This window comes from Tamandua tetradactyla, chromosome 16 (assembly GCF_023851605.1).
Source record: "Tamandua tetradactyla isolate mTamTet1 chromosome 16, mTamTet1.pri, whole genome shotgun sequence".
Taxonomy (NCBI): domain Eukaryota; kingdom Metazoa; phylum Chordata; class Mammalia; order Pilosa; family Myrmecophagidae; genus Tamandua; species Tamandua tetradactyla.
The window spans coordinates 12,147,798-12,286,792 of record NC_135342.1 but is presented as its reverse complement, the minus strand read 5'-3'; the positions used below and the strand labels follow the sequence as shown (position 1 = coordinate 12,286,792).

The window sequence follows — 138,995 nt, the reverse complement described above, 5'->3', positions numbered from 1 at the left end:
GGAAAATTCAACCTCCCCAGGTTGAATTCTTGATATTCTCACAAGCAGTGTGGACAACCAAAGCTATAGGCTGAGCCTCCAGTTTTGGGGTTTGTTCATATGAAACTTACCCCACAAAGGATAGGTCAAGTCTACTTAAAATTAGGCCTAAGAGTCACCCCCAAGAAAGCCTCTTTTGTTGCTCAGATGTGGCCTCTCTCTCCAGCCAACATGACAAGCAGTCTCACCACCCTCCCCGTCTATGTGGGACATGACTCCCAGGGGTGTGGAGCTTCCTGGCAACATGGGACAGAGATCTTGGAATGAATGGAGACTCAGCATCAAGGGATTGAGAAAAACCCTAGAATGAGCTGAGACTTAGCATCAAGGGATTGAGAAAACCTTCTTGACCAAAAGGAGAAAGTGAAATGAGACAAAGTGTCAATGACTGAGAGATTCCAAACAGAGTCGAGAGGTTATCCTGGAGGTTATTCTTACGCATTAAGTAGATATCACCTTGTTATTCAAAATGTAGTGGAGAGGCTGGCAGGAACTACCTGAAAATGTAGAGCTGTGTTCCAGTAGCCATGTTTCCTGATGACGATTGAATAATGATATAGCTTTCACAATGTGACTGTGTGATTGTGAAAACCTTGTGTCTGGTGCTCCTTTTATCTACCTTGCCAACAGACAAGTAGAACATATGGAATAAAAATAAATAATAAGGGGCACAAATGTTAAAATAAATTTAGTTTGAAATGCTGGTGATCAATAAAAGTGAGGGGTAAGGGGTATGGTATGTATAATCTTTTTTTTTCTGTTTTTGTTTTATTTCTTTTTCTGTTGTCTTTTTATTTCTTTTTCTGAATTGATGCAAATGTTCTAAGAAATGATGAATATGCAACTATGTGATGATATTGAGAATTACTGATTATATATGTAGAACGGAATGATCATATGTAAATGTTTTTGTTTGTTGTTAATTTTTTTAAATTTATAAATAAAAAAAGGCAAAAAAAAAAAAAGATGGGGGCTCAGCCTATTGCTTTGGTTGTCCCTACTGCTTGTGAGAATATCAAGAATTCTCCACTTGGGAAAGTTGAATTTTCCCCCTTTCTCACCATTCTCCCAAGGGGACTTTGCAAATACTTTTTTATTCACTGTTCAAATCACTATGGAATTTATCAGGGCGTTACTCTGGACAAACCTACAAAATCTCATGCCCTACTCAAGGGTACTTGTAGTGTTCAATTAAACTGTCCATTTAAGTTATTTTAGGAGTACACTAGTCAAAATAAATTTTGTACAAAATAAACATTTTTTGCTTTAGTCTCACACATAAGTTAAAGTTTTAAAATATGAACTACCATCTATTTTCAACACCCTGCAATATTATCATTCTTTTGCTGTACCTCATGCAAAAACATTTTAAAATTTGTATATTTAGTCACTATTATTGCACAGTCTAGGCATTCCTAGATAATATCATCTCAATCTTTATCGTCTATCTTTTCTTCTGATTTCATTTGTGCCCCCAGCCCTCCTCCCTCTGTCATTCTCACATTCAGCTTCATTCAGTGTTCTAACATTGTATCACAGTTAGGTAGTATTACGCTGTCCATTTCTGAATTTTTACAATCAGTCCTTTTGTACAATCTGTATCCCTTCAGTTCCAATTACCCAATATCTATCCTATTTCTATCTCCTGATGGTCTCTGTTCTTAACTGAAATTCTCCAAGTTCATTCATTAATGTTAGTTCACATCAATGAGACCATACAGTATTTGTCCTTTTGTTTCTGCTCACTCAGCATAATGTCCTCAAGGTCCATCCACATTGTTACATACTTCATAACTTTATTCTGTCTTACTGCTGCATAATATTCCATCATATGTATGTATCACAGCTTGTTCAGCCACTGATCTGTTGATGGACATTTGGGCTGTTTCCATCTCTTGGCAATTGTAAATAATGCTGCTACATACATTGGTGTGCAAATGTCCAATGAGTATATCTCTTCTTCAAAATTTTACAGTCAGATTTGTGTACATCAATGCATATCAATTTTACCTTTAAGAAGGGTAAACACATATAAAAAATGAGTATAGATTGGGTGGAGAAATAGATGCAAATAAGAATGGCAGGATGTTGACTGTCATTGAAGCAGATGAAAGGTCCATAAGGATATATTATGTTATTCTATTTACTTTGTATATGTCAAAAATTTTTCATAATGAGAAGTTTCTTTTAAATAGCGGTCAATAAAATGCTGGTCAAAAATAACATGTAAAAAGCAGATGCAACAATCTTGGGGTCCCCACCTATGAAACTCATTCCTGCAAAGTAAAAGCTAAGCTTACTGGACTTCCGGGTCAAGATGGCGGCTTAACAATGTGCGTGTTTTAGTTCGTCCTCCAGAACAACTACTAAATAACCAGAAACAGTACAGAACAGTTCCTGGGGCCACGTCAGTGACCAGACACACAGCGTACCCCAGTCTGGACCGGCTGTGAGCATCCCCCCAAACCATGAGTTCCCAAAGCTGCGGCAGCCAGTGCCCCTCCCCCACAGGCTGCTTTCCAGAGGGGAAAGGAAAGGACTTTACCAGCAGCAGGGACTGGGCACAATCAAACACCCATTGTGGAACTAATTAACTAATTCTGACTACTAAAAATAGGCCCCCAGCTTAGGTGAACCTGATCAAAGTGGAGTTGCTCATTTTTGCCCCGGCGCCAAGGGGGCAGGACTGACAGAAAAAGGGGGGGGGGGGGAAGAAGGAAACAGAAGTTTTTGTGGCTGTGTATCTACAAAGGCTTGACTGCCTCTGGATACAGCGGCGGGACTTTTCAGGCTGCAACTGCCCCAGACATAGGCAGAAGTGAGCTCTTTTGGGGGTTTGTCTGGAGCCTGTGCCTTCCCCAGGGGAGGGGTGAAGCCCAACTCAGGTGGAATCCCTCCATCAAGGAATTCAGAAACCAGGGCTTGGTAATTTGAAGCCATTAAAACCAGCCTACAACCTCTCCTCTGTCTCCACCACACCCCCAGCAGGGTGAGTCTGCCAAAGTTAAAGGTACCACATCATCTTATGCTGGTGGGACCTGCAGTCAGACAAGCACCACATACTGGGCAGGATAAGAAAAACAGAGCCCAGAGACTTCACAGGAAAGTCTTTCAACCTGCTGGGTCTCACCCTCAGGGAAAACCGACACAGGTGACTCTTTCTTCCTGATAGGAGGCCAGTTTGGTCTGGGAAAATCTGGCTGGGGTCTATAATATCTAAGTAGACCCTCCTAAGTGTGTGTATGGGGAAGGCACCACACAAGCAGGGCAAGAAACAAGAAAACAAGAACTGGAAAATTCTCCTCTGTTAAACAAAACTTAAGCTAAATGTCCAGATAAAGCTGAACGGAATGTCAAAGAACAGATAGACAACAAATTCATCCAGCAAGAAAACCCTAGATAAAAGAAGTGAAAGCAATCTCCAGAATAAACTAATTAAGGTAATTAAATGCCTAGACACCAGCAAAAAATAACAAATCACACTAGGAAAACTGAAGATATGGCCCAGTCAAAGGAACAAACCAACAATTCAAATGACATGCAGGAGCTGAAACAATTAATTCAGAATGTACGAACAGACATGGAAAACCTCATCAAAAACCAAATCAATGAACTGAGGGAGGATATAAAGAAGGCAAGGAAAGAACAAAAAGAAGAAACTGAAAGTCTGAAAAAACAAATCACATAACTTATGGGAATGAAAGACACAGTAGAAGAGATGAAAAAAACAATGGAAACCTACAATGGTAGATTTCGAGAGACAGAACATAGGATTTCAAAACTGGAGGATGGAACATCTGAAATCCGACAAGAAACAGAAACTATAGGAAAAACAATGGAAAAATATGAGCAGGGACTCAGGGAATTGAAAGACAATATGAAGTGTATGAATATACATGTTGTGGGTGTCCCAGAAGGAGAAGAGAAGGGAAAAGGAGGAGAAAAACTAATGGAGGAAATTATCACTGAAAAATTTCCAACTCTTATGAAAGACTTAAAATTACAGATCCAAGAAGTGCAGCATACCCCAAAGAGAATAGATCCAAATAGACATACTCCAAGACATTTAATAATCAGAATGTCAGAGGTCAAAGAGAAAGAGAGGATCTTGAAAGCAGCAAGAGAAAAGCAATCCATCACATATAAGGGAAGCCCAATAAGACTATGTGCAGATCTCTCAGCAGAAACCATGGAGGCGAGAAGACAGTGGGATAATATATTTAAATTATTAAAAGAGAAAAACTGCCAACCAAGAATTCTATATCCAGCAAAACTGTCCTTCAAAAATGAGGGAGAAATTAAAACATTTTCAGACAAAAAATCACTGAGAGAATTTGTGACCCAGAGACCAGCTCTGCAAGTAATACTAAAGGGAACACTGGAGACAGATACGAAGACAAAAGAGAGAGGTGTGGAGAAGAATGTAGAAAGGAAGACTATGAGTAAAGGTAAAAAGAAAGAAAATTAGATATGACATATAAAATCCAGAAGGCAAAATAGCAGAAGAAAGTACTACCCATGCAGTAATAACACTGAATGTTAATGGATTAAACTCTCCAATCAAAAAACACAGTCTGGCAGAATGGATTAAAAAACAGGACCCATGTATATGCTGTCTCTACTCAAAGGACATGAGGTCAAGGACACAAATGGACATTTGCACACCAATGTCTATAGCAGCATTATTAACAATTACCAAGAGATGGAAACAGCCAAAATATCCATCAACAGACAGCTGACTAAACAATCTGTGACATTTACATAAAATGGAATATTATGCAGCTGTAAGACAGAATAAAGTTATGAAGTATGTAACAACATGAATGGACCTTAAGGACATTATGCTGAGTGTGATTAGCCAGGAACAAAAGGACAAATACTGTATGGTCTCACTGATATGAACTGACATTAGTGAATAAACTTGGAATATTTCCTTGGTAACAGAGACCATCAGGAGATAGAAATAGGGTGAGATATTGGGTAATTGGAGCTGAAGGGATACAGATTGTGCAACAGGACTGAATATAAAAACTCAGAAATGGACAGCACAATACTACCTAACTGTAATGTAATTATGTTAAAACACTGAATGAAGCTGCATGTGAGAATGATAGAGGGAGGAGGGCTGGAGACATAAATGAAATCAGAAAGAAAGATAGATGGTAAAGATCAAGATGGTATAATCTAGGAATGCCTAGAGTGTATAATAATAGTGAAATGTACAATGTACAAATTTTTAAAATGTTTTTGCATGAGGAAGAACAAAGGAATGTCATTATTGCAGGGTGCTGAAAATAGATGATAATTAATACTTTAAAATGTCACCTTATGTGTGAAACTAAAGCAAAAAATGTTTATTTGTTATGAAATTTATATTTTGACTAGAGCATTTCCTAATATAACTCATGTAGATAGTTTGATTGAATGTCATAAGTACTTGGAATCTCAGGTAGGACATGAGATTTTGTTAGTTTGTCCAAAGTGATGCCCCAATGAATCCCAGAGTGATTTGATCAGTGACTAGAAAAGTGTTTGCAAGCCCCCTTCGGGGAATGGTGAGAGTGGGGAGAAATTCAACTTCCCCAAGTTGAATTCCTGATATTCTCACAAGCAGTGTGGACAACCAAAGCTATAGGCTGAGCCCCCAGTCTTGGGGTTTGTTCATGTGAAACTTGACCCCACGAAGGATATGTCAAGTCTACTTAAAATTTAGGCCTGAGAGTCACCCCAAAGAGAACCTCTTTTGTTGCTCGGATGTGGCCTCTCTCTCCAGCCAACATGATGAGCAGTCTCACCGCCCTCCCCTTCTCTGCGTGGGGCGTGGCTCCCAGGGGTGTGGACCTTCCTGGCAACTTGGGACGGAGATCCTGGAATGGGCTGAGACTCAGCATCAAGGGACTGAGAAAAACCCTAGAATGAGCTGAGAATTAACATCAAGGGATTGAGAAAACCTTCTCGACCAAAGGGGGAAGAGTGAAGTGAGACTAAGTGTCAATGGCTGAGAGATTCCAAACAGAGTTGAGAGGTTATCCTGGAGGTTATTCTTATGCATTAAGTAGATATCACCTTGTTGTTCAAGATGTAGCAGAGAGGCTGGAGGGAACTGCCTGAAAATGTGGAGCTGTGTTCCAGTAGCCATGTTTCTTGATGATGATTGAACAATGATACAGCTTTCACAATGAGACTCTGTGAATGTGAAAACCTTGTGTCTGATGCTCCTTTTAGCTACTATATCAACAGAAAAGTAGAACATATGGAATAAAAATAAATAATAGGGGGAACAAATGTTAAAATAAATTTAGTTTGAAATGCTAGTGGTAAATGAAAGCGAGGGGTAGGGGGTATGGTATGTATAATCTTTTTTTTCTCTGTTATCATTTTATTTCTTTTTCTGTTGTGTTTTTATTTCTTTTTCTAAATTGATGCAAATGTTCTAAGAAATGATGAATATGCAACTATGTGATGATATTAAGAATTACTGATTGTGTATGTAGAATGGAATGATATCTTAATGTTTTGTTTGTTAATTTTTTTAATTAATAAAAAAAGTTAAAAAAAAAAAAGCTAAGCTTACTGATAATTATGCCTAAGAGTCACCCCCAGAGAACCTCCTTGTTGCTCTGATGTGGTCTCTCTCTCTCTCTCTCTCTCTCTCTCTCTCTCTCTCTCTCTCAGCCAACTCAGCAGTTGGACCCACTACTTTCTCCCTTATGTGGGACATGACTCCCAGGGCATAAATCTCCCTGGAAACCACATTCAGTGTTCTAACATTATTGTATTACAGTAAGGTAGTATTTGCTATCCATTTCTGAATTTTTACAATCAGTCTTTTTGCACAATCTGTATCCCTTCAGTTCCACTGAAGCATAATGTCCTTGCATAATGGGACAGAAATTCCAGGATGAGCTGGGACCCACAGCATCAAGGGATTGAGAAAATCTTGACCAAAAAGGGGAAGAGAGAAATGAGACAGAATAAAGTTTCAGCAGTTGAGAGATTTCAAACAGACTCAAGAGATTATCCTGGAGGTTATTCTTAGGCATTATATAGATATCCCTTTTTAATTTATGGTGTATTGAAGTGGCTGGAAGGGAGTACCGGAAACTGTTGAACTGTGTTCCAGTAGCCTTGATTCTTGAAGATGAATGTATAACGATGTAGATTTCATGATGTGAACATGTGATGGTGAAAACCTTGTGTCTGATGCTCTTTTTATCCAAGGTATGGACAAATGAGTAATCGAATAAGGACAATAAATAAATAAATAATGGGATGGATAACTGGGTAGATTGAAATATTAGTTGTCAATGAGAGGAAGGGGTGAGGTGTATGGGATGTATCATGTTTTGGTTTTGCTCTTTCTTTTTCTGGAGCGATGCAAATATTTTAAAACTTATGGTGATTCATACACAACTATGTCATGATAATGTGAGCCATTGATTGTATACTTTGGATGGACTGTACGTGTGTGAAAATATCTTAATAAAAACATTTTTTAAAAAAAGCAGGTGGAAGATCAGAGCTAAAATATTCCTCAGTGCTTATATTGTTCAAAAGTAAGATGGGGTAGTGATTATATTTGGACTTCATTCTCATAGAGAAATGATGCATGCTACAAAGTAAAGGGTGACCCCTAAAAGATTGAAACAGAAGGTATGATTTCCAGTAAGGTAAAAGAAAGGGAATAAAGAATAACCAATTCGGTAGAAGCAAGGCAAGGAGAAAAAATAAGCATAATTAAAACAGGACAATTTTATAAAATAAAATTGTAAAAGTGCATACATGTATTATGTACATGTCGGTAATTATAATTCCAATTATTATAATAGAGAATGTTTATTAGACATTTACAGGGACAATACTAGACCCTTTAAAGTACCATCTCAGCAAATTCTCACAAAATCCTTAAGTGCCATCATAGCCCCATTTTACAGATGAGGAGACTGACGCTCGTATAGCTCATGACTGGGTATTATAATTAAAAGATATAATTCAACAAAAAGTTTTCAGGAATGAAAGAAGATTTGAATCTCCAGATCAAAAACATATGTCATGTGATACAGAACACTTAACATCAAGCTGTGTCCTATTCAAGTCAAAAGAATTAAAGATTTAAAAATTGTTCCCTTTGAATGCCCAGCTTTTATGATGATACTGTGAATCACTGACTCTACCCTTTAGATGATTATATCACAATTTAAAAATCATTGAAACAAGGATGGGAAGCATATTAGTGGACTTTCTCATTGATTCAGGTTCAACTCATTCTGGGATAAAGCAGCAATTGGACACTGAAATAAATGAGCAAATTGTGCTAGTTGAAATAAATACCCAAAATACACCTAAGGGTCTGCCATCTTTAGATTGTAAACCTGGGAAAGTATTTCGCAGCATCAATTTTTGAATGTGCCTAAATGCCCTGTACCCTTGCTGGGAAGGTATTTACTAACTAAATTAAATGCTTAAGTTGTATGTGCTGGTTTGAAAGGAAGTATGCCCCCTAGAAAAGCCATGTTTTAATCAAAATCCCATTTCATGAAAGTAGAATAATTCCTATTCAATACTGTATGTTTGAAACTGTAATCAGATCAACTTCCTGGATGATGTGATTTAGTCAAGAGTGGTTGTTTAGCTGGATTAGGTGACATGTCTCCACCCATTTAGGTGGGTCTTGATTGGTTTATTGGAGTCCTATGAAAGAGGAAAGATTTTGGAGAATGAGAGAGTCAGAAAGAGCAGAGAAGAATGACAGCCACGAGAGCCCACAAGCCAGCGACTTTTGGAGATGAAGAAGGAAAATGCCTCCCGGGGAGCTTCATGAAACAGGAAGACAGGAGAGGAAGCTAGCAGATGATGCCGTGTTCCCCAGGCGCCCTTCCAGCTGAGAGAGAAACCCTGAACTTCATCGGCCTTCTTGAACCAAGGTATCTTTCCCTGGACGCCTTAGATTGGACATTTCTATGGACTTGCTTTAACTGGGACATTTTCTCAGCCTTAGAACTGTAAACTAGCAACTCATTAAATTCCCCTTTTTAAGAGCCATTCTGTTTCTGGTATATTGCATTCCTGCAGCTAGCAAACTAGAGCACTGTATTTTTAAAATGAGAAATAAACCTGAGTATCTCCAAAGGACTGGATATGCAGGCTGCCTTTTTACAAGCTGAGAAAGAACCATTAACCAGCTCCCATGCTCAGACATGTCGCCTCTGTGGTATTTGCAACTGGCGCTCACGGAAGAGCTTTAACTGACCTGTCCAGTAATCCTGCTCGAGGCAGGAACAAATCAACCCAAAAGGAGTCAATATCCTTTGTCATTACAAATGAAAAAAAGTGGACAATCTGTTCCTCAATTCTGCATTTAAAATGTGGGATATGCTCAATTAAGATATCAATTTAGTTGACATTAATGTAGGCAGAATGTTTCACTTTTGTTAATGAGCAAAGATAATCTGCCCTTTGGTTCTGCCTTTCAAATATTGGAGATACCCTATCCAGATATCAGCTCAGTCGGCATTTAATAATTGGATAAAAATATTTTGTGTGTGTACTACTAAGAATAAAAAGATCCCAGATCACACTTTGAAAAAAAATCATTGAAGAAAAAAAATTATACAGGCAAAATCAATGCAGCCTCAGATTTTTGCACAGCATGACTTAGAAGGTTACAGTAGAGCAGTGATTATCATAATCACAAGGAAATAAAGTGCGACCCTAAAATTTTATACCCAGCCAAATAATGTAATGATGGTAGACATTGATGTTGAGTTATAAAAACTCAGAGAATTGCCTTGAACCCTTCTGTGGTAGTTAGATTCAGTTGTCAACTTGGCCAGGTGAAGGTGCCTAGTTCTGTTGCTGGGGCCATGAGCCAATGGTACGTGAACCTCATCTGTTCCTCATTACATCTGCAGTTGGCTAGGAGGTGTGCCTGCTGCAATGAATGGCGGTTGACTTAATTGTCTGGTGCTTAAATGAGAGAGTTCAACGTAGCACAGCCCAAGCAGCTCAGCATACCTCATCTCAGCACTCGCAGCTCAGCCCAGGCCTTTGGAGATGCAGAAAGGAATCACCCTGGGGAAAGTTGTTGGAACCCAGAGGCCTGGAGAAAAGGCCAGCAGAGATCACCCTGTGCCTTCCCACGTAAGAAAGAACCTCAGATGAAAGTTAGCTGCCTTTCCTCTGAAGAACTAACAAAATAAATCCCCTTTCATTAAAAGCCAATCCAGGAAACCACCATTCACTAGCTATGTGACACTGGGCCTGTCGGTCAATCAGCAGTTTCCTGAGGGTTTATTACGCTTCAGTCAGTGATGGGGCTTTAAGATGGGCAAAGGCATACACGGAAGGGAGCCTGACTTGTAAACAAATATTGCTATTACAAGATGAAGAGTGCTGTAATGGAGTTCGGTTCCAAGTGAGCGAGGAGGGTGCTAACCTCAGTTTCCCTATCTGTTGACTGGAGGGATCTTAACGACCTCATTGGAAGGAGCAAATGAAATAACAACAGGTTTTGGAGATCACATTCATTGGAGGACACTAGAAGTTGGGAAGAAAGAAGCAGCTGCCAGTGGATTGCCCCTGATGGTGATAATCCATAAATCATGGTGTGGAGCTTGCAAAGCTTTAAAGCCCAAATTTGCAGAATCTACAGAAATTTCAGAACTTTCCCATAATTTTGTTATGGTAAATCTTGAGGATGAAGAGGACCCCAAGGAAGAAGATTTCAGCCCTGATGGGGGTTACATTCCTCTAATCCTTTCCCTGGATCCCAGTGGCAAGGTGCATCCTGAAATCATCAATGAGAATGGAAACCCCAGCTACAAATATTTCTACATCAATGCTGAGCAAGTTGTTCAAGGAATGAAGGATGCTCAGGAAAGGCTGACAGGTGATGCCTTCAGAGAGAAACATCTTGAAGATGAGTTGTAACATAAATGCATCCCTTCTTTCATCCAAGTTTGGGTTCTGGAAGTAAAGTGGCAGGGAAAAGAATATTGAAGAATCACACAAAATCATTAAAACAACCAGGACACTAAAAGGAGTTCTCTCACCGACTTCCATCTCCTGCCCACTCTCACCTAAATGTTGATGTCACTGAATGTAAAGAATGAACCCTTTCTACACAAAAACTTGAACTTTAAGAGCCACTTGGAGGTCTGCTCAAACTGAGGTATTTGAATCTTTTTTCCATTTTTCCTCCTGCTTTATTCACCTTGGTGGTGAAATGAGACTAGTTGCCTCTTTTCTAAAATGTTAAAATTGCTTATGAATTTAAGACAACAGCAACAAAAATCTTAAATGTAAATGAGTAATTCTAGCTCTTACCGAGGATACCGGCCTGTTTTTTTCTCCTAATCTTGGGCATTTTCCCCAGTTCCTGCAACTTCCTTCCTCTTCTCCTGCTTGGGCTTCCCTGCTTACACGCATGTGTGTGCAGGAATGGCTGTGTGTTTCGACTCAGTCCTACTTGGAAGCATGCATTCCCTTGTTACTGTAGAAACTCAAACCATCAAGCCCTATGTGGAGCCATTTTTGTCAAGTCATCAATGTATTTTCATACTGGAGTTATAAAAAAAGAAAAAATATTAATTGTTCCATTGAACTTTAATGAAACTAAAAGAAAAAAAAAAGCCAATCCATCTCTGATGTGTTGCATTCCAGCAGCTAGCAAACTAGAATACCTCGCTAGGGGTATTAGTAGAGATGAAAGGAGAAATTACAGGAAAAGAATGAAAGAGTTAAGATACCATCCAAAGAAACAGAGAAGGCATTTGGTTTTGAAATGGTGGGGGGAAATTCCCAGCCATATTTGTTCCCCTCCTCTCACAAAATACTCCAAAACATCAAGGAGAACACCTTTATTTTCACCTAACAATTTATCTTGGATCTCTTTGCATAAGTTTATCTGGAGGGAGCTTTGTTCTCCTATACAGCTGCATAACACCGTGTTGGTTGGAGGTACCATAAATTTACAAGCCTGTCCCCTTTTGAGAGGTGCTTAGATTGTTTCCAATCTCTCTCCATCACACTGAGTACCATGAATAACCTTGTAAATACTTCATTTGGAATGGGTGTAAGTTTCTTAAAACAGGATGGCTGATGCGGTGGGTTAGATTATGCACTTAAACAAGTAGATGTTTTTAATCTTGCTTGACCTTCCTGTGGGTGTGATACCATTGTCAATAGCACCTCTAGCAGATGCTCTTTTTAGTTGAGATGTGTCCAGCTGGAGGAGGGTGGGCCTTTTCTGAATGACTGGAGGCTTTAGAAAGAGAAAGCCAGCAAAGAAGCAAGAAAACTGAAGTCAGCGAAATCTGGAAGAGCAGGAGAGAGGAGAGGACATCACCAGATGAAGGAAAACCCAAGGAACCCCAAGGATTGCCAACAAGCTAGCACCAGAATAATTCAGCTTTAGGAGAGAAAGCCAGCCTTGCTGATATATAGATTTTGGGCTTCTCCAGCCTCATAAATTCTCATTGTTTACGCCAACCCATTGTGTAGTGTTAGTGATTGCAGCTCAAGCAAACTAAGACAGTTTAGCCAAAGGATAAACACATTTACAACAGCATAGATATTGCCAAATTGCTCTATAAAGAAGTAATATTGCTCTGTATTCTCAACTGCAGGCCATGGATTTCTTTTCCTCCACAGCCTTATCAAAGGAAGTGTGTTATCAAAATTTGGAATGTTTGTCAATCTCATACAGGGAAATAGTACCATAGCAGAGTTTTATTTTCCATTTCTCTCTCCATAAGTGAGATTGAGCATCTTTTTACAGACTTGCAAGCCATTTGAATTTCCTTCTAGGGAACAGTACAATATTTATTCTTTGCCTATATTTGTATCGGGTTGTTGGTCTTTCTTGTAATGATTTCTGTACTTTTGTAGATATTAGATATCAGCCTTTTGTCTATTATATGAGTTGCAAATACCGCCCCCACTCCCATTTGCCATTTATCTTTTGAGTTTGATTAAGGTGTTTTGCTTGCCACGCAAAAGTTTGTTCTTTTAAAAAATAATTTTTCTTAATTTTGAAACCCCAGATATGATCCTGACTGACACTTGAGTTAAGGACTTCAGCATATATATTTATGGGGACACAACTCAACCCATTACAGAGCCCCTTCAAGCTGGCTTTTTTGTCCTTTTGACCAACTCCCAGCTTCCATTGGACAAGTTCTTGAATTCTTGTATAGCAAAATGTCCCAGGCTCTCTCTCTCCAGCCAACGCAGCAAGCAAACTCACCACCCTCCCCCTGTCTACGTGGGACATGACTCCCAGGGGTGTGGACCTTCCTGGCAACATGGGACAGAGATCCTGGAATAAGCTGAGACTCAGCATCAAGTGATTGAGAAAACCTTCTCGACCAAAAGGGGGAAGAGTGAAATGAGAGTGAAATGAGACAAAGTGTCAATGGCTGAGAGATTCCAAACAGAGTCCAGAGGTTATCCTGGAGGTTATTCTTATGCATTAAATAGATATTAACTTGCTAGTCAAGATGTAATGGAGAGGCTGGAGGGAACTGCCTGAAAATGCAGAGCTGTGTTCCAGTAGCCATGTTTCTTGATGATGATTGTATAATGATATAGCTTTCACAACATGACTGTGTGATTGTGAAAAGCTTGCGTCTGATGCTCCTTTTATCTACCTTGTCAACAGATGAGTAGAACATATGGAATAAAAATAAACAATAGGGGGAACAAATGTTAAAATAAATTTAGATTGAAATGCTAGTGACCAATGAAGGGGAGGGGTGGCGGGTATGGAATGTATGAATTTTTTTTCTGTTGTCTTTTTATTTCTTTTTCTGGACTAATGCAAATGTTCTAAGAAATGATCATGGTGATGAATATGCAATGATGTGATGATATTGTGAATTACTGATTACATATGTAGAACGGAATGATCATAAGTTAAGAATGTTTGTATTTGTTTGTTATATTTTTTTAATTAAAAAATTAATAAAAAAAAAAAGAAGAAGAAATGGAAAAAAACTGTCCCAGGCTCATCCGAGTTTCTGCCTTGCCCAGCTCTGTTATCAGCCATTTTTCCAAGGAGTGCTGGGTTCTTGCAGTGGAGAATGGAAAATCAAGATCTGAACTCTAAGGCACTCATTGCGGTTGGCGTTGGGATTTCGATGCTCGCACCCACAGCTGTGTGTGTGGTGGACAGAACTGCAGACCCTGGTTTTGACATGTCCTAAGTCTTGGCCTGCATTCTGGTAAAGAAGATCTCTTCAAGATGCCACTTCAATTGAAGTGTGGCCTCCCTGAATCAAATTGGGTTTTAATCCAGATGACTGGAGCGCTTTACAAGCAGAGTGAAAGTCAGAGAGAGAAAGAAGTCGCAGGGAGCAGCCTGATGCTGGAAGCCAAGAGAAACCGGAAGGGAAAGGAGAAGACGCCGCCATGTGCATTTCCCTGGGGTGGGAAAGCCAAGAGACCTCAAAGATCATCGGCCGGGAGATCCAGCCCCAGAAGGAAGAAAACTTCCACCCTCTGAAACCCTGATCCAGTCAGTTCCCATTGTTAAGCTAACCGTTGTATGGTATTTGTTTTAGCAGCCGGGAAACCAAAACAATGTGCATTTATTTATAACGTGCATAGCATACACAGCAATCATACATATGGTATATAGTAAGAGAGACAAAAAAATTTTTTAACAAAAACAGCATATAGTAAGTAGTACAGTAGAAAGAGAATTTCTACAGTGAGTAAATAGAATACATATTACCTGTGTATACTTGATGTATTGTGTCTGTATTATGTGTCTATTTGTATATAGGTATAGGTATACACATCTATATATTTTATGTTAAGATATATACATGCACAAGCATATATATTATAGTATATATACATGCATTTATGTGTTTCCATATCTATTTATGTGTACTGAAAACCATCAATTCACAACGATACATCCAATTTCAAGTCTGACATCTCTAGTTTTCTTCCTTTCCATAGGTACACCTCCCTTCTCTGACAGTGAGAAATCTGACTCCCGTTACCCTTAATTTATTTATTGTATACTCCCCCATATGTCAGCCTCCCTCCCCCCAACACTGCCATGTCCCTTCCCTGGGCCTCCGTGCCCTCCCCGTGAGCCTGGGCTCCGTCTCCCAGCAGCCCGCATGGACCTTTTCCTCTCCTTCTTGGCTGCTGCCCAGTGCTGCTGAACTGCTCCCCAGCCCAGCTAGGCTTGGGCACCCCACTGTGGGTTACTCTGATCCCCCCTGAGAGCCTGGCCACCCCCCACCCCAGGGCCGTCCTGGATTGTTCAGGAAGAAAAGAATAGGAATGTTCGTTCCTATTTCAGACAGTTAAATGCATTGAATTTTCTTTTGTGGCTTCTGGGGTTTGAGTCGTAGTTCAAAGCCTTTTTCCACACCCAAGTTATAAAGGAATTTTCCAATGTTTACTTCTCATGCTTCTATGATTTCATATTTTACCCTGAAATCTTCGATCCATTTGTAGTTGATTTAGCTTCTTATTTTTTCCCCATTCCTTCCTTGTACTTGCTCAGTGGAGTTCTCTTTATTCCCTGTATTTCATACTTTTTTTTATCAAAGTTATATATGTGCACAGCAAATAGTCAGAAGTTATTAAGTGTTTAACCGAAACTTCAACTTCCTGCTCCATTGGCCATCCATCCCAGTACTGGTTCAAACATCATCAATCATTGTGACAGATAAACTCTGGGATATCAGTGGTTGAAAAGACGAAATTTTAAAAAACTTTTTATTGTAGTGACACAGAAGGACAATTCAGAATTTCCCATTTTAACCACTTGCAAGTATACATTTCAGTGGTATCTATTACATTCTGCTCCCTTCTACCAACATCCATTTGAAACAATTGAATTTTATTTCTTGTTCATGGGAAGGGCAGTCTGCAGAGGAGCAGAGGGGCATGGGGCCCAGGCTGAAGAAAACCTTATCACCATATCACGGGGTGCCCCATAGTCCTCACCGCCTGGTATCCACACCATTGTCCTGTCCTTTTGTCACACTGTCTCGGGGTTGGTCTGTGGCACCAATCGGATAAGGACTGTGATTGCCATCTTTGGTACTGACTCTTGCATTGCTTGCTCTGGGGGACGCCGCCATGTCGTGAGGGATGCTCAAGTAGCCCCACGGAGAGACCAGCAACAGTGGGAACCTACCTGGTTTCAAGCCCCGAGTTGCCCACAGTGCTGACTAACAGCTTACCAGGAACCTGGGCCAGTGAGTTAGTAAATGTTTGTTGACCTAAGCTGAGAACTTTTAGGGAAATTTGTTACGCAGCAACAGGTAACTGATATAATGGCATCCACATCCGGTCTGCAGATGGAGACGAGATCTATGGAGCTCTCCTTCCTGTGCTTCCTTGGACAGGATCGGTCACATGACCTCACCTGCACACAAAGGAGGCACCGTAGAAGGGGGATGCAAAGTCTTGGAAAACTGTTGATTTTCTCTGTCACTTTTTCTGGGTAATTCTCACCTCTCTGTCGTGGCCCAGCATGCATGACTCAACTTTGGGGAGACCTTTCCCAACACAACAGCCCACTCCATCCTTCATTGCCAACCCCATCTTGACTAGATTCTCAATGAAATGCATAGGATAGAGTTAGGAATGAGTTTGCAGCTAACCACATCTGATTCGCCCATTCACTCACCTCCTCCCTTAATCTTGGTTCCTGGGGGATTGAGAGTGTGCTTCAGCATTGACTCTGGGGTTCTTCTTGCAAGTTGTTGATCTCCACTCTGCCAGCCTTGAGGTGGTACTTTTTTTTCTTAATTAATTAATTAATTTATTTATTTAAAAAAATTAATAACAAACGAACAAAAACTTTCTTAACATATCATTCCATTCTACATATATAATCAGTAATTCACAATATCATCACATAGTTGTATATTCATCATCATGATCATTTCTTAGAACATTTGCATCAATTCAGAAAAAGAAATAAAAAGTCAACAGAAAAAGAAATAAAATGAAAACGGAAAAAAGAATTGTACCTACCATACCCCTTACCTCTCCTTTTCATTGATCACTAGCACTTCAAACTAAATTTATTTTAACATTTGTTCCCGCTATTATTTATTTTTATTCCATATGTTCTACTCATCTGTTGACAAGGTAGATAAAAGGAGCATCAGACACAAGGTTTTCACAATCACACGTCACATTGTGACAGCTATATCATTATACAATTATCTTCGAGAAACATGGCTACTGGAACACAGCTCTACATTTTCAGGCAGTTCCCTCCAGCCTCTCCATTACATCTTGACTAACAAGGTGATATCTACTTAATGTGTAAGAATAACCTCCAGGATAACCTCTCGACTCTGTTTGGAATCTCTCAGCCATTGAAACTTAGTCTCATTTCACTCTTCCCCCTTTTGGTCGAGAAGTTTTCTCAATCCCTTGATGCTGGGTCTCAGCTCATTCCAGGATTTCTATCCCATGTTGTCAGGAAGGTCCACACCCGGGAGTCATGTCCTACGTAGACAGGGGGAGGGTGGTGAGTTTGCTTGTTGTGTTGGCTGGAGAGAGAGGCCACATCTGAGCAACAAAAGAGGTTGAGGTCATACTTTTGATGTCCGCACACGTGCAGGTCAAGAAAACTGTATAAGAACCCATTGATTACAAGAAGTAGCCCAATTTCAGTGACATTAAAATATGCCCCTTAAGGTGCAAGGGTGGTTCAGTGGTAGAATGCTCACCTTCCATGTGGGAGACCCAGATTAGATTCCTGGTCCATGCACCCCAAAAAAATATATATATACCTTAAATCGATAAAGCAGAGTAACTCAGCTCGTCCCCCTGCTTGTGGTTCATTGTGTCGTTTCACAGCGTCCAAGCTAGCAGGCGACTACTCAAACCACACACCACACAACTGCAAATCAGAGCTGCATTATTTTGAAATACTCAACATAAAAAAACTCAACTGGGTTTGAAATCTACTGGCCCAATCCCAAGAACTTTCAATGTTCCTTTTGTCAAGGGAAGAAAAGGGAACATCATTAGATGCATTTTAAACATTTTTATTCTGATGCAACATGGTTACATAATACATAAGCACACAAATAAACCATAAATGTTTCCTGAGGACACTGTAACAGATAACCACAAACTGGGTGGCTTGAAACGCAAAGATGCAACCTGTCAGAGCTGCATTCCGGAGGCCGGAATTCCAAAATCAGAACCACCGGCCTGTGATTTTGAAATCAGGAGTTGGCAGGTACAGGCTCTCTCTGGAGGCTCTCCAGGAGAGTCCGCCCCTCGCCTCTTCAGCTTCTGATAGCAGCTGGCATTCCTTGGCTTGTGCCACATCACTCCAGTCTTTGGGGCCAGCGTCTTCAAATCTCCCTCACCTCCCTCTTCACACAGCCTTCTCCTCTCTGTGTGTAAAATCTTTGTCTTCTTTATATGAATGCATGTTATCTTTGCATTTTGGGTCCACACCGATCATCTCAACGCAAGTTTCTTAATTTAGTCGCATCTGCAAAAGCACTTTTTTTTTCTTTATATGCTAACATTCACACATTCCAGGGATTAGGGTGTGGATTTTGGGTGGGGGTGGAGGAGGAGCACTTTTAAACCAACCCCATGCCAGTTAACAAATAATGGTGAGGTGATCCCTGAGCAGTCACCCCCAGTTCAAACAATAGAATGCCCATCACACACCCTTTCCAATCACAGCTCCTCCCCACACGCAAAGGAAAAACCCCTTTCTGATAACCCTCTCTCATGTTTGCTGTCGGCTTGTAGGCTTCCCGCACACGACAGCTGAGTTAGCTATTAAATGCGGTAGATTGTTTCAAATGTCATAAATTTTATTGATTATGACTACAGAGAATTTGAGGAAATCATTGGAAACATGATAAAAAAAAAAAAAGACCCGTACCCATTCCAGGCAGAAAACCTGATGCATTTTTAAAAGTTGTGATCACAGAAGTAAGCTCAGGTTTTCCATTAAAATTTGGAAAAAAAAAAAAAAAAACGCATGTAAGTTCTATACATATTCAATATTTAACCTCTTCCCTAATAGCTAGTGCTTTGTTGTTCTCATTATAATGAAAGACGACATGAGGAAGTTTTTTCCCCAATTCCTCCATAGATGTCCCCAAGTCCCCTCCAATTCCCGCTGGTCAAAGCCCACCTTCAGCTTCCTTCATTCGCATCCTTTTGGGGTATCAAACCACAACCACAAGTGTAACAGCTTTGCTGAACTCGTGCATATTCTGCCCGGAGTTTCACAAACCAGGCAGCTCCCGGGTGAGCCTTGGGGTGCAGGGTTTTTATGGGGGTCACCCAGACAGGCATGGAGCACCCACGTGTTCACCTGGAGGTCAAGCCCACACTGGTGGCCTGAGGCCCCCACCCTAAACCACGCCGTCGGCATGGGCTTCCAGGCATGGCCCTGCACCCCTTATCGGACCTGACATGCCAAGGACTTACAGGTGACCTCCCAGGAGGTGGGCAAGGGCCAGGACTTTTCCTTGGAATGAACAAGTCAGACCTGATGAGTCAACCCTTTACTGTACAAACATCTTCCCTAATATGTTTGTGTTTTAATCATTAAAGAGGATGTAAGGAGCTCATTTTTAGCAAGCCCTCCAGAGATGTCCCCAAATCCTCTCCATCTGCCAATGGGCAATACAAATACTGTCACGAACTCTGTGCACCTCTGTGGAAAAGATTGGGGCGGGGGGAGCTGCCTTGGACCTTTTCCTTCTCCCAGGCCCTAATAAACTTAGCCTTGACCCCTTTCTCCTTTGTCCCAGGGCAGGACATGGGGTAAGGGAAATGGAGGGCTGTTCCCTGTTTGGCCTGAAAAAGCTGATCCTGCCTCCCACACACTCAAAAGACTAATGCCCCAAACTGTGTTTCAGGCACCCAAAGACCCATTACTAGGCGAAGTTTCTGTCCCTCAAGTTTGGCTTCATCATCACTTTTTAACCTGGGTTGATAGGATTCATTGGGTCAAAAAGATGCATTGGGTTGAGAAGATGGATTGAGAAGGTGCTTTGGGTTGACAGGATGCCTTGGGTTGAGAAGATGCATTAGGTTATAGGATGTATTGTGTTGATAGGATGCACTAGGTTGCGAAGATGCATTGAGTTTATAGGATGCATTGGTCTGAAAAGATTCTTAGGTTAATAGGATGCATTGTATTGAGAAGGTGCATTGGGCTGATAGGATGCACTGCTGTGACAGGATGAATTGAGTTGAGAAGATGGCTCCTGATATGATGTGCTGTCAAGGATCACGTCATCCCTCTTTGGTGTAACGGCCCAAAGAGCATCTAACCACAAGGAAACATGACACAAGCAACAAATTAAGGGACATTCTTCAATACAACTGGTCTGGACTCTTCAGAAATATCAATATCAGGAAAGACACACAGAGGCTGTGGAATTGTCAGATTAAAGGAGCATGAAAAGACAGGATAACAAAATGCACTGTGAAGTCCTCGAGTGGATCTGAGGTTACTTTTAATCAGTTTTAAAAGGCATTCTTGAGACACTGGGAAGAAACGTGAGTCTGATGATTCCACTGTGGTTATACCAAAAAATGGAGACTAGTCGCACAGTGAATTGAAGGTGAAGTAGCAGGATGTTCATAACAAACTTTAAATGGTTCAGGGCAGGCTGTGGTGGCTCAGCAGGCAGAGTTCCCACCTGCCATGCCGGAGACCTGGGTTCAATTCCCAGTGCCTGCCCATGGCTAAAAAATAAATAATAATAATAAGCAAACATTTTTGATGGTTCAGGGAGATGCTGTCGGCTTGACCTTCCAAACACCCCCAGAATCCCACTACTTCTTGCCACACCCACAGCCACCAGCAGGCCCAGCCACCATTATTGCTGTTTCAATCACTTCTGCACTGGGCTCCCTCCTCCACCCTCACCTCTCTCAGTCTGTTTCTCAACTCTGCAGCCCCAGGGATTCTGTTCACACCCGAGTCAGCTCACGGCTTCTCCTGCTCAGAACTTTCTCCACCAAAATGCCCAAACTGGCCCACAAAGCCCTGTGGTTGCTGGCTCTGTTCCCTCTCTGGCCTCATCTCTCCCCCTCACCCCATCGCCCGCTCATTCCACGATGCTCTCCTGGAAGTTCCAGGAATGCACCACCCACCCTCTGACCTCAGGGCCTTTGCACTGGCTGTTCCCTGTGCCTGGAGTATACCTCCCCACCCACAACCTCAAATGCCACTTTCTACAGAGCATTAGATGATATTAGGAAATCAGAGTTAATTTTGGTTGGTGTGGCAAAGGGATTTACAGCAGAGAGAAATGCCCCCATCCCACCACCCACCTTTTTTTGAAGACAAAAAAGGAAGCATTTGAGGGTGATGTCTGAACAAGACTCTGAAATGGTTTGGCAAATGCAGAAAATATTAGAGAAAAAACAAACACGGCCAAATGTGAGCCATCACTGAGTGCTGGTAGAGTGCCTAGGGCACAAACTCTGCTATAACGTGTACTTTTCTGTCGTTTGAAGCTTTTCATAATAAAGGTTTTTAAAATGCCTTCCTGACCATGCTATTTAATATTCTAACCCCTTCCAACATCCCATTCCCCCTTCCCCTCTTCGTTTTCTCCATAGCACTTGTCTCTATCTAATATACATAAATATCTTATACACTTCATAATATGAATATAGATATTTATAAAATATAAATAAGCATTTAAAATGTAAATATATATAATAAAACCATACTTTGTAATATACAAAATATGAAAATATATTGTACTTTATAATACATATTATGCTTTGATTACTTTATATACTTTATGAGTGCACAACTATAACTGCAATATATAATTATAATTATATAAATGCAACGTATATATAAAATATGAAGTATACATACTACAGATTTTACCAGTGTCCCTGTTCACTTTACATGTGTATCCCTGTCCCCTTCGCTTCCCACCCCCCTCCTCAAGGGCAGAGCTGTGCAAATCGATCTGTTCCCTGCAGCACCCAGTTCCAGCCCGGCGCCTGGCACACAGTAGGCGCTTAAGAAATGCTGGCGCCGTGAATTGTTTCCGGTCCCTGAGAGCAGACACCCAGCTCCCTGGAGGCCGGGAGCTGCTTCGCGGGGGGGCTCTGCCGTGCCCCAGGGCACGCCCGGGTTTCCTCAGCTCTGCGACGCTCGGGACCCTGGGACCCCTAGCTGGTAAGGGCTTTCGGGGTGCGCCTCGCCTCCCACCCCACCAGCGCCAGGTGCCTGGGGTGACGGCGCCCCCTGGTGCTCCAAGCCTCGCAGGCCCCTCCCGGGCCGGGCCGGGGAACCAGGAGCAGCGGTGCCAAGCGCACTTAGCTCAGTGACCTGGCTCAAGCCTTCATCTTACAGATGGGGAAACCGAGGCACAGAGAGGGCGTCATTTTACCCAAAAGTCACACAGCTAGAAAACCAAGGAGCTAGGACAGATCGTCAAGCCCATACTCTCAGCCACTACACCCTCCGACCTGAGGCAGGGCCAGGGAGCCCGTGGGTTAAATTAAAACTGCCATGCACTCGTGCACCTTTGCTAAATTTAGTTTCCTGGAGAACATAAGTCCCTGCGAGTGGAATTTGGGGTGGGTAGGGGAGATGATCCCGTTAGCGCCCCCTGGCCGCAGCCGGAGCTTGGACCACCCGCCCCGGGTCGCCTCCAGCCCGGTGACCACCTGCAGCTGCAGACTCCGGGCGGGTGCCTCTACGGTCAACAGCCAAGTCCCTGTTGGAGTCCTGGGGCCTTCGCCTAGCGACCACTGACGTCATGAGCTTCCGGTAAGCCGATTGGCCACTTGACAAAAAGAGGCGGGCTGGGAGACCGCGAGCCTCCACTCGCACATCTGGGAAATGGGCGGGGTGGGCTGGAGTAGGGATTCTTAACCCCGGATTGAGGGTTCAAACCGGACTCTTAAACTCTTTGAAAATGCAAAATGTAGGACTATAAAATGAGTAGTGGTTTAGGATCTGGGCCCTATGGGCTGACCTGGGGCAGGGGACCTTACCCTTCAAATCTGAAGAAACAGATGAAAGAAATGCTGTAGGGACAGTGCCCACCTCCAGAAATGGTGGTTATTATTTGATTATTATGGACTCTTTGGTGGAGCAGCCCTTAGCCTCTTGCACGTTTTTATAAGCCAGTATTTATTTTATTATTATCATGGTAAAATACACATAACATAAAGGCTAGCCATTTTCGTCATTTTAAAGTGCATGATTCCCTGGCGTTAAGTACATTCACGGTTTGTGCCACCATCACCTCTCTCTCGTTCCAGAACATCATCACCCCAAAAGAAAACCCCAAACCCATTAGCAGTCACGCTTCATTCTCCCCTCCCCCAGCCCCCGCAATCACTAATCTGCTTTCTCTCTCCATGGATTTGCCTATTCCGGACATTTTGTGTAAACGGGATCATATAATACAGGGTCTTTTGTTACTGGCTTCTTTCACTCAGCATAATGTTTTCAAAGCTCGTCCACGTTGCCCCATATATCAGAACTTCATTCTTCTTTCTGGCTGAATAATATTCCATTGTATGGATGGACCACATTTTGTTCATGCATTTATCGGTGGATGGACATTTGGGTTTTTTCCCACCTTTTGGATATTTTGAACATGTTCCTGTGAAATCAGCATATAAGTGTTCCAGCCCGTGTTTTCAGTTCTTTGGGGAGTGGAATTACTAGGTCATGTGGTAATTCTATGTTTAACTAATTGAGGAACCACCAAACTGTCTTCCACAGTGGCTGTGTCATTTTACACAACTAAGGTACAAGGATTCCAATTTCTCTACATCCTCACCAACACTTATTTCCCATGCTTTTGATTAAAGCCATCTAAGCAGGTGTGGTGTGGCATCTTGTTGTGGTTTGGAGTTGCATTTCCCTAATGACTAATGATACTGAGCATCTTTTCATTTGTATAGCTTCTTTGGAGAAATGTCTGTTCAAATTCTTGGCCCATTTTCAAATTGGGTTGTTTGTCTTTCTGTTGTTGAGCTGTAAGAATTTCTTATAATTCTGGATTACTAGACCCTTATCAGATATCGGATCTGCAAATATTTTCTTTCTTTCTTTGGGTGGTCTTTTCACTTTCTTAGTATTGTCCTTTGATGCATGCAAGCTTTTAGTTTTAGTGAAGTCCAGTTTTTTTCTTTCTTCTTCTGTTGCTTGTGCTTTTGGTGTCATATCTAGGAAACCAATGCCAAATCCAAAGTAATGAAGATTTTCTTCTGAGTTTTGTAGTTTTGCTCTGAAATTTAGGTCTTTGATCCATTCTGAGTTCATTTCTGTGTATGGTATAAAGTAGAGGTCTGTTCTAGTTTGCTAGCTGCTGGAATGCAACACACCAGAGATGGATTGGCTTTTGATAAAAGAGGATTTATTTAGTCAACATATAGTTCATCAGAGGAAAGGCAGCTAACTTTCAACTGAGGTTCTTTCTTATGTGGGGAGGCACAGGGCAATCTCTGTTGGCCTTCTCTCCAGGCCTCTGGGTTCCAACAACATTCCCTGGGGTGATTCTTTTCTGCATCTCCAAAGGCTGGGCTGAGCTGCAAGTGCTGAGATGAGGAATGCTGAGCTGCTTGGCCTGTGCTATGTTGAGCTCTCATTTAAGCACCAGCCAATTAAGTAAAATGTCATTCACTGCAGCAGGCACGCCTCCTAGCCGACTGCAGATGTAATCAGTGACAAATGAGGTTCATGTACCATCGGCTCATGTCCACAGCAACAGAACTAGGCGCCTTCACCTGGCCAAGGTGACACTTGAATCTAACTACCACAGGGTCCAACTTGATACTTTTGCTTGTAGACTTCCAATTGTCCCAGCGCCATTTGTTGAAGAAACTATTATTTCCCTTATTGAATGGTCTTGACACCCTTTCAAAAATCAATTCACCAAATAGTATGGAATTTATTTTTGGACTCTCATTTCAATTCTGTTGGTCTGTGTCTGTCCTTATCCCAGTACCACACCGACTGAGATGACTGTGGTTTTGTTGTTCTGAAAGCAAAAAGCGGAAGTCCCCTGTTCTAGTTTGCTAGCTGCCAGATGCAATATACTGGAAACAGAATTGCTTTTAAAAAGGGGAATTTAATGAGTTGCCAGTTTACAGTTCTAAGGCCGAGAAAATGTCCCAATTAAAACAAGTCTATAGAAATGTCCAATCAAAGGCATCCAGGGGAAGATACCTTGGTTCAAGAAGGCCGATGAAGTTCAGGGTTTCTCTCTCAAGTGAGAAGGCACATGGCGAACACAGTCTGAGTTTCTCTCTCAGCTGGAAGGGCACATGGAGAACACAGCGTCATCTGCTAGCTTCTTCTCCTGGATTCCTGTTTCACGAAGCTCCCCAGGAGGCATTTTCCTTCTTCATCTCCAAAGGTCACTGGCTGGTGGACTCTGTTTCTTGTGGCTACGTCATTCTGCTCTGCTCTCTCTGAATCTCCTTCATTCTCCAAAATATTTCCTCTTTTATAGGACTCCAGAAACTTATCAAGACCCACCCAAATGGGTGGAGACATGTCATCACCTAATCCAGTTTAACAACCACTCTTGATTAAATTACATTTTCAGGGAGATCTAATTACAGTTCCAAATTTACAATACTGAATAGGGATTAGAAGAAATGGCTGCCTTTACAAAATGAGATTAGGATTAAAACATGGCTTTCTAGGGTCCATATGTCATTTCAAACCAGCACATCCTCTAACCTTGTTCTCTCTTTCTCTCTCTTTTTTTTTTTTTTTTCAACATTATTTTGGCTATTTGGGGTCCCTTGAAATTCCCTGTGAATTTTAGGATCAGCTTTCCCATTCTTCAAAAAGAAGCCATTGGTCCAGAACATCAGCTAGTTCCATCCCCCTATTTCATATTATCGACAGCCCCTTCCGACATGAAAAAGTTAAAATGGACATAGCCCAAATACCCCTTGAGTGAGAGAAAGATCAAAGGTGATGGTGAAGCTATACAGAGAAGGTAGGGTTTAACACATGAGTATGAGTGCTGGATCTTTATACAGATATTTCTTTTAGACTCCAGTATCTTAGAGCAGCTAGAAGTGAAAACCGAAAAATGGTGGAACTGTAACTCATACAAACTCGGAAATCTGTTCTACAACTAATTGCTGCAATGTACTTTGAAATTTATTGCTTTTCTGTATGTATGTTATTTATCACAAAGAGAGAGAGAGAGAGAGAGAGAGAGAGTAGTATAACAGGGAAGATAGGATTTGTGCTGGTTTGAATCTGTCATGTACCCAAACTCTTTAATCCCTCATTCAATATGGTAAGGTGGGAGCTTTTTTATTGTGTCCATGGAGATGTGACCCACCCCATTGTGGGTGGTAACTTGATTACATGGTTTCTGTGGTCTCCACCCATTCAAGGTGAGGTTGCTTATTGGAGCCCTTTAAGAGGGAACCATTTCGGAAGAAGTTTTAGAGCCCACGCAGCCAGAGAACTTTGGAGACGAAGGAAAATGCCCCTGGGGAGCTTCATAAAACAAGAAGCCAGGAGAACATCGAACCAAGACGGCAGCTTACCGAGGTGTGGGGTTTAGTTCGTCCTCCAGAACAGCTACTAAATCACCATGAACAGTACTAAGAACAGCTCCTGGGGCCACGCCAGTGTCTGGACACACAGTGTACCCCAGTCTGGACCAGCTGGACCGGCTTCGAGCCCCCCAGAACCGTGAGTTCCCCCAAGCTGCGGCAGCCGGTGCCCCTCCCCGCCAGGCTGCTTCCCAGAGGGGAAAGGAAAGGACTTTACCAGCAGCAGGGGCTGAGCCCAATCAACACCAATTGTGGAATTAATTAACAAATTCTGACTACTGAAAATAGGCCCCCAGCTCAGGTGAACTTGGTCAAAGCGGAGGTTGCTGATTTTTGCACAGGGCTGATGAAAAAAGGAAAAAAAAAGAAACAGAGGTTTCAACATCTGTGTTTCTACAAAGGCTTGACTTCCTTTGGATACAGTGGCAGGGCTTCTCAGGCTGCAACTGCCCCAGGCATAGGCAGAAACAAGCTCGATTAAGGGCTTATCTGGAGCCTGTACCTTCCCCAGGGGAGGGGTGAAGCCCAACTCAGGTGGAATCCTCCCTCAAGGAATTCAGACACCAGGGCTTGGTAATTTGAAGCCATTAAAACCAGCCTACAACCTCTTCTCTGTCTCCACCACACCCCCAGCAGGGAGAGTCTGCCAAAGTTAAAGGTACCGCATCATATTATGCTGGAGGGACCCGCAGGCAGACAAGCACCACATACTGGGCAGGATAAGAAAAACAGAGCCCAGAGACTTCACAGGAAAGTCTTTCAACTTGCTGGGTCTCACCCTCAGGGAAAACCGATGCAGGTGACTCTTTCCTCCTGACAGAAGGCCAGTTTGGTCTGGGAAAATCTGGCTGGGGTCTATAATACCTAAGTAGACCCTCCTAAGGGTGGCGGGGGGAAGGCACCATACAAGCAGGGCAAGAAACAAGAACTGAAAAATTCTCCTCTGTTAAACAAAACCTAAGCCAGAGGTCCAGAAAAAGCTGAACTGAATGTCAAAGAGCAGACAGACAACAAATTCATCCAGCAAGAAAACCCTAGGTAAAAGAAGTCCAAGCAATCTCCAGAATAAACTAATTAAGATAATTAAATGCCTAAAAATTAAATTAAATGCCAGCAAAAAATAACAAATCACACTAGGAAAACTGAAGATATGGCTCAGTCAAAGGAACAAACCAACAATTCAAATGAGCTACAGGAGCTGAAACAATTAATTCAGAATATACGAACAGACATGGAAAACCTCATCAAAAACCAAATCAATGAATTGAGGGAGGATATAAAGAAGGCAAGGAATGAGCAAAAAGAAAAAATCGAAAGTCTAAAAAAACAAATCAGAGAACTTATGGGGATGAAAGTCACAGTAGAAGAGATGAAAAAAACAATGGAAACCTACAGTGATAGATTTCAAGAGCCAGAAGATAGGATTAGTGAACTGAAGGACGGAACATCTGAAATCCGACAAGAAAAAGAAAATATGGAGAAACAATGGAAAAATATAAGCAGGGACTCAGCAAACTGAAGGACAATATGAAGCGCACGAATATACATGTTGTGGGTGTCCCAGAAGGAGAAGAGAAGGGAAAAGGAGGAGAAAAACTAATGGAGGAAATGATCACTGAAAATTTCCCAACGCTTATGAAAGACTTAAAATTACAGATCCAAGAAGTGCAGCGTACCCCAAAGAGAATAGATCCAAATAGAAGTACTCCAAGACATTTACTAATCGGAATGTCAGAGGTCAAAGAGAAAGAGAGGATCTTGAAAGCAGCAAGAGAAAAGCAATCCATCACCTACAAGGGATGCCCAATAAGACTATGCATAGATTTCTCAGCAGAAATCATGGAGGCAAGAAGACAGTGGGATGATATATTTAAAAAGCCAGGAGAGAAAACTAGTAGACTTTACCATGTACCCTTTCAGCTGAGAGAGAAACCCTGAACTTCAAGAGCCTTTCTTTTTTTCTTTTTTCTTTTTAACTTTTTTTTTATTAATTAAAAAAAGAATTAACAAAACAATTAGAAATCATTCCAATCTACATGTACAGTCAGTAATTCTTAATAACATCACATAGTTGCATATTCATCATTTCTTAGTACATTTGCATCGATTTAGAAAAAGAAATAAAAAGACAACAGAATAAGAATTAAAACAATAATAGAAAGAAAACAAAAACAAAAAAAACAAAAACAAAAAACCTATACCTCACATGCAGCTTCATTCAGTGTTTTAACATAATTGCATTACAATTGGGTAGTATTGTGCTGTCCATTTCTGAGTTTTTATATCCAGTCCCATTGTACAGTCTGTATCCCTTCAGCTCCAATTATCCCTTCTCTTTTTTTTTTTTTTTAATTAACGGAAAAAAAGAAATTAACCCAACATTTAGAGATCATACCATTCTACATATGCAATCATTAATTCTTAACATCATCACATAGATGCATGATCATCATTTCTTAGTACATTTGCATTGGTTTAGAAGAACTAGCAACATAACCGAAAAAGATATAGAATGTTAATATAGAGAAAAAAATAAAAGTAATAATAGTAAAATCAAAACAAAACAAAACAAAACAAAACAAAAACCTATAGCTCAGATGCAGCTTCATTCAGTGTTTTAACATGATTACTTTACAATTAGGTATTATTGTGCTGTCCATTTTTGAGTTTTTGTATCTAGTCCTGTTGCACAGTCTGTATCCCTTCAGCTTCAATTACCCATTGTCTTACCCTGTTTCTAACTCCTGCTGAACTCTGTTACCAATGACATATTTCAAGTTTATTCTCGAATGTCCGTTCACATCAGTGGGACCATACAGTATTTGTCCTTTAGTTTTTGGCTGGATTCACTCAGCATAATATTCTCTAGGTCCATCCATGTTATTACATGGTTCATAAGTTTATCTTGTCTTAAAGCTGCATAATATTCCATCGTATGTATATACCACAGTTTGTTTAGCCACTCTTCTGTTGATGGAGATTTTGGCTGTTTCCATCTCTTTGCAATTGTAAATAATGCTGCTATAAACATTGGTGTGCAAATGTCCGTTTGTGTCTTTGCCCTTAAGTCCTTTGAGTAGATACCTAGCAATGGTATTGCTGGGTCGTATGGCAATTCTATATTCAGCTTTTTGAGGAACCACCAAACTGCCTTCCACAGTGGTTGCACCCTTTGACATTCCCACCAACAGTGGATAAGTGTGCCTCTTTCTCCGCATCCTCTCCAGCACTTGTCATTTTCTGTTTTGTTGATAATGGCCATTCTGGTGGGTGTGAGATGATATCTCATTGTGGTTTTGATTTGCATTTCTCTAATGGCCAGGGACATTGAGCATCTCTTCATGTGCCTCTTGGCCATCCGTATTTCCTCTTCTGAGAGGTGTCTGTTCAAGTCTTTTTCCCATTTTGTAATTGGGTTGGCTGTCTTTTTGTTGTTGAGATGAACAATCTCTTTATAAATTCTGGATACTAGACCTTTATCTGATATATCATTTCCAAATATTGTCTCCCATTGTGAAGGCTGTCTTTCTACTTTCTTGATGAAGTTCTTTGATGCACAAAAGTGTTTAATTTTGAGGAGTTCCCATTTATTTATTTCCTTCTTCAGTGCTCTTGCTTTAGGTTTAAGGTCCATAAAACCGCCTCCAGTTGTAAGATCCATAAGATATCTCCCTACATTTTCCTCTAACTGTTTTATGGTCTTAGACCTAATGTTTAGATCTTTGATCCATTTTGAGTTAACTTTTGTATAGGGTGTGAGAGATGGGTCTTCTTTCATTCTTTTGCATATGGATATCCAGTTCTCTAGGCACCATTTATTGAAGAGACTGCTCTGTCCCAGGTGAGTTGGCTTGACTGCCTTATCAAAGATCAAATGTCCATAGATGAGAGGGTCTATATCTGAGCACTCTATTCGATTCCATTGGTCGATATATCTATCTTTATGCCAATACCATGCTGTTTTGACCACTGTGGCTTCATAATATGCCTTAAAGTCAGGCAGCGCGAGACCTCCAGATTCGTTTTTTTTCCTCAAGATGTTTTTAGCAATTCGGGGCACCCTGCCCTTCCAGATAAATTTGCTTATTGGTTTTTCTATTTCTGAAAAATAAGTTGTTGGGATTTTGATTGGTATTGCATTGAATCTGTAAATCAATTTAGGTAGGATTGACATCTTAACTATATTTAGTCTTCCAATCCATGAACACGGTATGCCCTTCCATCTATTTAGGTCTTCTGTGATTTCTTTTAGCAGTTTTTTGTAGTTTTCTTTATATAGGTTTTTTGTCTCTTTAGTTAAATTTATTCCTAGGTATTTTATTCTTTTAGTTGCAATTGTAAATGGGATTCGTTTCTTGATTTCCCCCTCAGCTTGTTCATTACTAGTGTATAGAAATGCTACAGATTTTTGAATGTTGATCTTGTAACCTGCTACTTTGCTGTACTCATTTATTAGCTCTAGTAGTTTTGTTGTGGATTTTTCCGGGTTTTCGACGTATAGTATCATATCGTCTGCAAACAGTGATAGTTTTACTTCTTCCTTTCCAATTTTGATGCCTTGTATTTCTTTTTCTTGTCTAATTGCTCTGGCTAGAACCTCCAACACAATGTTGAATAATAGTGGTGATAGTGGACATCCTTGTCTTGTTCCTGATCTTAGGGGGAAAGTTTTCAATTTTTCCCCATTGAGGATGATATTAGCTGTGGGTTTTTCATATATTCCCTCTATCATTTTAAGGAAGTTCCCTTGTATTCCTATCTTTTGAAGTGTTTTCAACAGGAAAGGATGTTGAATCTTGTCGAATGCCTTCTCTGCATCAATTGAGATGATCATGTGATTTTTCTGCTTTGATTTGTTGATATGGTGTATTACATTAATTGATTTTCTTATGTTGAACCATCCTTGCATACCTGGGATGAATCCTACTTGGTCATGATGTATAATTCTTTTAATGTGTTGTTGGATACAATTTGCTAGAATTTTATTGAGGATTTTTGCATCTGTATTCATTAGAGAGATTGGTCTGTAGTTTTCTTTTTTTGTAATATCTTTGCCTGGTTTTGGTATGAGGGTGATGTTGGCTTCATAGAATGAATTAGGTAGTTTTCCCTCCACTTCAATTTTTTTGAAGAGTTTGAAGAGAATTGGTACTAATTCTTTCTGGAACGTTTGGTAGAATTCACATGTGAAGCCATCTGGTCCTGGACTTTTCTTTTTAGGAAGCTTTTGAATGACTAATTCAATTTCTTTACTTGTTATTGGTTTGTTGAGGTCATCTATGTCTTCTTGAGTCAAAGTTGGTTGTTCATGTCTTTCCAGGAACCCGTCCATTTCCTCTAAATTGTTGTATTTATTAGCGTAAAGTTGTTCATAGTATCCTGTTATTACCTCCTTTATTTCTGTGAGGTCAGTAGTTATGTCTCCTCTTCCATTTCTGATCTTATTTATTTGCATCCTCTCTCTTCTTCTTTTTGTCAATCTTGATAGGGGCCCATCAATCTTATTGATTTTCTCATAGAACCAACTTCTGGTCTTATTGATTTTCTCTACTGTTTTCATATTTTCAATTTCATTTATTTCTGCTCTGATCTTTGTTATTTCTTTCCTTTTGCTTGCTTTGGGATTAGTTTGCTGTTCTTTCTCCAGTTCTTCCAATTGAACAGTTAATTCCTGCATTTTTGCCTTTTCTTCTTTTCTGATATAGGCATTTAGGGCAATAAATTTCCCTCTTAGCACTGCCTTTGCTGCATCCCATAAGTTTTGATATGTTGTGTTTTCATTTTCATTTGCCTCGAGGTATTTACTAATTTCTCTTGCAATTTCTTCCTTGACCCACTCGTTGTTTAAGAGTGTGTTGTTGAGCCTCCAGGTATTTGTGAATTTTCTGGCATTCTGCCTATTATTGATTTCCAACTTCATTCCTTTATGATCCGAGAAAGTGTTGTGTATGATTTCAACCTTTTTAAATTTGTTAAGACTTGCTTTGTGACCCAGCATATGGTCTATCTTTGAGAATGATCCATGAGCACTTGAGAAAAAGGTGTATCCTGCTGTTGTGGGATGTAATGTCCTATAAATATCTGTTAAGTCTAGCTCATTTATGGTAATATTCAGATTCTCTATTTCTTTATTGATCCTCTGTCTAGATGTTCTGTCCATTGATGAGAGTGGGGAATTGAAGTCTCCAACTATTATGGTACTTGTGTCTATTTCCCTTTTCAGTGTTTGCAGTGTATTCCTCACGTATTTTGGGGCATTCTGGTTCGGTGCATAAATATTTATGATTGTTATGTCTTCTTGTTTAATTGTTCCTTTTATTAGTATATAGTGTCCTTCTTTGTCTCTTTTAACTGTTTTACATTTGAAGTCTAACTTGTTGGATATTAGTATAGCCACTCCTGCTCTTTTCTGGTTGTTATTTGCATGAAATATCTTTTCCCAACCTTTCACTTTCAACCTATGTTTATCTTTGGGTCTAAGATGTGTTTCCTGTAGACAGCATATAGAAGGATCCTGTTTTTTAATCCATTCTGCCAATCTATGTCTTTTGATTGGGGAATTCAGTCCATTAACATTTAGTGTTATTACTGTTTGGATAATATTTTCCTCTGCCATTTTGCCTTTTGTATTATATATATATCATATCTGACTTTCCTTCTTTCTACACTCTTCTCCATACCTCTCTCTTCTGTCTTTTTGGTTCTGACTCTAGTGCTCCCTTTAGTATTTTCAAGAGCCTTTCTTAAGTGAAGCTAACCTCTTGTTGGTGCCTTAATTTGGACATTTTTCATAGGCTTGCCTTAATGTGGACATTTTCACCGCCTTAGAACTGTAATCTTGCAACTTAATAAATTCCCCTTTTAAAAAGCTGTTTCGTTTCTGGTATATCGCATTCCGGCGGCCTGCAAACTAGAACAGGATTTAATAAATGAGTATGACTGCTGAATCATTATATTGATATTTCTTTTGGCTTCCAGTGTCTTGGAAGAGCTAAAAGAAAAAACAAAAATCTTGGAACCGTAACCCATGCCAAACTTTACAATCTGTTCTATACCTACCTGTTAAAATGGACTTGGAAATTTGTTACTCCTTTGTATATATGTTATATTTCACAATTTTAAAAAGAGGCTATAGGGATCGTGGTAAGAATTGCATTGGCTCCCTACATTTCTTTGGGGAATATTGCCACCTTAATGGTATTAAATCTTCTGATCCATGACCTTGGGTTGTATTTCCATTTGTTTATGTCTTTCAGCAATGTTTTGCAGTTTTCAGTGTACAAGTCTTAACACCACTTGGGTAAGTTTATTTCTATGTATTTTTTTTTGATACTATTGTAAAGGGAATTTCTTTCTTAATTCCTATTTCAGACTGTTCACTGCTAGTGGAAAGAAAACGACTGATTTTTTTGCATGTTGCTCTCGCATGCTGAAACTTTGCAGAATTTGTTTATTACTGCTAATAGTTTGAATGTGTGTTCTCTCTTATTTTCTGTACATAAGATACTGTCATCTGTGAATACAGGTAGTTTTACCTCTTCTTTTCTAATATGGATGCCTTTTATTTCTTTTTGTTTTTCTCATCTAGAACTTGAAAAGAAAGGCAAAAGCAGGTGTCCTTGTTTTGTTCCTGATCTTAGGGGGAAAGCTTTCAGTGTTTATGATGTTAGCTGTCGGTGTTTTTATACATTGCTGAGCCTTTGTTTCTTAAACATCATTTCAAGGGAGTCTTCCCACGCAGCTCACGATGTTTGTAGAGTGTTCTAGTGGCATGCAATGTTTTTAGCCATTCACATACTAGAAGTCTTGGAATTGTGTTGGACTGCTCACTAGTTACTTAGACCGCTCAATTAATTGGTTTGTTAAGTCTAATTGTGTTAGACTAAATTGTCTCTGTTCCAAGTTTCGGCCTTTAACGCGTTATTTCCAACCCTGGCCGCCAGATGGTGCTGGTAGCCAGGCAGCGCCAGAGACCCCAGCTCGCTGTGGCTGAATTACTATTACTTCGGGAGTTTTTAATAGTTTTTCTTTCCACTCAGTTTAGTATCATTCTCCGCTATTTTTTTTAAACTGTTATTGTTGCAACATACATACAACATAGCATTTCCCATTTTAACCACTTTCAAGTATACAATTCAGAGACTCCGCTAATTTTCTTCTTATATATAAGATATTCGATATTATTTTTTTATTATTATCATCATTATTCTATGGTGTTAGGTGTTTCTACATAGAACAGAATTGATTTTATTAATTTCTTGATTGGCCCAAATCTGTTTTAGTTTGTAAGCTGCTGGAATGCAATGTACCAGAAACGGAACAACTTTTAAAAAGGGAAGTTATTAAGTAGCAAGTTTACAGTTCTAAGGCTGTGAAAATGTCCAAATTAAGACAATCAGAGAAAGATACTTTAGCCCCAAAGAAACGGCCAGTGATGTTCTGGTTCTCTCTCTCAGATGGGAAGTCACACGGTGGCATCTGCTAGCTTTCTCTCCTGGCTTCTCTTTTCATAAGGCTTCCTGGGGCGGGGGTGGGGTGGGGGTGGGGGCTCTTTATGCATCCCCAAAGGTCTCTTGCTGCAGGAGCTCTGTTGGCTCTAAAACTTTTTCCAAAACGGTTCCCACTTGAAGAGCTCCAGTAAGCAACCCCACCTTAAGTGGGTGGAGACACATCTCCATGGAAACTATCTAATCAAAAGTTATCGCCCACAATTGGGTGGGTCACATCTCCATGGACACAATAAAAAAAGCTCCCACCCGGCAATATTGAATGAGGATTAAAGGACAGAGCTTTTCTGGGGTCCATAACAGTTTCAGCCGGCACACTCATTAACTTAGAATCGGCATTCAGTGTTCCCAGTTGGCCTAAATCTGATTTTTATTGGACTGTCATTACAAATTACTGTTTTTCAGAAACCAGTTTTTTTTAAAGTTCATATCTAAACGCGTGATTGTTGAACGTGACTAGTGAAACTGAGGCATTAAAGAGATCAAATCTGCAATAGGGTTTTATTATTTTTTTTTTGCATGGGCAGGCACCAGGAATTGAACCTGGGTCTCCAGCATGGCAGGTGAGAACTCTGCCTGCTGAGCCACGATGGTCTGCTCTGCAGTCGAGTTTTATCATACATGAATCTGTGGATATTTTTGTGAATTTTTCAGAATTTTGGATTACTGGATTAAATGAAAATTCATGTTTTAATTCTTTTTACTTATTGTATGTTTATTATTTTCAAATGAAAACATCCTTAAGCATGAAGATGGTCTAAAAATATTTTGAATAATCCGTTCTCTGAAGACATTAGGGCTACAACCCTCTTAACTATTTTATAATTCAATGTATTTAATCTTTACGGGTATTCATTTTTCCCACGAAATTGGATCACTTTTTTAATAGACCTGGAAAATTTTCAGATTCACAGGTAAACCCAATTGTCCAAAACCAGAGCAAAGACTTTTAAGGTGCTTTCTACAGGCCCTGTTCTAAGCTTCTCACATACAATAACTCATTCAACGCTCACAGTGGCCCTAAAGAGTGGATACTATTATTATCTCCAGTTTAAAAATGGAGACATTCATTCCAATTCACTTACAAATTCACTCCCAATTCACCTACATGACCTGTAGGTGAAAAAACAGTAAAACTCTAGGCAGCATTAGAAGGTTATCTGTGCTCTGCATATCTGTACTCGATAATTATTTTCCCCTTCACCCTAAGTATCTTATTTGCATTAAGAGCCATGAAAGAAAGCAAGAGGCCGAGTAAAGTCCGCCGGTGCCTTCCTAGAGAATGTCCGCCTCACACAGAAACAGCTCAGACTCTTCATAAATGGATGCAAAGCCAAGCCAGAAACGAAGTTGTTTTGTGAGATGAGTTAAAGCCGTATCAGATCTGATACTTATTTTATTATTTTAAACCAATACTCACTTCCTGCTTGTTTTGTGCTAGCATTGTTTTGGGGCAGTAGTTTTCACGGGGTTTTTTTTTTTTTTGGTTCCAAGAGCCCTTGACACTCTTAAAAATCATCAAGGACCCCAAAGAGCTTTAGTTTATGGGGGTTATATTCTGTTAATGTTAACTGAATAAAAAATTAAAACAAAAAAAAAATCAAAGATTTCTTTTTATTAACCCTTTCTTTGGGGGGGGGGGGGTTCCAGGAATTGAACCAGGGTCTCCCACATGGAAGGCAAGCATTCTACCGCTGAACCACCCATGCACCCTATAAATATATATATTTTTTGCATGGGCAGGCACCAGGAATCGAACCCGGGTCTCTGGCATGGCAGGCGAGAACTGCCACTGCGCCACCATGCCCACCCCCATAAATCCATTTTTAGATGACAATACTTAACCTTTTACACGTTACCATACTCCTCTGTTAGTTTCTGCTGCCTCAAGAGACCTTCCAAAAGCCAGTTTACTTCTCCGAGGCTCAGTTTCCTCAGGATAGCTTCTGGCCTTCTTTGTCTCCTAACAATGGCTCTTTCCCCTTTCCTTATCATTTTCTCAGGGTCTCTAAGTACAAAATCTGTTCTGGGTCTTCATTTGGGGACAGTCACTGTCCAGTGATTGAATTGGCTATTCTTATCCCAGGGAATTCTCCCTGGATGTATTCAGCTCTGGCTGCAAAGAAGCAAAGAAGCTTTGGCCTGCCACTCGACCAAACCAACCCGCAATTAACAAATACCACAACACAGTGGCTTAAATCGGTTTTTGTTTTGACTTTTTTTTAAACAAAAACAGTAATTAGAGCTTTCAGAATTGAAGGAAACAGGGCCTTCTCATCTTTGTGCTGTGCCACCCTCAGTGTATGGCAAAATGGGCCCAATACAGCTGCAACAGCTCCAAGCATCATACTCCCAGAGAACCACAGCCAAAGCCAGGAGGGGAAAAAAAACAACAACAAAGAGTTAATCCTCCTGGATTCTTTAATCTGGGGAATAAAACTTCCCAAAAGTCCATCAGCAAACTTCCCCTTGCGTCTTCCAGGTCCCATGAACTTGCCTCGAACATGACAGCGTGTGGCAATAGATCTGCTGCTGCCGCCCCAACACATCAGAATTTTAGTACCAAGCCAAAAGCCAGATGGCTGCTGGATAAGCCACACGCAGCCTCTCCCGGGGATCCCACAGGGTCTCCATCCAGCTGGAGCTGTCACCTGCCACAACAAACTGGATCACAGAGATAAGCTGACATGCCCAAGGTCACAGAGGGAGCAACTAAGAGAAAGGTTTGGAATCCAGACCTGCTACCAGATGCTCTCGGTCCTAATACCTGGCTCTTTCCCTCCCCCCACATAGCAACTGTTAGAAAGTGTGCAAGAGGGCTAAGGTTAGGGCATGGACTCACACAGACAAATCAGTGGGGACTATGTTTTATAGACTTCTTGATGTTCCCTCCCTTCAAAGATCCAGCATCTTGCCTCTCTCCCCAGCCAGCATCGCCCACCATCTGCAGTACCGGCGGAGGGCGCTGGGGAGCCACAGTAGGGCTGAAAGCAGGGGAGGGGCGGAGGCAGGTCTAGTTGTAGAAAGACCGCTTAGGGTCCACGTCGGGGCTAAGGGGCCAGAGACGAGAGGACAGATAAAGCAGCCACGGCCAGGAGAAACAGGGCCTGGGGACCGACGGGCTTTGACGGGAAGGGGACAGTGTTGAGATCTGGCTTAGGGTCTGCGTGGACGGTGGGGCTGTCCCCAAGATGGGGAAATGCGAGGAGGAGCAGGTTGGTGGAGAGAGAGGCTAAGCTCCGTCTGGCATGCAGTGGAAAGGCCCTCTCAGGGTCTGCAGAACACCGGGCGCTCGGACTGCGGAGTCACTGGAGATAACAGCTAACTCTTGTTCTTTGGCATTTTATTTCAAAATTGCAACGAGAAAAAAAAAAAAGAAAATAAACGGCAGCACCGGGGGTTTCCGGCCTGAGGACGGTGAATATGCGGAGTCAGGGCCAAGGTGCCTCTTGACCCCACGCTCCGGACCAGCGAGGGGACCAGATAGATCCCCGAAGCCCGGGCGGCGGAGCAAGGGGCCGGGACGCCTGGCTCCGGTCCTTCTGGCTTTGGGAGTGTAGCGACCACGTGGCGGCGCCAGAGACCCAGGCGTCCCGGCGTCCCGGCCTTTTACTTCATATTGCACTTCAGGTGAGTCATTGGTGGGAGAGAGGTGAGGGTTGGTGGGAACCAAGTGCTACAAGTCGGTGGATCCCGGGTGGGGGGGTCGGGCACCAGCCCTCGGCGTCACACCGGGAGAATCCATTCGTGGGCGCCCGTTCCGTACTGCCGTGCAAAGGAAGCCGAGCGTGAGGTGGAAGTCGCACTACCAACTCCCAGCAGCCCTCGGGGCGCCCCAGCCTGAGCGCTAACGGAGCAGTGCCCCAGGACCTCATGGGAAATGTAGTCCGCGGAGGGGGGACTGATGAAGAAGCTTAAGGGAGGAGGGTTATTTTAAGGCTCGAAGGCTCTTGCAAAAAGAAGTTAACCGTGACAGCCCGGATGAGAAAAAGTGCAGTTCTTTGGCCCAGTGGCCAAACGGAGACCCCAGGGTTCCAGGGGGGCTCATGGGAGGCTGATTTTGAAGTCAAAGTGTTGACTAAGGGCCCAAAGGTTATGAGAAAGGAATTTCTCACCAGAAGGATGCCCAGGACCCGCAGAGACTTGTGAGAAAAGAATACCTAGGGCCCACAAGGGATTGTGGGAAAGGGATTTCTCACCAGAGGACACCCAGGGCCCGCAAAGGCCTGTGGGAAGGGGCTTTCTCACACCAAAGAGCTAGCTCCAGGCTCATAGGCCAAAGTTATTTAGCCCCAAGGGGTGTTCCAGGTCACAGAGACTCTCAAAACAAACACTCAGGCTGGAGCCCATGGGAGGGGCCGTTATCTGCTCCTCACACTATTGGCATAGGGGGAGGGGCGGCCCTGACTCTGCTCTCAGTCCAGAGGCTCATGGGATGGGAACTTTCTGGGGAACAAGCATCTAGCCCGTTTCCCCGGGGGGCACCTCACCTGGATGGCCTTCAACTCCTTCTGGAAGCGGAGAATAAGCTCAGGCCCATTTTCCATGGTGGGAATGTGGAGTTGCTGGGGAGGAAAGGGCCATGAGGACCCGGCCCCTCTCAGCCCCTTCCCTCCCGCCCCCAGTGGCAGCCCCGCCTCACCTGGCCTTGGTACAGGATGCGGTGCACCGGGCTCACCTGGCACGCGGTGCCGGAGCCAAAGACTTCCCGCACCCGCCCCTCCTCCAGCGCCCGCACCAATTCCTTCATGGTGATCTTGCGTTCTACCACCCGGAACTCACCCTGCAGGGGGCAAGGGGCCAGGGTACAGTGGGCCGGGAAGGCTGACCTGCTGCAGTCCCCTGCCTCTCCCTCCCTCCCTAAGGATGGTGAGGAGTACAGGGACAGAAACCCAGAACAAAGGGGCAGAGACCCAGAGACATACCCGGGTACCCTAGGCGACCCCCCACCCACCCCAAACACGGGCTCCCACTGCAGACCCCTGATACCCTGGGCCCCAATGCCCCGTGGCCCTGAGCTCCCACACCCTCACCCAGGACTGAGCCAGGTCCAGAAGACTCTGTCTGACAACTCCAGGCAGGATGATGCCGTCCAGGGGGGGAGTGACCAGCTCCAGGGCTTGGGCAGGTGGAAGGGGTGGGGATGGGGCGTTATACCCTCATCTCCAAACCTGCCCCCCACCCCCCAATCTTCTCAGGAGTCACAAGCCCCCACCCCACCCCAGGATCCCTGGGCCCCAAAGTCTATGAGGAAGGTGGGAACACCTGCTTGCAAGGTGTCATCTGGGAGGGGGCCAGGGCCTGGGCTGGCTCACCCCCGTCCTCGTGGGTCCAGTAGACGAAGATGTTCATGGTGCCCACCTCGGTGAGCTGGTGGTCAGGCCCGTACAGCCAGAGCACCTGCTCACAGCCCTTCTTCTGTGCCTCCTGCTGCACGAACACTGTGGGCCCATAATTCCTGGTGGAGGGCAGCCTGGTGGGCCCGGGGACAAGGGAGCCCCATCCTTCCACACACACACACATGCACACACACACACATGCACAGCCCCAAGGGGTCTTTCCACCCCCAGGGCTGACCCTGCCCCCTCCCCTGCTCTGAACCTTCTATGGCTCCCTAGCACCCCAGAACAAGATCCTGGCCCCTCAGCCCACATTCAAAGCTTGGCCTGTTCTGTGACTACTTCATAAGCCTTTGGCAAAAGCCAAATTTATTTTGTTTCCCTGGCCACCATCCGTGACCCTGGCCACCCGCTACACCTGTTCCTGCTGGTGGGATTACCATCTGTACCCGGAAAATGTTTCCTCTTACCCATTGGACTTGGTCAAGGGGTCAGCTTCTCTGTGGAGCCCTCCCCATCCCTGAAGCCTGGTCAGGGCATTGCTGAGCTGTCACAGCACCCTGGGTCACGTCCATCAGAGGACATGTCACTCTGCATTGTGGAGCCCTCGAGAGCAGAGCTTGGCTCTGACTCATCTGGGTTCCCAGTGTCACCTGGCATGCAGCCTGGTCTGAGGACACTTCCCAGGTATGTGCTGAATGAACAAATACTCCCCGCTCCCCTGCTGTAACCATACTCTCTGTCCCGGGCCCGCGGTGCAGAGGGGACACCCCACTTTAACTCCTTCCGAGCTGCTGTTATGAACACTGTGGGCCCATAATTCCTGGTGGAGGGCAGCCTGGTGGGCCCGGGGACAAGGGAGCCCCATCCTTCCACACACACACACACGCACACACACATGTGCACAGCCCCAGAGGGGTTTTTCCACCCCCAGGGCTGACCCTGCCCCTCTCCTGCTCTGAACCTTCTGTGGCTCCCTAGCACCCCAGAACAAGATCCTGGCCCCTCGGCCCACATTCAAAGCTTGGTCTGTTCTGTGACTACTTCATAAGCCTGTGGCAAAAGCCAAACTTATTTTGTTTCCCTGGCCACCCCCTACACCTGTTCCTGCTGGTGGGATTACCATCTGTACCCGGAAAATGTTTCCTCTCACCCACTGGACTTGGTCAAGGGGTCACCTTCTCTGTGGAGCCCTCCCCATTCCTGAAGCCTGGTCAGGGCATTGCTGAGCTGTCACAGAACCCTGGGTCACCTCCATCAGAGGATATGTCACTCTGCATTGTGGGACCCTCGAGGGCAGAGCTTGGCTCTGACTCATCTGGGTTCCCAGTGTCACCTGGCATGCAGCCTGGTCTGAGGAGACCTCCCGGGTATGTGCTGAATGAACAAATATTCCCCGCTCCCCTGCCGTGACCACACTCTCTGTCCCAACACACCCCATCCTGGCAGGGGCCAGGCAGCCTGAGAGTCTCCTCCTTGAAAGTCCACACACAGAGTGGCCAACGCCAGGGAACTGGGGGGTGCTGGGCCCAGCCTGTGTGTTCAGGGAAGGCTTCCCCGGGAGAGACAAATGAGCTAAGCTTAAACTTCATTTCTGGAGGCTTCCCTGGGGTCCATTCTGGTTTCCCCACTGACCTTTCAGCCCATCCCTTCCCATCTATCCTGGCACCTGTTTGTCCTGCAGCAGAATAAGCCCCTTCCACTCCCAGTTTGTTTCCAAGGGCCAGGGAGGTGTCAGGGACTCAGCACTGAGTGCTGAGCCCCACTAATGGACCCCACACTGCAGAGGAGGAGCCCGAGGGCCCGAGCAGGAACATGGCATCCGATGTCCCAACCACGCGCAACCAGACCAGGGAGGACAAAGGCGACATGCTAGAGACGGCCGGGGAGCATGGGCACGAGAATCTGTCTCCTGTTAGAGCGGAGCCCGCTGGGACTGATGTGGGGTGGCGACTTACCCCCCTAGCTTGCAGTCGCCCACACCGCCGACCCAAGCCCGGATGTATTTTGGGTCCGCCAGGAGGGACACGGGGGTCACGGAGCCGCCGGGGAAGTATGAGCCCACCGGACAGAGAATGACGAAAAGCAGGGCTTGCGAGATAGAGCCGACACCCAGGGAGGGCTGCGAGGGGCAGAGGGGGCGTCAGGGACCCGAGGGCCCTTGGCCGGGGGCGCCCTCCACCCCGACGCAGGTCCCCGGGACCGGGCGCGCCCACCTCGGTCCCGAGGAGCACGGGCCGCACGTAGAGGCTGGTGCCGGCGCCCCCCGGCACCCAGTCCTGGTCCACCTGGATGAGCTGGCGGATGCACTCGAGCAGCTCGGCCTTGTCGAAGGGCTGGCGTGGGGGGAGGGGGGGAGGCGGGTCAGGGGCTCCCGGGGCGCCTCCCCCCGGCCCGCGCCCCCGCCCCCAGCCGCTCACCGGCAGGCACAGGCGCAGTGTCGAGCGCAGCATCCGGTCCATGTTGAGCCAGGGTCGGAAGAGGCGCACGCGCTGGTCCCCGCCCTTGTAGGCCTTCAGGCCCTCAAAGAGCTGCGGGCACAGGCGGGCGACCGCTCAGGGCTCGGGGCCCCCCACGGCGTCCTGGGGAGACATCGGGACCAGAGAGAGAGAGAGGAGAGGGACGGGGCGCCGCAGAGAAGGGCCAGAGGTGGAGACAGACTGAGAGGGAGAGGAGGGCCCAGGAGAGATTGACCCGCTGAGGCCCAGAGACAGTGAGACAGAGACCCAGAGACACACAGGAGAGCGCAGACAGCAGGGGGAGAGACCCCCGGGCCCGCGGTGCAGAGGGGACACCCCACTTTAACTCCTTCCGAGCTGCTGTTAATATTTTCCGGGCATGATGACGTTTTCAGAGGGTCTCTGCATTTGAGAGGCATGCTGAAATATTTATGGGTGTAATCCTACCAGGTCTGGGATTGGCTTCAGAATAACCCAGGAACAGGCAAGGGTGCGCACAAAAAAGACGAAATTGTGGCCGGCAGGTATCGACAATGCAATTGGGTGGACGGGGTTATGTGCGTATATTACTCCCTCTACTTTAAAGGCTTGAAATTTCCTATGGTAGTAATAATAATTTTTTTAAAGGTTTAATTAAAAATAAAAGGCTAAAAAAAAAAGAAAATTTTTAAAAAGGGCGGTGCAATGGTGGCTCAGTGGCATAATTCTTGCCTGCCATGCAGAGAGCCGAGTTTGATTCCTGGAGCCTACCCATGCCAAAAAAAAAAAAAGAAAAAGAAATGAAATGAAAGGCTATCCCTCACCCGTTCACCTAAGCCGGCAGTGTTCCCAGGATACAGTCCAGACTCTCAGGTATGGTGTGCTCGGGCCTCTAGCACTTCCAGCCGCCAACACTTACGCTCTGCCCAGGGTACCCCTGTGGCTACCCGGTGGCCTCCCCCTGCTCCCCATGGCCCCAGGCTCCCCCCACCCCATCCCCCAAGTCCACCTCAGCCCGGGTTCCCTGCTAGGAAAACGCTCCCCCTTGCTTCACTTCCTTTCTTCCAACTCATTGCTTAGGGCTCAGCTTGAAAGTTACCATGATGGGGCTCTCAGCACCAGGCAGGTGAGAGCACCTCTGTGTTTGCTTTTTCAGTGTTTGCCCCATTGCAGAATGGGGGTGCCCAGGGAGGGACCAGAGCCAACACGTTTGCCAGAGTATACACAGATACACACACACACAGCCCTCTTTGCCCAGGGCAGGCTTAGCGAGAAATAGGTGTTTGCTGAATGAATGAATGAATGAATGAACAAGGAAGGGAAGCATGCAAAAATATCCAGGGCATGAAGGGTTTGAGGGGAGGGGAAAAATAATAAGGGCAAGAGGTGGGGGTGGGGAATAGCCCTGGCAGACATTAAAACGGATTATAAACCTACACTCTTTCAGACAATGTTGACATTAGCCTGTGGGTAGAGAGATTGAGCAACAGAAAAGACTAGAAAGTGGAATTTAAATCAATAGGGTAAACATGGTTAATTCAGTGCATGTTTTGGGAAGTATCCATTGAGGAAGAAAAAAGAAAGTAAACCAGATTCTTATCTCATACATCACACCAGTAAAAATTCCAGGTGGGTTAAAAGTTTCACTTTTAAAACAGCACCATAAAGGCTACAGAAGGAAACACAAGATAAAAGTTTTATATCATGGATTGGGAATAGTCGCTCAAGTATGACAAACTACTGAAGCCCAAAACGGAAAAGACTGATACATTTGACAACATCAAAATAAAACATCTACCACATGGCAAAAACCACAGTCAAAAGACAAGCGACAACACACTGGTATAAAATTTTCAAGTCATAAAGCAAATGATCACTTTTTGTGATATATAAAGTGTCCCTACAAATCAGTTTTTTTAAAAAACCTGACCTGAAAGAAAAATGAGCCTTGCAGGAAGATGGTTCAAAGAAACACAAATGATTCTTAGGCCTGCGAAAAGATGCACAGCTTCATTCACAATTTGGGGTGAGCTGCAAATTTAAATTGCACTGGATGGAATACCTTTAAAACCATTTCAGAGATTGGCAAAGATCCAAGTTTGACAAAGGCTGTCCATGGTTTGGGGGAAGAGGCTGCACTGGTGGGGGTAGAAATTGATAACAACATCTCTGGAGGTTAGTGTGACCAAATCTACCCAAACAGAGAGAAATATGTTCTTTGATTCAACCATCTAGAAGTTCTAGAAACTGAGCTGACAGATACAGCTACACTTAAAGAAGCAATGCTGTACTAGGCTATTGGTTGCAAAAGTATATACCGTAGCACAAAACTGGAAACAACCTAAGTGTCCAAAGAAGTGCAGTGTTAGAGTCAAATAATATGTAGCTGTAAAAACAAAGGGAAAAGTGCTTCTAGGCAAGATACAAGGGAGTGTTGCGCTAGCTATGGGCGGTTGGATTATGGACCCCCCAAAACACATGTTCTTAATCTTAGTTCACATCCCTGTGGGTATGAACCCATTGCAAATAGGACCTCTTGCAGATAATATTTTTAGTGCAACTCTAACTCAAGGTTAGGTAGGAGTAGGTCTTAACCCATATATCTGGAAGCTGTATTGAGAAGACCCAGAAGTAACAGCACCTAGAAAGAAGACAACATGGCAGGAGAAAGAGATACAAGCCAAGGAACCCAAGCATTGCCAGCAGCCAGCACTAGAGTGCTACCAACCCAGGGTGAAAGCAAGTCTTCTAGCCTTAAAATCATGAGCCAATAAATTCCCATTGTTTTAGCCAACGCATTGTGTGGGATTTCTCATAGCAGCTCAGGCAAACTGAGACACTACATTTTGCATGGAAAGAGTGGTGCAAAACAATTATATACATCACCACTGTAGATGGAAAGAGCTCCGAAAGACATCATCTGCTAACGGGGCTGCCTCAGGGTAAGACAACTAGGTGGCTGGGGAATGGGGATGAGCAACCCCTTTGTATATTTTGAATGATGTGAATGGATGACCCTTTCGAAAACTGTTTTGATTTTAAAATACTCCAAAGAACATAAAGAAAAAAAAAAAAAACTACAGGTGGATACGGACAGAAAGCAGATTAGTGGTTACCAGGTGTAAGGGAAGGGGCAATGGGGAGTGACTACTGATGGGTACTGGGTTTCCTTTTGGGGTGAGGAAAAAGTTCTGGAACTAGACAGAGGTGCTGGTGGCACAATATTGTGGATGTATGTCATGCCACTGGGCTGCATGCTTTAAAATGGTGAAAATGGACAATTCTATGTTATGTATGTTTTCCCATCATAAATAATGATGAAGACAGGTGACGATGATGATGATGATGAGACAGGTGGCCCACCAGTTAACCCTATGCATGTACTAGAGAGAGGGTGACATGGAGACATGACTCTCCTGTGCCCTCAGCTGGCCTGTTTCCCTGTATGAGAGACCAGTGTATGCCAGAGCCTCTAACCCAGTACCTCATCTGCATTCACTCAACAGAAGGAAGAAGTGTCGTGTCCCCAAGAGACTGGAGGTCAACCTGGCTGTAGGGGTGGAGTGGAGAGGTGGGTGGAGGTCTCCAATCAACCACCCGCTGGGAGCACCTGCCAGTCTAGTCTATGGTCCTCAGCACCTGCCTTAGAATCGAAGTGATCCCGAAGGTGGGTCTCCTCCACAAGAATCGAGTGGAACAAGTTAAATGTTCAGACGTAGATGGGGAAAAAAAATCCTCAAAATTCTTTTTTAAAAAAAGAGAAACCAACATTCCTAATGTCACGAAACCATGACCCAGAGTGCACACCCGTTCCTGGAGCTGGAATGCGCCCATCCAAATCCTGTCTCAGCCGAGTTCTCCTGGGGAGGGTACTGCTCTCAGCCAAAGCTTTAGGTCATAAAACCAACTCCTTCTGGGTGGCTCTCCCAGTGATCCCACAGGTCCCGCCCTGCTCACGCTCACCCCACCCTGCAAAGCTGCTCCTCCTCTCAGGTCCCCATTTGGGTGCTGTCCTTTGGTCTACAAGGTCCCGTGGTCAGACTCCGGGGCTCCATCCTCGGCCCCTCCCCCCACCGCCCCACCCCCACAGGCAGGGCCACCCGCCCCAACCCTGAATCTCTTAGACCCATGGCCGTCTGTCCATCCCTGCAGCTCTGAAGCCAGCCCGGCTCTCTTCCTCTCCCAGCTGCGGCCTCCCCCTAGCCTCCCCCAGCCTCCTGGTCTCCTGCTCATCCTCCACATGGCCCAGGAGGAACCTTACTATATCCAGAGTGGGACCTGCCCTGCCCCTGTTTCTGGACCTCCACGGCTGCTCCCTCAGCTGCCCAGCGGTCCTAGTGACATCCTCAGCCCCCCACCATGCTCCAATGCCTCAATCCCCCCAGGGCATGAGACTCTTCTCCCCTCTGAGATTGTACTGGCTGTCCACGCTGCCTTAACCCCCTCCAGCTCCCTTCTTTGCAGGAGAGTCCACTTTCTTTCAACTTAGAGGTTCGATCAGATGTCTCTCCTGGCCCACAATGCCTCAGCAGCCTCCATTAGAGCACAGGTAACATTGGGGTGTACCCGCATTGTGGGGTTTTCAAGACAAGGAGTCCAGCAGAGGGCCTGAGAAATCTCAGAAAAAGGATGACAAATGCACAGAGAGCAGACACGCATGAAAAACCAACCCAGCAAGACAGACCTGGGAAGATACCGAGCCAGGGGTAAGAGACACGGAGAGGGACTAGGGACAGAGGTCGGCCGCCACACCACCTGTATGGAGTAGTGGAGGCTGGAAGAGGCTGGGTGCAGTGTGAGGTTCTGGAAGGGCTTGATATGGGGGCAGCCCCAGCCCTTCTCCAGGGTCCACTCCACCATCAGCATGTGATCAGTGAATGTCTTCCCAAACATCAGGGTCTCGCCAGGGCCAGGCTTCTTGTGCGGCTCCTGTGTCATTTCCAGCTGCAGGTCTGCAGCCTGAGAAAAGAAAAGGGGCTAGGGGCCTGGAAGCCGGCTTCAACCTCCAGGTAGAAAAACTACGATTCCCATGAACACCTGGGGTGGGGGGCCATAGACAAAAGGGGTCTCTAGACCTAGAGGCTGCTGGAACCTGTAGTTTCATTTCTTCTCCACTGTCTGAGGGCTACCTACCCCTCCGTCACCCACCTTACTTTGGGCCATGGACTTTTGGAGATGCCCAAATCCAGATGCCAGCCCCCTCCTCCCTCAGACCCAGGGGTCCGGGTCTCCCTTTCACCTTGAAGCTGGAGGAGGCACATCTTCTGGGACCACACAGAAACCAAGGGACAGGGAGAAGTTTTCGAGCCCAGATCTGATGGTAGGAAGAGAAGTGAGAAAGGTGATGAGGCCAGAACAGGGGCCCAGGCACCTGGTATGCCACTTCCCACTAAGTCCCAGGCTCTGCACATCCAGGACAGGGCCTGTGACCCTGGTCAAGCCCCTTTCCCTGTCACGGGGACAGGGGGAGATTCCTGCAGAAGGCCAAGTCTCCTCCCCACCCCACCCCCAGAGGGCCACCCAGGAAAGTGCTAAGTCAGCTCCCTGTCCTCTGCACAGGGGCAAAGTCAAAAGAAGGCGCCTCCCACACCAGGGAACTTTGGCCCCAGCCTTCTGACCAGCTCAGACGAGACAGCGAGGAGGGAAGGTGCACAGGTAAGTGAAGGCTCCTGAGGGGACCCAAATTTAGACAAGGGTTAGAAAACAAGGGACCTAAATGCATGGCGCCTCTAGACGCAGGAGTCCAGGCCCCAAGACCCTTCTCCCCCAGACCCGGGGGAGACGCAGGAGTCCAGGCCCCCAGCCCCTCCTCCCCCAGACCCGGGGTTCCAGGCCCCCAGCCCATCCTCCCTCAGGCCCAGGGGTCCTGGCCCTCAGTCCCTCCCCCCTCAGACCCCAGGGGTCCCTTATTCTTTCAGGACATTAGGTATCAGCTGGGCTCTCAGATCACCCAAAGCCCAATCCCATACCTGGTTCACTTTTTGGTGACTTCACTTCCTATGAAGTCCCAGGGCTGAGGGCAGACACATGGATCAGGGGCCACCCAGAGTCTGGGGCCACCCTGGTCGTCACCAGACAAAGCTTAGGCACACTCTTCCCTCCCTGCCTTGCCGGAAGCCAGCAGGGAGGGTAGGGCTGGCTGGGTCCAGCAGAATGGCCCCTCTGCAGTGTCCTTGGACCTCTCAATGCCCCTTTCCCAGCTGTGTCAGGAGGCAGCTAGGTGGTGGCAGTGAGTTGGAGAGGGGTGGACAGAACGTTCTGGTCTGCTCCCCGCCTGGGGGCTGGGGGAGCTGGTACCAGGTAGTGGTAGTGAGACCGGATGTGAATGGCAGTACGGGGTCACGGGGGACACGGGGGCTGTGGGAAGACTATGTCCTGAAGCCTGGACTGTGAGGCCTGAGGTGTGGTCCTGGGTGGCGTGGGGCCAAAGGGCCTGTGGGAGGGTTAGAGTGTGGGCCCAGAGCATGGCCTCCAGGTGGCGACCTGGAGCCTGCACCGCCCAGGGCCCCGCTTCGCTCAGGAGGGGACAGGATCCCCACAGTGTGGAGAGAGGACAGACACACAGTAGGCAGACAGCTAACCTCTGTGCAGGAGGGGACAGGATCCCCACAGCGTGGAGAGAGGACGACACACGGTGGGCAGACAGCTAGCCTCTGTGCAGGAGGGGACAGGATCCCCACAGCGTGGAGAGAGGACGGACACACAGTGGGCAGACAGCTAGCCTCTGTGCAGGAGGGGACAGGGTCCCCACAGGGTGGAGAGAGGATGGACACACAGTGGGCAGACAGCTAGCCTCTGTGCAGGAGGGGACAGGATCCCCACAGCGTAGAGAGAGGACGGACACACAGTGGGCAGAGAGCTAGCCTCTGTGCAGGAGGGGACAGGGTCCCCACAGCGTGGAGACACAGAGGACGGACACACAGTAGGCAGACAGCTAGCCTCTGTGCAGGAGAGCCGACACTCGGAGGGAACTGAGACAGACGGAGAGTGGGCCGGAAAAAGAGTAAAAGAGGGAAAAGGAATTGTGAGAAGACAAAGAGACCCAGAAATGGAAAACAAATTGAAAAGAACAAATCGAGACCAAAAGATGCTGAAATAGATACGTTCCTAACAAGACAGACAAAGAAGAAAAGCCAAGAGCAACAGAGTAAAAAAGACTGAGAGCCTGATAAACAGAAACTATGAGAGAGAGAGAGAGGAGGGAAGGGGAAAGAAATAGGCCAAGATCAGATTCAGATTCAAGTGACAAAGCACACAGGGGAAGGGACACCCTGAGAGATAAGGAGAGACTGGGAGAGACAGAGAAGGCGGATGCCTGGAGAGAAGTTGGCAGAGCTGTTAAGGGCCAGAGACAGGAGTGGGGAAAAGAAAAAAGTGAGAATTGAAACAACAGACATCCTTGAGGCAGAGAGAAAGCAGTAGGCAGGGTGTCTGGGCAATTATAACCCACGCTGGGCCCGGAGGCCCTGTAATGCTGGGAGAAGCTTCCTCTTCCTAGGATATCCCTCTAGGGGCAGGGACCTCAGCTCAGGGAACGAGTCCCACTGTCTTGTCACCCAGGACTGGGCTGACCCTAGATGGTAAATGATTACCTAAATTTAATGGTAAAATTATTAGGACAAGGGTGTAAAAGGATTGGGACTAAATTTAAAAATAAGAAAGGGGTGAGGGGCAGGGCTCTGTGACAGGACAGAGCCCCCACACCGTCCTAGGACAGCCCAGGACGCTCCACAGCACAACTCCAGACTGCCCCCACCTCAGCCATGTTGTCCCAACCCTACCACCACCACAGCCCAGGATGTCTCTCTCAAAGCCCAGGACTGTTCCCTTCCCACCCCAGTACCATCGCCACATTACAGCCCAGTATTGTCCCTGTCACAGACCAGGACATCCCCCCCCCCCCCGATCCCCACACTCACAGCCTAAGACTGCCCTGCCCTGGTCATACACCTAGGGCTGCCTCCATTAAAGGCCAGGACTGTCCCTTTCATAGCCCCAGGGCTGTCCCTGTCAAGGTACAAGACTACTGTCACTATAGCCTGGCAGTGTCCCCTTCACACCCCAGCACTGTCCCCACATCACAGTCCAGGGCCACACCCCTTATAGGTCAGGACTCTCCACCACAGCCTAGCCCTCTCCTCCCACCAAGTGACAAGCCGCCTCTGCCACAGCCCTGGAATGTCATCGTCAGACCCAGATTGTTCTGGTCAGAGCCCAGAATTATCCCCTCTCATCACCAAGTCTCTGAGAGAGTAAACATCAGGTTCATCTAAGAACTTAAACTCTCCTCCTATCTATTTACTCATCAGCCTGGGCTAATAGACCCAGAAAAATCACATGTCAAGACCAGGAAACACATCTCCCAAGGTCATGCCCTGGCCATCAAGGCTCAAATCACCCCCTTCTTGAGTTGTTACTGTTTCCCCTCCTCGCCAGAAACCTTGTTCTCTAAGACCACAGCTGCTTCCCAGCTTTGCTGATTGCCATGCCGTCGGAAGCCCTGGAATGTTCCCCTCTGGCCTGGAGGACCCGTGTCACTTTGACAGGCAAAGGGGCCTCGATTTCCAACCCAGGTGCAGAACTTCTGATACGGGGCTTCCGGACACGACATCGCCCATCTACCTTAGCCTTTAGTTCCGAGGAACTAGGACTCTGGGTCACTTCCCAATCCGGACTTGAGGTTGAACTGTGTGTCCTCCTCCTACCCCCCGACCCTAGAGGTCCTGGGTCCCCCATCCCTGCGCCCCTATAGGCTGTCTCCGCCTTCATCCCCCAGGACTACCTCCCCCACATCACGGCCCCCACATTGCGGCCCCCACCCCAGGCCCGGACCCCTCTCACCACGTCCCCCCCCGCCCGGGTCCTTTCCCCTCTAATACTCGCACCACCCATTCCACGTCTCCCTATTTAAAGCCCAGTGCCATCCTCCCGTCTGCTCCGCGCCCCCCAGCAGGACGCGAGCTCGAGGGGTGCGGCGCCAAGTGGGATGGGCTGGCGCTGGGGTCCTTCCGGAAGTGCGTCTCCCCGCGAGGGTCCCGGCTCCGCCAGCGCGGACTCCGCACCCACCTGCCCCAGGGCGGTCGCAGCCATGGTCGGTGCGGCGGGTAACTGTGCCCGCCGGGGCGCGCTCCCGGAGAGAGACGTTCCGGCCCCGCCCCCACGGCCGGGGCTTCCCCAGTCATGGACCGCCCGCGCGGACCCGGGAGTCGGCTGCAGCGCGCATGCGCAGTAATAAGCGTGGGAGGGGGGAGGGCGACGGGGCTTGAATGAGCCCACCCCCACTCTCAGGCTCGTTCCAGCCACCCGTCTGCCGGGCCAGAGCGTGCGAGCAGCGGTTTTCAAATATGCATTTGTATAGGGAATGTCGCCGAGCGCCAACGTGGACCTGCAGCCTATGCCAGAGGGCAAAGGCGAGGAGCAGCAGGCTTCGCCTCTCTCGAGCCCTTTCTGAAAGGGAAAACCATTCTCTGCACACCATCAGGCCTGCAGATAGCAAGTAAAGGCCCGGGAAAGCGGAAATGATATGGAGAAAAGTCCTTGGAAGGGGAAAGGGGGCAGGTGGTGATGAAGGGGTAGTTTCATTCTGCAGTCTTGATACTTCCTTTCGGAATATGGTTTTTCCTGCCACCGAGATGATCAATGTATATTCCTGGTAGCGTTTATAAAGAGATTAAAAACACCCTCGGTTCACCGTGATTCTGTCATCAGCGAGGCCTGAATTTCCGCCCCCCACTCATCAGTAAACTTCCAAGATCAGAAACAGGAAGCCTTGGAATAGGCTCACCCCTTCGTGAGTGTCCCCTCAATTCAGGACACCCCCCCCCCCGAGGCAGTTAGCTTGTTTACAGTCCCTCCGAGTCCCTCTAATTCCTAGAAATTCAAGTCTGCATCAGGGCTCCCCCTATCGTGGCCCTCGGTCACTGTGTCCTCAAAGCCTGCCGTGTCAGGGTCCCCTAAACTACTGCTCCTAGGTTACTGTGACACCAAAAGTCCTGTCCCCGGTGTGTCCTCAAAATCCGGCCCTAATACAGCACAGTGTACACTGCTGTGGAGGATGGACTGTGGTTAATTGTACAGATACAGAATGTTCTTTCATGAATCATAACTAATTACTATACAATTACAAGGTGTTAATAATAGGGTGGTATGGGTAAAAATACACTTTATGCAAACTCTGGGACTATAGTTAGTAAAATTTTAATATTCTTTCATCAGCTGTAGCAAAGATAACACACTAATGCAAAGTGTCAACAATGAGGGCTATATGGGAACTTTGTTTTTATACGACTGCTGTAAACCTTCTCTGGTTTCTTTGACTTGGCACAATGGTTTGTTTAAAAAAAATTTTATTAGGCGGGCCATGGCGGCTCAGCAGGCAGAGTTCTTGTCTGCCATGCCGGAGACCCGGGTTCGATTTCTGGTGCCATGCAAAAAAAAAAAAAAAATCACAAAACATTACATTAAAAAAAAAATCCGGGCCCCAGGCCGTTGTGCCACCGAAACTTTACCCTGAGACACTTTGTGCCCGAAACTTCCGCCCTCAAATCCTGTCCCCGGTGCACTGCCCTCCCTCCCCCATCCGCTCAGCTCCCAGCAGCCCAACCCGAGTCCTCTCCCCGCCCCCACCTAGCCCAGGGCTTGGGGGGCGGGGCCCGTGGGCCTCGCCCCCCTAGCCGCAGCCAATCAGTGATCGCTACACGCCCCCGCCGCGGCCAATCCGCACTGGCTCTGCGGCCCCACCCCCTCACCTGGGCTGGCCCCGCTCCCCAGCTGCTGCGATCCCAGGTCCGCGCCCTCCCCCGCCCCAGGACCCAGGAGTCTCCACCCCCCGCCTCCTCTTCCCTCGTCGCAGCCGGCTCCATCCTTTAAGGGTCAAGAATCCAGAGACTGGGCGGGCCAGGGTGGCTCAGCAGGCAAGAACGCCTGGAATGCCAGAGGACCCAGGTTCGATTCCCGGTGCCTGCCCATGTATTAAAAAAAAAAAAAATCACGAGACCGTTTCGCTTCTCCTCCTCCATTAGCTCCAAATTAACGGTTAATAGACTCTCCCCGCGGGCCGTTTAATGAGCGCTGGGTGCGGTTCTCCCGCTGCTGGGAGCTCCAGGCCGTGAGGTCCGCAGGATGTTGTCTCCCAGGGTGGGGAGGACAAGGGGGGAGGGTGGGGATCCTGGTGGGGCCGAAGGGCGGAAAATAAATGGAAGGTCACTCCCCCGGGCCCGCAACCCCCCCGTCACGGGGACTGGGAGGTGGGCGGCGCTTCTGGGTGTGCGGATGGAGTCTCACGGTTTGGGGGCTGCCCCCGGTGGAGGCTGGAGGACTTTGTATGGGGTGGGAGGGTCCTCGGCACGGAGGAGGTCCCTGTGGGGGCGGGGGAAATCAGGAAGGGGTGGTTCCAGTGGGGGCCTCCCGACTGGCCTTGCCCCCATATCCCAGCTCCGCACCCCCGGTCACAAACAGCTCAATGCCTGTGCAGAAGGAGGCCTCGGAGGCCAGGAACACGGCCGCGGCCCCCACCTCGGCTGGCTGGCCCATGCGGCCCAGGGGCTGGGGAAATAAGGGGGAGAAGAGGGTGGTGAGGGGGTGCCCCCATCTCTCCACCACCCCCATGCCACGCGGGACCTGGCCCCCCACTCCCACCTGGGCCAACGTGCCCTCTAGAATGGTGGCAGCAGGGTCCGGGGTCAAGGCTGCTAGCTCCTTCCACATTGGGGTCCAGATGTTCCCTGGAGAGATACTGGGGGGAGGGAGGCAGGATCCAGATAGTCTTCTCCAGCCTGCTCATGGATCTCCCAGCTGACCCACTCCCACTCTTCTCAGGGCCCCCGGGGTGGGGGTGGGTGGGGCTGCTCACCAGTTGACACGGACGCCATATTGACTCTCGTCCAAGGCCAAGGCCTTGGTCATGGCGGTCACTGCCCCCTGCAGGAAACGGGCCGGGAAGAGAGCTCGGCCCCTGCCTTATAGGGACCCTCCTGTCCTCCCTTCCCAACCAAGGGCATTGGGATAGGCGAGTCATGCCTTCCCTGCTGGCTTTATTCAGACGCACTTGCCTGGTGCTTGGGAGATGCTTGGTGCTTACCAACTTGTCCCCGATGCTCAGGTCTCAGGCTGGGAGTGGTGGGGGGTGTCCCAGGGCTCCCCCAGGGCCTGGAGACCTTCCTAGACCCTGGTCCTAAGAGTCTGGTCTCAGGACTGAAGCCCATGGGGGTCAGGCAGGGCAAGGAGAAGCGGGGGGAGGCCTGTGTACCTTGGTGGCCACATAGGGCACCGCCCGGGACTGGCCAATTGCCCCGACCAGGCTGGAGATGTTGATGATGTTTCCCCGGCTCTTGCGCAGGTGGGGGAGGGCGAGCTGCGGAGGCGGGAGGGAGGATGAGCCCCGAGCCCTGGGACACCCCCCACCCCAGCCCTCCCAGCTGCAGGCCATGATAAAGGAGAAGGCCATGCTGTCCCTCACCCCAGCAGGTGCTTGGTCCACCCCAGAGCCCTGGGTCTCTTCCTTTCTGCTTTATCCTAGGGCCTCTGAGTCTCAGCACAAACAGAGGTTGCTCCTCTTCTGGAAGGCTTCCTTTCTCTGTCTCTTACTGGGTCTCTGTCCCCCTCTCTCTGGTCTTTGTTTATTTCTTAAACTCCTATCCCTATCAAAACTGGAAAATGAAAGAAACTCAGAAGACTGCATGTCTTGCAAACTAAAAGGAAGCTCTATCCATGGAGGGGGGATGGTTCTGAGAGCCTTATGGGGCGCTGTGGTCAGAATGTGACATGGGAAGCCTTCCAAAACGCACTCTTTCTCCTGCCAACCTCTCCCCTGCCCCTCCCTGGCTACCTGGCTCTGCTGTCCCCTCCCTTCACTCTACATGACCTTGAATAAACCCTCATTGTTATCTCCTTCCCCCTTCCCCTCGTGGGTCCTGGGCAGCTGACCTAGCCAGACCAGGCCTTTTCCTGTCACTCAAGGTTAACGAGCACAAGCCGGGGACCCGAGGGGCTGCCAGGTGGGGACTCCGAACTAACTGCCTTTCTGCTTGGCCCCACCAGCTTTTTCAAACCTTAACCTCTCCCTTAAAAATGCTCCCACCCTTTTCTTAGCGCTGTATCTTCAAATTCACCCTGCGGATTCTAACCTCAGGGCCTTTGCATTTGCTCTGACGCACTCCTCTGGTGACCCACCATTCTGGGTTGCTTAGGACTAAAGAGGTTTCTGGGGACAGAGGACATTTGGTGCTAAAACCTGGGACAGGTGGCTTCCTTCAGATCGTGTTCAGATGTCAGCTTCTCAGTGATGCCTTCCCTGAGCGTTCTAAAACTGCCACCTGCCCAGCCCCGAATCCAGGATCCCTCTTCCCGATTTATTTTTCCCTCTTGCCACAGCCTCCACCTGACATGCTATACACCCTTCGCTTGCTTATCGCGTTCTGTCTCCTCCATCAAAATGCAAACACCCATCAGAGATGCCTGAAATGGCTGTCTTTACTTTGTTTCCTCCTCAGGACACAGTAGGTGCTCATTCAATATCTTTGGAATGAATGAATGGATAAATGAATTGAGGACCTAGTAAGGCTCTACCGGCTCTAAGTTCGGTAAATCTTCCCACCAACCCTCCCAGGTCCCACTGCAGCCCCATTTCACAGCTGAAGAGACCGAGGAAGGGACGGTGGTGGGGGAATCTAATGCAGGACATGTGACAGCGGCAGAATTTGCCACCTGGGCAGGCTGAGGCCAGATCCCCTGAGCACAGAAGATTTTCCCAGGACGCCAAGGGCCTGCTTTCCCCAGCCTGGTGTGGTGGACTGGAGCATGTGCGCAAGGGGGGCGGGGGTCGCAAGGTCTCGCTGATGAAACTCACCGCGTCGCCCCATCCCCACCCCCAGACCTGCACCCACTTTTCCCCAGGTTTTCAGGCCAGAGAGCTGGAGCCTTCTCCAGGGGGCGTTAGGTGGCTTCTCCCATCCATCACCCAGCCCTGGCAGCTGTCCCACCGGAGGATCACCGGAATCTATACATTCAGTTCCCTCCATTTCCTTCATTTGTTGGGCGAACTTTTATTAAGCGCCGACTAGATGCCAGGCGCTGTGGGAAATGCTGGGGAAACCACTGGAACCAGAGAGAGAGACAGACCCCCGCCCTTGAGGGGCAGACTCAAGGATCTGCTGGATTGGGATTAGGGAAATGGAGCAAGGAGTGGGATGAGGGGCAGGGAGCTCTGCGGAGTGCGCAGTTTTAAAAAGGGTTGCGGGCAGGTGGCATCTGAGAAAGGGGGTCGGAATGTGAGTGTGAGTCCTGGGGGTGTCTGGGGGAGGGGCAAGGAAGACGGGGGGGGGGGGTGAGGCAAGGTCAGAGCGGAAGGGGCCAAATCAGGTGGGGCCTCGAAGGTCACACTCCCCACATGGACAAAAGCACCACCTCCTGGTACTGGGTTTCCTGCCCCCACGCTCGCTCTACCCTGCTCTTGTTCCCTCTGCAACAGCCACAGTGATCTTTCAGTACTATGCACTGGATCACATCCCTTCCCCACTCAAGCCCCTTGCATGGCTCCATATTACTCTGGACATGCAGCCCAGACTCCTGCCCGAGGCCTCCAGGCCTGCAGGATCTGGCTGTCCTCTCCCCACCCCACAACCCCTCCCTGCACCGCCCTGTCAACAGCACCAAGCCCGCCCATCACCAGGCCCCGTGCCTGGGCCGCTTCTCTGCCAGGAAGACTGGCCACTGCCTGCTCCACCCCCTCAGCTGGTTCATGGGGCTCAGATGTCACTTTTCCAGGAAAGTCTGCCAGGACCCCACTGCAAGTCAGATTCTCCCTGCCACACTCCCAGAGCCACCCCTCACCCCCCGCATTCCCCCTCCTAGCTCGGAGACCACTCACCCATGGGTGCTCATCTCTGGGGTTCACTGGCTGCCCCTGGATATCAACGCCTCGGGCGGGGAGCACGTGCGGCCCGCTCCCTGCTTTATCCCCAGCACCTGGGACGGGTTCGCCCGACCCACCACTCAGACAGTATTTAACAAACAAGTGAACGCATGAAGGGAAAGGGAAAAGGTCTCCCAGCGCTGAGACTGACAGCTGCCAGGTCTGTGCTCAAACCCCTCCCGCGGTTCCCTACTGCACCACCCCCCTCCACCGATCTCACGCACTTCCTTTACTACAAAAATCTCTCTCATCGTCTCCATCTGGACCAAAGACGGGGGTGGGGGGGTGTCTCTGCCTGATGCACGTAACTGCCGATCCACGGCCCTGGGGCTTCAAGGAGAGAAAGAGTTTATTGTGCGATGCAGAACAGATGGTCTGTCAGCTCCAGAATCTATCCCTGAGTGTAGAAGTTCAGGGTTTTTCTGGATTCAAATGAGGGGGGATGGAGTTGGTACTATTATAATAGTAACACAGGGCTGAGAGCAGGCCGCAATAACCATTAGAATAGAAACTAAAAACAAGTCAAAACTAGTGGAGTTCCAGTTCATTTCGGGTATTAACTTCCTCCTATTCTACAATAAAGGAAGAAAAATATCTATTGAATGTTCAGTAATCACGGTCATTTGTTTATTCTCGATTTCCCAGTTGCACCCCCACCCCCCTTTTGTCCCAGTTTAGGGAATCACGAACTTTTGCTTGCATCAAAGCCCACCAAGGAGACAGTTTAAAAATGCAGATTTAGGGCGGGCCACGGTGGCTCAGCAGGTTTGAGACTCAGCAGGTCTCATGCCAGAGACACCGGTTTGATTCCTAGTGCCTGCCCATGCAAAAAAAAAAAAAAAAAAAAAAAAGCAGATTTAGAGGGCAGAGACACAGAGCTTCTGATTCAGTGGTTTGGACTGGCGCCCCAGAATTGACAAAAGAATTCTCAAGGGATTCTGGTGGCAATGATGGTAAAAACGATAGTGAGAATGTGTGTGACAGCAGGGACGAGCCTTGAGGACATGATGCTGAGTGAAATAAACCAGACACAAAAGGACAGATATTGTATAACTTCGCTATTATGACCTTGGTAAAGGTAAACCCAGAGACTTATAATACAGAATAGAGGGGACCTAGAGATACACAGAAGCTAGAAATGGGTGAATGGTTACCTAATGAGGTTAATGTATATGTAAGGGAATGGATAGAAGTGAGGGTGGTTCATTAGCGGGTTTATAAGTAATATTGCCATATGGAAGGTGAATATGATTGAAAGGGGTTGTACAGAGCCATGTATCTGAGTGACTAATACTACAAATGTAAATATGTTTTGCATACCTTTTTCAAAGGTATGAATCTTGTTCAAAGAGTCAATAATAGACGGGCATATACCCTCCCTGCTATGTGGGACGTGAGTCTCCTGGCGGCATGGGAGATGACTCCCAGGGATGAGCCTGGCCCTGGTGGCGTGGGGGATGACTCCCAGGGATGAGCCTGGCCCTGGCGGCGTGGGGGATGACTCCCAGGGATGAGCCTGGCCCTGGCGGCGTGGGGGATGACTCCCAGGGATGAGCCTGGCCCTGGCGGCGTGGGGGATGACTCCCAGGGATGAGCCTGGCCCTGGCGGCGTGGGGGATGACTCCCAGGGTTGAGCCTGGCCCTGGCGGCGTGGGGGATGACTCCCAGGGTTGAGCCTGGCCCTGGCGGCGTGGGGGATGACTCCCAGGGTTGAGCCTGGCCCTGGCGGCGTGGGGGATGACTCCCAGGGATGAGCCTGGCCCTGGCGGCGTGGGAACAACAATGCCAAACTGACCAAAAGGGGGTTAAGAAGTATACCTAATAAGGTATCAGTGGCTGAGAGAGTTCAAATAGAGTTGAGAGGCTACCCTGAAGGCTACTCTTAAGTAAGCTTCAGCTAGATATTGCTATTTATCATAGTTTGCCAAACCTAACCAAAACCATTCCTGCCCACCCTAAAGAATACCTAAGGGCTTTATCTGAGATTCTGCAAAGGTTCCATGCACTATCGTCGCTTTCCAGGACCCTACACCCTCCAGATGGGTTCCTAGGCCAGATAAGTCCTGAAACCCAGAGGGCCCAGCCTCTCCAGAACATCAGCTAGTCCCACCCCCATTCCATATCATCAACAGCCCCTCCCAGCATGAAAAGGCTAGGGTATAGCCCAAAAAACCCTAAAGATTGCGAGAAAGCTCAAAGGAGATGGTGGAGTTATACAGAGAAGGTAGGGTTTAACAAATGAGTGTGATTTCTGAATCATTATATTGATAGTTCCTCTAGTCCCCGGTCCTCTTGGAACAGCTAGAAGGAAAACCTAATATTGTGGAATTGTAACCCATACCAAATTCTGAAATTTGTTCTATGACTAATTGTGGTGTGCTTTGAAATTTATTGCTCTTTTGTATATATGTTATTTTCACAATAAAACAATAATAATAGAGGGGCATAGGAGGGAAACTACTATCGCAAGCTATGGCCTATATTTAACAGAAGACACCACCAGAATCACAGCAACGCAAGGGGTAAATAATTCGGGGGGAGGGACAAGAGTTAAGGGAAATTTTGGATTTTCTCTTTGGTGAGGGTATGTTTATCTGTTATTTTTCTCTTCGGAGCAATGAAAAGCGGCTAAAATTGAGAGTGATGATGATTGTACAACCAAGTGAGGACACTAAAAAAAAAATGATAGTGGTGGTGGTGATGATGGCAGTGGCTTCTGCATGTGGAGAGATTTCTTTGCAACAGGAACTATTTTAGGTGTTTGGATAGAGGCATAAATGAGCAGACAAAAGTTTCAACCCTCAGGAAGAACAAATGCAACGGGCAGACCTGGCCTGTGTCCTGGTGTCAACCAACCAAATGTAATAAAACATTCAGGGACAACAGTGATGCCCCGATAAATCCCAGAGTAATTTGAACAGTGAATAAAAAAGTATTAGCAAAGTCCCCTTCGGGGAATCGTGCGAAAGGGAGAAAATTCAACCTCCCAAAGTTGAATTCTTGATATTCTCACAAGCAGTGTGGACAACCAAAGCACCAGGCTGAGCCCCCAATCTTGGGGTTTGTTCATATGAAACTTAACCCCACAAAGGATAGGCTAAGCCTACTTAAAATTAGGCCTAAGAGTCACCTCCAAGAGAACCTCTTTTGTTGCTCAGATGTGGCCTCTCTCTCCAGCCAACACAACAAGCAAACTCACCACCCTCCCCGTCTACGTGGGACATGACTCCCAGGGGTGTGAACCTTCCTGGCAATGTGGGACAGAAATCCTAGAATGAGTTGAGACTCAGCATCAAGGGATTGAGAAAAACCTTAGAATGAGCTGAGACCCAGCATCAAGGGATTGAGAAAACCTTCTCCACCAAAAGGGGGAAGAGAGAAATGACGCAGAATAAAGTGTCAATGGCTGAGAGATTCCAAACAGAGTCGAGAGGTTATCCTGGAGGTTATTCTTACGCATTAAGTCGATATAACCTTTCTAGTTAGTGTAATGGAGAGGCTGAAGGGAACTGCCTGAAAATGTAGAGCTGTGTTCCAGTAGCCATGTTTCTTGATGATGATTGTATAATGATATAGCTTTCACAATGTGACTGTGTGATTGTGAAGATGCCCCTTTTATCTACCTTATCGACAGATGAGTAATGCATGTGATTAAAAATAAATAATAGGGGGAACAAATGTTAAAATAAATTTAGTTTGAAATGCTAGTGATCAATGAAAGCGAGGGGTAAGGGGTATGGTAGGTATAATCTTTTTTTTATTCTGTTTTCGTTTTATTTCTTTTTCTGAATTGATGCAAATGTTCTAAGAAATGATGAATATGCAACTATGTGATGATATTAAGAATTACTGATTATATATGTAGAATGGAATGATATCTTAATGTTTTGTTTGTTTGTTGTTAATTTTTTTTAATTAATAAATTTAAAAAAATAAATAGGGGAACGAATGTTAAAATAAATTTAGTAGACTGAAATGCTAGTGATTAATGAAAGGGAGGGGTAAGGGGTATAGTATGCATGAATTTTGTTTTCTTTTTCTTTTTCTGAATTGATGCAAATGTTCTAAGAAATGATCATGATGATGATTAAACAACTATGTGATGATATTGTGAGTTGATTATATATCAAGAATGGAATGATCACATGGTAGGAATGTTTGTGTTTGTAAGTGCTTATATTTAATAAATAAATAAATAAATTGAAAAAACCAAACAAAAAATAAAAATAAATAGGGTGTGAGTAGAATGATCACATGGTAGGAATGTTTGTGTTTGTATGTGCTTATGTTTAATAAATAAATAAATAAATTGAAAAAACCAAACAAAAAATAAAAATAAATAAATAGGGTGTGAGTAGTAGATGATATTAAGGAATTAACGTCATTTGGCGATCTAGCGTTATTTTGGTTAAGTAAGAAAATGTCCTAATTTTTAAGCAGTGCCCACGAAAGTAATAGGAGATGAGCTGTCATGCTGGTACAGTGTACGTTACAATACTTTGGCCAAAACAACAATATGCATAGGGTATGTGTTATGACAAGATGTGAACAGTTTAAATACAGCATTTGAGCATTATTCACCTGCTCTATTTTTCTGCTTTTTAAACATGTTTTCACATAAAGTTAAATTTACATTTTAATTATAAAACCTTTTTTTTGCTCTCCCTCACCTCCTGGTGGGGAGTGGCAGTGAGGGGCCCATTCCGTGTTGACTCCGCGTTCTCCCAGGGATCGCACCCCAGCTGCCAAGAGGCCAACTTCCTGGGTGACACACTTTGCCAGTGACCTTCCAGTCTAGAGCTGCCCCTCACCCCCCGCGGTGTTTCCGGGGCTCACCCTGCACACCAAGCCCGTGTGCGGCCTGCTTCTGGGGACACCCACCCAAACACAGGGGTGACCATGCTACTGCCAACACCCAGACGCTAGGATTTAACAGACAATCGTGATTACAAAAATCATCATATGGAAATTCCCCTTTTCACTTCCTAGCATATTAAAAGAAACCAGAAGGATATATCTGAAATTACTGAACTGTAATTCATCTGCCTGGATCTCTGGTAACGACTGTATAACTACATGGCCTTTATTTATTGTGACTGTAAAAACCTCGTGACTGACCCTCACCTGTACCCCTTTTCCCTGTTTTTCAACTTTAGAATCTTATCATCACTAAAGACAGCCCCTAATGTTTATTCATGAAGGGCCCTGAGTCAGTCCAGAATGAACTCACCCCAATTCCAAAGTTATCTTGTTAGATGCAACTGGCTCTAACCAAAATGAACCTGCCTGACATGCACAGTGGCTCAGACTTTAACCTGGAAGTGCCCTGTACCTCATTATAATACTAAAAATCACCCCATCGTCATATGAAGTCTCCCGTTTCTTACATACATTCTGTGGCTGAGCGCGAGTTGATCTGTGCATTCTCAATAATTAGATCATACTCTAACCACGTCATTTCGAGCCATTGTGCTCATAATCCTAACACGTGCCCACATTTTGGAACTCTAAAACTACAGAATTACTGCAGCTCAAAGAGACAGATGTTTAGACCAATAAGCCATCTGAGCTCGGGCCTAGCAAGAAACTCTTTCCCTTCCCCAGGGTCTCAGAAATTGGTCATTTGAGCTCAGAGAACCCACTGCTTTTTATAGGTCTCACTGTGGTTAGGCTTCAAAATTCTACTAATGAGTCAGATCTATAAGTCAGCTAAAACCATGGCATCAGTGTTCGTTCCCCAATTTGGAGTATCTCGTGATTGTATAACAGAATGTTCTTGTTTTTTATAAAATATACTGCCAAGTACTTAGGGATAAAGGGTTGTCACGTCTGCAACTCGCTGTCAAATAATTCAGAAGGGAAAATAGATGATGATGATAGAGAGATAACCAATCAATGACAGACTGACAGAGGAACAAAGCAAATGTCACAAAATGTGAATAATAGGGAGCATAGGTATACAGGAATTCTCTGTACTATGCTTGCAACTTTTCTTAAATCAGGTCAAAATTAAAAGCTAAAAGAAAAAAACACATTCTAATCCATTTGTGGCACATATAAAGTTCTTAGTGGTAAAATTATATGGTGTCTGGGTGGCGGATAGTAGGAGGTACTAACAGAAGCAAGTATATTATACTTGCTTTGGTTGGAAATGGGGAATGTTTTTAAAATGCACCCAGGTGGCTCCTGCCCCAGGGCCTTTGCACACCCTTTTCTTGCTGTGTGAAAACACCCTGTGCCCTACTTCTCTGCTTCCCTCCCTCCCACTCGGAGTTTGGCTCAAATCTCACCTTCTCCCTCTTTTTTCCTGCAGGCACCATAAGCTCAACAAATATGGCAAGGATCTCCAATGGATTGAAACGGGCTGCTCACAAGAAACTCTAAGGAGCAAGGTTCATGATCAATAAGAGCTCGCAGAGGGCAAACTCTAGGCCAGGAGACACGTTCTAAGGGCTTTGTGGGCAGTTCTTCATTTACTCCTCAGCACAACCTGGAATTAGGGACTGTATCACCTGCTTTTTCTAGAAAAGAAAACAAGCTCAGAAACGTGGAGTTACTTGCCCTATGTGGAAGTTAGGAAGTAGCAGATGTCAACTTACGCAGGCTGGTTCCAGAATCTCGACCCTTAATTCCTGCACCAGGCTGCCACTTGGGCCATTTGCAAGTAACAGGGTCCAGGGAATCCAATAGGGAGAGGTGGGGACTGGGGTGCAATGGAGAGCTGGGTTGCATCTAGCAGACCACCTCCAGAGAAACCAAAAATTCAAATATTTGCATGCAATCTTTTTTTAAATGCTGGCAACCAGTAAAGCACACATGCATATAAGCCTCTCGTGGGCTATGGCTTGCACAGGGGTGCTTTTAAGTGGGTGATCAATCTTAGAAAGCCAACAAAAGCTGGGGGTAGTAGCCAGGGGTATGCCAATGCTCGGAGACATATGGATCTCACATAGGACCTCAGAGTCAGCATGTCCCCGGGGACTCCTAAGCTCCCCCACCCACGCTGCACCCCGGAGCCCATTCCCTGGGCTTCTCTCCTCTTCTCTGTCTACACTCACTACCCCAAGTGTACACTCTTCCAGCCTCGAGCCAGACTTCCAGAACCAAGGTCTTCAGACCCCACCTCTCACCCCAGCCCCACAAACCCCCAAGCCTGCTTGCCATGCCCACGTGGACATCTGGTGGGCCCCGGTGCCTGGCATTCGGCATGGTCCCCCACTCCTTTCTTTCTCACCCCCACATCTGGCCTATAAAGAAACCCAGACGACTCTACCTTGAAGAATGGATCCAGAAGATGCCCACTTTCCACCACACCCACAGCTACTCCTCTGGCCTGCTCTGAGCCACCATCACCTCCCACCAGGACCCCCTGCAGCCCCTTCCTCATGAAGTGCCTGGCTTCAGCGCTCAGCCCCTCAGTGCGGCCCCCTCACAGCCACCAGTGGGTGCTCTCATCCCCTGTGCCTGCTCAGAAGCCTCAGGCATGGACCCCAGGCCCCATTGGTCTGACCCCTTTTGTCCCCATCACATTCCCCTCCCCATCTGCCCTCCTCTCCTACCCTGTCCCCCACGCTCAGCCGGCTCCAGCCACATCTGCCTCCTCACACTTGCTCCTGTACCTATGCCAAGTAGTTTCACCCCAGGGCCTTTGCACTGGCTATTTCCCTCACAGAGAAGTCTGGATTGCTCTCCCCCTGCACCTCAGGGTCTTGACTTACATGTCTTCTCTCAAGAAGCCTTCCCTGACCTCCTTTGTGAAAGAGCATACATGTACCCTTTTCAAAAAAAAAGCCGCATGCTGAATTATTTATAAATGAAATAATATGATGTCTGGAGCTTGCTCTAAAATACTTCAGCTAAAGAAAAGGGGGGTGGGGTCAGGGGAGAGATAACAACAGAATATTGATCATCGCTGGTGCTGGGTGAGGAGCACAGGGGATGCAATAGACGATTCTCTCTCTCTTCTGTCTGCGTGGGAAGTGCCATGAGGAGTAAGTTTCATAAGATGGCACAGTCACATCTGCATCCCTCTTTATCCCCTTACACTTCCCTTCATTGTTTCTGTTCACAGCACTTATTGCTCCCTGAAATGCTATGATAAATTTGCTTGTTTACTATCTGTCTCCTTCCAAGAATATCAGCTCCCCAAGACAGGGGCTTTTCTCTGTTTCATTTGCCACTGTCTGCCCGCTGATGGAAGGTTCTGGAAGGTTCTCAAAAAGACTGGGGCATGCAGCTACATGGGTAGCTATTCCTGGCTGTGGAGATCTGCACCATTTATTTGCAACAAAGAACAGAAAGTCATCAGATCAAGGAGTTCAAGCCAAGAGACAGAAGGCATTCTATTCTCAGGCCACACAGACCCTACCTGAACTCTCACCTTGGTCAGGCTGTATGTCCCCAGAAGGTTCAGCTCCAGCAGCTGTCGGAAGCCCTGGGCAGAGGTCTCTTCGGGCCACTGCGGGGGTGGGTCTAAGCAGGGTGGGGTGGACAGGCAGAGAGAAGAGGGGCACGTGAGAGGAGCGCAGGGAGGGGCACCGAGGGTGCCTGGTGGAGTAGGCAGAGTGGTTCAGAGAGGGAGAGACCAGCCCCTGGGGCCTGGGTTCAAATCCCAGCTGTGGTAATTAGGTTCAGGTGTCAACTTGGCCAGGTGAACGTGCCTAGTTCTGTTGCTGTGGACATGAGCCGATGACATGGACATGAGTCAGGTGAACCTCATCTGTTGTTGATTACCTCTGCAGTGGGCTAGGAGGCGTGCCTGCTGCAATGAATGGTGTTTGATTTAATCAGCTGGTGTTTAAAATGAGAGAGCTCAACGTAGCACAGCCCAAGCAGCTCAGCATACCTCATCTCAGCACTCGCAGCTCAGCCCAGGCCTTTGGAGATGCAGAAAGGAATCACCCAGGGGAAAGTTGTTGGAACCCAGAGGCCTGGAGAGAAGGCCAGCAGAGATCACCCTGTGCCTTCCCACATAAGAAAGAACCTGAGTTGAAAGTTAGCTGCCTTTCCTCTGAAGAACGACACGTTTTTCACGAAATAAATCCCCTTTCATTAGCAGCCAATTCATCTCTGGTGTGTTGCATTCCGGCAGCTAGCAAACTAGAACCCCAGCCCTGACACTTTCTGGCTGCGGGACTTGGGTTGGCACTTCCCCTCTCTTTGCTTCAATTTCCACACCTACTCCATGAGGGTAACATCTAGGCCTTGGGCTTAGAAATTTCCTGGGTCAATATTTGTACCTGACAGTTTGTACTGCAACCATGTTGGTTAAATAAATAGGAGGAATCTGGGAACTATGGGAAGAGAGATAGAAAAACCAACAGCCAGAAGACAAACAGGTGGGGGGGGGGGGATAGAGGATGATGGGAAAGATAAGAAGTGGGAAAAGAAGGAAACTGAGTCATCTGAAGACAACGTTAGGGGCCAAACGGAAGGATGGGGCAGGGAGATAGAAGCAAAGCCCAGGGATAGGAAGTTGTCTCATGGCATCAGTTGCCACCACTTTGTCATGTTCCTGTCCTCTCTGTCAATAGAGACACAGAGATGTACATATGTACGTACATAGAGATCTATGTACTGTATTTGTAGTTGCTCAATATGTATTTGTAGAAGGGATAAGGGACGCAGAAAGGACAAAGTAGCAACCGCCATCTCTTTAAACCCTTACAACAACGTGAGGAGGAAGATACAGCCCAGAGAGGGTGAGTCACTTGCTCAAAGTTGCCCAGCTGACAAGGGAGATGCCAGGCCAGCCAGGTCACCTCTCTGAGCCCCGGTTTACCACACTGAGGCATTCCTACAAAGGCCAGTCATGAAGTCAGTGGTAATTTCCCTTCGAAGCCACCTTACCAAGTCCTATAAACCATGCACCACGGGGCAGCCTTGCTGTCATCAGCTAAGAGAAAGGCCATGGGCCTCACTTCACAGATGGGCAGACTGAAGCTACAAGGCAGGGAGCAGCTACAGTGGTGATGGAATGTAAGTGGGGCAGGCTCAAGGCTGGGTCTCATTCAGTACTCACACCAACCCTATAAGGAAACACTTATGATTATTACTATTGTCCTCATTGTAGAGATATGGAAACTGAGGCACAGAGAAGTGAAGACACGGGCCTGGGGGCACACAGCAGGGATGAACACAGCCAGGATTTGCGTCCAGGCCTGGGGAATCCCATAGCTGCATTGTTCTACCAGCATGGATAGAGAGAAGGAGGGGCAGGGAAAGGGGAAACAGAGGCACAGGAGGCGATAGAAGGGCGGCAGGTTGGCTGGCACTGGGGAAGGCCCAACCTCACAACTCACGGTGGCCAGCGTTGTTAACCACACAGTCCAGGCGGCCAAAGCGGCAGATGGTCTCGCCAACCAGGGTCTGTGGGGAAAGGTGTCCTGTGAGAGGCCGGGGGCCAGGGAGCTCCCCACAGCTGGCGGTGAGGGGGCGCCAGGGCTGTCAGATACCAACGGACTGTTCAACGCAGACTTCCATCGTCAGTCCAGGGACAAAAAGGAGGGGACGGAAACCCAGGGAGAGGGGGCAGAGACCCAGAGAGAGGGGTGGGGGAGGAAACATTGTTACGGAATTCCTTCACTGTGAGGGACTTAGTCACTTCCACGCAGCTGATAACTGTGATAAGAGCCCTGGAGAAGACGGAAATAAAAGAGAACTTTCCAGAGAGACATCAGCAGAATCAGTGGAGCCTGGAGGGGCAAATGACATTGGGCTGATGCCTTGGGGAATTTAATGAGGAGAGGAGGGAAGGAAGAGGAGACAGCTTTGCCACAGCCTCAGCCTCGTGGAGAAAGACATGAAAATGAGATGGTAGCCGCTAGCGACAGGAAGCAGGGGCAGGAATCAGGCTTACCGCCATGTCTTCCTCCCGAGTCACATCACAGCGAATAAATACAGTTCCAGGCAGCTCCTGCTCCAGGGCCCGGCCACAGGACTCTGCAGGGAGACCCCCCGGGTCTGAGGGAGAAGGGGCTGGGGGACCCGGGGGTCTGAGGGAGGGAGGAAGGCTGGGGCAAGGGCGGAGGGTCCCTCACCATCCTTGTCACAGATGACCACTTGGGCTCCACTCTCCACTGAGAATAGAAAAGTCAACTGATTACCTGCCTGTACCTTGGCAATGGCCTCTGCTGCTCCCCTGAGGCCACCTGCAGTGGGGCAGAACCCCCCCCCACCCCCGTGTGTTTTCCTCGTGATCCCAAAGGACAAAGGGCAGAGGCCCTAGCATGGCGAGGCCTTGGCTCCTTTCCTCCACCCCTGGGTTCCAGAGTAAACCCCAAGGCTGGGCAACCCATCTTCCCCGAGCCACCCATTTGTAGCTACCATAACTGAGACCCCGAGAAGGGCCAACTAACTTTTGAACACCCCGCCAAAACCTCTGGCCCCAGGCGACCGCCGGCACCCTGTCCTTAGCCATGGAGACTGGATGCGGGTCCTCAGGCCGGGCTTGGAGGCCCCCTTCCCACACCTTTAGCCCCAGGCCCCAAAAGCCCACGAGCCCCCAACTCACCAAAGGCCCGCACGACCCCCGCGCCGATGCCGCGCGCGCCCCCGCTCACCACCACCACCTTCCCCGCGTAGCGCGCGCCCGCGGCCATCCCGGCCCAACTGTCCGTCTCGCTGCGTCCCTCGCTCTGTCCCTCACTCTGGGCCCCCTTCCAACCCCAGAATCCGGGGAGGAGCTGGGGGGCGTCGGGTCAAGTGCTAAACAGGGGCTGGATCCGCGCGGGCCGGCCTCGGGGGCGGTGCCGGAAAGGTGGAAACCCGGAAGTGCGACCCCAGCCCCTCCCCCTCAGACCCGGGGGTCCGGGCCCCCAGAACCTCCCCCTCAGACCCAGGGGTCCCGGCCTCCAGCTTTGCTTTCCAGACACTCCTGCGCCAAACCCCCAAAAAGATAGAAAGAAAACTGTTGACCAAAAGTTCAAAGTTTTATTCCGAATTTGGTCAGTGCTGAGAAAACCAGACTCCGGGTGCAGAGCCCGCCCCCCTTCCCGGCCACACCACAGCGGGGGGACCAGGCCGCGCCCCCCACCCCACGATTGGCTGGGGCGTCCCGGGGCTCAGAAGCTCGACTGCAGCAGAGTGACCCGCAGAGGCCACGCCCCCTCAGCCGCCGCCAGGGCGGGGGGCGCGGCCTCGCCTGCCCACGTGGGCTCCCAGGGGGCGGGGCCTCCGCCGCGCCCACCACCCCGCCGCCTGGACCCCGCCGGGCGGGAAGTCGCCGCGGGAGGAGAGCTTGGGGGAGACATCAGCCGCGGCGTGGGGTCCGACGGCGGCGGCGGGGATGGAAGAGGTTCTCCCGGACCATCCAGGTTTCCACCTGGAGGGGACGGGTGGGGAACGAGAATGGCAAACCTTACGACCCAGGAGTCCCGGCCCCAGCCCCTCCGCCCCCAGACCCCCAAGTCCAGGCCCCCCCAGCCCCTCCTCCCTTACACTCGGGGGTCTCTCCAGCTCCACCACTGCCTGGGACCTAGGACTCTCAAGATCCGGCCATATCCTCACCCAGACAACATTCCCCGCAGCCCCCTCCTCGATAGGACCTAGGATTCCAGGCCTCCCACTCCCTGTTCCCTAAATCCCAGGGGTCCCAGCCCCCAGCGCGTCACCTGTCATCATTTTGTGCCACTGTGACGCCTCAGTGGCCAGGGCTTGAGACAGGCTGAGGACCCGCTCCCGGTGACCTTCGGACGTGGGCAAGTATGGGGTGGTGTTCCTCGGACTAGGAAAAAGGGGAGATTTGGGGGTGCGTGTCCAACTCGCCGCTGTGGTGGGAGCGGAAGTTCCCCGCGGGTGCTTCACTAGATGTGTCTCTGCAGGTCCTTAACTGGGCGCGTCCCACGCGTGGGTTAGGGGATTTCTAAGCCAGGCGTCCGAAACTGAAGCCGATTTCCTCTAAGGAGGGGCAAGGTGGGAAATCCACCCACGGAGTTTGGACAAGTTTGCAGCTCTCACCGGAGAGCCAGGGCTTTCTGATTTTCTCTCAGAAACTTCTGCGTCTTTAATAGATTCTGCCACCTGTATGTCAGTACTCGGGAGAATTTCATCTTAATGACAGGCCACTGAATTGTATACTTGCCAGTGGTTAAAATGGGAAATGTCATTTTGCATGTTTCCACAATAAAAATAATTTTAAAATAGTAATGATGGTACTCCCTTCCCCTTTGGCAAATTAATTTCCCTGCTCCCTTGCCGCCACCATCCACTCCTCACCTACTCCAGGACCCCGAGCTTCTGAGCCATTTCGAGGCTCCCGACTGTCCCAGGGAGTCTAGGCCAGGCTGGGAAGGAATCGGGTCGTTAGAATTATCCTTACGTGGAAAATCGGGGCCGGCTTTTTAAAATTATAATTTATTGTGTTTTTTTTTTGTTTTTGCAGCCCTGGAAAAGAGGTGAGTTAAGGTGGCCCCCATCCACTCCTGTTCCTGGAAACAGCTCCCTTCCCCACAGGACTTAGCTAGAACTCCTAGTGACCCCCCCTACTGCCCCTCCAAATCCCCATCCTTTATTTCGTAAACGATCCGCTGAACTGTTTCTGCCCCCCAAAGCTAGCTAGATACAGAGATAACCATTTCCTGTTTAGCTGAAGGATTGACAGCTGTGGAATCACTTCCCCTATAACTTGTCTTCACATCCCTATAAAAGTCTAAAGTTAAACCACCCTGCCGATGGAGCCCCTCCCATCTTTGGATCTGGGGTGCTCTCCCTATTGCAACAGCCCAAATAAAATCAATTTCCTAATTTGGATGATTTTCTTTTTTCTCCCTTTGACAACTCATAGCAGCTGAGAAGAAAAGCTGGGCTTGGAATCCAGACCGGAGACCCCCACCTTGAAGGGGGAATGTGGTTTAGGTGGAGCTGTTATTTCAGTCTCCTCCCCACTTTCACTCCACCGAGGGGAGCCAGAAGGCAGACTTTAGCACGGGTACAAGTTGGGGTGAATCTGGAAGCCCAGTTCTGGCTAGGGGGGTAGGGAGCATTCCCATTCTACAGAGAGGGAAACTGTGGCTCAGAGCAGACACAGAGGCACCCACGATCACCCCACTCCCCACTGCCCCACCCCGTTCCCCTCACCCTTTGCTCCACATCAGGCTGGCGTCTGGCTGGGGACAGCGTCCTCCCCAGGGTGAGGAGCCGGGGCGAGGTGGGGCGAGGGCTGGGCCGTCCACGCTCCTGGTGTCTCCGCATGCGCTCCAGCTGCTCCTGGGCACTCATGCGGGGTCGGGCGAGGGGGCCCTGGGGAGGCGAGCAATGCCCAGAGATGCGGCTGCCCCTCCTCCGCTCACAGCCCTCCCGTGGCTCCCCAGGACCCCCACAACCAAAACGAGGGGAGAGGGCTTATTGGCTAACTAAATTATCAGGACAGCTTTGGGGACCTGCCTTGAGATGACTGGACGAGCTCATGCTTGCCCTCAGTGTTTCCTTCATTCTCAAAACAGGAGGGAAGAGCACTGGTTGCTGCTGTCTGCAAGGAGGGCGTCCCAGCTTATCCCCTACTGGTGTGACGTGGCCAGCCCCCAATCCCATGGGCTTGGAGAGAAGAGAGGGGCAGTTCCCCAAATGTAACCAAGAAGTTAGGATTGAAGGGATGATTGTGGTTACTGAATTTATATTATATAGATACTCCTTTTTACTTTCTGGCATTTTAGAGCAGACAAAGGGAAATACCTGAAATCTTTGAATTGTAAAGCAGCTGCCTTGATCTCTGATAATGTGCCCCTGTGATCATAAACAACCTGATGACTAACCTTCACTTGTACCCGTTTATCTAATTTTTTTACTTTAGAGTTTTGTGATCACTAAAGAGAGCCCCTAAAGTTTATTAATGAAAGGTCTTGGGTCAGCCCAGAACTAACCCACCCCAAGCCCAAGGTTATTTCGATAACGGAGACTGGATCTACCCCAAATGGGCCTGCCCGACATTGCACAGTAATTTAGACTTTAACCCATTTGTGGCCTATGCCTCATTATAATACTAAAAATCACGCCCATCAGTATATGAAGATCACCATTTTTTATATAAGTTCTGTGGGTAAGCATGTAATCAGTCTGCACATGCTCAATAATTAGATCATCTCTAACCCCATCATCTTGAGCCATTTGTGCTCATCATCCGAAAACCTGCCCGTCCTTTGGTACTCTAACACTATCAGAATTACTGCAGTTCAGAGAGACAGATTTTTAGGTCAGTTAGGTCATCTGCTCTCCTGATACGTGCCTAGCAATAAACTCTTTTTCTCTTAGAAACCCCAATGTCTCAGGAATTGGCCATTTGCACACAAGGGCAAAAGAACCCACAAACTTTGTCCCGTAACACAAATAAGCGTTGTTCAGAGCCACCCCGACAATTCACGTCCATTGAGACCATTGAGAATGAAAGAATTTCTGTATGTTTAGGAAAGGACTGATTGCTCTGTCTCCACGATAAGACACCGCGGGAAATGATTTTTCAATCTGTTTCACCCAGAAATCACATCCGACCCTGACCACGCCTCTGAATGCCAGCCAATCAGGGGGCCACACATGCCTCAGAATACCAGCCAATCAGGAGTAAACACATGCTTTGTCAGCCAACCAATCAGGGCCATCTACGTTGTTGAACGCCAGCCAATCAGGAACAGACACAGCTTGTACACCTTAAGGCCAATCTTGTTCCCAAGCCTTCTGCCCCCGGAAGTCCATCTAACCTTGTGTCCCACGTGACAGGAGTTTGCCTCTCTGTTTTGCTCAAGAAAATTAATAAATTGAGTGATTTGTTTCCAATACTGAGAGATGGCCTCCTGGTCATCGCCTCCTCGCCTCTGCCAGGAACATACGTTTTCTGCATGGGCAAACCTTTTCTCTCATCCAGCTCAACTGTCCTTTGAAAATTTCACAGTGCCAGGGTCTGGCTGCCATACACCCACGCCTGGCTGATATGCAGGAGGATGCTACTTGTGCCTCTGTTCCCCGTGGAACTCAAGCACCAGGTCTCGGAATCATTGTTGAGCGAATAAAGGGATTCTGGCTTTCTTCTGACAGTGGCCACATCTCAGAGTTTAGGGGGAAAGACAAAGGGGGCAGCTCCTTGGCCCTGGTTATGGATTGAATTGTTGGGGGGGGGGGGGGTGGAGGCATCTTCACGTCCTAACCCCAGGTCTTGAGAATGTGAATTTATTTGAAATAGGATCTTTGAAGTGTTATTAGTTAAAATGAGGCCAAACTGGATTATGGTGGATTAAGGAGAAAGACAGACATAGAGAAGACAGGTATTGAGTTATGCCACAGACGCCAGGAAGCCACTACCAAAACCCTATGGCTTGAGAAGGAGCCTGGCCCTGCCGATACCTTGATTATGGTCTTCTAGCCTGCAGAACTGTGAGATGATAAATTCCTATTGTTTAAGGAGCTACCCTGGCAAGCTAAGACATTCCTCCAAGCCCACCAGACACCCTACTTGGAAGGAACATCTGTTGGAGTCCTGGTGGGCACAGGAGGGGTCAGGAAGCCTTTGCCAGTGTCAGGTGGGGAAGCCATAGAAAAACAGGGCTTGGGAAGCAGATGTTCTCTACACAGCATACTCAGGCCGCAACTGTGGCCGATTCATCGGTGACGCCCCAGGCTTTGGGGCCTGGCACTCAGGAAGGATCAGGAGATGTTTGTTAACCTGAACTGAGCAACCCTTCATTCAGGCCATGAGGTTCTGGAAGCCAGAGGTGGGCGTGTGTGGTTGTGTGGGTTGCTCACAGCTCAAGGAGCAAACTCTCCACAAACCCAGCCATGCTCTGCCCACCCACAGGGGGCACCTGTCTCTAATTCACACACAGGCATCTTTTGGGCTAGCGCAGGCCCTGGTTAATTACTCCCTAACCCCCTACCTCTGGATTTGCACATGCTCTTTCCTGGCTTTCCCTTCTCGTAAATCTGAACTCATTCTTTAAGGCCTCTGCCTCCAGGAGATGGTCCCCAACCTTCCCAGGCTGGGCTTTCCCCTCTGGAGGTCCCCACCACTGCCTTGTGCCTTCACCCTCAGAGCACATGTCTCTGTTCTGATCATGGTTATATAAGAGCAAAGGCCAACAGGAAGTGCAAAGTAACGAATATGTCCAAAACCGAACTCCTAACCTGCCCTCCAGCCCCCAAACCTGCTTCATCTCAAGAATGGGGGAACCTTCCTTGCCTCTTTGAGCTTCTTCAAGATCAAAGGACCAGAAACAAAGGTCGTGCTAACTCCTCCCTTTTTTTCACACCCCCACCTCTCATCTGCCAGCAAACCTTGTTGCCTCCACCTTCCAAATCAGTTTCCAACATGACTCATGTGCAGTTTCAAAGTAAACAAAGGAAGGAACCAATCCAACTCTGACAACTGATGTTTGTGGTTCCCCTGACTCTGATGCCAAGCAGCCTTGCCCAGCATGATGTGTGGGTTTATCTCCATCTAGATGCTCCATGGTCCCCAGGCATGTGCTGTTCACTGATATTCCCTTGCTTTTCTGTTACTTGTGCCTTTGGAGTTTAATTTATCTCTGAAGATGGCAAAACCAGCCATAGATACAGTGATAAGAAACAGAAACATCTATCCCTCTCAAGGGGTCAGAAACAAGACAGTGGAGTGTCTTTCGGAGTGTCTCCATGAAATTGGCATGGGAACTGCCCCGACCCATGAGGTGTCATAACGAAAAAGATATGTTGTGGAAGTTTTACGGGGACAGTGGTGGCCAGGAAGAAATGACAGGTAGAGAAGCTCTGCTGAGGGTAAAGCAGGATGACCTGCTGATCCACACTACAATGTGAGTGACCCATGGAAGCTGCATGATGAGCCAAAGTAGGCAGACTCAGAAGGTCACATAGAGTTTGGTTCCACTCATGTGACATGCCCTGAAAAAGCAAATTCACAGGTACAGAAAGTAGAACAGGGGTCACCAGGGGCAAAATAGGGAGTTATTGCTTAATGGGCAGAGTTTCTGTTTGGGGTGTGTGCCGGGTTAAATCTGTGGTGGACCCCAGAAAAGCCGTGTCCTCTAATCCTCATTCAGTATTGCTGGGTGGGAGCATTTTGATTGTTCCCATGGAGATGTGACCCACCCAATTGTGGGTGGTAACTTCTGATTAGATGATTTCCATGGAGGTGTCTCTCCACCCATTGAAGGTGGAGTTGCTTACTGGAATCCTTTAAAGGAGGTAACATTTTGGAGAGTTCCTTTTTTGTAGAGCCAGGAAAGAAAGCCAGCAGATGACGCAATGTTCGCCATGTACCCTTCCAGCTGAGAGAGAAACCCTGAACTTCATTGGCCTTCTTGAACCAAGGTATCTTTCCCTGGATAGATGCCTTTGACTGGACATTTCTATAGACTTGTTTTAATTGGGATATTTTCTTGGCCTTAGAGCTGTAAACTAGCAACTTATTAAACTCCCCCCGCCCCCCTTTCTTTTCTGCATGGGCAAGCACCGGGAATCCAACCTGGGTCTCTGGGCATCACAGGCGAGAACTCTGCCACTGAACCACCGTGGCCCGCCCATACATTCCCCTTTTTAAAAGCCATTCTGTTTCTGTTATATTGCATTCCGGCTGCTAGCAAACTAGAACAGGGTGATAACGAATTTTGGTAATGGCTGGTGGTGATGGTTACACAGTGTTGCAAATGTAATGAATGCTGCTGAAGTGCACACATAAAGACAGTTAAAATGGCAAAAAAAAAGAATAAATGAAAAATAAAAAGTATGAAGACCTGGAACATGTATTGACTGAAGGCCTTTGACAACGAGGAAGTCACTGCATACCCCCAACCGGCTCTTGATCATACAACGAACTAGGAACGTTCCATAAAGATCTAAACATTGAATATGAGCATTGACTGGCTGCTGACCTTGAAGACATATCATGATATAAAATATCTGAATATCTCAGGTGGCAGAGCGTCTGCAATTCATCAAGGAGTTTGCCAAGATAATATAAGATGAAAGCCGAGTTTTGAAGAAAATGCACCCTATGGAGAAGGCACTTCTCTCACAATGCTGTGGTCCTCAAATCCATCCGCAAAAGCAACGAGGCACCCAGACACGTGTGAACCTGCTCCTGGATGTGCCAGAGCCACTGGCACATACACAAGGCACGATTGGCAGTTTTCTGGAAAAGCCAACACCTGAGACTTCTGGAACATGGCTACGGTTTCCTCAGGCATTATTATCCAACCAAGAAATCATGGGCAATCAGAGAAATCTTCTTCAGCACCTTCAGGGACACCTTGAACCAGCAGTACAAGCCCCTCATGGAAAAGAGGTAGAGGTTTAGGAGAGGCTCAGCTTCTAGACACACCAGTCTGCAACCCTTATCCAAAACCCTTGGGACCAGATGCGACTCAGGAGTCAAAATTTTGCAGACTCTAGAAAAAGAATGCAGGGCCTACACCGTATATGACATACAAGGATCAAGCAATTTTATTTCCAAGGAAAAGATTTAGTGAAACCTCCAATCATGCACTGGAACACAAACGAAGCCAAGTACCCGCATGTCCACGTGCAGTAAATGCCCACAACACTGGTGGCTTGAGAACTCTAGGAATGAGCTTGATTGGGGGGAAAGTGTCAAGTTTTTGTTCTTCAGCAAGTGCTCTGGCAATCGCCTTCCTAATGTCTTGGGAAAGGTGGCCTTTAGGAGGTGGATGGGTGGACTAGCATGCCCCCGCTAGGCCCCACCCCAAGGACATGCCCACCCGGAAGCCCGGGATGTGGGATATGGTTTTGGCAGAAGTAATTAAGGGAAGGTCACGAGAGAACTCGCCCTGAATTATCCAATTGGTCCCTAAATTCAATGACAGGTGTCCTTATAAGAGATACACCAGGAACTGTTAAAAGAAATCACAGAAGACCTAAATAGATGGAAGGGCATACCGTGTTCATGGATTGGAAGACTAAATATAGTTAAGATGTCAATCCTACCTAAATTGATTTACAGATTCAATGCAATACCAATCAAAATCCCAACAACTTATTTTTCAGAAACAGAAAACCAATAAGCAAATTTATCTGGAAGGGCAGGGTGCCCCGAATTGCTAAAAACATCTTGAGGAAAAAAAACGAAGCTGGAGGTCTCGCGCTGCCTGACTTTAAGGCATATTATGAAGCCACAGTGGTCAAAACAGCATGGTATTGGCATAAAGATAGATATATCAACCAATGGAATCGAATAGAGTGCTCAGATATAGACCCTCTCATCTATGGACATTTGATCTTTGATAAGGCAGTCAAGCCAACTCACCTGGGACAGAACAGTCTCTTCAATAAATGGTGCCTAGAGAACTGGATATCCATATGCAAAAGAATGAAAGAGGACCCGTATCTCACACCCTATACAAAAGTTAACTCAAAATGGATCAAAGATCTAAACATTAGGTCTAAGACCATAAAACAGTTAGAGGAAATGTTGGGAGATATCTTATGAATCTTACAACTGGAGGCGGTTTTATGGACCTTAAACCTAAAGCAAGAACACTGAAGAAGGAAATAAATAAATGGGATCTCCTCAAAATTAAACACTTCTGTGCATCAAAGAACTTCATCAAGAAAGTAGAAAGACAGCCTTCACAATGGGAGATAATATTTGGAAATGACATATCAGATAAAGGTCTAGTATCCAGAATTTATAAAGAGATTGTTCAACTCAACAACAAAAAGACAGCCAACCCAATTACAAAATGGGAAAAAGACTTGAACAGACACCTATCAGAAGAGGAAATACAAATGGCCAAAAGGCACACGAAGAGATGCTCAATGTCCCTGGCCATTAGAGAAATGCAAATCAAAACCACAATGAGATATCATCTCACACCCACCAGAATGGCCATTATCAACAAAACAGAAAATGACAAGTGCTGGAGAGGATGTGGAGAAAGAGGCACACTTATCCACTGTTGGTGGGAATGTCAAATGGTGCAACCACTGTGGAAGGCAGTTTGGCGGTTCCTCAAAAAGTTGAATATAGAATTGCCATACGACCCAGCAATACCATTGTTGGGAATCTACTCAAAGGACTTAAGGGCAAAGACACAAACGGACATTTGCACACCAATGTTTATAGCAGCGTTATTTACAATTGCAAAGAGATGGAAACAGGCAAAATCTCCATCAACAGAAGAGTGGCTAAACAAACTGTGGTATATACATACGATGGAATATTATGCAGCTTTAAGACAGGATAAACTTATGAAGCATGTAATAACATGGATGAACCTAGAGAACATTATGCTGAGTGAGTCTAGCCAAAAACTAAAGGAAAATACTGTATGGTCCCACTGATGTGAACCGACATTCGAGAATAAATTTGGAATATGTCATTGGTAACAGAGTCCAGCAGGAGGTAGAAACAGGGTAAGATAATGGGCAATTGGAGCTGAAGGGATACAGACTGTGCAACAGGACTAGATACAAAAACTCAAAAATGGACAGCACAATAATACCTAATTGTAAAGTAATCATGTTAAAACACTGAATGAAGCTGCATCTGAGCTATTGGTTTTTGTTTTGTTTAGTTTAGTTTTGTTTTGTTTTTACTATTATTACTTTTATTTTTTTCTCTATATTAACATTCTATATCTTTTTCTGTTGTGTTGCTAGTTCTTCTAAACCGATGCAAATGTATTAAGAAACGATGATCATGCATTTATATGATGATGTTAAGAATTACTGATTGCATATGTAGAATGGTATGATTTCTAAATGTTGGGTTAATTTCTTTTTTTCCATTAATTAAAAAAAAAAGAGAGAAGGGGTAATTGGAGCTGAAGGGATACAGACTGTGCAACAGGACTGGATATAAAAACTCAGAAATGGACAGCACAATACTACCTAATTGTAATACAATTATGTTAAAACATTGAATGAAGCTGCATGTGAGGTATAGGTTTTTTTTTCCTCTCTATTATCGTTTTAATTCTTATTCTGTTGTCTTTTTATTTCTTTTTCTAAATCGATGCAAATGTACTAAGAAATGATGAATATGCAACTATGTGATGATATTAAGAATTACTCATTGTACATGTAGAATGGAATGATTTCAAAATGTTTTGTTAATTTTTTTTAATTAATAAAAAAAAACAAAAAGAGATACACCAGGGAGAAAACAGAAAAAGAGAAGGCTACATGTGTTAGATTCAGTTGTCAACTTGGCCAGGTGAGCATACCTAATCTTGTTGCTGCGGACTTAAGCCAACGGTATGTGAACCTCATCTGTTCCCAATTACATCTGCAGTTAGCTAGGAGGCGTGTCTGCTGCATTGAGTGACCGTTTGACTTAATTGGCTGGTGCTTAAATGAGAGAGCGCAACATAGCACAGCCTAAGCAGCTCAGCATTCCTCATCTCAGCACTCTGCAGCTCAGCACTCGCAGCTCAGCCCAGGCCTTTGGAGATGCAGAAAGAAGTCACCCCGGGGAAAGTTGTTGGAACCCAGGGGCCTGGAGAGAAGACCAGCAGAGACCATCCTGTGCCTTCCACATAAGAAAGAACCTCAGTGGAAAGTTAGCTGCCTTTCCTCTGAAGAACTAACAAAATAAATCCCCTTTTATTAAAAGCCAATCCGTCTCTGGTGTGTTGCATTCTGGCAGCTAGCAAACTAGAACACTACATGACTGGAGTGAAGCTGCCACAAGCCAAGGGACACCCAGAGCCACCAGATGCTGGAAGAGGCAAGGAAGGATCCCCCTAGAGCCTTGGGAGGCGGAGGGAGCGCAGCCCTGTAGACATCTTGATTTCACACTCTGGCCTCCAGAACTGTGGGAGAAAATTTCCTGTGGTTTTAAGCCACCCGGTTTGTGGTCACTTGTTTTGGCAGCCACAGGAAACAAATCTGGGGCACATTTGCTTTCTGTGTACCACATCTCCAAATTCAGTCCACTGGCCTCTTGTAACTACAGACTGGCCACAGTTACCAGGAGGCCCAGGACTCAGGATGTCTTAGGGACGCCATCTTTGCAGCTGCTCATACTTGGAACGGTGGTGATCAGTCATCGGAAACAGAAGCGGGCACAGACTTTGAAAATGAACCTGTAGGCGAGAGCTAAGGCATCTCCTTCTCCCAGAAACCTTCAGCAACCAGATTTTTATCACTAGTGAGAAAAATGATATTGAACCCTGTTATTTATGCCCAAAGATTATCAAGTCCAAGCGGAAGCATCTATGGAAGAAATGCCACGTGCCAACAATAGTGCATCTGTTGGGCAATCCTGGGGTTACGGGAGAATTGCTAACACAGCATCCAATTAAGAAACGTGATTTATTGGGAAGGAAGAGATTCCAAGCGCTTGCTCAATTAAAGGGAGGCTGCCCGGACAAGACCCTTCTCTCTTTTTTGGGGGTGGGGTGGTTGTGCTGCTTGGTTTGGGAATGGAGCCCGATTTCCTGCATGGAAGGCGAGAATTCTACCACTGAACCACCCTTGCACTGCCCCAAGACCCTTCTTTAAGGAGCAGCTGACATGGCAAGAAGCTCTAGGAAGGCCAGTTGCCTGATCCCAAGGGAATCACACTTCCAGACCCTTCTCCCATGTCCCGCTCAACCAGCCACCCAGGTTTCTAGAGTTCTCAAGCCACCAATGTTGTGGGCATTTACTGCACGTGGACATGCGGGTACTTGGCTTCGTTTGTGTTCCAGTGCAGGAGGTTTCACTAAATCTTTTCCTTGGAAATAATTGCTTGATCCTTGTACGCCATATACGGTGTAGGCCCTGCATTCTTTTTCTAGAGTCTGCAAAATTTTGACTCCTGAGTCGCATTTGGTCCCAAGGGTTTTGGATAAAGGTTGCAGACCAGCGCGTCTTGAACCTGAGCCTCTCCTAAACCTCCACCTCTTTTCCAGCAAACAACCATCGCCTCCACCTCCGCGCTGGCCCGCAGGCTGTTCCCCAAGTGGCCGCCAGAGGGCGACAGTCCCCGCCAACTGCAGCTCACCACCCTCTGTGCTTGGGTGGGGAAGGGGGTAGGGGGGCCCCTACCCTAGCTCCCCTGACTCCGCATAAAAGCAAAGTCCTCCCCGTGGCCCCCCAGACCCTGCACGATCTGCTCCTCGTTCCTCCTCTGCCCTCACCTCCTGCCCTCTCCCCCTCCTCTCACCTCCTTTCTGCTCCTGCAACGTGCCAGGCCCACTCCTGCCTCTGAACCTTGACAATGGCTGTTCCCTCTGCCTGTAACACTCTGTCACCAAACAGCCCCCAAGGTTTGCTCCCTTGTCTCCTGCTCGAGCATCCCCACAAGGCCTCCCCAGTCCACATCCTTCCCCACCCATCCCAATCCCACTCCCCCCCATTCTGTTTTTAGTTCTTTCCCCTTTACAGCCTTACAAAATCCTGTGCAGGTAACCGCCTTGTTTCCTGTCTACTCCCTTCCCCTCCCACCAGAATGTCTAATTTGTGAGGGAAGGATTTTTTCCCCATCTCCGTCATTGTTGTGTCCTCAGCACTGTCCTATACAACTTTCCACGGTGGTGGAAATGGTCTAACTCTGCACTGGCCACTGCCACGTGCTGAGTACTGTGTGAGACTGGGGAATTGAATTTATTTTGCTTTAATTAATTTAAATTAAAATAGCCATGCGTGGCTTCTATATTGGACAGTGCAAGCCTAGAACAGTGCCAGGTTCACAGAGGCTACTCAATAAATCTTTGATGGGTAAATGAAAGTATGAATGGAATACTGAGTATATCCAGGCACTAATTTCAACCCTTTATAGGCATTTATCTAGTTTCAATCCTCACATCAGTCCCAGGTAGTTGGCATCTCTACTGGCCTCATTTTACAGATGAGACAACCGAGGCACAGAGAGGTCTAGAAACTGCCCCAAGGTCACAAAGCATAGAAATGGCAAAGCCAAAATTCACTCCCAGTGCTCTTCACAAAACCACACTCTGCCTGCTCTATTCCTCCAGGAGTGGGGGTACAAGGGGGTCAGCCAAAGGTCCCCAAGGGAGGCCTGTGGGAGCCAGAGGTACTGCCTACCTTAGTTCCTGGCTGCGGGGAAGGGGGGCGGCGACCCTCAGGGCTGGAAGCCCGGGAGACCCTTGGTGACCCAAGACCTGGAGGGGCAGAGTGGGACTTGGTGAGGAGGGGGACACCAAGAGAGCCCCCCGCAGCCCAGGGTGCTTACCTGAGGCAGGGCTGGCCAGGTCTCTATCGCTCTTGGGGGGGCGCCCCCAGTCAGTCTCAGGGGATCGGGGGGAGCTCAGCTCCAAGGACTCGGGGAGGCTCTGGAAGGGTTGGAAAAAGAGAATAATGATTATGAATTCTCATGACCATTTTTCAAGCACTTAGCCCTGGAGACACAGCACAAGGGAAGTTAATATTGTAAACCAGAAGCCAGACATCCTGGTTTCAAATCCCAGCCCTCCCTGGTATTGGCTGTGTAGCCTTGGGCCAGTTAATTTACATCTCTAGGGCATTCATCTTCTCCTTATGTAAGGACTGAACCCGAACCTGTAAGGCACTTAGAACCTAACATATGACAAGGTGCAAATTCTTTTAATGATTGTGCACTGGGCATTGTGCCAAGCTCAGTGACCTCACTGAATACCCACAATAAAGCTGTGAGGTTGTTATTATTATTATATTATCATCACCCTCATTTTACATATGAGCAAACTGAGACTCAGAGAATGAAGTCAGTGGCTGGGGTCACACAGTGGGCAGAGCTGGGGTCCGAGCCCAGGTCTCCTGGTCCCTGGGAACCAGATGCATAATCTCTGCTCCACACTCCGGCCCAGGACCACACAGCACAGGAAGAACTCGAGTAAAGAACACAATTTGGAGGGCCAAAGAACGGGGCAGGTACATGGTCTAAAGGGCTGGAGCAGCAGCAGCTCAAAACCAGTGGTGGAATGAGCCTCTTTTGTTGCTCAGATGGAGTCTCTGTCTCTCAGCCAACATTGCAAGCAAACTCACTGCCCTCCCCCTCTCTAGGTAGGACATAACTCCCAGGGGTGTGGACCTCCCTGGCAATGAGGGACAGAAATCCTAGAATGAGCTGGGACTCAGCATCAAGGAATTGAGACAATCTTCTCGACTGAAAGGAGGAAAAGAGATATGAAACAAAGTGTCAGTGGCTGAAAGTTTCAAATAGAGTCGAGAGGTTATCCTGGAGGTTATTCTTATGCATTATATAAATAAGCCCTTTTTAGTTTAAGGTGTATTAGAGAGGCTGGAGGGAAATGACTGAAACTGCAGAGCTGTGTTCCAGTAGCCATGTTTCTTTAAGATAACTGTATAATGATATAGCTTTCACAATGTGATTGTGTGATTATGAAAATCTTGTTCTGATGTTCCTTTTATCTACGGTATGGACAGATGAGTAAAATATATGGATTAAAAATAAATAAATAGGGGGAACAAATGTTAAAATAAATTGGGTAGAGGGAAATACCAGTGGTCAATGAGAGGGATGGGTAAGGGGTATGGTATGTATGAGTTTGTTCTTTGTTCTTTTTATTTCTTTTTCTGGAGTGACGTAAATGTTCTGAGAAATAATCCTGGTGATGAATATACAACTATGTGACAATACCGTGAGCCATTGATTGCATGCTAAGTATGGAATGTTCATATGTTAAGAATGTTCATGTTGTATGTTGATAGATTTTATTAATAAAAATTAAAAAAAAACTAAAATTGTGGAATTGTAACCCATGTCAACTCTGAAATATGTTCTACAACTAATAGTGGTGCTGTGCTTTGAAATTTACTGCTTTTTTTGGTATATATGTTATTTCTCCACAAAAAAAGAAAGAAAAAAGTCAGTTGTGGTGATAAAAAAAATATATTTAAGCCCTCTAGCCTCCTATATTCTGGAGCAGCTAGCAGGAAAAATCTAAGAGGATCATATGGTAGTCCATGACAAACTCTGGGATCTATCCTGTAACTACTTTGAAATTATTGCCTTTTTCTTTGTTTGCTTTGTATATATGTTATATTATACAATTAAAAAAGTTTAAAAAAAACCAAAAACCCAGTGGTGGCCATCGCGGTTCTACTTCTTGGCAGCCCATTGGGTGTGAGGGACCATCAAGTCTCCATCTGTACTCTACAGAACTCTGCCAGTGGGGGTGGTGAGCAGTGCTCTGTGGTAAATGCCAAACAAATGACTCTCATCTGCCAATTCCCATAATGTAAATACTCCTAGCTTGGTTGATTTTCAGCTACCAAATGACACTGCTCAATGTGGAACTGGGACGCGCTGTTCACAATTGGCTCTGGGGAGCACACCATAACAAATGAGGAAATGAAGGGCTTCCAGAGATCAGGATACTGGCCTGAGGTCAGTTAGCTGATCAAGGGAGAGGGAAAGTGGTGGGTGGCGATAGGTTGGTTCAGGAGTAGATGGGACAGGGAGGTTGGGGTGGGGAAAGAGGTGTGCGAGTCTCACCTCCCTCTCCGAGGACTCCTCTCCTGGGCGTGGGGAAGATGGGGGACCAGGCTCAGCATGGGGGATTGGTTTCTGAGGCCCCCCCAGACCTGCCAGTGTGTCTTCCACCATCCACAGCTGCTGCTGAGCAGATGCTCGGTCCTGGGGGGAGAGGAGGGAAGGAATTTGTTGCTCTAAGGTGGGAAAATGCAAGGAGAATAGCACAGAAAGGGTCTGAAATCAGCTGGATTATGTCTAGGGGTCAGGATTCATTTATTTTGCCTTATAAACATCCCATTGTCTCAGTAACATTTACTGAAAAGATCACCCTTTCCGCACTGCTCTCCAGTGCCACCTCTGCCATTAATAAGGGACCATGTACGTGTGAATCTCTTTTTGAATTCCCTATTCCATTCTTTTGATCCATTTATAAGTAACCATGTATCAGTATTACAATATCTCAATAACTGTCACTTTTTAGTAATATTTGATCCAGTTCTCTTAACCTTCGAGCTTGATGTTCTCCTTGGAGAGAGTCTTAATTGTTCTTAAACCTTTGTGCTTACACATACAATTCAGTATGTCAATCTCCACGGAAGAACCTTCTAGATGCTTGTTGGGAATGCAGATCCCAGTTGGGGAGGTCCACCTGGGAGACTCTGCCTTTACATTCCTGTGTCTGTCCTGTCCATGAACATGGTATATCTCTCCATTTCCGTGGGTCTGCTTCAGGTCCTCTCAACGACACTTTGCTGTTTTCAGAGTAGATGGCTTGCGAATCTTTCATTAGATGTATTACTTGATTTTTTTAATGTTATCACAAACACTATCATTTTAAAATTTTCATTGACTAATTGTTGGGACTAGTGTGTAGGGAATGTGATATTTGAAGATTAACTTTGTCTTCAGGGAAGTTACTGAATTTTCTTATTAGGTCTAATAGCTTATCTATAGATTATTTGGGATTTTCAATATAGACATTGTCATGGCATCTGTAAGTAAAACCAATTTTACTTCTTCTTTTCCAGTCCTAATATACATACAACTAGGTATGAAAAAGAAATAAAATGCTGATGTTCTACAGTACAGGGAAAGAGCTTTTGGTAGTTCACTGCTAACTATAATCATTCTTGTCAGTTTGCTACAGATGCCCTTTTTCAGATTAAGTAAATTCCCTTCTATTCTTATTTTGCTGAGATCTTTTATCATCAATGGGTATTGAATTGTGTCAAATGGCCATTCCTGTGTCAATTTAGATGATTGCATCGTTGGTCTCCTTTATTCTTTTGAGTGTTGTGCAATATAAATGGACTGATCTCCAAATGTTAGACTAATCTAGCATTCTTGTAATAAACTCAACTTGGTTGTAACTATTGTCCTTTGCATATAGAAGGTGGTATTTAACACCAGCAGGTGGGGGCTCAGAATCAAAGGAGGGGGGGTTAGAGTTAAGGGGTGAGGAGAAAATCTGAGAGGATACGTTTAAACCAAGGTCAATATTTCTAATGAAAGGTGCACAGTTTGAACACAATTTCTAGGCTTAGAATAAAGAAGTGGGTTTGAGGCTAAAGAGTAGGGCTTACAATTTCAGAGAGTGTCTTGGACCAAGGGGCTGAATTTAGTTTTGGAAGCCCCCAAGGATAAGCTTTACAACAAAGGTCAGGACGCAGAATGCAAGAGATGGCCTAGCAGGAAAGAGCAGGGCTGGGGCGGGGGTGGGGGGGTGGGGGGGTGGTTTTGAACCTAAGAGGAGAGATTTAGAATCAGAGAGTGGGAGCGGCTCAGGATCTGAAGGTGGGTTGGAATATGCAGGGCAGGGTCTTTGAACTCTAATAAGGGGCTTAGAATGAAAGGACAAGGAGAGGGAAAAGCTTGGGGGAAGTAGGAAGGGCTTCTCTGTCCAGTGGGAGGGGATTAAATTCTGGAAAGGATTTTAGGGTGGGGCTTGGAGGAGAGGGTGGGGCCGGGATGTACCTGGGGGGACCCAAGATGCAGCAGGTACTCAAGGGTCTCTCGCAGGGTGCCCAGCTCCTGCTCCAAGACGCTGTATATGTCCCAGATCCGCTCCCGCTCCTTGGGGCCCAGAAAGGGGGAGACAGCGGTTAGCATCTCCACCCACCTGCTCTCCCTCCCCACCCCATCGGTCCCAGCTGGAGGAGGAAGGATGGCCAGGTTCCTGGACCCCTCGGGGAATAGGGACTACATTTCCCATGGGCCTTTGTGTTCTGACTACCTGGAAGCCCAGAATCTATGGGGAACCTACAAGTCCAAAGAGCTGGAGGTGTAGACAAGCCAGCATTCCTTGAATTGTCTGCATAACCTCTCCACTCCCCTAGGGTGGCAGAGCCCACAGATCTCAGGGATTCTGGGGAACAAAGACCTCCTCACCAATAACTGATAATAATAAGATCATCTAATGCTTACTAAGCTCTTACCATAAGTTAAGCACTCATTTATGTACTATTAACATCCCCATTTCACAGATAATCATTATAACTAATGCATAAATATTGCTTACCACGTTTCAGCTAAGTTTCTAAGTTACATATTCATCAGTTTATTGACATATATTCCTGTAATCCTCCCAGTAATCCTATGAAGAAAATGCCATTTTTTTTTCATTGTCTCCAATTTACAAAGGAAGTATCTAAATCCCAGAGGAGTTAAGCAACCTTTCTAAGGTCACACATCCACTGTGAGTGGGAGATGAGATTCAAAGCCAGGAAGCCCATATCAAAATAACCCTCTTAGGATGGTATGGTACCCATGACAAACTCTGGGATCTGTCATGTAACTACTTGTTGAAGAGTGCTTTGAAAGCTATTGCTTTTTTCTTTCTTTGCTTTGCTTTGTATATATGTTATATTATACAAGTAAAAAGTTAAAGAAAAAAGAATAACCTGAGGACATTGGCATGTTCACAAGGAAAATAAAAAGAAGGTAATAGAACAAAGCAAGGGATGCAAGTCAGGTTTCTGATCGAAATGCAGCATCCTCATATTCAGCCCTACCATTAAAAAAAAAAAAGAAAACTTTTTTTAGTAAATGCATTTTGCATTTTCCAATATCCCCTAGTCTCTGTCCAGTTGAGGTAGGATGGATAATGCAACAAGAGAAAACTGGAGATTTATAAACCACACCAATCATGCTATGTTATCATAAGCATTAACTTATCAAGGAATATATATATATTATTTTTAACATGGGCAGGGACCAGGAATCAAACATGGGTCCTCTGGCATGGCAGGCGAGCATTCTTGCCTGCTGAGCCACCGTGGCCCACCCTCAAGGAATATTTTTAAATAACAATCTTTATTAGGCCTATTTTTCAACTATGGGTCTTAGTCCTGTAAATCAGAAATCAGTTGTGAGTTTCCCATTTTTTCATTTTGATTTCATTTTAAGATGACAAATTATACTATCTATGATGATCACACAGCCTGGTACAAATTACATGAAATCATAAAAGAAGCCTAAAACTGCATTTAAAAAGCTTTCATCTTAATGCCATGCTTATGTTTTCCATTGCCTAATTAAAACTGGGCAGATTTTTCTTTTTTTTTTTCATAAATTAGTAATAAAAAGGCCTATTTATACCAAAAAAAAAAATCACCCTCTTAAAAAAAAAAAAGTCACCACCTTAATTGTCCAGGACAGTCAAGATTATAGGTTTAAAATTTGGGGTGCAGGAAATTCTCGAGAACCACCTTCCCAGGAGTCCTGGGGGACAGGCCCCCTTCAAAAAGGACGTGCCCCTTCTTGGCCGCTCACCTGGGCCAGGTGACACAGGGTGGCCCGCACACTGACCAGTCGGTCCTGCAGGAGGCGCTGGCGTCCCCAGGCCCTCCCCGGGGCCGCCGCCTCCCTGGTTGCTTGGCCCAGCTGCTGCCGGGTCAGCTCTAGAGCTGCTTCGAGCTGCTCCTGCACGGAGAGGAAGTGGGTGAAGACTTCTTTGGAAGCCACACCCAGCCTCCTCCGAGAGAGAAAAGGTGCTCAGGTCATCAACCCGCTGTCCAGGATGCTGGGGTCACAGAGGCCAGGAGCCCCTGCCCTGCCCTGGGGACCCGGTACCTTCTCCTCCTGCCTCTGGTCTATCTCCTCCTGCAGCCTCCTCAGAAGCCGGTCCTGCCCGCACAGCTTGGTCAAGAGAGTCTGGAGAAAGGAGAGTGGGGGTTCTTTAGGGCCCAGATGTAGCTTGTTCCCTAACCCCTACCCCAAACCCAGAACACCCTCTCCCCAACGCTCAGCAGGGGTTGGGCCAAGGAGCACTCACATCTGTCTCCAAGCTTTGGTGGAAGGTCAGGTCTGGTGGGGGACCTGGCTGGGGGGAGGAGGAAAAGTCAAGGTCACATGGGACAGACAGGTCCTACCGCAGCTCAGGGCAAAGCCCAGGCCTGTGCTTTGTTCTCAGCTTTGGCAAAACCCTATGACCTCAGTTGTTAGGAGACAACCCAACCCCACTCCATCAGCAACCGGACTACTGGCTTCAAGGAGGAACCACTAGTTATACACATGATATCTCTGTTTGTAGGAAATCTACATGGATAGAGGTCGATTGATAGATAGACAGACAGAGAGACAGACAGATAGATAGATGACAGATGAATAGAGAGGGACAGAGACAGAATGGCAAAGGTGGCAAAATGTTAAGCTGGTAGATCTGGGTATCTGGGGCATGGGGGTATGTTGGAGTTCTCTAGAGGGGTTTTTGCAAGAATATGTATTATTTTTATAACTTTTCTGTAAGGTTGAAGCTATTTCAAAACAAAAAAAGAACTCAAGAGACCTCTACGGGTAAAAACCCTTCAAACATGAATGAAAGTCTTAGAAGATGATCTGATCAAATGGAGGGACAGTCCATTTCCTTGGACAGAATACTTTAATAATGTAAAGATGCTAAATTTTCCAGAAATCATTTATAGAGTCTCTGCAACGTCAGTAGAAATATCAGTTGGAAATTTTGAGAAGTTCAATAAATTTAACCTAAAATACTGCAAAAGAAGAGTAAAACGTGTGGGTTTGCCCTGCCAGATGTGAATACATACTACAAGGTCACAATAATTAAAAGAGAGGGAGGGAGAGAGACTTGGGTGGGCACACAAACAGATAAATGGACTGATGGAGTAGAATGGAGAGATGAGGCAATCCATTATATTCATGAGGACTTCATATCTGATTAAAAATGCCTCCAGGTTTGTCCAGAGTGATGCCCCAATGAATCCCAGAGTGATTTGATCAATGAGTGGAAAAGTATTTGCAAAGTCTGCTTTGGGGAATGGTGAGAATGGGGAGAAATTCAACTTTCCCAAGTTGAATTCTTGATATCCTCACAAGCAGTGTGGACAACCAAAGCTGAGCCCCTAGTCTTGGGATTTGCTCATTTGAAACTTAACCCCACAAAGGATAGGTCAAGCCTACTTAAAATTAGGCCTAAGAGTCACCCCCAAGAGAGCCTCTTTTGTTGCTCAGATGTGGCCTCTCTCTCCAGCCAATACCACAAGCAAACTCACCACCCTCCCCCTATCTACGTGGGACATGACTCCCAGGGGTATGGACCTTTCTGGTAATGTGGGACAGAAATCCTAGAATGAACTGAGACTCAGCATCAAGGGACTGAGAAAACCTTCTCAACCAAAAGGGGGAAGAGTGAAATGAGACAAAATGTCAATGGCTGAGAGATTCCAAACAGAGTCCAGAGGTTATCCTGGAGGTTATTCTTACGCATTAAGTAGATATCACCTTGTTATCCAAGATGTAATGGAGAGGCTGGAGGGAACTGCCTGAAAATGTGGAGCTGTGTTCCAGTAGCCATGTTTCTTGAAGATGATTGTATAATGATGTAGCTTTCACAATGTGACTGTGTGATTGTGAAAACCTCGTGTCTGATGCTCCTTTTATCTGCCTTGTCAACAGATGAGTAATACATGTGGAATAAAAATAAATAATAGGAGGAACAAATGTCAAAATAAATTTAGTTTGAAATGCTAGTGATCAATGAAAGGGAGGGGTAAGGGGTATGGTTTGTATACATTTTTTTTCTGTTTTTGTTTTATTTCTTTTTTGTAATAGATGCAAATGTTCCAAGAAATGATCATGATGATGAATATGCAACTATATGAGGATATTGTGAATTACTGATTATATATGTAGAACGGAATGATTGAAATAGGAATGTTTGCATTTGCTTTGTGTTTTTTGGTATTTAAAAAAATAAAATAAAATAAAATAAAATAAAAATGCCTCCAGGAACCAATGGGAAAGGATGGACTACTTAATGGATGGCTATGGGAAAACTGGCTTCTGTCCGGAGAAGACGAAACCTGGGCTTCTATCTCGATAGGCACTGTTGCTAGAGAACGACCCTCCCTGGCAACTGTGTCCCAGGCTTCATCCAGCCAGGACAAGTTCTGTTGCTAAGGAGTGACTCCCAGATCCCTTTAAACCAGAATTCAGATTTCCGTAAGTTCTTACCCTTAGGGGTTCAGTCCCCCCAACCCCCTTGTCTAACAGATCCCAGACTTGAACCCTGAGCCATATTGCTGCCATGTGTCACCCCCAAGCACCAGAGAAGAGCAAAAGTGCATATGCTATAGAACTCATGTCTTGCTAAAGGAGCTGGGCTGCCCCCAACTCAGCAAGAAGCTTTGGAAAGGTCCAGTAGCTAGAGACTAGCACCATACCTGGCCCTCCTACTTAGCAACCACATCCCAGACACAAATGGGCCTCAATTTGCAGTTTAGCTACTAAAAGCTCTTCCCACTGCACACAATGTCCCCACCAGTCTTGCTGGGAGGAACGATGTGTCATCCATGCAATCCAGGGCAAAGGGAAAGCTCAGCAGCATTGCCTCAAATCTGCAAGAAATGCAGGCACCCAATGAATCCCAGAGTGATTTGATCAGTGAATAAAAAAGTATTTGCAAAGTCCCCTTCGGGGAATGGTGAGAACAGGGAAAAATTCAACTTCCCCAAGTTGAATTCTTGATATTCTCACAAGCAGTGTGGACAACCAAAGCTATAGGCTGAGCCCCCAGTCTTGGGGTTTGTTCATATGAAACTTAACCCCACAAAGGATAGGTCAAGTCTACTTAAAATTAGGCCTAAGAGTCACCTCCAAGAGAGCCTCTTTTGTTGCTCAGATGTGGCCTCTCTCTCCAGCCAACACAACAAGCAAACTCACCACCCTCCCCCTGTCTACGTGGAACATGACTCCCATGGGTGTGGACCTTCCTGGCAATGTGGGACAGAAATCCTAGAATCAGCTGAGACTCAGCATCAAGGGATTGAGAAAAACCCTAGAATGAGCTAAGACTCAGCACCCAGGGATTGAGAAAACCTTCTCTACCAAAAGGGGGAAGAGTGAAATGAGATACAGTGTCAATGGCTGAGAGATTCCAAACAGAGTCGAGAGGCCATCCTGGAGGTTATTCTTACGCATTAAGTAGATATCACCTTGTTATCCAAGATGTAATGGAGAGGCTGGAGGGAACTGCCTGAAAATGTAGAGCTGTGTTCCAGCAGCCAGGTTTCTTGATGATGACTGTATAATGATATAGCTCTCACAATGTGACTGTGTGATTGTGAAAACCTTGTGTCTGATGCTCCTTTTATCTACCTTGTTAACAGATGAGGAGAACATATGGAATAAAAATAAATAATAGGGGGAACAAATGTTAAAATAAATTTAGTTTGAAATGCTAATGATCAATCAAAGGGAGGGGTAAGGGGTATGGTATATAAAATTCTTTTTTTCTTTTTCTGTTTTTGTTTTATTTTTATGTTGTCTTTTTATTTCTTTTTCTGAATTGATGCAAATGTTCTAAGAAATGATCATGATGATGAATATACAACTATGTGATGATATTGTGAATTACTGATTACATATGTAGAGCGGAATGAGCATATATTAAGGATGTTTGCATTTCTTGTAATTTTTTTATTAATAAAAATTATTTTTAAAATAAATAAATAAATAATAGGGGGAACAAATGTTAAAATAAATTTAGTTTGAAATGCTAGTGATCAATGAAAGGGGGGGTAAGGGGTATGGTATACATAAATTTTTTTTCTGTTTTTATTTTATTTCTTTTTCTGAATAGATACAAATGTTCCAAGAAATGACTATGATGATGAATATGCAACGATGTGATGATATTGTGAATTACTGATTATATATGTAGAACGGAATGATGGAATTAGGAATGTTTGCATTTTCTTCGTGTTTTTTGGTATTAAAAAAATAAAATAAAAAGACTAAAAAAAAGTTAAACAGAAAAAAAATAAAAAATAAATGCAGGCACGAACGTCTGTCTGTACTGTTGCTTCAGGAGTTCCTTTGCTAATACTCAGGACCTCAGAGGCAATTCATGTCAATACAGAGCCAGATGAAGGGCTGTTATGATTAGACCCCCTACCCCACCCCCACCCCCACTGCTGTGGAGTGGCCACTCCCCAAACACACTACTTTGATTCCAGTGTTCAGAGATCCTGTTTCTGAAAAATAGGAGTCCCTCCTCCTATTGCCGCGCCCTTAAAGCAAGGCGTTATGGAAGGGCACTGACTTGTGAACATTTACCCAAGGAGTGAAACATTAAGTTCCTTGTGCTGCTTTGAAAGGATTATATACCCTGGAAAAGCCATGTTTTTATTCTGACCCATCGTGCAGAGTCAGATGTTTCTTTTTAATCCCTGTTTACTACTGGAGGTTGGAAATTTGATTAGAACATCTCCATGGAGATGTGACATGCCTAATTGTGGATATTAAACTTTGATTAGAGGAGATGTGATTCCACCCATTCCAGGTGGGTCTTGATTTATTTACTGGAATCCTTTAAAAGAGGAAACATTTTGGAAAAAGTTGTAGAGCCACAGAGAGCCCATGCAGCTTTGGAGATGAAAAAGGAAAACACCCCGGGGGGACCTTCATGAAACAAGAAGCCTGGAGAGAAAACTAGCAGACATCGCCATGTTCACCAAGTGCCTTTCCAGTTGAGAGAGAAACCTTGAATGTCATCAGCCTTTCTTGAGTGAAGGTAACCTCTTGTTGGTGCTTTAATTTGGACATTTTTATAGACTTGCTTTAATTAGGACATTTTCATGACCTTAGAACTGTAAAATTGTAACTTGATAACTCCCCCCATATAAAAGTCACTCTGTTCCTAGTATATCACATTCTAGCAGCTTGTAAACTAGAATATCTCCTCTTGGCACAATTATCCTCATTGCTAAGGGACAACATTTCCCATTGCAAAGGAAGCAAGGGGGGGGGGGGGCCTCTGGTAGATTTCGGGTGCCCATAGTACCTACCAATAAAACCATGGAGGCCCGCGTGCCAGGGGGTCGCGGAGGGAGCTGGAGATAAGTGGAAGCGACTGCAGGGGCCTGGGAGGTATACCGAAATAGACAAGTTTAGAAATCGGCACATCTTAGTAATAAATATCAGCGTAAGTGTGTCCAGAATTGAAGTGCCTTGGGAGGCTTCTCCACAACCTCCTCAGCTATCCCCTCTCCAGCCATGTGCCACTATGGATATCAGGGGACTATAGTAAATGGACCATCCAGGCAAAACAGCCCCAAAGGGCTCTTACTCTCACGTTTGCTGTCAGTTGTGGGTGTTGTGGACAGCAGTCCTATGATGCTCAGGGGAAAATAGCTGATGACCAACTTAGAAAGATAAACCGGGGACATGGTGCAGATGCAATTGATTCTTCCTTTAAAATCTCTAGATGGGTGAACTATCCGGACTTCAATACCCATAATACCAAGAGGCAATGACCCGAGACCAGCCTGGGCTGATGGGAGATGGAGTCCCAGCTCCCTCTCGACCCTGAGCCCAGCCGCGTTTCTGGACTACATTCCCCATGATGCTCAGGGCGCTCTGGCCTGGAGACCAGACTGGAAGGACAGCCCCAAGGACTCATGGGAGATGCAGTCCCCTTTCCCTTCACCTCTCAGCTCACCTCTGTTCTGGGCTCCTGACTCCAGTGCTGAGGGCTTCTGGGGGACCTTCCTCCCCCAGGTTCGGAGGGGGGTCCTCGGCGGGGAGTGGGAGGCCGCGAGAGCGTCCGGCGCTGGGGGCCCCATTCCAGGGGAGGCCGGACATCGATGCGATTCAGTGGGGTGTGGGGTCGGGCAGGGAATGCTGTGTCTCCCGAGGGAGGTGGTCTGCGCGCAGGCGCAGAACGAGGCCGGGGAAGACTCAGAGGGGACGGAGGGCGAGCAAGGGGTGCGAACAGGCTGTGGGAAGGATGGAATAGGGGGAACTGGGTGAACCAGAGCTCCCCCTCCAACCAGCACCCAGTACGTCGCCTTAAGGACCCCCTCCGCGATTCTCTCTGGCCCATTGACTTTGAATCATTGCCCCTTTGTGGCATCTCCTCCCTAAGACTTCGCCACCCACATTCTCTGCTCCACAAGAAACCCTGCAACACGTGCCCCGCCCCCCATACACACGAAGAGTGCTAAGCCACGTGGCCCGCTTCACTTTTCCCCAAAATCTCAGCCTTCTCATTCCAGACTCCCCCCGACCAACTCACTCTGGGCTCCTTGTCCTCCGGATCCGGGGTGCAGCCTGGAGGTCTGCGGTGGGGCTGGAAGGGTACAGCCTGGGTCCCCCACGCTCGCCGGAGAGCCGGGCCACCTCCGGAGATTCCGAGCTGCGGCCCTCTTCCCCTCTGCTCACCGCCGGGGGACCGCCGGGGCCGCCAGGACCCTCCCCAGGCTGGGGACGTGCTGGGGACCTGGGGACCCCACTAAGCAAGGGGCATAGAAAAAGCCATCACCCTTCTGACCTTCATAACAGCCCTTATTTCCAGCTCACAGATGAGGCACAGGAAACCGTCCAAAAAGCGGAGGTGGCTTGCACTAAAGCATTATTCCCATTTTGCAGGTGGGGAAACAGAGGCCAGGGAGTGCAAGTGACTTGTGTAGGGCCATCAGGTCCACTTGGGTCGCTAGGTCTAATGCCCTGGACTCTGAGATAAACTGAGCCAGTAGTCCAGCTCTCTAGGCTAAAGATCGATCGGGACAGGCGAGACAGAAACCTAAGAAACCACCGGAAACCCCAAGGTCCCTGGGCTTTTAACTGGCACCTGTTTAGGTGGCAGCCTCAAGGGGCGGACCCTTCTGAAAGAGCCATTCAGAGAGCAGTGGAATATAGATAATTGATGGGGAGGGGCTGAGAGTCTCTACCGGGCTTCCCGATTGGAGGGGCTAAAGCCCAACTCTAGCCCGTGGTGGGTAGAGCTGAAATGTGGACTTTTTGCTTATTGGAGGAGTCAAAGTTAAAGGTGGAGTCTCCTTAGCCAGGAGACTGGTGATTGGTCATTTTTACAAGGGGCAGGGCCTCCGTCGACTAGGGCGGGCCTCGGTTACACTCACAAGTCATCCCCTTCCGCGCGGGAGGCCCGGCCCAGCGCCCGCAGCCAGCCCCGCAGGTCCTCCAGCGTGTCGGCGGCCAGGACATAGGTCCTCATGCCCGGGTGCTCGGCCTGTGGGAAGAGAGGAGTCGGGACCTGGACGCCAGGCCCTCCAAAGAGAAAGATGCCATGGATTCTGAACAAGACCTTAATCTCTAATAACGATGTGCCAGAGCTCTCCGGGACATGGAGGCTCCTGGACAGACCCTCCAACCGGCCCCATCGCCCAGTTCCCATGGGGACCACAGACTCACAGTGAAGGTGAAGCGCCGTCCGCGCACGGCTCCCGGCCCATCTGGTCTGATACTGTAACTGGGGAGCAGGACACTGCCCAGAACGCTCTCCTCGCGGCTGTCTGCGAACGGGAGGCCGAGATCAGGGATCACCTGGAGCCCAGGAAGCCCACAGCCTACAGGGAGGGAGGTGGGAGGTGGGAGGTGGGAGAGCTCATCCACGCCAGGCGAGAGGCGACACTGACCCTTGTAGTAGAAGAGGCAATGGCCGGAGAGCACGAACCAGCGGCGTTTCCAGAGCCGGAGCCCGGAGCTGTCCTAGGAAGAGGGAAAGGGAGGAGAGGCCTGAGTAGAAGGAAGAGGAAAAAGGACATGGGGACAGTGAAACTTGAGGACAGAGACTCAGAGAAGGGAACAGAGGCCCAAGGAGAGTGGGTCACAGACCCAGAGAGAGGGGAACGGAGACCAGAGCCGGGGGAACAGATCCAGAGGGAGGGGGGCAGAGACCCTGGGGGTGGGGGAAGAGACCTGGGAAGTGAAGGACAGAGACAGGGATGGGAAGTGGAAGAAAGAATTCGGAAAAGACAGAGACCCAGAGCCAGGGACAGAGAACCAGGAAGGGGATAATAAAGACCCAGGGAGGGGGACAAAGACCCACGGAGGTGGGGACTAGAAAGCCAGGGAGTGGGAAGGGACATAGATACGTGTTTGGTTTGCAGCCATAAATTCAGAGACTGAGCTGGAAGCCAGCGTGCTGCGGTCCGGCTGACGGGTTTTGGACTCGGTGGGACCTGAGTTAGGCTCCTCCCTCCACCACCTTCAAACTTTTCCCTTAAACGAGTCATTGCACCACTCCAGACCCTCGGGTTTTCTCATCTGTCAAGTGGGGACTGAGAAATTACAGTGGGGCCTGGACGAGACAATGAACCACGTGCGGGGGTGGGGGGGCCGCGGGGGCTGTACGTAATGGCGTCACTTCCGGTTGAGAAAGGAAGGGCCGGGTCAGTGATTCTGGAAACCGAGGCACAGCGAGGTCAGGAGGGCCGCCCTGAACATCCCCCGAACCCTACATCTCTCCATTGCCTCTGCCAGAATCCCGACTGCCTTCTCCTTCTGGATCCCTCTTCTCCTCTCTTCAGCCCTCTCCAGCGTGAGCTTTCTGAATGACAGGTCAGACCGCACGGTGCCCCCACTCAGAGCAGAGCCCCCACCACGCGTGGAATAAAACCCACATTCCGTCCCCTGCCTTACGGGGCCCGAGAGCAGTGGATCTCCCACCAGAGCTTGCCTGAGGCACCCCAGGAGGCTCCTTCAAACTCAGGTTCCCGGGCCTCACCCCCCAGAGGGGCTGATTCCATAAATCTAGGGTGGGCCCGAGAGCTTGTATTTCTAGCAAGTTCAGGGTGATAGTGAGGCTGCCGGTCTGGGCACCCCACTTTGAAAACCCGTTGCCCCTCCTACCTCTCTCCTCCCTGCCTTTGCCTGCTGTGTGAGGCCTTTAACTTTCTAATTCCCTCTGCTCCCAGATCTTAGGGCAGCGAGCTCCTTGTCATTTGGTTCTCAGCTCAAATGTCAGCACCTCCGACTGGACTTCCCTGGCCAGCGGTCAGTTGTACCCCCATCCCCCAGGCTTTGATCACAGCCCCGCCCTGTGACTTCTTCACAGCCCTTACTACAGGTGGAAATTATCATGTCTATTTATTCATTTTCTAACTTACTAGCCATCCTTGCCTCACCACCATCCTGAAAATAACAGAAATTTGTCTTATTTGGGTGGTGTGTCCCCTGGTCCCGGGCACATTGTAAGTGCTCAGGAAATAGTGAAGGAATGAACTACAGACTGTAAGCTTTATATCAATGTTCGAGTCCTTGAACTTGATAACGGCACTTAAAGTGGTTCCATAAAGGATAGCCTTCTTAGGAAATGTACGTGGCAATGTTAAGTGTTGAGGGTACATGATGTATACAACTTATTCTCAAGTGTTTAGAAAATAGATAGAAAGACATATACAGATGGATGGGATGACAGAGCAATTATAAGAAATGTGGCAAAATGTTAAAGTTGGTAAATCTCGAGAGGAGATAAAGGAGTATATCGGAGTTCAAATAGGTTTTTGTAACTGTCCTGTAAGCTTGAAATTATTTCAAAATAACAAGTCTTTTTTTTTAATTAGTCATTGAATAAATGAATGACAGAATAAGGGGGAAGGCAGTGACAGCAACAAAAGAAATATATTTTGGTGCTTGGAAGGAAAGAAACAGGGAACCATTTGTGGCACAGGCTGGAGACGGTCCAAGGGAACTTCCCCTTCCCCTGCTGACCCCCCACGCCCTCCCCACGCCCCTGCACCTGCTTATGAAGCCAGCCTCGGATGTGCACGGGGAGGTTGGGGTCCCTTCTCAGTGCATTGCCCCTCTTCCCAAAGGCGTGGACCTTGCTGACTGCCCGGGTGGGCTTCTGAGGACGGAAGGGGGATACAAGTGAGCAGGGCCCTGGCTGGACTCTTGAGAAACCAGGTCTTGAAACCAGAGTTGGATGTAGGTAAGGCAGGGTTGAGAAGCAAGGAAGAGGCTCCTGGCCACTGGGGAAGCAATTTGGGAGAGGATGCCCTTGGCCACCAAAACCAGAGATATAGTGGAGCCATTGGATCCCAACTGGAAATGGTGGCTGGGAGGTCCCCTTCATCAAGAGGAATGTCCCCATTCTGAGGCCCTGGGGATGGAGCTGCCTGGATCAAATGACACAGTTTCACAAGGCTCCCCAAGCCTCGGTGCTGGACAGTGATATTCCTTAGCGGCCGTGTCCAGGCTTGAGGGGGACTCCAGACCCCCCACCTCATGCTCAGAAGGGGCTGCTTATCCAGATTGCCACAAGGACACCCTTCTGGGAAATTGTGCCATAGACCAAATCTCTAGACTTTGAACTTGGAAACTGGAAACACATCAGGGGAACGGCAGGAGACCGAGGAAATGAGTGTTGTTGCTGAACCTCTGGCTGGGGTGACAATTTGGATGCCAGGCTCTCGGGCCTGCTGGGATTTTATGGCCAGGGAGGGATTCTTTCCTAACTGGGTAGATCCAAGGGCTACAAACAGGACAGGGAGTCCTCACCTTGGTCAAGAGTAGCCACCGATTCTGAGCTCCTGATGGGGGGGGGTCTCCTCCTTGCTGGGGAGTGGCTTTATCTTAGCAAGCAGGGCCAAGCAGGGTTGTTACTCTGGCTTAGAATTAGGAAACTATGAAGGGGTGGGGACAGAGGTGGGAGTGCCTCTGAATTCCTAGCCACAGCTGGTCAGCAATTTGGGACCATACCAGCCTGGCAGACCCTGCTGCTAAGTATCCTTTGTCCGCTGCAGTCAAGACTAGGAGTCTGGGATGGTGCAGAATCCCGGGCCAGGGAACAGGAGGAGGGGCATGCGGAGGAGATGATCCCAGAGCCCCACCCTCCTCCCCATCCCCGCCAGGAAGCTCTCGAACCTTGGTGCTCAGGTTGCTGAGCGAGGAGATGGTGGATGCACTGCTGGCGAGGCTGAGGCTGCTCCGAGGCCGGCCCTCCTCCATCGAGGGCTTGCCGAGAGAAAGAAAGGGACTGTGTCTCTGCAGCTGACCCGGCTGGGGACAGAGCCGGGAGTCAGGGGCCCGGAGGTCGGAGGAGGCTGAGGAGAAAGAGTCTGTTGTCTGGGGACCAGGGTGGGGGGGTGGGAGGCAGGGAGGGGAGGTCCTGGCTTGGGGAGCACATACCAAGAGCAAGGCCAAGAGAGGTGGGCGGCATTGGCAGCTGCTGGGGAGGGGGCAGCTGTTTGCAGCCAAGACAGAAAATAGGGGCTCCTTTCTTATTGCCCCCTTCCCTCCAGCCAGGAATTTGACCCTCTCTGGGTTTAGGAACTCCCACTGCCTTTCTAGCCACCCCAGGCTGCCTGTCTCCTGCCCTCCAGGTTCACCCCCAAACCATCTCTGCCAACACCCCAAGCCAAGCCCTGAGGCACAGCCCGGACAGCCCCTCCCAACCCAGCCAGGGAACTTACCCAGCTCTGGAGTTCTAACGACAGGGGGCAAGAGGGCAGTGTGGGTTCTGGGGTGCCCAAGAGGCTGGCTCTCTAGACACAGTCTCCCCACTCCTCTCTCTCTCTCTCTCTCTCTCTCTCTCTCTCTCTCTCTCTCTCTCTCTCTCTCTCTCCTCACCTGTTCACTCACCCTCTCTTTTTGTCTGTCTCTTAGAATCTCTCTCTCCCTCTCTTCCTCTTCCTCTCTCTCTTTCTTTTAAACTGTCTCTCTCTTCAGTCTCACCTACTCTCTCTCTCTCTCCCCAATCTCTGGCGCATCCAGTCTCTCCCTCACTCATTCTCTCCTCCCTGTATCACATTCCCTCCCAATCTTTTTGTTTCTCTCCCAATCTTTTTGTCTCCGATTCAGGGAGTCTCTTCAGTCACTCTCTTCCTGAAGTCTCTGTTTCGCTCTTTCTCTCCATGTGTGTCTTGCTGGGTCTCTCCCTCCTTCCCTCTTAGTCTCTTCCTCTTTCTTTTCTCTCTCTCAGTGACCCTCCACGTCTGCTGTTTCCACGCTCTCTGCAGATTCTCCTTCTCACTTTCTCTCTCCCTTCCTCTCCCAGTTTCTCTTTCCTCTCTGCTGGTCTCCCTTTCTCTCCCTCCCTCTGCCAGCCGCCCACGCCCGCTATCTTCCCTCCCAATCCCGGCTGTCCCCGCCCCTTCTGGCTTCCTCAGCCTGACCCCTGGCTCAGCTGTCCCCATGGCTGAGGGGAGGGGCTGTGGGCCCTGACTCCTGGGTCCCCTAAGGGCTGAGGGGGCTCTGAAATGTTTGGAGAGTAGGAGCTGGGGCCTGGACTCAGGGTCCCAGTGGGCCACCTGCAGTCAGGGGCCTGGGCCACTGGCGCCCTGAAAGGAGGGGCTTGCATCTTGCAGGGGGTAAGGAGCCTGGACTCCTAGAGCCTAGGAGGTATTGGACCCCTGGGTGCCCGAGAGAGTGCAGGTTAGGACTCAGGGTGTCTGGTTGTGAATAGAACCTCAGTCTGCAAGTGTGGCTTTGAGTGGATGGAGCTGGGGGCAGTTTGTCCAGGTGCCCCCCGGGGAGGAGGGGTTGGCCCGGACTCCTGGATTCTGCATCTAAGTGATCAAACCTGCATCTCAGATGCAGATGAGAATTCTGTCCTGGGTCGTGGGCGACACCCATCACCTTGGGTGTGACAGGTTTCGGACCAGGCAGGGGAACAGGCCTGGGGCACTGGAACTTATGGCAGAAGCCCCATCCCCCCACCCCCACCCCCACCCCCACCCCGAGGTTCAGCTGCTGCTATCGGGCCAGATGATTCCAGCTTTCAGGAGCAGAGCTTTGCCATAAATTTGAAGTGAGTGAAATCCTGAAGTGGAGCCTCCTGCGGGTCTATCTACTTTATTTGCAGAGCACCTACTATGTGCCAGCACTGCTGGGGCCACTGAGAAAAAAGTGGCGAGCAAGCCAAAATGCTTGTCTTCTTGCTGCTCCCACGGTTCTCATTTGGAATAAATCTGGATTCTACTTGTGACTTCATTCCCAAGCCTCAGTTTCCTCGTCTGTGCAATGGGAACGGGGATACCCGCTCACAGCCGGGAGGAAGCGGGCCGCCTATGGCGGTGGGAGACTGCAGACTGGTTAAACTGGGGTGGGATTGCGTCCGTCTGGAAAATCGGGAGCAGAGGTTGAGCTATAGAGCGCGCCGTTTACGCCTTTGATTGACAGCTCGCGTGGTTGGGGGCGTGGCCACGCTCGGAAATGCCGCGGTGACGTCACGAAGCTCGGGAGTCTCCGCAGGGTTCAGTTCTATTTTTGCCCTTTCCAACTCCCCGTCTTTACGTGTAGAAACCCCGCCTCCGCGCGTGACGTCAGCACGTCCGGCCGCGAAAACATATAAAGGCCTTGCGGCTGGGGCCATCAAAGGTTACCAGCCGAGTTGTTGATTTCATGCGCCATATCGTCCGACCCCGCGAGCCTCGTCGCCATTGCAGCTGCGGCAGCCGGAGATCCTTTGAACCCCGAGTCCGACGCCTCTGAGGGCGAAATGAAAGCGTCGGCTTCCCGAGCCGCCTGGACCTGCGATCGCTTCTGGCAGCCCGAGCCGGCGCTCCTGCCTCCTGGGTGATTCGCTGCCGGTGCGTGAGGGGTCGCAACGCCGGAGTCCCCAGGCAGCTGGGGACCCGGACTTAGGAAAAGAGGGAGGGTTGGGAGTCTGGGGTCCTGGACCTGAGTCGGCGGGGAGAACTTGGAGGTGAAGGAACCATCTGGGGGTCCGTGTTTGAGTCTCTGAGGAAGGAGGGCGGTGGTGGTTTGTCACCTTTTAAGAGAAGGCGAGGACTAGGGACTGGGGCTTTGTCCTCAGGGGAAGCAAGGGAAGGACCCTTTTCCTTGGCTCTGGGTCGGAAGGAAGAGGGGACGGAGTGGAGAAGGGGCTTGGACTCCTGGGTCTAAGGAACGAGAGAAACGGACAGCCAGACTCGTGGGGATGACGTGAGGAGAGAGAAGGGACCTAAGGGACATGGGAGTGGCCAGAATCACAAAGGAATTTATGGCAGGAATTCTTATGTTGCTAGTTGTTGTTACTGTTTCCGTGGCTGTGACTCACCCTCATGCCCTAATTCCATCCCCTAAATGGCTCCTAAACTTTATTCTGTTTTCTTTTCCCCCTCTTTTTTCCAGCCCAAAGGGATGGCTCCAAACCAAACAGCACGTCAGGCCATCCCCTGGAGGGATACTCACCCCTTCTTCTTCCTGTCCCCGTTGATGGGCCTCCTCAGCCGGGCCTGGAGTTGCCTGAGGGGCCCTGGGTCCCCAGAGCCCTGGCTGGTGGAAGCAGCAACAGGAGCTGACCAGGTGGAATCTGGCCTGGAGGGAAAAGCTAAGGCTTCTCTGGCCACCCACCTTGCCCCCTGGGACAGGCACCCTCAGGAGAAGACCGAAGATAGTGGTGCAGCTGAGGAGGCTGGAAAAGCAGACTGGAAGACCTGTCCTGGCCCACAAGCCACCAGTTCTCTTCTTGAAGCCTGGGGTTTTTCTGATGATGTTGAGGAAGAGTATAGCAAGGAAGAAGCAACCGATGTTGCCAGAAAGCAGAGAAGTACACTTGCCGAAGGTGGGCCTGCTCCCCCATCCCCCACGTTTCTGATGGGAACCCTGCAGTATCCTCCTGGGGAGGAGGACTCTGAGGAAGAGGAGGAAGTAGCTGAAGAAAAAGAAATAAGCAAGGCCTTTCTCTGTTCTCCATCACTAGACCCTACACCCTGGGAGTATTGTCTAGGGGTGGTGAAAAAGGAGGATGAGGATGGAAAAGCTATGAAGAAAGAAACTGCTGGGACCTCTACATCCCTCTTATCTTCGGCCTCCAAGCCCAGTGCTTGGGTATGTTGTCTACAGGAGGTAAAGAAGGAAGAAAAAGTTGAAAAGGATCAAGGCACTGAGGCAGGAAGAACAGAGAATAAAGAAGCTACAGAAACTTCCATTTCCTGTTCCTCTTCAAAGTCTAACTCCAGGGCCAGGGAGTATTGTTCAAGACAGGAATCTAAGGAGGAGAAGGATGAAAAGGTAAATGAAGCAGCTGAGAAAGAAGCTGCCAAGCCAGAGATGCACTCCTCTATGCCCATGCAGCGGTCCCTGCTAAGGGTGTGGGAGTATCAACCCAGTAGGAACACAGAGGAAGAAGATGGGAAGGATGAGTACAGTGCTTCAGGGGCAGCTAAGGCAGAGGGAACAGCTGAGGCTTCCTCTTGCAGCCCACCTACAAGTGTCTTCCTGAGGGCCTGGGTGTATCACCCAGAGGAGGACACAGAGGAGGAAGAAGAGGATGAAGACAGTGCTTCAAGGGCAGCTAAGGAAGAGGGAGCAGCTGAGGCTTCCTCTGACATCCCACCCACGAGTACCTTCCTAAAGGCCTGGGTGTATCACCCAGGAGAGGACACAGAGGAGGAAGAAGAGGATGAAGACAGTGCTTCAAGGGCAGCTGAGGAAGAGGGAGCAGCTGAGGCTTCCTCTGACATCCCACCCACGAGTACCTTCCTAAAGGCCTGGGTGTATCACCCAGGAGAGGACACAAAGGAGGAAGAAGATGAAGGAGAAGATGAAGATGAAGGAGAGGATGAGGACAGTGTTTCAGTATCAGATGAGGAAGAAGTAGTAGCTGAGGAAGAGGGAGCAGCTGAAGCTTCCTCTGATATCCCACCCATGAGTGCCTTCCTGAAGGCCTGGGTATATCACCCAGGAGAGGACACAGAGGAGGAAGATGAGGACAGTGATTCAGAAACAGCTGAGGAAGAGGGAGCAGCCAAGACTTCCCCTTCCAACCCATCCACAAGTGCCTTACTGAAGGCCTGGGTGTACCACCCAGGAGAAGACACAGAGGAGGAAGATGAGGGCAGTGATTCAGGAGCAGCTGAGGAAGAGGGAGCAGCTCAGGCTTCTTCCATCCCACCCAAGGGTGTCTTCCTGAGGTCCTGGGTGTATCACCCAGGAGAGGACACAGAGGAGGAGAATGAAGATAAAGGCGATGATTCAGAAGCAGCTGAGGGAAGAGAACAATCTGACTCAGAGCCGTGTCCCTCCTTTCAAGCCCAGACTACCTTCTTAAAGACCTGGATATGTCAACCTGGAGAGGACACTGAAGGAGAAGGAGCTGCTGAGGAATGGGGAGAGACTGAGCCCCACCCCTTCCAAGTGGCCATCTATTTGCCTGGAGAAAAGCCACCACCTCCCTGGGCTCCTCCTAGGCTGCCCCTCCGACTACAAAGGCGGCTCAAGTCCTCAGAACCCCCCATCCGAGATCCAGACCCTGAGAGTCCTCTAAAGGCCAGAAAGGTGGGTGCTAGGGGCCCAGGTTCTTGAGTCTTAGTTAAGAGGGGGCAGGGAGCTGAAACTCCTGGGTCTGGGGGGAAGAGAGGCTGTTGGCTGGGACTCCTGGGCCCCAAGTGTGTTGCATGCGGTTGCATGTGAACTCTGTCGGGAGGACTGTGTGAGCCCTAATGCAATCCTTTGCAAGAGGCTGGGCCCCTGAGGTACCTGTGGGAGGAGGCAGCAGCTGTGGCTCATGACAGCCCCAGGAAACCACCCCTGTCTTCCGTTGATTCAGATGGGAAATCCCATGGCAGGCGCGTTGCTAGCCTGATAGCAAGCTTCATTCCATAACTGGTTTTCTTCTTTCTCTGTCTCTCTGTTGTGGCTGTGTGCATTTTGTGTCTGTCCTGGTCTCCCCCACTAGGTACACTTCTCTGAGAAGGTCTCTGTCCACATCCTGGCTGTCTGGGCTGGGCCAGCCCGGGCCACCCGCCGGGGCCCCTGGGAGCAGCTCGCCCGGGATCGCAGCCGCTTCGCCCGCCGCATCGCCCAGGCCCAGGAGGAGCTGGGCCCCTGCCTCACACCTGCCGCCCGGGCCAGGGCCTGGGCACGCCTCTGCAGCCCACCCACCTCCCTGTCACCCCTGTCTGTCCCTACCCAGACCAAACTGTCCACCTCCACCCCTTCAGCCGTCCCAGTCCAGACCTTGAGCCCAGATGTGGTGATGCCCTCTCCCTCCCTTCCCTGGGCACCTCCCTGCCTGGGCCTAGGTGGAAGGCGTGGCTAAGACCAAGTAGTTTGCGTGTTAATAACTAATTTTTTTTACGTGTTGGTTTATTTATGGAATAAAGCCTTTTGGTTTTTAACGAACAATGGCTCAGAGTGGGTCAATTTCTGCTACTCCAGCGTCCCTGAGGTATTTTGAAGCAAGAGCATCAGTAAAGGATAAACTATATTTCCTAGCATCCCTCCAAATTGCCTCTTCTAGTGCTGAGGTGCTACAACTGAGAGCTGGTGAGTTTTGACTTTTGAATTAAGGGCTGGTGGGTTTTGTAGTTTATTTTTTATTTTTGGCTTCTGCCTAAATTTTATTAAACCTGGTATGAAAGTCACCTCTCCTCCATAGCAAATGAGAGTTTTACCCTTTTTATTCAAGGCCCATCTCCTGGGTTCTACGGTGAGCCCCAGGAGGGCAGATGCTGCTGCATTGTCTCAACTGAGACCTGGGCACTAGCACCCAGGTGGTGTCTAATTTCAAGTGTTGGTTATTATTAAGGCAGTGAAAAGCAGACCTGCAAGGGCTCTTTCCCTTAATCAGCCAATACAGAAGCTGGTGAGGTGAGGGGATGGCATTTTAATGGGCTACTCACAGGCCAGCTTCCCATCAAAGCTAGACAAGCAGATGGCGAAGGCTTGGAGAGGACAAAGGGGGAAGCGGAAGTCCATGGTGAACGTGTCTGGAGCTACACGGCCGAACTGGAGCACCAGGTAGCTCGCTGTAGGAGGAGTCAGGAACTAAGTCTTCCCCATCTCATCCTCCTCTCCCTGTAGCGGGCGCGCGAGCTTCGAGAACTACGACTCCCAAGGGGCTGCGCGGCGCCCTTTCCTAAGCCTGGAAGCTCGCCAAGCGCCGTAGAAACTACAATTCCCAGAAGAGTTGGCAGCAGCGCGGCCTTGGCTCTGCTTAGAAAACGCGCAAACGCTGATGGGAGTCGTAGTTCTCGCCCGCTCCTGCCCTCTTGCCCGGGTAAAGCCGGTTCCAAGCTCACGGTCATTCGGGTGCACGATCTGGAAGTTCTTGACCGAGGCTCGCGTGACTCGACCGTGAAAATTGAGCACATAGGCACCACTCTCGTCGCTCCACGACGGGGCTTTGTTCTGTAGAAGGATCAACCCGTGGCTGGCTCCCCGATGGAGGCGACTCAGTAACGACTCTTGTTCCTAGGCGATAAAGTAGGGAACAGTGGTTGTTAACCTACCACCAGCCGGCTTTTTAACTTGGGCCACAGAATTTTGAGTCTTTAATCTCTCTTCCAGTAGAGGAGTCTGACAAGTACTCCCAGCTGCATATATATCCTCCTGCAACCCACCGGTGCCCTCCTTTCTTCTCCATTAATCCAGAGATTCCTGACCTTGGAGGACTCACATTTTGTGGCTGGACGCTAATTCTCCGGTTCTGGGCATCGATTCCCGGGATGATAATGGTCATTTTCCGGGGACCCCGAAATCCCAAGACATTGGTCTCCTGGGGGGTGTTATGCTCAGGTTGGCCTGGCTCCTCCACCCTCCCTGCCACCCTGTCCCTTTCTTTCATCCCCCGAACACTCACATAACACACAGCCCCCAGCTCCTCCCTGATCCGGGCAATCTCCGGGATAAAATTCTTCCTGTCAGGATTCACCCCGTTGTCGAAGATGGTGAACTTGGTGCCCAAGACATTGGATCTACTCCACCAGGGAAGTGGCAGGTTAAAATGATAGCTGTTACTGTTTGGCTGTTCATTAAGTGCTTTACCATATTATGTCATCTACTCTAGCCTTTACCACAGAGCCATGTTCCACCTTCCATGTATCCACCATCCCAGCCCTCTCCTTCCTGGTTTTTCAGCCTCCTACCTAAGCCCTTTAGGGACTCTCTTCTAGGATGCAGGAACTCACACATCCCAGTCTCTTAGGAAGGACTTAGGAATCCTAACCCCTTGCTTTTTAAGAAGTCAAGTGTCTTAAAATGTCAGTTCCTCCTCTAAAGCCTTTGACTTTTCTAGTCCCAACCACCTTGACGATAAAAAACCTGAAGAACTACAAAACTCATCAAGCTCTAAGAGAAAAGGTCCCAGAGCAAGTGGAACTTGTGCTTCGTGGCCTGCTGGGAAACCTAGCCCACTTGTCCCTTTTCTTCCCCTGGGGCCCTTGTATCTCACAGACTTCAGGACTCTTCCCACCTGACTTTGCCCACAAAGTTGTCCCCATCCCGAGACAGGTCTGTGGGGTCCAGGGAGATGAGGTAATTAGAAGTTTTGCTCCTTTTTCTCTTACGCCCGGCGAGGAGGAAGTGCTGTGGATGGGAGGAACAGCCCATCAGAATCGATTTCTGGCACCGGGCTAGGGTGGGGGTCCACAGACGGACGTGGAGGAGAAGGTAATGGAGCAGAAAGCACCCCCAAGGCTTGCTGGGAGATGTGCTTCTCACTGAAGGATGTCATCAGCTGGGTCCCAAAGGGGAGCTTCGCATCTTAGTATTATTCCCTCCTTCCTCCAACCAATGGGTCCAGGGTCAGGACTCAGGCCCAGGCAGAGACTGGCTTTGGAGAATGGGGGAAACCTACAATTGGAGCATTGGGAAAGGGTTGGTAGGTGTTTCATCCGGGAAAATGGACCTGGGGCAGAGTAGCAGGAAAAGCCTGTTTCTGGGAGAGAGGGGAGCCACACTGGGAGGGGAAAATGAATGAGTCATAGGAAAAAGAAAATCAGTGGGGAACTCGGGAAATGGTGAAGAGTGGCTAAGGGTGTGTGTGGCCTGGCTTTGGAAGAGTCGTTGCTGATACGGAGGACTGGGCTGGATGTTGGGGAGGTTTGCATTTAAGTATAGATACAAGTCTTCGAACCTGGCCGGGGCTGATAACGGATTCCGCGACGGGACTCTGTGGGGGCGGGGCTTATCCTGGGATTGGGCCGGATCTCGGGGAGGGGCCAGACTCGGACCAACCAAGACTGGGAGGTGTTTTGGATCCGAAGAGGGCGTGTCTTGCCCCGGAGGAAAGCTGGCCCGATTATTGGAGAGGCCGAGGCTTGGTTACGGAATACAGAGTGAGCCTTAAGGGGCTCTGAAAGGAGAGGAGCCTAGTTCTGTGGGGACCTTGGCGTTGGAGTTGACAAGGCCGAGGTTCAGGGACAGACAAGGCCCGGATTTGTAAAATCGAGAAGGGCCGGGACTTGTGCCTGGGAGGTGGAGCCTCCTCGCGAGGCGGCGGGGCCCGCTCCGGGACCCTGGCCGCACCTTCCGGCCGTCGGCAGCCTCCAGGTAGAGATAGTAGAAGGGGAACATGCCCTTGTCCACGCCGCGCTTGTCGCGGCTGATGCGGCACTGCACGGTGCGTCCCTGCAGCGCCGGCCGCAGCACGTACGCCTCCATGTCCTCGCCCAGCCGGGGGCCCGGGGCGCGGGGTGGCGAGCGGGACGCGTCCCCCACATCGCCGCCGCCGTTGCCCTGCGGGGCCTCGGACTCCTCCTCGTGGGCCGCCGCTGGGGAGTTGGTGGTTGCGGACTCCGATTCCTCTTTCTTCTCCTCCAGGTCTTCGCCCTGGCTCCGGCGGGCCAAATGCCAGGTTGGGGGTAAGCCGGGTCCCGACCCGCCCACCCACCCCCGCCGCCCTCGCTTTGCCAATTACGGAATGGCCGCGGGGTTCAAGGTTATGCCCTGCTGGTCAGACATCTCGGCCGCGTCCCCCAGCACTGGTGCGCCCACCCGGCCGAGTCCTCGTCACCTCGGATTGGCCAGTTCAGTCGCTACCAGCTGCAGCCGCGCCCACCACATCTACTGATGGGAGAATCTCCGACCGATTTAGCTAGAACTGGGGTTGACTGGGCCTAGATCCCATATAATGCGGCCCAGATCTACTCCCAGCGAACGCCTATCACACTTCCACCAGCACCAAAACGAGTGCCACTTGGTCCTTTCCTAGCGCTTGGTCCCGCCTCCGAAGCTGCCTTTCCCAGGGCAGAATTCCATTGGCCACGCCCACCCGCATTAAATCCTCTAGACCTGTTAGATTACTGGCTCGCTCTCAGGGTCTCTGTCCAAACCCGACGGGCTTCTTGGGGTTCCCCCCACCCGGAAAAGGCGCCTCTGAAGGGGCCGCAGAATCTGAGCCCCATCCCCCCGGATGTCCCAGGCAGTACCCCCCACCCCCAACTCCCGTCCTCCATCCTGCCGGCTCCTCCCCTCCCACCTCCTTGGAAGACGAGTCTCCGCGTTCCCGGTCACTATCCACGCCAGGGCCTGGTTCCAGACTGGCCGCCCGATGTTGGTCTCTGCCATCCTGGGATTCGCTGTCGTCCTCCGCTTTGGCCCCTGGGGTGGCTGGAAGAAGCCAGGGACTGAGCTCAGGAGGACAGGTTCCAGGGGCTTGGGACAAGGTCACCAGTGCTAGGTGGGGGAGGCCTGACCTCCTGGGGTGGGGAGTGGGGTCTCCCTTTTCCTTGTCTCAGAGAGAGCACTGAAGAGACTGGAGAGCTAAGATGGGGGGCGAGAGGAGTTTGGGTGCTAAGAATCCTGCCCTTGAAATAGTTGGCCGTGTCATGAGAACAAAATGTCCCTGCAAGGGGATAATATTTTTTTTGGCATCAAAAGGAATGAAATTCTAACCCACACTACAACAGGGATGAATCTTTTAAAGATTCTAAGTGAAGTCCTATACTGTGTGATTGCATTTATATGAAATGAGCACTACAGGCAAATCTATAAAGATGGAGCATAGATCAGTGGTTGCTCAAAACTGGGGGGAGGGGGTGGCCGTTAAAGGGGACATCGTTTCTTTTGAGGATGATAAAAATATTCTAAAGTTGATAGTGGTGATGGTTGCAGGTTTCCTGCGGATATACTAGAAACCACTGCACACTTAATAGGGGTGAATTGTACCTCAATAAAGCTGTTACCCAAAAAAAGGGTGCGGATGTACACAGTGGATGGGAATTTGAGTCATGGCCCAGGGGGGACAAGAATTTACTCCTCAAAGGCTACAATTACCAGGGCGTTGGCGGGCTGGCCAGCCCCTGCGGCGGGTCCCCGGAGGCTCTCTGTAAGGAGATAGAGAGACGGGAACGTCCTCCACAGAGACTTCCTCCAACTCGGGATCTGAACATTCTGGAAGCCAAGACAAAGAGGGGACAAGAGGACGGGGTTCCTGAGCACTGGGGAGACAGGAGCTGGCCACTAGGATTCCCGGCGCTGGAGGAGGACGAGTTGACGGTACAGATTCCTGGTATGAGGGGGCAGGGGGCTGGGACTCGGACACCGGGGTCCAGGGGAACGAGGTGGCAAAGGCCCGATCCCTAAGGGAGGAGGGGGTGGGGACCTGGACCCCTAAGCCCTTGGGAGAGTAAGGTTTAAGACTCCAGACTCCTGGGTTCCAGTGGGAGTGGGGTGCTGGGGGTCTCGGGGGGACTCGGGGCTACCTGCTTCTTTTGGCGACGCCAGGGGGCTGCGCTCGCCGCTGCCGTCGCTACCGCAGCTCACCGTGCCAAGGGCGCTGTGGGCACCAGGGCGCAGGTGTGCCTGCGGCACGTTCTCCTGGAGGAAAGGGTTCCCGGGGCCTGGGAGAAGGTGCGGTAAGGCCCACGTAAGCGCCCTACGAATTTCCAGCGCCCGCCCTGGGCTCCCAGACCTTGCCCTTAATTCACTCGCCGCTCAAGTCCCCAGGCCGACTCAGTCCCCCAACTCCAGCCTGAGGCTCGAGCACGGACAGCCCCGGCGGCTAAATTGCTCGGGGCTGGGCAGGTGTCTAATCCCCGGAGTCGCTCCAGGACCCCGCCTCTAAATGATCCAGGCCCCGCCCCTGCCCCGCCCAGGACTGGCCGCCCGCTCTCCTAGGCTCCGCCTCCGAGCTCCACCAAGCACAATCCCCTCGGGCCCCGCCCCCGCGCTCCCGCCAGCGCACCCTGGTAGGTCCTGTCTAGGGCTCTCGTGGACCCCGCCCAAGAGCCTGCTAGGCCCCGCCCTGAGGCTCCTCCAGGCTCCGCCCCTCGGAGGTCCTCGCCCGGGCGGGACCCCGGGAGGCTCTGCCCACCGCTGTCACTTGCGAGGCGCTCCTCCCGCCGCCGCGGTCGCCGGGGCCGCAGGGACGCATCAGGATTGGCCTGAACCATGAGGGGCTCTTGGCGCTTACGTCGCTGCTTCTTTTCAAATAGTCGCCGCTGCGGGGGCGGGAAAGGGAGTTGTGGGGGCCAGGAGCCGGACGGGAAGACGGGGGTGAGGTGGGGCCTGGGTCAAGGGGAGGCCTGCATCGGTGGGAGGGTCCGTGAGCCCCCTTCCTCCCCTGAGTCCCAGGGATCCAGGCCCCAGCCCCCAGTCCCCTTCTTCCTCAGGACCTAGGAGTTCTGTCCGCAGAACCCTTGTTTCTTAGAAATTTTGGAGTCTTATCACCAGGAATTGCTTCCTTTGGATCCCCAATTCCCCCAATTTTCTCATTTCCCAATTGGAGAGCCAAAGACCCAGAAAGAGCCAAGGGGGCGCCTGAATCCCAAAGCAAATCCTGGCCTTCACACTCCTTTGGAGGAGGAGGTGGGGATGGGAAAGACGTTAAGAGTCTAGATGTCTGGATCGTTGGGGCACAGTACCTGCTGTTCCAGCTTCTGCAGCCTGGTAGCAGCAAGCTCATCCACAAGGGCCCTGAGGGAGAGGAAAGCTCGTAGTGACAGCAAATGGGGCAGCCCCTCCCTCTCCCTACCCAACTTGTGGTTCTGAGCAAATGTGAGGTCACAGAGGAATGGAACCTGAGCCAGGCCTGTCCCACCAGGACTGAAGCTCTTTCTTCCCTCACTCACCCATCTAGAATCCCAGGCGCCCAGGACCTCCTCCCTCAGACCCATAAGCCTGCACCCTGCTCCCCCCTTGAGGGTCCAAGAGTCCAGTCCCCCAGGCCCTTCCTGCAAGACTGATGGCAGTGAACCTGTAAATATGGTCACGAGGTCAGGGCTGAGTGGGTGGGGGCATAATCAAGGTTTCCGCGTTGCCCCTTTCCCCCAACCCGTGCCCATGTAGTTTCTCCGCTCACTCTTTCTTCCATGTGTCAGTCTTCTGAGACATTCTGGAGAAGCAAGAATAAGAAGTTAGGATCCAGACCCAACATCCCAGAGGTCTCTGCCCTCCTACACCCACCTGATTGTAAACCTTAAATCTTCTCCTGGACCCAGGCAGCCCGAACCCCAGCATCCACCCCTGCCAGCGATCCAGAAACCTGTTTCCAACTTGGCTGTTGGGCCCAGGATTCCACTTCCCTCTGCCCGGAGTACCTAACTCTCTGCAGCCCACAGTCTGAAACTCTTCTAGAGCTAGGCATGGGAACTCTGGCTTCTGGGCCCCAAACACTCCACTCCCAGTCACCCCAGATTCCCAGAACCCACCTACCTGGGATCCTGGAGACTTTCACTCGTCTCCGTGTATTAGGACAGGCTGTTACATTCAGTGCTTTGTCTCTCTGGTCAATCTCTAAAAATACCTGACCCTCTCTTTTGGAGCTGGGGACCTAATCTCCGGGTTTCCGCAAAGAAAGAAGGCTCAGAGGGAGGGGGGATTTCCACTGGGACCTGCCCTAGCCCCCTCCTTTCTGACCCCCCACGCCCCACTTCCAACAGAGCAATGGACCCCGGCCACCCAGGCAGCCAGGCAACCCTACTCCTGGGGTTCTGAGTTCGAACGCCACGTGAGTGTTCCTTAAAGGGGCCAGAGAGAGGCCCCATTGCAGTCCCGCTCTACAACTGGGGAAACTTAAACGGCGGGCTGTGGAATTACCACTAAGGTCTACATTGCAGCCGCTTCTTGGGGCGAAAATGAATGGGAAAACTATAACTCCCATGAGGCGATGGGGCCACGAGGCCCGCGGACGTAACTCATTCTCCCCTGGCCTGCTGGGAGTTGTAGTTCACTTTGAGAGTGTCCGCTCTTCCTTTTTGCCTAAAAGGCCGGAAAAGGTGGCGTCAGCAAGTAGGAAGCCCGGCGAGGTTTTCGAGAAAAGGCCAGCGACTTCGATGAGGGGTGTGGCCTCTGGAAACGGGCGGGAGGGCCGGGCGCTGCGCGGGCCAATCAGAGAGGAGGGGCGGGGTCTGTGTGGGAAAGTGGGCGTGACCTAGAGGGGAAATCGCCGGGAACGCAGCGGAGGTCTCGGCTCCGGGAAACGCCCTCTGCGGTGAAGGAGAGGTGAGGTCCCGGGAGCCGGGCCCCTGGGTCCTGGCGATGAGGGGCTTGGGAGCTGGGGGTGAGAACACTGGAAAACTGGGTCCTGAAAGAGGACGGGCAGGGCGCCGTACTTGTGGTTTCTGGGAGGAGCGGAGGCTGGGGGCGCGAACATTTGGGTCTGGGGGAGGGGGTACGGGTCTCGGACTACCGGGCCTGAGGGAGGAGGTCCCCGGGATCCCGGACCTCTGGGAATGAAGGAGGAGGACGCCGAGGTCCTAGAGTTCCGGGTCCGAGGGGACGTGACGCCTCGAGCCTTGACTCTGGAGTGGGTTCGGCGGATCTGGGGGGGGACTCGGATCCGTGGTCTGGGTGGTCGGGGGGCGAGGCTAGGGACAGACATCCGCTCCTCGGCCCCCACAGACCGCGCGCCATGCCTTCCGTTGGGCCCCACGCAGCCCTCCTCCTCCTCCTGCCAGCGCTGCTGCTGCTGCGTGATGGACTGGCCGTGCCCCTGGAGCGGGGGGCGCCCAAGAAGGAGGAGAGCCCCGCGACCGAGAGCCCCGTGAGTGGCCCCGCCCTGCTCGCCAAACAGGTGTTTGCAGTGGTCCTACAATCCCCACGGACCCCCGTCGCCCTTGGGTGGCTACTTCAGGGCTTCCCTGGCCGACTGTGGTGAAAAACCGGGGAGGGGACAGGTTTCTAAGCCCCGACTGTTGGGAGTTGGACCTGCGAGGGGTCGGAATGCGTCCCAAATGTTAAGTGAAAAGTCACCATCAGCCACCTCAAGTGCCCCCAGGAAGGAGTCGAAAAAGGAACTACAGTTCCCAGGAGCACCAGGGGCAGGCGGCGTTCTCTAGGGGAAGGTGTTCTGCGCCCCACAGGGCTCATGGGAGTTGTAGTTTACCTTACGAAGGGTCACGTGAATCGCTCCCTTATTAATTCCAGCACGTGTTTATTGAACTCTGTGAAACCTTTCCTCTCTGGGAATTTGGAACTTTAAGGCTCCTCCAGGCCAAGGCCCTGAACTGTGGCCTGGTTCTTCCCACAGCTCCCTTTTGGGATGGGGAGGTCACTGCTGCTGGGGACAGACCGTTTTGTTCTCCTGGAGGGCAGGCGTCGGCCCTCCCAGCAAGTTAAGCCTCTGCTCTCTGACATCCCTGCCGACACCAAAGAGCACTTTTGGGTCCCCGTTCACTTCATTCGTTCCACATGTTTCTTGAGCAGCCACTATGAGCCGGGCACAGGGCCAGTCACTGGGGCACAGCTGTGTGCAAACCTCTTGCCCTCTCAGAACTGCCCAGCTCCAAAAGATAAGATGAAGGGCAGGCCTCCATGAGCTGGGACACGGGGTGGGGTGTGGAGTAGGGGCGGGGGTATGATGAGGAGTCAAGAAGTGGGGAAAGGAGCTTTCGGGGCAGAGTGACCAGCATGGGTAAAGGGGTGGGAGACAGAAGAGTGAGTAGAGGAACTCCAGGCAGAGTAGGGGAGAAGGTGGGAGGGGAGGGTAGAGAGGGGATGGGGCAGATCGTATGGGGCCTTGTGGGCCACTGTAGGAAATGTACTCTTTATTCTGAGGCCAATAGAAGGCAACAAAAGATTATAAGCATCCATAGCAACTACAACAAAAATAATGACATTGACAGCTCCTACTGTCCACCAGGCCCTGTGCTAAATATTTCAGTATATTAACTTATATTCACAACCTCTGTGAGGATGAATAATGCCCCCTGCCCGCCCCCAAGATGTCCACACTCTCATCCCTAGAACTTGTGAGTGTTACTTTATGTGGGAAAGGGGCGTTTGCAGAGGTGGTTAAGTCTCTCGGAGTAGGGAAGTTATCCTGGGTGGTATACGTGGGCCTGATGCCATCACCCAGGCTTTACAAGGGAGAAAGAGTGATCGAAGAGTCATGAGAGAGAGAGAGAGAGAAGGAGTGAGGACAGAAGCAAAGGTTGGAGTGATGTCAGGAAGCTACATGAGCCAAGGCATGCAGGTGGCCTCTAGATGCTGAGAAAGGCCAGGAAACAAACACTCCCCAAGAGCCTCCAGAAGGAATGTTGCCCTGCCAACCCATTTTGAACTTCTAAACCCCGGAACTCAGCTGTGTGTGGCTCTGAGCCAGAAGGTTGTGGTGATTTGTTCCAGCAGCCACAGGGCGCTGAGCCCCCCACATGGACTCCAGAGTCCTTGCGCTTGGTCTCCCGTGGCCTGCCGTGGCATTGCGGGTGAGCCGAGGCAAATGACAACGGTAGTAACTGTCAGGCCACTGGCTTCTGTCCAGCATCGACTGTTCTTCAACCTGTGTGACTACAGCACTAGGAGATGGAGTATTTTTTATATCCTTACCATCATTTTATACTATTTATCTCATTTTCTTTACACCATGGCTCCAAGAGGAAGGGAATTTATGGCCTATTTTAGAGATAGGAAGACTGAGAGTCATGGAGGGCAAAATGCTGCCCGGCTCCTCCCTGGCAGGGAGAGGACTGGAAGTCCCCTGGGAGTCTTGTGTTGTTCATTTGCCACATCTCCAGTTCAGTGCCTCGCACATGTTGGGTCTCAGTAAATGCTTGTTGAATCAATGAGTGAATGAATGAATGAGTAAGTGAAAGCTTAACTGCTTCCTGACAACTACCAATTGTGATATCTTTTAGCACCCACCCTGTGCGAGGTATTGGGCCGGGTGTTACTGAGTGGTTTTCATTTCATCTCCTCTGTAGACCTGGGAAGGCGGGTGGGTGAAGCAAGTGCAAGGATTAAGTGGTTCTCCTGGGGTTACCCAACAGAGTGGGGGATTGAGCCTCCCGTGGAGGGCAGGCTTCCTAAGCCACATGGAGGGTCCCTGGGTTCTTTACGTGCCATTCAGAGGCTTGGGTCGAGGGCCAGCCTGCAGAAGGAGACGGGAAAGGGGCAGGGACTGGGGTCGCTATGGCTGTCCTTGTCGCCTCAGGACACTGGGCTTTACTACCATCGCTACCTCCAAGAAGTCATCAACGTGCTGGAGACCGATGGGCACTTCCGTGAGAAGCTACAGGCTGCCAATGCCGAGGACATCAAGGTGCGTCTGGGAGCCTACAGCCACGGGGAGGGCTGCAGAGAGGCTGGGAAGGGCCGGCTTCCCCAGAGGGGCCATGTGGGCCCAACCCAGCCTGTTGTCTAAATCACAAAAGAGACTCAGAAACAAGAAGTCACTTCTCAGGGATCACACAGCCAGGAAGGGATTTGGGGGGCACAGCGTGTGGTGGTAGTCATAGAACAGAGTCATGACGCAGGCTGCATCATTTACCAGCTGTGTGACCTGGGGCTGGGGCAGACATTTTCACCTTCTCATGCCTCAGTTTCCCCATCTGTAAATAGGGGGTAACAATCATACCTGCCTAGTAGGATTCAGGCCTGTGTTATCCAAGTTAACACAAATAAAGGACTTAGCACAGGAGTGAGTCTCAAGGGACTATAGCAATGATCAAGGTAGCAGACGGCATTGGGGATGCCCCAGGGAGGGACCTGGTCCAGCCAGCAAGGCAAGTGAGAAAAGGCTTCAAGGGAAAGAGTTCCCCACGTGAGGTTTTGCATTTCGAGTGGGAGTATCCATGGCATAGGAGTTAAAATGGAGAGGGTGCATTTTAGACAGCCGGAATTGCATGTTCAGATGACACACTCTGGTGCCTTCCGCTGTTGTCTGGTGGCTCCTTCTAAATAAAATGAAGACAGGAGTTGAGACCGGAGAGGTGGGTGTCAGGTCTTCCAGGGCCTCAAGTGCCAGCCTGGGGAACTGGGACTCTGTCCTAAGGGCCCTTGGGAACCACAGGGGCCCTGTGAGAGGGGTGGAGGCAGCTCTGGTAGCTCAGAGCACTTGGCAGGGGGCCAGAGAAGATCCCCCTACTCAGCCCAACATCTGTGCGTAAGGCAGGGTGACAGAGGTGTCGAGAGTCTTCCCAAGGGAGGTGCCATGTGCTTCCAGCTTTGGAGGACTGTCAAGCTCTGATTAGGGATGGTGGAACAGCATCCCAGGCAGAGGAAACAGCATGTGCGAAGTCCTGGAGGTGGGAAACAGCCTCATGAGTGTGAAAACCTCCCCATGGGTTAATATAGCTGGATCAAAATGTGTGATTCGATGAGTGATGGGAGGTGGGGCCTAGACCTGGGGGAGCCACGGGGCACTGTGAACAGGGAAAGGGGAGGGTCAGAAAGCTTGCAGAAGGTTCTAGAGAGGGACAGAAAGCAGGGCAAGGTTGCCCAGCATGCCGCCTTCCCTGACTGGTGTTTCTTCTCTGGACAGAGCGGGAAGCTGAGCCGGGAGCTGGACTTTGTCAGCCACCATGTCCGCACCAAACTGGATGAGCTCAAGCGCCAGGAGGTGTCGCGGCTGCGGATGCTGCTTAAGGCCAAGATGGATGCCGAGCAGGAGCCCAGTGAGCAGGGCTAGGGCCGGGCAGTCTCCCCACCTGTGCCCCTGGGTGGTTTGGTGGGAGGCAGGCGGGGCCTCACCTTCCCTGCTGGTGAAGTGTGCCTGGCAGGGAAGAGGTGGGCAGGTTCAGATGCCAAGATCCTCTTCCATACTTGCATTTCTGGATGGGTTTGTCAGGTGCCTGGCCCATGCCATTATAATCATTGCAGCTTTCTAGTAAGTTCTCTGACTGCTGGGAAGTTCTCAGCCTATTATTAAATACAAGAAGATGCCCTGTTGCTTGAGATTCACTTTCAGGTTCCTCTTGAACCTCATGACACACTATGAGACTCCCACGTTACAGGTGGGGACACTGAGGCCTGGTGGGGGGTGGAAGGTAAGCAGCAGAGCTGGTGTCTTTACAAGGCTGCCAGACTCCTTCCAGACATGTGTGGACTCCTGCTGCATGCCAGGTTCTGGGCTGGGTGCTGGAGCTACCATGGTGAGCTGACAGGTGTGGCCGCGCCCTCTGCCTGCCATGAGCACACATGCGTTCCCCTGTTCTTGTGCCTCTGTTGTAGGGATCATGGCTTCAGGGTCTGTTTTGATCTCTGGGAAGTTAGGTGTCCCCTCGCCACGAATCAGAATGATATCTCCTATTCCTTGGTTGCTTATTCCCTATCAAGCACTATTCTACAGACTTTATCTTTTAGCAACTTAAAACCTATCCAAAATCTGACTGCCGCTCTCTGCTTTCGTTGCTGCCTTCCGGGTCCAGTCTCTAGGGCCTCCTGCCTGCAACCCCTGAGGTCGCCTCCTCCCAGGGCTCCTCTGCCTCCGCCCCATCCCTGTGTGTCCATTTCCCACCCAGCAGACGGAGGGATCCTGCTCACACCATATTAGTTTCCTGTTGCCTCTATAACCAAGAATTCCAAAGTCAGTAGCTTAAAACAATGCATATTTATTCTCCTATAGTCCTGAGGTCACAAGTCTGAAATGGGTCTTGCTGGGCTAAGGTGGCAGTGTCGACAGGTCCACACTCCCTCCAGAGGCTCTAGGGACAAGTCCATTTCCTGGCCTCTTCCAGCTTCTGGGGCACCTCCTTTCCTTGGCTGTGACTTTCTCCTCCGTCTTTGAAACCGTCGACATAGCAGTCTGCTTTAGTCGTCCTGTGACCTTCCTTGCTGCGGTCAGGTCCCACTGCCTTTCTCTTATAATATAGGGCCCTTCTTTGCATTGGGCCCACCTGGATACTCCAGGCTCACCTCCCCATCTCAGGGTCTCTCACTTAGTCACATCTGCTGAGTCCCTTTTGCCATGCCAGGGAACAGATCCACAGGTTTTGCAGATGAGGACGTGGATCTTTGGGAGTTGTTATTCTGTCTCCCACAGCACCCACGTCAGGTCCGGGCCCTCCTCTGCTCAGAACCCACCATGGCTCCCCAGGGCCCTTGGGATCCAGTTCGTGCTCGTTGCTGCTGGGAGGCCCTGCTGCCCCGCCACACCCCTTCTCATAGCATGTTCCCTCTTGCCTCTTGTGTCAGCCTCGTTTGTAACTGCTGGCGAGTATCCCATCCTCCCCACCTTGGGACCTTTGCCAGGGCATTCCCTCTGCAGCAGATGACATTTTCTTGGGGCTCTCTCTACATGGCTGACACCTTCTTAGTCTCAGCCTCAACTCAGATGTCATCTGCCCTAACTGTCCTGTGGGAAGGATCCCTTGTTTGTTTGTGTCATGGTTGCATGTCCATCTGTCTGTCATCTCTTATCTGTGATTCATGCTGTATGTACAGGTCAGGCATGAGCCCAGGGCTGGGCCCATGTCTGTTGCCTGAGTGAATGAATGAATGAACAAATGAATTATGAGAGTCACATCCTCGGGGTCTCTTCCACAAGCTCCCTGTCCCTCCTGTGGGTTTACTCAGGGCCTTGCTGCCTCCTTCTGTAGCTTGGGTCACCTGGATTCCAACTGTCTGTGTGTGTGTGTGTGTGCCTTTCACCCCCACTAAACCTGAAGCTTTGGAAGGGCTGGGCTGGTGGCTGGGTTTCGCACATGGTAACACACTCTCCTTCATGCCTGGAGACGCCACCCCTTCCGACTGCCTGGCAACTCCCCTCTGATGGGGAGAGGTTGGGAGTCTGGGTGTCGAGGGTTCTGGAGCTCAACGCTGGCTTAATCCCTGCTTTGCCTGCTCCCAGCTGGTCCTCTACATAAGTCATTTCCCCTTTCTGGGCTTCAGTTTTCACATCTCTAAAGTGGGGCTACTCATAGAACCCACATCATAGGATTTCTGTGAAAAGTAAGAGTTAACACGTTGAACGTGCTGAGAGCAGGGCCTGACAGATTGTAAGTGCTCAATGCGCAGTAGTTATCATTATAGTTTTTGTTATTTTAAGTATCAGACCAAGTCATGGTGTCATTCCTTCTAGGAAGTCTTCCCTGATTACCTTGGTGCAGTCAGACCCTTTTCTGGGCCTCCCCAGTAACCTCTGTGATCACTGTTCAAACACATCTGCCCCAGGAGAGGGATCGAGAGAGAACGCATGCTCCACGAGGTGTTTGCTTTTCGTCCCTCATCCAGATGTGCAGGTGGACCACCTGAGTCTCCTGAAGCAGTTCGAACACCTGGACCCTCAGAATCAGCACACGTTTGAGGCCCGGGACCTGGAGCTGCTGATCCAGACGGTAACGTGAGGGCAGGGTCCAGCAGGAGAGAGAGACCGAGGGGTAGAGACCTGGATGTGAGCCGCCGCAGCCTGCCTTGTTACCGGACACCAGAGGCTGGCAGGGGGCAGCTGTTCTCTAAGAAACCCTCCTCAGATTCTCTGCAGGAAAGCGGGAGGTGGGGGAATGCTGGGCTTAGGCTCGGCTCAGACCTGCTTTCAAGGCCCCCCTTGGCCTTGGCCTTCCTGTGCGATTTGGAGTGGGGGCTGTTGGCCTGTGTCCTGGTGGTCAGCTGGATGACGGACACCCACGTCCTGACCCCAGCACCTGTGGACGTGTTCCCTTATGTAGCATAAAGGGACTTTGCAGCTGTGATTGAGGAACTTGAAGTGGGGGTTGTCTGGAGGGGCCAAGGACAGTCACAGGGTCCTTACAAAAAGGAGGCAATGGTGGGTGGCACAGTGGCAGAGTTCTCGCCCACCATGCTGGAGACCTGGGTTAGGTTCCCGGCGCCTGCCCATGCAAAAAAAAAAAAAAAATTAAGAAGAAAAAAAAGGAAGGCAGAGGGAGATCTGATGGCAGAGGCAGGCAACCATGTGACAACTGCAGCCAGCTGCCAGCTTGGAAGATGGAGGAAGGGGCCACAAACCCAGGAATGCAAGGAGTGCTGCTTGAGAAGCTGGCAAAGGCCAGGGAATGGACTCTCCCCTAGAGCCTGTGCAGGGAGGTCACGCCTTGGTTTCCGTCCCAGTGAAGCTGATTCCAGACTTCTGGCCTCCAGAGCTGAGGGCTGATGAATTTGCGTTGTTTTAAGGCACCGAGTTTGCAGATCATTTGTTGCAGCTGCCCCAGGGACCGAATTGAATTGTCATCTGAGAAGTGGGACACAGCCCCCATCTCCTGGGAAAGGGCAGGTGTATGTGTGTAAATGGGAGAGGACACCCCAGCTCTGTCCCCACCCCTTGCTCGTGGTCCTTCCAGAGCTCTCCAGCATGCCTAAACAGATCCCACCTCATTCCGGACGCACTGTGTGGCCTGGGGACCCTCTTCTGATCCCACAGGAACTTTTCTCGCTCACCCCCTGGCTTGGCCTCCACTGTTCTCTTTCCTGGACCCTGGCCTCTTTGTCATTGTTGCTTTCATCCACATTTTACTAGCATTTGCAGTGAGAGAAAGGATGTGATGCTGGCAGCTGGCTTGTCAGAGCAGGGCAGACGGGACGCACAAGACTTTTAGAACTCCCAGAAATTGTGGCCGGACACATTGATGTCAGGAGGAGAAGGGCTCATTTCCAGAGTTTGTTCATTTGCCTTGAAAGCCGTTACTCCTTGGCCAAAGAGCAGGCGGCTATTGTTTTTTTCCCCTCCAGTTCCATAAAAGCTGTAGCTTTATAGTAAGTCTTGCAGCCAGGTGGCATCCGTCCCGCAACTTTGTCCCTCGGGGTTCTTAGGTGTTCAGGGTTTTTGCCTCTCCTGGTAGCTGCTGAACTGCCCTGTCCCTTTGTTTGTAGTCTGGTTTCCATCCTAGCATCCGCAGCGCCCCATGCCACCTCCGTCACAGCCGGTGCCTCGAGCCCGGGTCTGGGAGCCCTGCGAGGGCCGTGAGAGGTTTGCCTCTTCCCTGCAGGAGGCACAGCCTCTGCAGCAAGGCTTCTCATTCTCGGCACCGGTGACCGGACCATCCTCCGAGTGGGGTGGGGGCCGCCCTGGGCATTGTCGGATACCTGGCAGCATCCCCAGTGCCACCACTGGTGCAAGGAGAAACCCCTCCCTCATTTGTGACGACCAAAAGTATCTCGGACATTGTCACGTACCCCTGGGAGGGGGGCAAAATCCCCCCTGGGTGAAGTCACAGCTCTCCAGTTGGTTTCCCGCTCAGTAGTTTTACAGCTTCCTGTGGCCACAGTAACAAACGACCACACACCTAGTGGCTTAAAACAGCACAGATGTACTCTCGCACAGTTCTAGAGGTCAGGAGTCCAACGAGAGTCTCACCAGGCTAAAATCAACATGTCAGCAGGGCAGGTTCCTTCCGGAGGCTGTAGGAGCAAATCCGTCCCCTGCCTCTCCCAGTGCTAGAGGCCACCTGCCTTCCCAGGCTCACAGTCCTTCCCTCTATCTCTAAAGCCAACACCGCTGCCTCCCTCTGACCCTCCTTCCATAGCCAAGTCTCCCTCTGAGGGTCCTTCCTCTTCTAGTAAAGGACCCTGCTGAGTACATTGGGCCCATCAGGACAGTCTCCCTAGTTTGGGGTCAGCGAATAGTGGCCTTAATTCCATCTGCATCTGTCATTCCCCATTGCTGTGGAACATAACAGACTCAGAGGTTCTCAGGACTAGGGTGTGACGTCTTTGAGGGGATATTATTCCACTTCCCGTTGCAGCCACAGGAATAATCTTGTCGAGTCCTCTTAGATCACAGCTCTCCTTGGCTCCAAACCCCTCCATGGTTCCCATCTCACCTGGAGAAAATCCAGAGTCTGCCCCGTGGCCCACAAAATCCTGAGCTGTTTCCATCCCTCTCTGTGCTCAAGGGAGAGGCCTCGAAGGTGTGACTCTCATACTCCCTCACTTGTTTGCTGCAGCCCCCCTGGCCTCCTCCACATTCCTCCAACACTCTAGGCCTGCTCCTGCCCCAGGGCCTTTGCACCAGCCTTTTCGTGTGCCTAGAGGTTGCTGGCCCTGGACAGCGCAGGACTTACACTCTCCCCTCCTCCAGGTCTTTGCTCACACACCCCCGGCTCAGTGAGGCTTTCCCCACCACCCATTTAACAATTTTAACACCTCCCCCCAGCCTCCAATCCCATTTCCCCTTTTCTGCTTTATCTTCTCAGTACTTTTCACCTACTATCATATATTTTATTGTTTTTATTCTTTCTCCCTCCTTCGTCACGTCCACCAGAACATCAGCCCTAGGAGGGCAGAGATTTCAGTCTATTTTGTTCTTTCTTCTGTCCCCAGTGTTTAGAGCAGGGCCTGGCATATAATAGGTGCTCAGTAAATATTAAATGAATAAAAGAATGAATGTCATGGAGACCCCGTGACCCCCCCTACGAGGCTGTTTATTATCCACTGGTACTGTCCCCATTTTACAGTTGTAGAAACTGAGGTGCAGGTGGGAACCCAGCTCTTGCCCCAACACCTGAGTGCCCACCTCGGACCTTGCCACTAGTAACCATGCCTGCTTGCAGAGCATCTGTTCTGGGCTAAACTGAGGCATAGCGTATTATCAGCAGCATCTCCCAACAGGCCCATGTGAGCTGGTGTTGTTATCTTCGTCTTACAGGGGCAGAAACGGGCCCAGGGAGGCTGAGTGACTCCTGAAATCACACAGCAAGTAGGAACAGAGCTGGGATTTGAACCCGGGCAGAATAATTAGAGAGCTCATGTTCCTGAACACCCAGCTGGGCTGCTTCCCCACAGTAAATTCACCTCGGGCACTGTCCCTTGTTTACTTTCTTCTCCAAGATCTCGAGGCTGTGAAGGACTTGGAAGAGGTGGATTAAGATTTCTTGTTGCTCGTAGGACAGAAACCCTAGAATGAGCTGAGACTCAGCACCAAGGGATTGAGAAAACCTTCTTGACCAAAAAGGGGAAGAGAGAAATGAGACAAAGTGTCAGTGGCTGGGGGATTCCAAACAGTTGAGAGGTTATCCTGGAGGTTATTCTTAAGTATTAAGTAGCTATCACCTTGGTATCCAAGATGTAATGGAGAGGCTTTAGGGAACTGCCTGAAAATGTAGAGCTGTGTTCCAGTAGCCATGTTTCTTGAAGATGATTGTATAATGTTATAGCTTTCACAGTGTGACTGTGTGATTGTGAAAACCTTGTGTCTGATGCTCCTTTTATCTACCTTGTCAACATACAAGTAGAACATAAGAAATAAAAATAAGTAATAGGGGGAACAAATGTTAAAATACATTTAGTTTGAAATGCTAGTGATCAATGAGAGGGAGGGGTAAGGGGTACAGTACATATGAAATTTTTTCTGTTTTCTTTTTATTTCTTTTTCTGAATAGATGCAAATGTTCTAAGACATGATCCTGTTGATGAATATGCAACTATGTGATGATGTTGTGAATTACTGATTATATATGTAGAATGGAATGATCAAAAGTTAAAAAAAAAGATTTCTTGTTGCTGTTATGTAATGGTTATAATCTGTCTTAAACAAAGGAAGAGAGGAGGATGTGTGATGGGGTGGGGATGGGTTATGGAGATCCAGGAAGTGAGGCCAGGACAGGTGAGAGGGAGGAGCTGCCCTGGCAGCCCTTTGGGGGTTGGACTGGGCTGAGGACATGATAAGAGTGACATCCTAGGCTGCACGGGTGGTTCAGTGGTACAATGCTCGCCTTCCATGCGGGAGCCCCGGGTTCGATTCCTGGACCATGCATCACCACCACCCACCCACCCCCCAAAAAATAAAGTGACCTCCTGCCGTCCTGCAGGCCACCCGGGACCTTGCCCAATATGACGCAGCCCACCATGAAGAATTCAAACGCTACGAGATGCTCAAGGAACACGAAAGACGCCGTTACCTGGAGTCGCTGGGGGAAGAGCAGCGGAAGGAGGCAGAGAGGAAGCTGGAAGAGCAGCAGCGCCGGCACCGAGAGCACCCCAAAGTCAACGTGCCCGTAAGGACCCCGTGGGTGCCCACCCCCCGACATAGCCAACTCTCCCAGCACTGGAAGGCCAGAAAGTGGCTGAAGAATGACAACTCCCCCTGTCCCAGTGGCCGCTGGGGTTGTCGTTTTTTGGTGTTCTTGAAGGCATCACATTTGGGGATTGGGGGCATAAAACATTCTCTAGCTGCATTCCCTGGGGGGCCCAGACTTACTGCTTATGAGCCCCCACCCCAGCCTCCCCATCTTTCTCCTCCACAGGGCAGCCAAGCCCAGTTGAAGGAGGTGTGGGAGGAACTGGACGGACTGGACCCCAACAGATTTAACCCCAAGACCTTCTTCATATTACATGGTAAGGTGGGGAGGGAGTTCTGAGACCCAGGCTGAACCCTGAGCCTCTGACCTTTCTGGGGCATGGCTGCTATGGGAGCGTCTCCCCGTCCCGTCAGGCTTGGCCGGGTCTGGGAAGCCTGAGCCCATCTCCCCGGGTTGACCAGAAGGCCCTGCCCCTCCCAGAAGATCCAGGACGAGGGTCTTCATTGGAAGGGCTGGGCTCTTTGCCAGAGTGGGTCAGACCTCTGGGTGCTGAGAACTAGCTCCAGTCCCTAACTGAGCGAACCAGGCTTAGTTAGGCTGCGGGCCCCCTCCCACAACAGTCTGGAAGCCCTGGTCCCTTTTGGGAGCCCTTTTGCCAAGGAGGGTGCTGCTCCCTAGTAACCAGGCCTACAGAGGCCTGGGAATTCCTTCTCTGTGGTGTATCAGAGGCCCAGTGCCCTTCAGTCTCTCTCTTCCTACCTGGGAACCCAGGCCTGGGGTTGAGGCCCCCTCGGTATGCCCAGGACGCTAAGCCTCACAGGACACTGTAGCCTGTCAGCTGAGGTTGCCAGGGCCTGCCTCATTCATTCAGCAAATATTTACTAAGCTGCCTCTAAGGGCCACGCTGTGTTCAATACCCTGTGGAATCAGCCGTGACCAAGACAAGAGTCCCCACCCTCACACAGCCAGTGGTGGCGCAAACAGGGCACTATTTCAGTGAAACTAAGGAACTATTGATCGTGGGGTACAAACTAGTACAGTTGGTATCGTTATTCCCAGGTGCTGTATTTGTGTATTCACCTGCTCACTAATGTTTACTTGTAGCCCCAGTATCAATGCTTGCAGCAGTTTTGCGATCATTTGCAGAGATACACAGAGAGGCAAAAACTGAAATTCACCCAATGCATACATTCCCAGCTGAGGCCAGTCAAAGCGACACCCGGCCTTCTTATTTCAGCTTTCATACTGTAAACAAGTGTCCTTTTGGCAATTTATTTAGCACCACTGTTTTTGTGTTTTTGTGCTGTTTGTGGGTGATTTTGCTGTTTAAAATGGCCCCCAGGTGTAGTGCCAAAGTGCTGTCCAGTGTTACTAAGCAGGAGAAAGCTGTGACATGCCTTATGGGGAAAGCTTCATTCAGGCATGCATTATGATGCTGTTGGTTGTGCGTTCAATATTAATAAATCAGCAATATATATTAAATAAGCTAAGTTATCTTTAAACAGAAACACATAGAGCAAGGTTATACATTGATTTGTTGACAAAGCGTGGCCAGGAACCTAGCCCTGTATTTCTCCTAGAAGCAGTGGGTCTGTATTTGCTAATTCAGCGTTTTGGGCAACTTTTAGAATATAATTACCACGAATAGGAAGAATAGATTATATTACATAAGCCGTCAAATATAAACTGATGCACCATCGATGGATGATAAAACGCATCCTGATTTCATGAATGATAAAATACAGGGGGGAATGGTGCACCTTAGAATTGACGATAGGGGTTCTATAATAGAGTCTCAAGTAGCAATATGCGCTGTGGAAGAAAATACAGCAGCAGTAAGTTGCTGGAGTGGTAGTTTGAGGTGCCGTGGTCAGTAAAGGTTTTACTAGACCAGTCCTGTCTTATGGAACATTCTGTGCTGATGGAAATGCTCCATATCTGTGCCTTCTGATATGTCAGCTCCCAGCTGACCCTGGAAATATGGCTTGTGCGATGCAACTGAGGAACTGACTTTTTAATTGTTATTAATTTAAATTTCAACAGCCCCAGGTAGCTAGGTGGCAACAAAATTGGACAGCATAGCTCTGCAGAAATGATAACATTTGACCAGAGACTTCAGTGCAGTCCAGGGTTGAGCCTTGCAGATATTTGGGTGGAACGGGTTCCAGGTGGAGGGAAGAGCAGGTGTGCAGAGAAGATCGTTTCCCGTGCAGGTGGAGCAGGGGGCATGAAGGGAAGAGGGAAAGGACTCGTGGTTGAGGTGGTAGCCGCAGCCAGACCATGTAGGGTCCTGGAGGCCAGGGTGAGGGGTTTGGATTTGATTCTGTCTATGATGGGACGTGTTGCTTCCTAAGAAACGGAGCTTGAAGGATATTAAGGAATGATGAGAAAGAGAGAGACTGGAAGAAAGAAAGAGACAGACAGACGGGATCAGGGGGTCTGAAGCTTAAACTTTAGCAAACAACAGACAACTTTATTCTGCACCAGCTCCTGCTTATATACTACAGGGTTTCCTAAGGAAACAAAGTACTTAACTTTCTTCATACCTAACGGAACCATTCAGGGGTAAAGGAACATTCTGTTCCTCCCAGACTGTTCCAAACAAAGCAAGTAAAAATCTCAGTTTCTTGCCCACCCAGGGACGCCAGCTGCTCCCAGTAAATTCTGCAGGTCTTGTTTTAACCCTTTGGGTCCTACAGGGACGGCCCAGATCGGAGCAGGGGTCAGGCACCGTCTGCCTTACGTGTTGGCAAAATTCCTTGGGCCCTGTGCTGAGAGGACAGGCTATAGGGGGCAAGGGCAGAGCCAAAGCCAGGAGCCTGGCGAGGAGGCATGAGATGCTGGTGGCTGTCCCTGGTGGTACCGTGGGGAGGTGGCCAAGCGGTCGGATCCCAGCTACACCTGGAAGTCAGGTCGTAGGGCTGGTAGGCAGACTGGACCAGCGTGGTGAGGGAACAAGAGGGAAAAGCTTGACTCCATGGTGTTGGTCCCATGCTGAGCACCTAGAAAGACAGAGCTGCCGTCCGTCTGTCCATCGAGGTGGGAAGAAGGTTGGGAGCTCGGTTGGGTCGTTGTTAAATGAGAGATGTCTGCCCACTATTCTCATGGAGATGGAGACCAGGCAGTGGGAGGGGCATTCAGGTGGGAAGGCAGCTTTCAGAGACCATCATCTGGGGACATACATACTGGCCAGTAGAACTCGCTGGGTGATGGAAAATGGCCCATGTTCAGTATGGCAGCCACCACCCCCAGGAGGATATGGGGTTCTTGACGTATGGCGAGTGGGCCTGAGGGACTGACATTCTAATCTCAGATATTTAATTTCAATCCGTTTACATTGAAGTAGCCCCGTGTGGCCTGTGGCTCTCATAATGGAAAGTTCAGGTCCAGAGGTAGAGAAGACGCCAAGCTCGAGCCCTGGGGCATGCCAAGGAGACAGAGGGGCAGGAAGAGAGGAGGGGAGAATGTTCTGGAAGCCCGGGCAGAAGGTCAAGGGGGCTGAAAATTAACCATTAGATATCCTAATGTATGGAAATTTAAGTATATATTCACTACAGCTTTTCTTTCCAAATATGTTTTTTACTGTCTTATTCGTGCACAAGGATTTTTTAATTATTTCACCAAATTTCTAAGAAAATTGTTTTTTGGGCATTTTTGTTGGAATTACATTGGATTTATATATTTCTTCAGGAGAGCTGACACCCTAATCTTCTTTTCGCCCAGGGGTATTTATTTTAGCCTTATTAGTAAGGTTCAGCATCGCCTCCTAAATTTTCCCTATTCTACAGAACTTAATCTCTAAAGATAACTGTCATTTAGAGGGAACTTGGAAAAAGTGATTTGTGATTTTATTTGGCAGAATAAACAGCTAGAAATAACCAAAAATGTATTGAAAAAGGAACAAAATTAGAGAGAGAGAACTTTAAGATATAGACATTAAAAGATGAGGCTAGAATAATTGTAAGATTATCATGTACTACCACTGGAACAACATTTGAAAAAACAGATGCAGATTTATTTTTTTTTGCATGGGTGGACACTGGGAATCGAACCCAGGTCTCTGGCACAGCAGGCAAGAACTCTGCCACTGCGCCACCATCGCCCACCCAAAAACAAACAGATACAATTAAAAAAAATACTTAACCATGGGATCTGCCGGATCGCAGTTCCAGCCCCCTGGGCAGGGGCAGTCTCTGGTCTGAGTGGGCAGAGCAGAGGGGAAGAGGAGGCAGAGACAGCAGGAGGGGCCACGGGCCCCCGGATTGTCAGGGAGGGACTCCCCCGATGACCGGGCCAACACAGACCTGGTTCTCTGGGAGGCAGAGGCCCCTGCCACCCCCGGGCCCGGGGCAGGGTGCTCAGGGCGAGGGCGCTGCAGGACAGCCCGAGGATGGGGCCCAGCACAGCCAGCCCTGCATCCGCACCCTTCACAGGGTCTGGTTGCTGGGGAATCGACTGTCCTAGCAGTGGGCCTGGTGGGGCGGCCATTCCATCGCCGGGGTTCCGTGGTCACCTGTTCTCTGGTGACAGACCCCGCATCCGTCTCCCACATACCTGAATGACCCTGGCTCCAGGCCCCCAAGGTTCCCTGTGGTCTGCCCCACAGATATCAACAGCGATGGCGTCCTGGATGAGCAGGAGCTGGAGGCCCTCTTCACCAAGGAGGTGAGTGTCTTGGAAGCTGAGGGTGCAGGGGGTGCCCAGATCAGCCACGTGTCCCCTTAGGGATCCTGGCACCCCTGCCCCACTGAAGATGCCCCTTGGGTGTGAGTTCATGGAAAACTACAACTCCCATCAGCCCCTGGGGCAAAAAGAGGCTGCCCAGCGTGGCAGGGTGCCCCAAGGGCTGCTGGGAGTTGTAGTCTGATTCCCCATGCTGGGCGGGCGCTTGGCCTGGGCCTCTCAGCTACACCCCGCCTCTCCCCTGACCCTGTAGCTGGAGAAGGTATATGACCCGAAGAACGAGGAAGATGACATGCGGGAGATGGAAGAGGAGCGGCTGCGCATGCGGGAGCATGTGATGAAGAATGTGAGAGGAGGGAGCACCTGGGGCATTGGGCGCCCCACCCACCCTCCTCGCTTACCCTTACCTGGCTCCTCAGGTGGACACCAACCAGGACCGCCTCGTGACCCTGGAGGAGTTCCTTGCATCCACCCAGAGGAAGGAGTTTGGGGACAATGGAGAAGGCTGGGAGGTGAGGACGTAGGGACCCTCTGGGTCCTGGGTCTCCATCCCCATCTCTCAGTCTCTGTCTGTTCCCCCCCCATCCTAGTCCTCGGTTCCTCTCTCTCTGGGTCTCTGTCTGCACCCCCAGCCATGGTCCTCCATCCCTCTCTCTCTCGGTCTGTGTCCCCCTCCCCATGCCCACTGCCCAAGCCTCGCAGCCTTCTCTAAATCTCCATCAGGAGAGCTTTTTCCTTCATGTGGGGGGACCAAAGCTGAAGTTACCCCCCCTTATCTGTCACCGCCTCGGTGCTCCCCCGCCCCTCCAGACGGTGGAGATGCACCCTGCCTACACAGAGGAAGAACTGAAGCGATTCGAGGAGGAGCTGGCCGCCCGGGAGGCCGAGCTGAATGCCAGGGCGCAGCACCTCAGCCAGGAGACTGAGGCCCTGGAGCGGTCCCAGGGCCGCCTGGAGGCCCAGAAGAGAGAGCTGCAGCAGGTGAATGCGTGGGGAAGCTGGGCCTGCCCTCTGCGTGCCTGGGGGCCCTTGCCTCTGCCAGCCAGTGCGCCCAGATGTTGGGTGGGCCTGCAGGATGCCATGTTAATTACTTGTGGATCCCTGCTCGGCAGCAGCCATCTTGAGTAAGGGCAGAGGCTTCCCCATCCCTGATATCTGTGCGTCTGCCATGTTGGATAAGGGCAGTGGGGGTATCGGTGAGGGGTAAAGGCCCTTCCCAGGAGGAAACAGAAAGGTAGATTCAGGGAAGGCTTTCCCTGCCCCAAGGCGCCTCCCAAGGAGAAGGAGAAGGGGCTGCTTAAATCCCCTTAAGAGGGCAGAGAGAGCAAGGAGGCCTGTAGAGCTTTAGCCGGTTGCCCTGGAGTCTCATTGTGGGGCCTGAGGCCTGAGCATCTTCCTATGCCAGTGTCAGGCCCCCTGATTGTGCTGTCCCCTCTTCTGCCCTCGCAGGCCGTTCTGCACATGGAGCAGAGGAAGCAGCAGCAGCAGCAGCAGCAGGCGGCCCAGGCTCCCAGCCCTGAGGGGCAGCTCAAGTTCCACCCCGACACAGGTGCTGGGCCCAGGAGGAGGGGTTGGGCCAGGACTTCTGGTCTCGGGAGGCGGGGCTGGGGGTCAGGACTCCTGAGTCTGAGTGAGGCACAGGCCCAAGTTCTAGGTCCTTGGGGGTGGGGCAGACCAGGTTATCTAGTATCACCGTTTCCTCTGTCTGTATCCAGAAGATGCGCCTGTCCCAGCTCCAGTGGATGACCAAAAGGATGTGGACACTTCAGAAAAGAAAGTTCCGGAACAGCTCCCCGAGCTGCCCCAGTTGGATTCCCAGCACCTCTGATCCTTGGGGGGTCCCAGCCGCCCAGGTTCCTACCAAGCCAATGAGCAGGGGTTGAGGTCTCACAGTTAACCTCCTCCTGGGGCCTGAGGCACAGCGTTCTGGGGAGCGGGCGAGGGAGCCCTTCACTGTCCGAGCCCCGGATCTGCCTGACCCACCTTTCGCAGCCCAGGCCTCTGTGTCTGTGGGTCTTTCTTTCTGCCCCCTCCCCCGGGAGTCAACCTTCTCTGTCGTCATATGCACACTCACTGGATGAGCCCGGCTTAGGGAAGCCCCCTCCCCTGGGGGTCTGCTGCAGGCCTGCCTTCCTGGATAGGATGGCCCTGGCTGGCCCCCGGCAGGCTCTTCAGCCTCCTGTACCTCCTCAGCTGCTGGGATCCTGCCTGCTGCTCCAGGCCAGGCTTCTGTGGGTTCACGGGGGTTTGGGGTGATCTCTCGAGACCTTTCCCCATGTTTTGTGGGACCCCAAAGACAGGGTCTTCCCTAAGGTGAGGGCCCTCAGCAGAGCTGACAGGGAGCCAGGCTCTCCCTGAGCCCCTGCCCAGGGTTCCCACCTCTGCATTGCCACCACCCTCTCCCCCCAGGCCTCCTGGCCTCCAGCCCTCCCTCCCCTACCCCACCTCAGAAGGATATCTACATCCAGAGCTGACCCTGCCCCCTGTGGCTCCCCACAGCCCCCAGGACCAGCCCCTCAGCTCTGTTGGAGGCCCCGCCCACCTCTGGCCTCATCCCGTACTGCTCTGTCAAAATATATTTTCTGGACTCCAAGAACCAAGTCATGGCTCCTTGTCTTTGTGCTCTGCAGCCCCGCCCCCAGCTCACCTGCCAAGCTCTGCCTCCCTTTTTTTTTTTTTCCCCCCCGCATGGGCAGGCACCGGGAATCGAACCTGGGTCTCCAACATGGCAGGTGAGGACTCTGCCTGCTGAGCCACAGTGGCCTGTCCCCTCCTCTTTTAAGATCCAGTTCAAGCATCACTGCAGAGAAGCTCCTGAGGAATCCGCTGCCCACACACAAGTGTACACATGTGCAGAGCTCCAGCAGGACCCATCTGGGTCAAGCAGGGTCCTGCTAGCCGTAAGGACAGAAAATGGAAACTTGGGCTAAAACAATAAATTGAAAAACGTGTTATCATCCAAAGTAAGAAGTCCCATGGTAGGGTGGCTCCAGTGCTTTTAGGGAGCGAGGTTCTCCTGTCTTCTGGCTCTGCTGTTGCAGATGTGGGGGCCCGGCTTCTCTCATCTCAAAGTGGCTGCAGTGGCTCCTGATGTCACCCGTCTCTTTACTAACAGCCAGCCAAGGAAGAGGCCCCATCCTGTCCTGAGTGTTGGCTTAAGTGAGAGAAAACCTGTCCCCAGCTCCCACCCCACAAGTCTCCCCTTACTTCCTATAGTCCTGGGTCCACTGAGGTGGCTTCTACCAGTGGGAATTCACGCTGGAGCTGGGATGGGGATACTTTCCCTGGACCAAATCAGGGTCCTGATAAGAAGAACAAGATACTGGAGTATTTGTATAAATAAAATTCTATTTCAATATGTCTAGCAAAAACACCAGATTTTATTTTGCCTCCATGCCTGTGGGGCAGCAAGTCAATGCTGATAACCTTTTGGCTTAACAAAGAAAATAGCTTCTGATTTTTTCTCTGCAAACAAGGATGCCAATTTAAGTGTTATTACCAAATAGAACCAACAATAGCATAGTAAACTATTCTAAAACTTTCCCATGTTCCAGACATGTTCTATGTGCTTTTTAAATTAAATTACGAGGGCGGTGCGAGTGACAGAATTCTCACCTGCCCTGCCGGAGACCCGGGTTCGATTCCCGGTGCCTGCTCATGCAAAAAATAAATAAGTAAATAAATTACGGTTTCCATACAGTGAAGTTCACCCTTTCGAATGGCCAACTTGAGCTTTGACAAACACTTCAGCCACGTAGCCGTGACTGTGATCAAGATACATAAGAATTCATTCCTTCCAGAAGACAGGCCTGGGAGGTAATTACTATTATTATCCCCATTTCACAGACAAGGCAACTGAGACACTGCAGAGCTGAGCAACTTGTCCAAGGTCACACATCCCTAGGAACGCGGGGCTTTTTAAAGTTTAAGGATTTTTAGAGTTTACATTTCCACACAGTTTAGTGGCAACTCCTGGAGCCAGGGTTTAGGGGCAGGTTTGGGACCGCAGTACGCTCTGCTTTTCTCTGGACCTTTGTGGGGAAAGGAGAGCATCTTCTCCTCTGCCTGGGGTTCCTTAGACGAGCAGAGTTGGAAGGGGCTACAGATTCGATGCTGGGTCCCCTGGGTGAGCATTAAGGGAATAAGGCACACCTGGAGGGTCCCAAAACATTACGAGCCCCCGAAGGGCAGGGCAGAAGAATTAGGAAGTGGCGCGTGGCCGCAGCAGCATGTCAGAGCTGCCTGGTATTGGCTCACAGGCACCAGCGGTTAAATAATCATGAATTTACAAGTTGTTCAATCCTTGGTGGCTTGAAATGAGCCACGATGAGAGTATTGACACGGAAATTGCCCAAGGCTCCAATCTGCACGTTTCCCCAACCCCAGGGGGCCCTTGGGCCCAGGGCAGGGTAGGTTTGGCCCCTGCAGGGAGAAGGCGTATAAAGCAGACCCTGAAGTTGGAGAAACGACTTGGGAAGCTCATTAAAAATGCATGGCCTCGTGCCCTTGTCACTTGCCCCCAAATCAAGGATAGAGCAGCATCTGAGAAGCCTCCTTGCATTCCCTCCCTGTCACTAACTTTTCTCAAAGTAAACAGTTGCTCTGATTGCTGCAACTGGATTTGTGCCTCTTTCCAACCTTTATGACAATGATGTCTGTCCTATAGTGTGCACATTTAGGGTCTAACTTCTTTCACTCAACCTCGTGCGCTTTATCCGTCAGCGGCCTTGTGGCAGTAGTTCAGGTGTGCACGGTGCTGTGTGGTATTCCATCGTACGAATAGGCCACAGCTCCTCCCATTCCACAGCTGATGGACAATTGAGTCGCTTTCCCTTGTGGTTATTACAAATACTGCTGCTATAAACATTCTAGTTCATCTCTCATGATGAGCAAACATACATGTTTCCCTTAGATATATACACAGGAGAGCTAGGGTGGGTCATGTTAAACTCCAGTATACTACTAACCAGTTTTCCAAAATGCACCATCTTACATCCAATGTTCACCAGTTCGCACCCTGTGCTGGTTTGAAAGGATGTACGTCCCCTAGAAAAGCCATGTTTTAATCTAAACCCTATTTCATAAAGGCAGAATAATCCCTATTCAATACTGTATGTTTGAAACTGTAATCAGATCATCTCCCTGGAGAGGTGATTCAATCAAGAGTGGTTGTTAAGCTGGAATCCTATAAAAGAGGAAACATTTTGGACAATGAAAGAGATTCAGAGAGAACAGAGGAGAACAACATAGCCATGAGAAGCAGAGTCCACTAGCCAGTGACCTTTGGAGATGAAGAAGGAAAATGTCTCCTGGGGAGCTTCATGAAACAGGAAGCCAGGAGAGAAGCAAGCAGATGATGCCGTGTTCACCATGTGCCTTTCCAGATGAGAGAGAAACCCTGAACTTCATCGGCCTTCTTGAACCAAGGTATCTTTCCCCGGATGCCTTAGTTTGGACATTTCTATAGACCTGCTTTAACTGGAACATTTTCTCAGCCTTAGAACTGTAAACTAGCAACTTATTAAATTCCCCTTTTTAAAGGCCATCCTGTTTCTGGTATATTGCATTCTGGCAGTTAGCAAACCAGAACACGCCCCCCCACAAGCAGTGTGTGAGTCTTTCATTGGCGCCTCATCATCAACAACATTTGGAATTATTTTCTTCATTTTTGATATTCTGCTGATTATGTTTTGGGGAGCTATTTTAATTTTCATTCTCTGGTGACTAATGAATTTGAGCAAATTTTCATTTCCTTATTGGATATTTAATAAGACCGTACTTTCCCACACCACTGCATCATCATGTTTGTCATAAATTACTATCACACGTGTGCAGGTCAGATGCTGGACTCTCTGATCAGTTCGTCAATTCTTTCACCAAAACCGTTGTATCGGGTGGGCAATGGTGGCTCATTGGCAGAATTCTCACCTGCTATGCCAGAGACCCGGGTTCGATTCCCAGAGCCTGCCCATGCCAAAAAAAAACATATTGTCTTGATACGGAAGCTTTTGTCTTGATTTCTGAATGCAAATTTTCCAACTCTTATTTACTTCAAGATTTTTAAAAAAATTTTATTGGATTTCTGCATTTTAATATATATTCTAGAACCCCTTTTTTAATTTTCACAAACAGCAAACTCCTAGGCTTTGGAATTGAATTGAATCTGGAGATCAGCTTGGGGAGAACTGTCATATGTAAATGATAAAACCTTTCAATTCATGAACCTGGTGTAGTCCTCCATTTACTGAACGTCCTCTTTAATTTCTCTCTAAAATAAGTTATTGTATTTGGTATAAAAAAACTACACATCTTTTGTGGGGTTTTGTTTGGAATTTTAATGGTTATTAATGCTCTTATAAAAAGCATCTTGAGGGGCGGGCAACGGTGGCTGCGTGGCACAGGTTCGATTCCCGGTGCCTGCCCATGTCAAAAAAAAAAAAAAGGGGGTCTTGAGTTCCTTCCGGGAAGACGGTGGAGTGGGGTGGATTGAGTTCACTCCTGCCCCATGGGACAAGATAGGGGACGGGGAGAGACTGCTCCCCAACCCTCAGTCCGGGGCGCTGCTGTCCACTCCCGGGTCCCGCACCAGGACCAGCCCACCCCAGAGGACTCTGGCTTCCCAGAGGCGGGGGATGCGCCTCGGGAGCGCCACCTGCTGGTGAGAAGCTCTAAGTGCAGGCTGGCAAACTCATCTGCCTTCTTTTTTTTTTCCTTTTTCTATTTTTTTCTGCTTTTTAAATACATTTTTACTACTACTATTATTGTTATTTTTAATTTTTATGCATTTATATATATTTTAATTTTTGTGTTATTCTTATTTTTTTTAATTTTCTCTCCTTCCTATGGGCACCCAGTCTGAGATCACTCCCAATATATCTCGTGGTGCCTCCTTCTGATGTTGGGGCCCTACTACTGTGGAAGTCTGGTTTTTCTTCATATTTTTATTTTATTTTATTTATTTTATATTTTAGAGGGTGAATGGGCTGGGATTCGAGCCCAGGTCTCCTGCAAGGCGGGTGGGGGTTCTGTCACTGAACTGCTCATGCACCCTCATCTAGCCTTTAATAGACCCTCAGTAGAGCTGTGCCCCCTACATGAGATCTGGGCCTGGGTTTAGGGGGCAATTACTGACAAACCAAGTGCAAATGGAAACCTTCAGCGCAAAACCAGGTAAATACAAAACTTGAGCTGAGGGAAGGGAACCTATTTGCAAAATAACCATCCTAAGGCAATCAAATGCCTTGAACACAGAAGAAAAGCACAAAGCACCTGAACATCCAAGCAGAAATGGCTCAGCCAAACGACCAAATCAAAACTCCAGAGGGGACCCAATATGGAACTACTCAGGAACATTTATAAAGAAATGCAGGATATCAGGAAAACACTAGAAAAGCATAAAGAAGAATTCAAAAGATTAAATATAAAACTGGCAGACCTCACAGACATGGAGATACAGTAGAACAAGTAAAAAATATACAAGAGTTTTCTACTAACAGTAAAAGATCCCATAACATTTGCCAAATAGCATTCCTTTTTAGGTTACATTCCTCAAGATAAACATTAAAATATCAACAGCTGACAGCACAGTTTATTCAGTGATCAAATTAGTCATCTGTAAAAGTGAACAATAATTTGAAACAAGTCTTTCTGAAATGTACAAATCAGCTGTAACTCTCTCCCCAATGACAACATAGGAAAATCTGGGCTTGGGAGACTCCTAGGCATAATTCACACTCCATCCGGGAAAATGCATCATTCTCACAAAGAGCGAAATTATTCAAAATTGCCAACTTAGTAACTGCTTTTCAAATTCTGAAGAAACTCGTTCTAGTTTGCTAGCTGCCCGAATGCAACACACCAGAGACAGATTGGCTTTTAATAAAAGGGGATTTATTTTGTTAGTTTTTCAGAGGAAAGGCAGCTAACTTTCATCTGAGGTTCTTTCTTACGTGGGAAGGCACAGGGTGATCTCTGCTGGCCTTCTCTCCAGGCCTCTGAGTTCCAACAACTTTCTGCGGGGTAATTTTTTCTGCATCTCCAAAGGCCTGGGCTGAGCTGCGAGTGCTGAGATGAGGAATGCTGAGCTGCTTGGGCATTTTAGCTATCT

At 48.8% G+C, this 138,995-nt stretch overlaps 6 protein-coding genes and 2 long non-coding RNA genes across 28 annotated transcripts; 4 read left to right on the top strand and 4 right to left on the bottom strand.

Annotated features, from left to right (window-relative positions):
* Positions 1–38,425: 38,425 nt before the first annotated feature.
* BCAT2 (branched chain amino acid transaminase 2) lies at positions 38,426–52,075 on the bottom strand. 2 transcript variants are annotated; one of them, XM_077131234.1, is made up of 11 exons: positions 51,943–52,075; positions 48,116–48,190; positions 47,632–47,835; positions 42,859–42,969; positions 42,655–42,774; positions 42,397–42,560; positions 40,415–40,557; positions 40,133–40,218; positions 39,742–39,882; positions 39,590–39,664; positions 38,426–38,864 (listed from the first exon to the last, which is right to left on the bottom strand). In XM_077131234.1, exons 1-11 carry the CDS (start codon positions 51,964–51,966, stop codon positions 38,826–38,828), a joined length of 1,182 nt encoding a protein of 393 aa, XP_076987349.1. In that variant the 5' UTR covers positions 51,967–52,075; the 3' UTR covers positions 38,426–38,825. The 2 variants fall into 2 exon arrangements, with proteins under 2 accessions (XP_076987349.1, XP_076987350.1); XM_077131235.1 differs by lacking the exons at positions 38,426–38,864; positions 39,590–39,664; positions 39,742–39,882; positions 40,133–40,218; positions 40,415–40,557 and adding an exon at positions 40,571–41,261.
* Positions 47,006–65,439, top strand: LOC143658863 (uncharacterized). 2 transcript variants are annotated; one of them, XR_013163347.1, is made up of 4 exons: positions 47,006–47,425; positions 48,436–48,531; positions 52,235–52,372; positions 64,101–65,439. It is a non-coding gene; the product is annotated as an uncharacterized LOC143658863 (long non-coding RNA). The 2 variants fall into 2 exon arrangements; XR_013163346.1 differs by lacking the exon at positions 64,101–65,439 and having other exon boundaries at positions 52,235–53,480.
* On the bottom strand, positions 53,875–69,576 carry HSD17B14 (hydroxysteroid 17-beta dehydrogenase 14). 5 transcript variants are annotated; one of them, XM_077131236.1, is made up of 9 exons: positions 69,300–69,576; positions 68,827–68,865; positions 68,646–68,749; positions 68,089–68,155; positions 66,156–66,259; positions 55,124–55,228; positions 54,728–54,795; positions 54,514–54,610; positions 53,875–54,420 (listed from the first exon to the last, which is right to left on the bottom strand). In XM_077131236.1, exons 1-9 carry the CDS (start codon positions 69,385–69,387, stop codon positions 54,253–54,255), a joined length of 840 nt encoding a protein of 279 aa, XP_076987351.1. In that variant the 5' UTR covers positions 69,388–69,576; the 3' UTR covers positions 53,875–54,252. The 5 variants fall into 5 exon arrangements, with proteins under 5 accessions (XP_076987351.1, XP_076987352.1, XP_076987353.1 ...); XM_077131237.1 differs by having other exon boundaries at positions 66,168–66,259; XM_077131238.1 differs by having other exon boundaries at positions 68,646–68,728.
* A 122-nt stretch (positions 69,577–69,698) lies between these two features.
* Positions 69,699–101,452, bottom strand: PLEKHA4 (pleckstrin homology domain containing A4). 4 transcript variants are annotated; one of them, XM_077131230.1, is made up of 20 exons: positions 100,820–101,452; positions 100,272–100,450; positions 99,145–99,252; positions 97,040–97,112; positions 96,816–96,916; positions 96,524–96,633; positions 95,680–95,895; positions 95,104–95,380; positions 94,451–94,525; positions 89,419–89,466; positions 89,217–89,297; positions 88,917–89,066; positions 87,120–87,218; positions 85,167–85,307; positions 82,902–83,001; positions 82,754–82,830; positions 71,864–72,025; positions 71,003–71,070; positions 70,399–70,511; positions 69,699–70,109 (listed from the first exon to the last, which is right to left on the bottom strand). In XM_077131230.1, the coding sequence occupies exons 2-20, from the start codon at positions 100,353–100,355 to the stop codon at positions 69,850–69,852; spliced, it is 2,343 nt and encodes a 780-aa protein (XP_076987345.1). In that variant the 5' UTR covers positions 100,356–100,450; positions 100,820–101,452; the 3' UTR covers positions 69,699–69,849. The 4 variants fall into 4 exon arrangements, with proteins under 4 accessions (XP_076987345.1, XP_076987347.1, XP_076987346.1 ...); XM_077131232.1 differs by lacking the exon at positions 94,451–94,525; XM_077131233.1 differs by lacking the exon at positions 71,003–71,070 and having other exon boundaries at positions 69,987–70,109.
* Positions 69,955–72,545, top strand: LOC143658864 (uncharacterized). Its single transcript, XR_013163348.1, has 4 exons — positions 69,955–70,101; positions 70,315–70,485; positions 70,609–71,714; positions 72,229–72,545. It is a non-coding gene; the product is annotated as an uncharacterized LOC143658864 (long non-coding RNA).
* A 1,235-nt stretch (positions 101,453–102,687) lies between the features above and the next one.
* Positions 102,688–110,372, top strand: PPP1R15A (protein phosphatase 1 regulatory subunit 15A). 2 transcript variants are annotated; one of them, XM_077131217.1, is made up of 4 exons: positions 102,688–102,937; positions 103,482–105,629; positions 106,030–109,625; positions 109,896–110,372. In XM_077131217.1, exons 2-3 carry the CDS (start codon positions 103,491–103,493, stop codon positions 106,390–106,392), a joined length of 2,502 nt encoding a protein of 833 aa, XP_076987332.1. In that variant the 5' UTR covers positions 102,688–102,937; positions 103,482–103,490; the 3' UTR covers positions 106,393–109,625; positions 109,896–110,372. The 2 variants fall into 2 exon arrangements, with proteins under 2 accessions (XP_076987332.1, XP_076987331.1); XM_077131216.1 differs by lacking the exon at positions 102,688–102,937 and having other exon boundaries at positions 102,960–105,629.
* TULP2 (TUB like protein 2) lies at positions 106,940–114,380 on the bottom strand. 4 transcript variants are annotated; one of them, XM_077131226.1, is made up of 13 exons: positions 113,730–114,376; positions 113,377–113,409; positions 112,940–112,991; positions 112,390–112,516; positions 111,779–111,916; positions 111,351–111,467; positions 110,554–110,684; positions 109,602–109,904; positions 108,547–108,659; positions 107,935–108,049; positions 107,752–107,850; positions 107,375–107,546; positions 106,940–107,101 (listed from the first exon to the last, which is right to left on the bottom strand). In XM_077131226.1, the coding sequence occupies exons 2-13, from the start codon at positions 113,406–113,408 to the stop codon at positions 106,968–106,970; spliced, it is 1,533 nt and encodes a 510-aa protein (XP_076987341.1). In that variant the 5' UTR covers position 113,409; positions 113,730–114,376; the 3' UTR covers positions 106,940–106,967. The 4 variants fall into 4 exon arrangements, with proteins under 4 accessions (XP_076987341.1, XP_076987344.1, XP_076987342.1 ...); XM_077131229.1 differs by having other exon boundaries at positions 113,272–113,409; positions 113,730–114,375; XM_077131227.1 differs by lacking the exon at positions 107,752–107,850 and having other exon boundaries at positions 113,730–114,380.
* On the top strand, positions 111,561–133,488 carry NUCB1 (nucleobindin 1). Of its 8 annotated transcripts, none has more exons than XM_077131220.1 (14): positions 113,143–113,290; positions 113,957–114,024; positions 114,918–115,089; positions 117,448–117,555; positions 118,777–118,909; positions 121,467–121,570; positions 125,996–126,181; positions 126,431–126,521; positions 130,812–130,870; positions 131,142–131,234; positions 131,308–131,400; positions 131,699–131,869; positions 132,338–132,437; positions 132,604–133,488. In XM_077131220.1, the coding sequence occupies exons 3-14, from the start codon at positions 114,928–114,930 to the stop codon at positions 132,714–132,716; spliced, it is 1,413 nt and encodes a 470-aa protein (XP_076987335.1). In that variant the 5' UTR covers positions 113,143–113,290; positions 113,957–114,024; positions 114,918–114,927; the 3' UTR covers positions 132,717–133,488. The 8 variants fall into 8 exon arrangements, with proteins under 8 accessions (XP_076987337.1, XP_076987335.1, XP_076987339.1 ...); XM_077131224.1 differs by having other exon boundaries at positions 113,150–113,273; XM_077131219.1 differs by lacking the exon at positions 113,143–113,290 and adding an exon at positions 113,372–113,458 and having other exon boundaries at positions 114,918–115,059.
* The last annotated feature ends 5,507 nt before the right edge of the window (positions 133,489–138,995 follow it).

Excerpts from the sequence above, each read along its gene's own strand:
- PLEKHA4 (XM_077131230.1), bottom strand. The coding sequence starts at position 100,355 with ATGGAGGAGGGCCGGCCTCGGAGCAGCCTCAGCCTCGCCAGCAGTGCA. Across the intron at positions 94,526-95,103 it reads GTCAGGAGCCCAGAACAGAG|GCCCCTGCAGTCGCTTCCAC; the intron begins GTGAGCTGAGAG and ends TATACCTCCCAG. Across the intron at positions 82,831-82,901 it reads CCTGGCCAGCCCTGCCTCAG|GTCTTGGGTCACCAAGGGTC; the intron begins GTAAGCACCCTG and ends CTGCCCCTCCAG.
- TULP2 (XM_077131226.1), bottom strand. The coding sequence starts at position 113,408 with ATGTCTCAGAAGACTGACACATGGAAGAAAGA. Across the intron at positions 112,992-113,376 it reads ACTGACACATGGAAGAAAGA|GGCCCTTGTGGATGAGCTTG; the intron begins GTGAGCGGAGAA and ends CCTCTCCCTCAG. Across the intron at positions 111,917-112,389 it reads GCGCCTCGCAAGTGACAGCG|GCCCCGGGAACCCTTTCCTC; the intron begins GTGGGCAGAGCC and ends ACCTTCTCCCAG.
- HSD17B14 (XM_077131236.1), bottom strand. The coding sequence starts at position 69,387 with ATGGCCGCGGGCGCGCGCTACGCGGGGAAGGTGGTGGTGGTGAGCGGG. Across the intron at positions 68,750-68,826 it reads GGTCATCTGTGACAAGGATG|ACCCGGGGGGTCTCCCTGCA; the intron begins GTGAGGGACCCT and ends CTTCTCCCTCAG. Across the intron at positions 66,260-68,088 it reads GGTTAACAACGCTGGCCACC|ACCCACCCCCGCAGTGGCCC; the intron begins GTGAGTTGTGAG and ends CACCCTGCTTAG.
- PPP1R15A (XM_077131216.1), top strand. The coding sequence starts at position 103,434 with ATGGCTCCTAAACTTTATTCTGTTTTCTTTTCCCCCTCTTTTTTCCAG. Across the intron at positions 105,630-106,029 it reads GTCCTCTAAAGGCCAGAAAG|GTACACTTCTCTGAGAAGGT; the intron begins GTGGGTGCTAGG and ends CTCCCCCACTAG.
- NUCB1 (XM_077131218.1), top strand. The coding sequence starts at position 113,387 with ATGTGTCAGTCTTCTGAGACATTCTGGAGAAGCAAGAATAAGAAGTTA. Across the intron at positions 115,090-117,447 it reads CCGCCCTGCTCGCCAAACAG|GACACTGGGCTTTACTACCA; the intron begins GTGTTTGCAGTG and ends TTGTCGCCTCAG. Across the intron at positions 131,235-131,307 it reads GGGAGCATGTGATGAAGAAT|GTGGACACCAACCAGGACCG; the intron begins GTGAGAGGAGGG and ends CTGGCTCCTCAG.
- BCAT2 (XM_077131234.1), bottom strand. The coding sequence starts at position 51,966 with ATGGCTGCGACCGCCCTGGGGCAG. Across the intron at positions 39,665-39,741 it reads GCATCCTGTACCAAGGCCAG|CAACTCCACATTCCCACCAT; the intron begins GTGAGGCGGGGC and ends TTTCCTCCCCAG. Across the intron at positions 38,865-39,589 it reads AGGAGTTGAAGGCCATCCAG|TACGGAACGGGCGCCCACGA; the intron begins GTGAGGTGCCCC and ends TTTGCACGGCAG.